General features: G+C 39.6%; 3 protein-coding genes across 10 annotated transcripts; 1 reads left to right on the top strand and 2 right to left on the bottom strand.

Annotated features, from left to right (window-relative positions):
• Positions 1-20,855: 20,855 nt before the first annotated feature.
• On the bottom strand, positions 20,856-53,283 carry TMEM67 (transmembrane protein 67). Of its 4 annotated transcripts, XM_030943466.1 has the most exons (28): positions 53,100-53,283; positions 51,087-51,175; positions 49,543-49,636; positions 48,011-48,110; positions 47,488-47,557; positions 47,307-47,381; positions 46,044-46,106; positions 43,612-43,766; positions 43,383-43,491; positions 41,783-41,869; positions 39,827-39,892; positions 36,807-36,963; positions 36,323-36,446; positions 35,379-35,484; positions 33,506-33,562; positions 33,312-33,410; positions 32,721-32,819; positions 32,306-32,392; positions 31,464-31,563; positions 31,223-31,362; positions 29,555-29,695; positions 29,002-29,082; positions 27,717-27,833; positions 26,409-26,525; positions 26,222-26,326; positions 25,765-25,867; positions 24,615-24,757; positions 20,858-24,157 (listed from the first exon to the last, which is right to left on the bottom strand). In XM_030943466.1, exons 1-28 carry the CDS (start codon positions 53,242-53,244, stop codon positions 24,077-24,079), a joined length of 2,910 nt encoding a protein of 969 aa, XP_030799326.1. In that variant the 5' UTR covers positions 53,245-53,283; the 3' UTR covers positions 20,858-24,076. The 4 variants fall into 4 exon arrangements, 3 of the variants coding, with proteins under 3 accessions (XP_030799327.1, XP_030799328.1, XP_030799326.1); XM_030943467.1 differs by lacking the exon at positions 26,409-26,525 and having other exon boundaries at positions 20,856-24,157; XR_004060521.1 differs by lacking the exon at positions 25,765-25,867 and having other exon boundaries at positions 20,857-24,157.
• A 1,650-nt stretch (positions 53,284-54,933) lies between these two features.
• RBM12B (RNA binding motif protein 12B) lies at positions 54,934-62,935 on the top strand. Of its 3 annotated transcripts, none has more exons than XM_030968158.1 (3): positions 54,934-55,009; positions 57,872-57,917; positions 58,597-62,935. In XM_030968158.1, exon 3 carries the CDS (start codon positions 58,625-58,627, stop codon positions 60,761-60,763), a length of 2,139 nt encoding a protein of 712 aa, XP_030824018.1. In that variant the 5' UTR covers positions 54,934-55,009; positions 57,872-57,917; positions 58,597-58,624; the 3' UTR covers positions 60,764-62,935. The 3 variants fall into 3 exon arrangements, with proteins under 3 accessions (XP_030824018.1, XP_030824036.1, XP_030824027.1); XM_030968167.1 differs by having other exon boundaries at positions 54,945-55,013; XM_030968176.1 differs by lacking the exon at positions 57,872-57,917 and having other exon boundaries at positions 54,936-55,009.
• Positions 62,936-65,106: 2,171 nt separating this feature from the next.
• Positions 65,107-85,631, bottom strand: FAM92A (family with sequence similarity 92 member A). Of its 3 annotated transcripts, XM_030968188.1 has the most exons (9): positions 85,516-85,631; positions 83,507-83,741; positions 80,991-81,059; positions 75,773-75,874; positions 73,846-73,851; positions 72,116-72,220; positions 71,484-71,597; positions 69,799-69,918; positions 65,107-65,929 (listed from the first exon to the last, which is right to left on the bottom strand). In XM_030968188.1, exons 1-9 carry the CDS (start codon positions 85,611-85,613, stop codon positions 65,819-65,821), a joined length of 960 nt encoding a protein of 319 aa, XP_030824048.1. In that variant the 5' UTR covers positions 85,614-85,631; the 3' UTR covers positions 65,107-65,818. The 3 variants fall into 3 exon arrangements, with proteins under 3 accessions (XP_030824048.1, XP_030824058.1, XP_030824066.1); XM_030968198.1 differs by lacking the exon at positions 73,846-73,851 and having other exon boundaries at positions 72,116-72,226; XM_030968206.1 differs by lacking the exon at positions 73,846-73,851.
• Between the last annotated feature and the right edge of the window lie 46,274 nt (positions 85,632-131,905).

The raw sequence follows: 131,905 nt of genomic DNA, 5'->3' as shown, positions 1-131,905 counted from the left end.
CATTAGACAAAATTTGAATTTTAAAATACCAATGAGAAAAGATTGTGGTCTTAGCAGCCACATAGAAATCCCATCAATTAGAGACAAAATGCTAAAATTTGGCTGACATTTTGCTCCTTGAGCTTATGTGAGTTTGCTGGTGTGCTGCCAGAAGTTGGATGTTGCAATTTAACTGGAGAGTTAGATTTTCCTTCTCTTCGTCTTGCTGCCACCAAGACCTTTTTGTGCAACTTTGAGCAACAGTCTGTTTTTGCTGAATCTAAAGAATAAAAATTATTCTAATGAATAAAAACATGTTGTTCCACATTTAACATTTTACACCAGAGAGTGATGGAAAAGGAATTACTTGTAACTACTTCAAGGTATGCAAAGTCTCCCTGTTTCCCTGGATGAAAGGATTATCAACAGAGTGTAACAAGAGACATCAGTTCTTGTCTTATGTGCTTGTTGCCAGCAGTGGCTAATTCTGCACTGCAGAACCAACAGGCAGCTATGCATTATCACTGCAGCTAAAGTGCTGCACTACTTACCCTAACACACATTTCCAGAGAAACCCATTTCCAGAAAAACTATTACAGATCATCAAAATCAATTTTCATTTGAAATCAAGTGTTTGCAATAACCTTCTAGTTTAAATAGGTTTTTGTGCCTGATGTGTAAATATTTTATTGATTCATTTTGATTGACTCATTTTTACTGAAAGCTAGTTCAGGAGCACACGATAATATTTCACCTGTTTTTATATCCCTTGACTCCTTAACATTCTTATGATATCCTTGCATACAATGTTACAGAAATGCCCTGTTGCTCCTGTGCTTGTTGAAAAGAGCAGTTGCTCATAAAACCTGTCTTAAAACTGAGTGCACGGATCAAACACTTCCACTTGGCAGGCTGCCATACCGACCTGGAGCAGGAAGAAAGGGCAGAAGAATCATAGAAGTTTTGAGAGCAGAAAAGAAAGCCTATCAATGGAGAAAATTATGGAGACAAAAAAGCCAGGTATGGAATAAACAGGAAGGATTGGACAGGACTAAACTGTTCTTTCCTTTCCTGAGAGCATTACAGAAGCAATGACAGCAATCTAAGGATGCTGTGCCACAGAGCAGTGATTTATTTTTTATTTTTAGTGGAAATCAGGAGCATTATGTGGCAAAAATAAACGTGTTAGTAGAGCTCAGAACAGAGGGAGTACCTGCAAACAGCAGTGGCCTGTGCTCTTCAGTCTGCTTCAAAGGGAGAGTTGCATTGCACATTCAAGTGTTCTGCTGCCCTCTCAGGGAGTGGTTGCTGTGGATGGTGCATCTGTCCTGCCCCAGCACAGCTGGGGTCCTGGGTACAGTGAACGTTTCTGAAGTTTTACAATGAGCCCTGAAAAAGGTGATTTTTAAAGAACGCTTAACAGTATCAGCTTTACAGTAAGCCAGCAGCACTGAGCCGCATGATTCACCTCTCCCCTGCCCTTCCTAAAGGCAGGTCCAATGGCAAATCACAGACAATTGCTTTCAGTGGGTGTTTTGCTTTCACTGTGGGATTCACAGATATGTTAATTTATTTTGTCTCCCCTGGAGGCCCTTTGTATCTTCACTCTTAATTCCTTTCTGAAATCAAGCAATGGGTCTGACTCATTCAGCAGTTCAGATCCAGCTTCCTAGACTCAGAGAGTAACTGAGGTCAGACAGGACCTGCTGAAAGCAGGGCCACCTTCAAAGCTAGGTTAGGTTGTTCAGGACTTGGTCAGTCCTGTTTGGGACATCTTTGAGGACTGAGCTTCTCCAGTCTGCCTGGGCCCCAGTTCCAGTACTTCATCACTTACATTTTCAAGATTTTTAACTTTTAGTTAATTAGAATCTTCCATGTTAAGCTTGTATCTGTTGCCTCTTGCCCCTCAGACTTCTTTGTACCATCCTATATGTTGATTTCCATCTCATTAGCAGAGAATTAAATGCATTTTTTTCATTTTGTATTAGTTATGCACTAGTTTGCACTCTTCACCTGGGCTGGTTTTTCAGAGTCTGGTGTCCAGTTTGGGGAGTACAGCATTCTGGCAGCTTGATGAAGTGAAGGAAATTCTGTAGAAAAATAATTTTTTTACCAGCTTCAAGAATGATACTTAGAACATTATCAGTGTCTGACTATGAGGAAGTAGTTTCAGGATATCAGGAAGTTGGTCCAGCAATTACTTTGCTGCTGAAGGGTCTGATCCGTTTTCCATCTGTAGTTCATAATGTGCATTTTTCATATTTCTTTGTTACAGTCATTTTCAAAAGTAACTACATTTGCAGTTATAACGGCTGCCATGCAAAAGATTCAATAGACTTCAGGGGAAATAGTGGAGATTAAAATTGGGAGGGGAATCTGCTTGCATTTTTCCATGCAGAGAATAGCTTACACTTTTCAACAGATAAAATATTGTTTCCCTAATGCTGCTGGAACAATAATATCCTGGCTTCATTTTATCAGATATAATGCCCTGAAATAAAAGACTGCTCAGATGCTGGTAATTGAATATAGTCATTTGTCTTTAGTTGAGGTCACTGGAGTCAAGAGATGGAAGCCAATGGTTGGTCTGTAGAAACAGCTGGCTTGAGTTGAGATCTTGCTATGCAAATGTAAAGACTGATAATTTCTCCAGCAATTAGGAAGAGCAACCAATGCCAACTACTAGAAGTACTGGTGTTATTGTCTTAGCATGAGGGGGTACTTTGAAGTGCAAAGTAATTATGGAAGATACAATTAGAAATTTCAATTTAGAATCAAGAGTAGTCTCTGAACCAATCTCTTAGGTGTCTTGGGGCCCAGGGTTAGATCAGGTCACATTTCCACTTGTAACAAGGAAGTTTAGAAAGAATACCAAAGTGACCTCCTTCTCATTCCTCTTTGTCTTTCTCAGTTTAGCCTTACCTAAATGCTGGGAAAATAAGACCTTGCATCCTTTGGGGTTTGTATTTGACAAAAAAAATAAGCATTTGGTTTTGGTTTTTTTTCTGTAGAAAAAAAGATGAGTTAGATTACTGGTTTCCTTAGTTGATAAATAGACTTATTATCTCAAGTGACCCCATCTCCAAAAATATTTACCATTTGCTTTATACTATATGTTTCATTTATATTTTTAACAACAAACCAAACATGTATTTGTTCTAACCTCTTCTCTTCCCTGACTAGATCCAGTATTCTGTTCTTCCAGGCAGGTGTCTCAAGCAGAAGGTTACAGAGTCTCATTTGCTGCCTCTGAGGCAAGGAGTGGTGGATTACTCTGTGAGTGACCAGTCTTCACTGCATGGTAAAGCATTGCCCTCACCTCAGCTGACCTGCAGCCAGACAGTAACAGGACTCCCTGGAAAAAGAAGCAGTGTGGAATGAGGGTGACAGTTATGCCAGCCTTTTATAGTTAAAAGCTTTAGCCATTAGGCTGTTACATGGTAAGATAGGAACAAGCAGAAGGAGCAACACTGTGTCTTAAAAGTGGATCTGGAGCTTTGTTTATGGTATTCAGGAACTGGAGGCAGCCAGCTCCCTCTGAGAGATCCCAGCAGAGCAAAGCTGTGGTCCTGTGCCAGGCTTTTAGTCAAAAGAGAAAGCCTGACAGTGATAATTTCCAGCAGGCCTGCTTTAGGGGTGCCTTTCTTCTCCTGGGTGACTTTTTATAAGGTCATTTAGACATCCCCATTCTAATTTTGCCCTGCATTGGCACTGGGGTGCTTTCCTTGAATCTGGATTCCAGCCCAGGGCTGGATTTGGCTTGCAAGTCTGAATAACCTGCATATTCAGTTGCACAGGTCAATGATGTCCCCGTGGCAGAGGCCAGGGAGGTGGTGCAAGATCACATGTTCCCCCACAGATGGGCTGTGCCTCTGAGGAACCTCCATGAAGATCTGGGAGCACTGGGAGGACATTCAGGAAGCACAAGATGACTGCCCCCCTGCTGCTTCTCAGGAGCTCAGGACCCATGTTTCCTGCAAACCTTTGGGGCTTACAAGTTAGCAGTGCAGGCACCTTATTCCTTCCCCATGATCATTTTACTCACTGTGTTTCAAATGCCCTGGAGCAAGTCCAGATTGCAAGCTAAGTGTTTTAGAGCAGTATTTTAAGAAGAAGGATTATTTTTTCTATTAGTGTTGACTTTAAACACTGGAGCAAAACACCAGCTACATCAGGCTGTTTCTTTGAAACTTCTTTGAACTTTGGATGCATCTCTGCAGCCTGCAGCCTTGTGTAACTGCAGAGGTTTGTTCAATTTGTCTGGATGTTATATAAGCTGTCTTTTATTTTCCTTTTGCTTGTGATCATGTTATGTAGGTTGCCTTCTTAAATTTCAGGAACCCTAAGGCAGCCTGAGTCATATGTATGAGGCTCTTTTTTGCACTGTTGTGTAAGGTAGTGAATTGCAAAGGTCATGGGAATGAGTTATTTAAAAACTGAAACATGCTGGGCTCTATCCAGCTCAGAATAGATGAGCTCAGAAAGGCATTTGCGTTTTAAATTACAGTTTGGGTTATCAAGGACTGATTCACTTAACTCACTATTTCAGTTTCCTTAGCAAACTGCTGTATCACACAATATTTTTGTTTCTTTTAAATATGTTGCTAATATAATCATGCATTCCCACGAGATAATGAATAAAATTTTTACTTTCAATACTAGAAAACAAATGCATTCACAAATATTGTCATTATAGGCACAATCTTCACACTCATCCATTTTTGGTGCTCACAGCAATTAATCTCCCTTACCATTTGATCCCAATGGAAGATTCATGTTCAAAGTGCACAGAGAGCTTTGATCTACCCAGTGAACAACTGGGTTGTGATGTGTCACTGAGCCCTTGTGTAAACTGGCTCAGTCATACTGATGCCATCAGGTTAAAGGTACAAGAACAGATAACCCTGGAGTCTCTAGGGCGGGTCCCTGTGTTTCTGTTCACTCTGTCTACTGTCTGGTTTAAACCATCCAACTGTACCCTCATTTATAGAAAGACCTTTCTTGCTTCCTATTTCATGTCCCCTCTGAGGCCCTCCAAGTCACCATCCATAAAAAAGTGTATCTAGCCATACTTTAACATGAAAGTGCTCTGAACTCTCCCAAAAGCACTCTTCAACTTGGATAATTTCACAGAGCAGTTCAGGGCACGACTCCACCAACTGCTCAGCACACAGAGCAGGGCAAGCAGCAGTCTCTGGCAGCAGGGAAGGACATTGCAGCGGGCCAGGGGAGCAAGAGGTAATACAAACCCACACCCTGGGAGTGATTTTTGTTCTCTCCATCAGCCTGTAGAGCTATCCCAGCATCATTTTGGCCATTTGCAAAATTCATATGTGCAATTGTAATTTACTTCCCTTTTCATGCACCAAAATGTAATCAACTTGTGATCACATCCACTCTTGTTGAAAATAGTAAGAAAAAGCTATGTGATGAGAAAAAAATACAATTAAATTGGTTTGGCATGAGGAAGCAGTTAAATGACTCTGATTACTGAAACCCAAGTCAGCACAACCCACCTCCCCAAATATTGCACCAATATCGCAAAATTAAGTAATAGCATGTCCCCATATAGGCTTGCAATGCAGTGTACTGGTAAATGATACAGACAGAAAGTGGTTAACCCAGAAATTGTGGAGTCATACATGTGCATGTAGGAGAGGGGAAAAAACCCCTATTTTTAAAAAAAGGCTAGAAATTCAAAGAGCACAGTTCAGGGACATGATACTTAAAGGAAGGAGAACACTGGGGCAGCTTCCTGGAAAGGGCTTGAATGTAAACACAGGTGAGCTCTTGCTATTTGCCTGCTTTTTGCTGTGTTCAGAAAACCAAGAACTTTTTAAATACAGGAATTGTACATGTGAGTCTATTGCATTATACCCACATCATGACTCAAGGTGATTGCTAGGAACAGCTAAAAGAAGAGCTGGAATAAGGGAGGACAGGGTCTATGAAGTGTCAGGGTTTAAAGATGTTAGCAAAAAAAAAAAATCCCAGTTATTTTCACATATTCAAGTAATTCTGGTTTGTATTTGCATATATCATTGGGCAAAATATATGAGTCACAGGGTGGGGTTTTTTTCTTGCATGTTAATAATGGACACCTTGCCCTGAGTCAAAAAGCAGTGCCTTAGGTTAATCAAGGAAACATTTCTTGAATCTGCCATCATGTGAAGACTGGAAACAAGCTCACTTTCCCCAGAAAAGAGCTATAAAACCAAGCAAGAGAAATTGCAAACAGAAAGTCTGTTCACTTCTCTAGCATTGCTGTAACCTCTTGGACTATCTTGGGTCGAGCAGCTGGAAGACAGCATGTTCTGTAGGCAGACAGCTCCTGGCAGGCAGTCAGTACAGCTGTGAACACCACACTCTGTGCCAAACATGAGCCTGTAATTTCTCTCCAATGGTCAGCTTTTTGAGGATAGCATTTAGTCATTTCCTGGGAAGACAAAGGGTGCCCATCAGAGCTAATGATACTTTACTTGCTCATGCATTGCTATGTAGGAGGTGGCTATAAAGCACGCTTGGAAAATGAGCACAACTGATTCAAAATTACAGCAACGGTGTTGATGCAGGAATTTGCTGCCAGGCAGTCCTCAGAATCCCTGCACCCTTTGTCAGACAAGGAGGCATTTTCTTCTGACTTACTTTTCTCAGCTGTCTGAATAGGAGAGCAAATGCGCCTCAGGAGAAATAAGAAGTGTGTTAGTTTTCATTAACTTTTAATTTGAAGTCTGCATAACTGAATTAAACCACTGTAGTAATCTGGAAAGGGTATCTGAAAGCCCTGTTGAATCTGAGATAATTCCTCCCTTCTCTCTGAAAAGTACATATTTAAAAGGTGCTTTGTTCAGAGGCACAGTATCCCTGCCAGTACTTGCAAAGAACTCAAACAGTGGGAGCAACTCTAGAAAGTCATTTCAGGCTGCTGCAGCATTCCCAGGGCTGTAGTAAAGGTCAGTGTGTGTGTGTGTCCTTCAGCCATGTGGAGTTTTGATTAGCAAATCTGCGTCGTTGACAACTCTGGAATGTTTCCAGACAGCCAAAATCAGGGCTCCTATGTGCACAAGAAGTGCACTCCCTGTGCCCAGCCTTGCGCTCAAAGCCGTGGGACTTGCTGCACAGTGTTTAGCCCGTAAGACATACTGCAGCCAGGCTCACAGCCAAACATTCCAATCATGTCACTAAAGAAAAGTTTAAAAATGTATTTTGCTGATAGGTCTTTCTTTAAAAAAAAAGTTTCAAAGAAAGCCTAAGGGGAAAGGGACTATAGCATAACTGAGTCTCTTCCCACACAATGCCATGGAAACATGGTTATTCCTTAAGTCCATCTTTACAGCACTCACAGTGCAGACCGTCATGTTTTCATGATTTCTCGCCTGCAGCAATTATAATTCTGCCAATGCCTTGCCACCTGTGCCTTTTGTTTTGTTACTATGTCCAAATCTGCTTGGTCTTGCTACCAAGGCCAAATCACCAGATGTAGTGTGATTTTGGGAAGCCAGATGTCCCTGACCCTGTTGGGATTCAGTGATGACTCCTGCCAGAAATGTGCCCATCCCTGTGAACTAGAAATGCCTTCTTTGTTGCATCCAAGCACCACTAACCAAACTTGTGTGGCCATGGATTAGCTTAAGTGTTTGTCAAACACATGTATGGTGCAGTTGCTCTACATGATGCACTGGTATAGTGAAACAAAATAAATACAGCATCCAGAGCATTCTCTGGCTTTTCTTGGACATCAATAAATAGCAAGCAAAGAATTGTTCACTGGCTGTCTCAAACCAAACGCCTCTATTAAGAAAGGTTTGCTTGAAAATTATTATTTTTCATCCTTTTGCTTTATCTTCTGTCAGTTACTTTCTGTACCAGAAGAATAGAGAAAAATCCTGTATGGAGCAGAGATGAACAACAGGTTTGTACCACATAGCAGGGAGCAGCTGGTGAGTGAAGCACTCCCTGACGGCCCAGAACATCAGGGGAACTGGATGTGGAGAGGAAATCTGCTATATTGATCCATTTCTTCTGTTTTGTTTTGTTTTCTGTTAATTCCACACTAGTCCTTTATTTGAGCTTACGTATGGGGAGCACTGGGAACTGTGACAATGCAGCAGGCGGAGGCTGCTGACGCCAGCAGAGGTGGGAGGGGGAAAACACACATATAAGTGAGAGAAGAATTTGGCCCAGTGTCCCCTTTTGACTTTATACAACCCAGGAAAAGTAAAATACCGTTGCTGACAGTACCAGCTTTTGACAGTAATTGCACTGTAACAGGATATTGTATTAGAATTTATGTTAGCACCTAATTTTGTTGGGGTGTTTTTTTGCCTGTCCTTTTGAAATGTATCTCCCTTAATGTTTGGCTACTCTGAAAAGCGTTGACTACTCTGTAGTCAACACGAACAGGCAATGAAGATGTAATGTCAAATGATTTCTTCAAATACAAATTTCTTATAAAGTTTTTTTTTCATAAAAGTTAATGTCTGAAATGTTTGTAAGCTGGTGAGGTAGTGATTTATTCAAGCTTGCTAAGTGCACTATTATTCTACAGTCTCAGTTAAATACTGTGAATGAAGATTGCCATAGTTACAGCTGAATTCAGAAACTGGCACTATTGTGTTGTAATTCTGGTTTCTTACCTTGCCTCTCTTGCTCTGGTACAGTGAGAGACACATCTCCATCTCTGTAATTAAATGTGCAATTCTGTGTGAAAGATCCTGCACATTCATTTAAAAATGCTTGAGAAAGTGTGAGATGAGGGACATTTTCCATTGTCTTGTTTTCCCCAAAACCAGTGAGCGACATGGTACTTCCTGCATGCCTTCTGTGCATATCTTCAGCCTAGTCCTTGAAATTCAGTTTGGCATTTTAATTCATTGCAAAAATATACACCACCAAGTAAACAGGTATGCTGACAGTTTCCTCTTATATAAGATATATTCCATGTAAAGAATGTTTTATGTTGGCATTTATTTTGACAAAAAACAGAGCTCCCAACATGACTGCAGCTGGCAGGTCTTAACACTGACTTCTGTGTGGTTTGGATAGGTCTCAGGAGGGTGGCTGGTAAGCAGGAATGGTCAATGATTTAATGTAATATCCTCTGAAAATCAAATGCCTTCTCCCCTAGCTGAGGAACCACAGGGTATGTCTTACTGTCAGAACAACTTGTCTCCATGAGCTGCTTTCCAACACATCACAAACGACACATGAATAATTGGCAATGATTCAGGCGTTTTGTCAGGCTTCTGAGTCATTCCAAAGCAGACTGGGAGCTGGGTCGTACCGCCCTGCAGGTGAGAACGCCAGAGTTGGCACATCTGGGTCTGCCCAGTGCCCACCGGAGAAAGCGACGCCTCCCCTGCTCAGGGGCCCGAGCGGGGCAGCGGCTCCGCGACACAGCAGCGACAATGCATCCTCACCGCGTCCCGCATTCCTCACCTGCAGCCCAGCCCCCTTCCTTGTGCCGGCTGTCATGCCTGACAATACAACTTCCAAAGCTGGAAATGGATGACTGTTGGTTTTTTGTTTGTTTTTCTTTTTCTTTCTTTCTTTCTTTCTTTCTTTCTTTCTTTTTTTTTTCCTGCGTTGTATGCTGCTGGTTCAGTGAATTGATTCTGCTCATAGAGGAGGCAGGGGGTGGCTGGGCTGGGGCAGGGGGAGCCATTGACCTGGGCAGAAGCAAAGGGGAGCAAGGAAAGCAGGTCTGCTTGTTCTCTTGGCTCTTTTCCATCATCCAGCTCTGCCTTTTATGCTTAAAGGTATGTGTTACCAAAGGATTTGTTAAAGAATCAGCATCTCCTCTTTAAAACAGTAGTGAGAATAAATATGCTTTATTCTCCTGACATGGCGGGTGGGAGGGAACACTCACAGCACAAGATGGGGTAGGGCCAACTTTTGTCCTGTGAATATTTTCCTGTAATTTTTTCCCAGACAGGATTATGCATGTATGTGCCTTACATCAGGGATCCCCTAGTCATTTGGGACAAACCATTATGAACTGACATGAACAGAGCTTGGTTTTGCATATTTGATTCAATACTGGTAGAACTTTAAGGAAAACCAGCATTCACCATGCTTTCCTATTGTAATTGAGCTCTCTGAAATTATATGCCCACCTCATCTGCATAGTGGACATAATGAAATATGCATTTCATACCCATAGTGAAATAAATCTTCAGTTTGCTTGCTACCTGTGATTGTGATGCCTTATGCTTGGCAGAGCATTGCTCCTGATGGATCACTGTGCAAGGATGCCTTACACTGGGGGCTGAGCTCCTTGGTGAGTCATTGCAGTAGAATGCACGGTGGAAAACGCTCCTTTCCCCAGGTACTCAGAGGTAAAATATTTCTGGATTCATGCCTGGTTTGTGCTAGGAATATTAAGGATAGTTTTGTTTTTCTGATAAAGTTCCATTAAGAGAGCAAGTGATCATTGCTCCAGTTAGCACTGAATTCTCTCAAACTGCAGCTGAGTTTTCCTTTCCAAAACAGTTATGTGGCTGTCTGAAACATGTCTTAAAACAGTATGGTTGGTTTCTGTGTTGAACACACAGGACTGCATTTACTCTTTCATCTTTGCTTTATCTTTAGTCCCCATTGGCAAACTGGCATTGAGCCCTCATCTGAAACATGGACCACAGCAAATCTATAATTTTTCAAGCTTTGATGCTGTAATTAGAAGATGAAAAATCATGTGGGTTTTTTTTTTAAGCTCTGTTAAAATTATCATAGTTCTTCAAAATTATGAGTAGAATTAAAGCTATGTTTTTAATCAAAATCAAAGCACTGGAAGGAGTGCCCACATTTTCCTGCGGTGGAAATCTGATGACGCCCAGAGTGAAGTAGTGCTGGAGATGGAGGTCAGTCAGTAAAGGCATGTTCTGTGCACAGGTGTCTGTGCAAGGTGTTGATCATCTCTCATGACAACTGGATGTGAGTGACTGAGTGCAGAACTTGCTCTGCCAGCAGCAAACACAGCAAAAGCAGACAACCAAAGAGAAAGTGGTGAATGACTGAGCAGTCTTTTGTCTCTGAGTTCAGTAAGTCTATGCCATCTGGATGGGGAAAGGACAGGCCAGTCCTCAAATCAAAGTGTTTGTCTTTCCATTTATTGAATCCTAATCTCTTCTTAACATTTTTTTTACATTTGTTCTGTTTCTAAGGGGGTGGCCACCTGGTTTCAGAGGGCAGCATTGTCATCTGAGCTGCCTGTGGTTCTGATGTTTTTTTGACCATAAAAAGCACCATGCTGGGCATGGTGAGGATTTCTGCTTGTTTGAGCTGAAGATGCAATACTACAACCTTGAGGCAGGTGCTTTTAATGCACAAGGTGATCTGGTAATCAAGTAATTGGAAGAAAAATAGGGTGATGCATGAGACCGTGATTTATTTGACATCAGAATATTTGACATCATTTCATAATCCCTGCTGTAGGCACAGAGCCTTGGTGGTGACAATGGGGAAACCTTTTCTCTCCCCATCATCTTTCCACATGTTCTCTTCTCTTGTTGTTCCCTGTGTCACTCGCTGCTTTTACTTCCCTCAAGCAAAAGAAACGGGATGTATTTAGTGCCTTTCCTCAAAACCTTGTGGAACTATGGGCCATCTTCTCTGCTCTCAGCTTGGGTCTGACACCCTTTGCAGCTGGTGCTTCTTTATGCCAACCAGGACCATGTGAGGCTGAACCAGAGCTCTGGAGGAATGTGTGGATATCTGATATGGCTGTTAATGAGGAGTTCAAGCTGGTCCTTATAACTAAGCAGAAGGTTAGGCACAGGTAATAACGCAGAAACAGCAATAGAAGCACTTCAGGTTGTGAGGGAGGTTATAAGTGTGTGCCTTGTGCCTTTGGGGTCTGGGAAGTGTGTCTGTCAGAGCTGGGCACCTGCATGTGTACAAAATGCCCTGAATGTCACCTTTAGCGTGAGCCCTGGCGACCAGTTTTTTCTGAGCCAAGGCCTGGAAAGGCACCCAAACAGCTCTGCATGGGTAAGACAGTGAGGGCTGTGGACTTGTCACCTTGCATGAACAGCCCTTGGACTGCACAGAGTAGCCTTTGCTCCTTCCAGCAGCATTAAATGACCCACCCAGTTGGACATTCTGTCTCACCCTGGTGGTGGAAGGAAACATTTATCCAGAAGAGACTATTGTAGCTGTGCAGTAGCAGTGCATCCCTTATTTGCCTTATCTCTGGAGCTCATACAGGCAATTTCACTCTGTCATACATAAAGGAAGCAACACCTGTTATTAAACACCTTGGAATTCATTGGCAAATAGCTGTTATAAACATCAAACACAGGAGAGGTAAGCTCTTGGATAAAACAACAAATTGTGTGCCCTCAATACCATGAAGGCAGCACTGAGGGAAATGTATTTTCCTATAAGAAATATTCAGGAAAACCTGCAGATACTGCAAGAAGTGAGAGGAAAGGATGGAGACTTAGAAAGCACAAGCATTCTCCCTTCTCAGGGGTGGGAGGACAGGTAGTGGGTCTGTTCCATACAGACAACAAAGGAGATGTTCAATTTCAAAATGAAGTTTTGATAGCATGAAACCTGAATGGACATCCTAGGGTTTTAATTGGTTTAGGGTTTGGTGTTCCTATAAACTTCCTTTAGTCCAGGAATTTCATTCTGTGTTATCCAAATCTTTGTCATTGTGTCCAGTCTCCTTGTTCCCTGGGCATTGGAACCTTTATGTCTTTGGTATGATAGGATGTTCTCCAGGATGCCAGGCTCTGTCCTGTTCTGTAGGAACCTATAAGACCTATTTGTGCTTTTAAGCTTTTCCAGTCTTCTCCTCCCTGGAAAATAAAAAGTCTGAAATATTAGCAGCCCTGTGAAGCTGTGGATGTGTGAGTTCTTGGCAACTGTGCGTTTTAAGAAATCAGAAAGGAATGAGGCAGGTCCTGAAAATAATGTTGGGGTTTTTTTTTTTTTGTTTTTTAGAAGTTCATTAGAAACTGCTCTGCTGGTTCAAAGCCTGCTAAATTTGATGAACTGGCATTTTCTGATAAAAACCTGTTGTTTTGACAAAAATTCCTGCCAGCTGTAGGACGTCCCTTATTGCCTGGTGGAGCAGCAGTGACCAGTGGGAGCCAGGCCAGCACACTCCGAGCCCTATGCAGGGAGCACAGCCCTGCTCGTTCTGTGCCTGGCCAGGTCCCCGAGCTGCCTTCCCACCAGGCCAGCAGCAGAGAGGAGCAGCCCTACAGGCAGCCAGGTCCCTCACAGCCCCTGCAGCTGGTGTCTGGAAGGGCCTGGCCCTCCCCTCCTTTCTCTGTTGATGCAATGGGGCTACCAGAGCTCTGTCTCTCCAGAGCAGTTTCTAATTTGTTTATTGATGTTGACAAAAGCCCATTTTTACTTCTGTCAGCAGAGGTGATGTGTCTGTAAATGAACAGGCTGCTCTGCCTCCCTCATTATCAGCAAAATTGCCAGCTAAGCACTAACTTCTGGACCCTCTGTGGCTGATACACGGAGCAGAGCAGCAAAACAAGTAGTCTATTTACATTTCTCTATGCTGGGGGTGAGAAAAAAAAGTGGTTTTAACCCCTGAATTGACTGAGCTCGTAACCAGGGAATGTACATGAATGCAGGTGGCCCATAGTTTCATGGAAATGTATTTCTGGTCATAACTGATCTTAAATAACTGGGGTTTTGGTAAGGTCTAGCTATTTTGCCTCAATTCATATTTCTGAATAAAAGTAATAAAATATAGATAGGGATGACAACAAGCTGATAACCCTGAAGTGATCTGCATGTTGTTCCATATAACAATATATATAACATATACATAAAAGAATGTTAACTCAGATTATTGTAGGGACAACATTACAAAATGACCATTAACTTGAGATTTTTACAAGGAGATTGCTTTAATTAAGACTCATATTTGTGCCTCTCCCTTACTGAGATCCTATTCCTATGATGTTTTGATACAATTTATACTTTTGTTGGGCACTTAAATGACTGGACTGGTTCAGAGGGGAGACTGTCACAAGCAGCAGTGGAAGGCTGTTCCTTTGGCTTTGGTCCCATGGCAGCCAGCAGAAAGAGAGTCTGACACACAGCCGATGGATGGGTGGTCAGAGGAGATTGTCACAGTTTTGTTCACTTTGAAGAAGCCTCAGCATTGAAACCCTGCTGGCAGCACTGGGATTGCTGTTGGAAAGGCAGTATTTAGTCTAGACCTTGTCCTTGTGCAAGAGCAGGCTGCACAGAGTGGGCTTGGGCCAGGGATATCCAAGTGCTTGGCAGATATTTGATGGCAAAGAGGTGATACAACATTTTGCAAAGTATTTGGGAGTATTCTGGAGTGTTTCAACCACCATTCTCTGTGGGCATCCCTAACTCTCTGCACTGCAGTTGCATCACATCAATTAAATTGCCACATCAAAACATTCAGCATTCAACCCAGGTATTTTTTGAAAACAACAGCTAATTTCATCAAAAGGCATTTCTCCTATGTTTCCAGATGTTTTTACCCTCTTTGGCTCAGTCATCTCTATCCCAGGAAACAAAATAATGTTCTGTATTGGTCCTGGATGGAGAATTTCCCTGGGCCAAGTGTAGTTCCTTTCTGTCCAAGAAAAAGCTTGGCTTTTTCTGGTCTGACTTCTGTCAGCAATTGAGTGTGACTGGACAGGATGGTGGCAGCAGAGCTGCCCGGGGGAGTGCCTGGCCCCGTGAAGAGACTGCAAGGCGGTGGCACTGCCCACTGTGCGACACGAGGGCAGGGAGACGCTTGGAGTGTTGCAGTGTGTTGGTAGGGTTTGGAATAGGCAGGTGCATAAGGTGAGGAAGTGTCCTTAGAGTGGATGAACAAGTGAACTTGTGAGCTTAGAAGGGGAGTTTGGGGCGACAGCCAAGCAACTCCCAGCACCATGCCCAGGAGCAGCGCGACAACTGCTCCTTGTCCCTCGGGCGTCGGGCCAGCTGCCCAGAGCCTCTGCGGCTCCTCGTTGTGCAGCTGCGAGGAGTTTCCTGCAGAGCAGGGCCGGGCTGGCAGCAGAGCCGCTGCTGCGCAATGCCTTTGATCCCAACGCGACGCTTCCCGGCCAAAAAGGCCCTTTCGGCGCAGGGCGGCGCGGGGCTGTGCGAGCGCTGCTGCGGCTGCGCTGGGAGCAGCAGCTGGAGAGGGGAAGGGATGCCAGAAAACGCCCTTCCTCCTTCAGCCGCCACGGCTTGCACAAGTGTGCCTTTTGTCCCACAGCTTTGCGCGCTCCCAAAGGTGCCCCTGCGTACATCATCCCTTTCAGCTCTCTCCGTGTTTTCGGAGCGCACCCCCTCACCCAGGAGCCAGCCCAACGCCAGCAGGGCTCCAGCACTGGCACAGCCTCCCAAAATCACTGCTGTGAAGCTGTATCTCATTTAAACCTGCGTGCTCAGGTATAGGCAAAAGGGGAATTACCAGCTACTTTAATCTGTGCTTTTCCAGAGCCCTCCTTTTTTTCCCTATGATGGGCCAGTGCAGCTTTCCAGTAGAATTAATGAGCACAGATGGCTGCCTGGGCAGTGCCAATTGCCAGAAACCCTTTTCTCTCCAGGTTGTGAAAGGAATTTAAACTTTTCCAACAGGTTACCATCAAGACAATATTCTTAAATCAACACTGCTCTGGGACTGAGCAAACAAGAAGGAGGTTTTTTGAAACATTTCTATTCCAGGTTTGACTTGAGTACAACCTTTCTGGGCATGTGTAAACCCAGAGGAAAATTGTGTTTAACAGTGTAGTTTGTTGGGAGCGTGAATACCTTCCCCTGCTCAGAAATTAACCCTAAAATAATTATTTTGGGAGCAACCTGTGCAAGAGCCTGTGCTATGACACAGCAAGGGGGATCAGGCCGCCAGTGGAGTTTCAGCATGTGCTTGGTGGGTTTCTTTGAGAAAAACATTTCCAGATAAAGCAAATGGGGCAGTTTCTCCCTTCCTTTAGCTAAATCACTCCTTGGCAACAAAGGAGACACAGACCTGCAGCATCCACAGATTTTGGACAGGGATATGACCTTTGGAGCATTTTATCATTGCTTACAGCCCTCCTTAAAGCAATGACTTGGGGCCAGGAACTCTTGGGCTAATGGTTACAAACACCTGGGGTCCAGGTACCTTTAACCTGCCAGCGTGGCCACCCTGCTGGGAACCATCAGGTTTGTTTGCAGAGGTGGTTTACAAGAAGAAAGTGCATTCTGGGGTTACCCAGACCCACTACAAGACATTGCTCTCTACTCCCCACCTTGCTGATGACTCCAATCCTCCCACAGAGTTTAATTTGGTGCATATAGCCTTCTGTACCATGGATCTCCTGTGCTTTTGTCATATGGAAAAGCTGGAAGATGGCAACTTCCTGGACTGTAGGCACTTTTCTCAAGAGATGCCTTTCTCATATATTTGCTGAGACAATGGGAATCTGGCAATTCTTAGCTAAGGAATACAAAACCATACAAGGAGGTGCCATCACTGGGTGATTGTCTCTGCTGCATTGGCTCAGGCCCCTCACTGCTGGGTGTGCGGGCTGCTGGCAGCCAGGGACGGGGCGGTACCATGTGTTCAGCATTCACCTTTACTGCACGCTCTCCTTGCAGCAAAGGGGCTGCAGAGGAGGAGCACACAAGAATAGGCTGCCCTGCTCCTGTTCAGTGCCAAAAAACACCTGAAAGAGCTCGTGATCCTGGGCTGGTGCTGCCCTTTGCTCTGGTGTCTTTGGGCAAAACTGAGCCTGCTGCCCCAGACATCTCTGCCCAGGCCTGGCTCCTCCACTTTTTCCTCCCCTCACCTGGTGCCACCAGCATCATCCTGGCCCTGCAGGACAGCAGACCCTGCCAGGGTTCCTTTCTCACCAACAGCCCTCTGAGCCACTTGCCAGCTAGATCCATTTCAGTGCCACTGCACAGATATTATCAGCTGAGGCTGGTTCCCAGCTGTGAGCTGGGTTCTAGAGGCGTTTATTTTCAAGCACAAGCATTGGCAGAGCTGGCTTGTGCTCCTTGCAGATGTCTATGATGTGGTCCTTGAGCCGAGACTGACAAGGGGTGTGAAGAGCAGCCAGGCTTTTACTCTCCTCATACACACAGGCAGAGAATGTGAAAACATTCACCTCCTCTAATTATACACTGTGGCTTCCAGTACAGCTTTTATAACTATGGATAGCATGGCAATCACTGGTGGGAGGTGAAACTTTTTGAATTCTCTTTTGCCCTTACCTATTGCATCTACTTCAAGCTCTCCCAGGTAAAGCAGGAGACAGAAGTCATTCCCCAGAGCAGATAAACTGCCTTCTGTTCTCCCATCTAGACACATTTAAATGTCTGCAACTTAATTGCATCATAAAGAATCCCAGCCCTTCCCTGGCAATGGTTGCTGAGAAGGCAGCGGTTCCCTTGATGTCAAGAGATGGGGAATAGGTGTGACTGTGCCAGAGGAGCTAAGAGCCCTGAGTGGCCACCAAGGGAGGTTCCATTACCTCATGGTCTCTTCTGGCTTCATGTCTGCTGAGCATGGGCAATGAATATTATTTCAAAGAAGTGCGTCATCAAAGCATTTCTCTGCATTTATTCAGGCATTCAGAAATAAACCATTGGAGAGCAATGCTAGCTCTAAACAGCTAAAGAGATTGAGGAAATTGTGGTTTGCTCACAGTGTTTGGAGTGAGGAAGCAAAACTTCCTCACTGAGAGCAGCCAACCTTTCCTTACAACCTGTAAAACAGGGGTGTCACAGCTGCACAGCTGCAGCTGCAAACCAGACAGCATCACTGTAGGATCCTGTTGACAGACCAGATGGTGCTGATCCACAGGCCTCAGACCCAGCACTTTCCCTCACCATGCTCACAAATCTCCAAGAGTCATCACAGCATCTGCAACCTTCAGAGGAATTCATTTGTGTTGCCTTCCAAAGGGCACAGTGCTGGGGTTTCTGCAGATGCAAAGACAGGATTTCACCTAAGAGAAATAATATGCAGTAAGATCAGTGTTAGCCACCAGTGAGCTGCAGCTGCCTGTGCAAGCCAGGCAGCAGGCTCTGCCTCCATCCATATGGAAAGGTGTACCTCCCTGTCCCTGTGGATTTAAGGTGATGTTGGGAGAACCCAGAGTCTCATCAAGTTCTGCACTGAGCTTTTGGGTGCCCCATGTCACGACACTCATACAGTGTACATACAGTTACATTGTAACTAAAAAAAGAAAATGTTGCAAATAGGAAATGCAGCCTTTTCCTTTCCTTTCCTGTCTCAAACTGTTGAAAAAACAGAAACTAGTTTCTGACTGTATGCTTTTAGGAGAAATGAACACCTGAGGGGTCCCTCTCCTGGTGTTATTGCTGCTCTGACCTTCCAGGATCGTGCAATAAATACCAAGCTTTCAGCACAGCTGTTATTAACACAAAGATTTCAGCTTAACTCCTGCAATCCCCTTGACAATGTTTCTGGGGCTTGGCTCTCTGCAGGCCCAGGTGAGCCTGAAAAGGAAGAGCCTGAAAAGGAGAAGGGCTGGTGCAGGTGGGGCAGCAGCCTGGGGATGTGCCCCAAAGTCAGTGCCCAGATCCATCCTCCAAGAGGCTGTGGAGGGGGGATGCTGCCCCAACAGCTCCATGGAGTATGTAGAGAATTCACGGGGAACTGTAGCACGTCAAAGTGCAAAATTTATTCATCCCGGGTTGGCTGCCAGTGGCAGGGCATGGATAGGAAGGGAAATCAGGCTCTGGGAGGTACTGAGCTCTTTGTTTGGGAGGTCACTTGGTGCAACTCTCCTTGTCCCAGAGATCAGGCAAAGCCAAAAGCAAACAACCCCATTCAGCATTTGCAGGAAGAACTAGAGACTTATTTCTTGTATGATTTAAAGGGGATTATTTTCCTGCAGCTGCAAACCAGGGTGAGATGATAATGGTGACCATGGGGTTACAGGTCATTTTATCCATTCCTGTTTCCTTCATACTGCATGAGCCTGCTACCCTGACACACAGACCTGTAAAATGAAAACTTGGTAATTCCATAATAAAAGGCACTTATGTAAAAAACCCAACCTCTGAAATAAACCATCTAGATCTGTTTCTTAATTGCTGCAGTTTTTCTAGGAATAACTGCTTTAGTGCTATGGCAAGTATATTTCCTTCTCTCTGCTCAGATTCAGCACCTAGTTTGATTCCATGAACACCACAGGTTGTGAGGAGATTGACAGGTGTGGCTCACCTTTCACAGATTAACAAAAGAACAATTCTGAACATTCAAAGGGAAATTCTCTGTGCCAGCTAATCCAGTGCTGCCTCCTGACCTCTGCAGAGCTATTCCACAGATGAGCTTTGAACATCAAATATTCCCTCATTACCCCAAGGGCTGCCTCACCTCTCCCAGCTCCAAGGCTTGGAGTTGCTCCTGCTGTGACTGAAGTCACAGGGGAAAACCAAAGGGGTGACAAGTCTTGAGTAGCATCAGTAGGTTGGTAAAGCAGCTGGAACAGAGAGGGATACAGCTGATCAGGCCTTTGGACCATCACAGCTCACTGAAGCTCTACCAAGGTAAAATGTAACTCAGCTTGCAGAGAGGCAAATGCATCTCTCATGGAGTTCCCTGGGGATTGTCCCACAAGCCCCAGGATCCCTGGCCCAGCCTGTGGATCCAGGTCCTCCCCATGGGCACTGGAGCCCATGCCTGCACAGTTGTGCCCATGGAGGCAGGCACAGCTTGGGCACCCTGCCTGCAGGACACTATCCACAGCCCCTCTCCCTTTGGCAGCCAGTGGTGGGCCAGCAAGGACGGTGACTTTCTCACAGGGGTCATCTGTCTGCTGTGTCCTGGTAAGAGCCTGGGAAGGAAAGTGGTGTTCTGGGATGGAGATGGTAAGTAGGCAATAGAAGAGGCAAAGCTGGAGTAAGCCAGTGCTCAAAGAGCAGGGATTTTTTGAGGCATCTTGGTTTCATTCCTTCTTTTAGACATACACAGAAGTTGGGACTTCATGCTTTTAAACGGACTTTTAAGGCTATGTTTGGATTTTCATTCTTCTCACCAAAGAACCTGTGCTGCAGCCCTGAGGCACACCTTGGCACACAGTGCTGCTCAGCTTGGCAGCATTCTCTGACTGGCGCCACATCTCTTATTTGCCCAGGGAAGTTGAGAAAGGCAGCATCTACCCCGGCAGAGCCTGGCTGCCAGACCTGCAGGAAGAGAGGGGCAGGATCTGTCTCCCAGTTGACAGTGATGAGGTGATGGAGGAGGTGTCAGGCACTGCCTGAAGACAGTGGCTTGGGGCACAGGAAAGTTGAGTGCTTTTAATTAGTGAAAAGGTACAGGAGAAATGGGTGTGATACTGGGTAGAGAAAAAAAGTTAGGGGAAAGTAGGTAGTGTTGAGGGAGAGCAGTTTTGAGAGGTTAGGTAGTTACCTCCTTCCACCATCTATTTACTTGTGATTTTCTTAGAAGTGTGTCACAATCTCACTGTCCCTTTCATCCACTGCTCAAACACTCCTGCTGAGCCTGAAAGCAAACCAACCTCCCTTGAGCTGGGCTTGGCTGGCATCACTGTGCTGCAGCAACTGATGGAAAGGTGGGAGCTGAGCCCCCTGCCAGCTCCACTTCTCACCTCTGGTAGGGTTTACCTCAGTCACACTCCCACCTCTGCCATTCAAATGAATGTTGTAATAAAATGGCAAGTCCTCACCAGTAAATGAAACCTGTAAATGTTAACATATTTTTGAAGTTACTCTACTTTGTCTGTACATACAGATTTTAATTATTGGTAGAAATAATTTGTTTGGTATCTAACTTGGCAAAAACCAACCATCTCATTCCATTAGTTTTGACTATCCAAAACCATACCCCTCCATTGTTGCATGGACTGCAAAACTCCTTTCTCACACTTGTTCTGACAGAGCTTCTCTGGACTGCAGAGCCAGCAGCAGCCTCTGGCCCTACTCTCACGTGCATGGAAGAAGAAACATTTTAAGTTTGGGTCAACTCAATTAACAAGTGGAAAAAACCCTGTCTCAAATCTTTGACACTTTTTATTGCTCAGAGAAACAGACAGGAGAGACTGAAATGCCATGTGGGCAAACAGAACATTTAGAAACCTGAAAGACACTCATCACATGAACAACACATTGTAGATGCATATTAATGTTAAAAAAATAAAACCCATTAAGCTGGAAGTACAACCACAAGGGATATTTCTTGAACAAATATCAAGCTTGATATTTCCTGAACAAATATCAAGGAATAGGGGAACAAAGCTCAGCCAACATGTTCCAAGTGTTCACTGGACAGCAAGAGTGAAGAAAATCTTCTTTGAATTCCTGGAGCTTTTGACTCCTGTAATTATTTCCTAAATCATGTAGAGTGCCTATGTTAGGAATATTAACATTTTAGACAAATGATCTGGAAAAATAAAACAGAGTAGTGTGTACACTGAGGAGAAAGAGAGGACCGAGTGACTGAACTGTTTTGACAGGATGTTTTCAGATTAATTTATCATTTATCTGTTAAGAAGAGCTGCTTTTAGCAGTAGTTCTTGCAAAATGCAAGGTCATTAAAGCTTTCATGTGCCCTACTGTGTAGCAGATAATTAAAGGCATATCTAAAGCAAACTCAAAGCAGGAGTTTTGTATGGAGAAGTGTACCTGGGTAGCACAAGCATTGAGAACAGGGTACAGTGAGAGCTCCCATGCTGAAATGTCTCCATTTCTGCAGGTACTGCTGGTACAACCACATCTTCATTCTGCTTTCAGACATTCTCTGATTCACCCAAGTCTAGTTAGTTTAGTTATTCTGGAGTTGGTCATAAATCTGACCACTCTGGAGAAGGTATGGTTGAGATGTGGCACTAGAAACACTTCATGATCATGAGCACATCACCAGAATTCAGAGAGAACAAGCCTGTGCCTGTGACCACTGACAGTGATGTGCAGTTCTATCCACAGTTCTAGTGGTCTAAAGACCAGTATTAGGGCACTGCACTGTGTAAGATCCATGTCTTAGTGCAATACAACAGCACCAGGGTCACCCTTGCTCATTAATGGACCACAGCAACTCCCTACACCCCTTTAGTCACAACTGTTGTAAAAATGGTCACATGACAAAGATTTTATTTCCTCTCATACACTGACTTTGCAGGGACTTGTAAGGACTTAAGTTTAGTTAAGCTATGCAAAGATATCCACTAAAGAAATACATGGACACTGGGTGAGGCTAACTTTGCCTTGTGGATGTCCTGCTGCAGACTCTTTGTCAGATGGCTCCTTAGCTTAATTTACACTTTTGGCTCTCAGTAGATCACTGACAAGAAACCTCACAACTAATGAGGTCATGCAGTCATGGTTCCCAGTGGAAATAAGATTTTTGACTGTTTAAACAGATCCAGAACCTAATGGACACTTTAGTTACTACATTCACTATAAATCCAACAACCTTAATTTTATTTATCCTGAACACTTCACTCCATTAGAAACCACCTTTTCTGAGGCACAGTGTACACCAAGAAACTAAGAATTGTGTCCATAAGCAGAGAGAAGCGAGGAAAGCATGAAATGGAAATGCCCATGCTAACCTGCACATTAATAAATGGATGTCCCACTGCAAATCAGCTTTTCAGTTATCTCTCTGGTCACAGCCTTACTGGCAGGCACGTTCTATCACTCACTACAACTGCATGGGACTAGCAAGTGCCACAGGCTTTGCAACACCAAAAGCAAATGCAGTGGAGCAATAGCAACTGTGAGATTTATGTCCATATTACTCTCAGTTTAGTATGATATGACATGGTACCAACATGAGAACATATTCCTCTTTATAAAACCAAAAACCATTTGAAATGTAATGTTGCTTCAAATCAGATAAGCATATCTGCACTGGAAATCTGCTAAGTTCAACTAGTCATGTCCTCAGTCTGTTTCAGAATAAACACGAGATGATGGTGACTGATATTTTTCTGGTATTTTTGCTCCTGTAAGTCTCTTGTTGAATCATCTAAAGACAAGTAATAGCTATAAACCCAGCAAACACTATTCATGTTTAACCATTTACTGAAAAAACACGAAGTATAAAAAGATAGGGAGACTTTTCAGTGACAAAAATGGGAGGTAGACACCTCTGTTTAAGGTGATTTGAAGGCCATTCACAATCTCCCTTGGCACTTGAGTAATTATTAATTACTAATTATTAATCTGTCTAAACTAAAAAAATATGATGACAGTAAATGATTATGTCTGTTATATACAGAGATAATAAAATCAGAAAATTAAGAGACCATGAGCACCTGTGAAAACAATTCTAAAAAGATTTTAAAAAATTGCTTCAATTTCACTTGTGTGGAAAAAGTGAACAGAATAATTACTGTTGTTTCTCTGAACATCTTGCATCACAAGACAGAAGATCAAGAACAAATCCCAAATGCTGATGACCATCTCCTCTGCTCTATCATAGCCTCTTTCTCTACATCACTGTAACACAACTGTACCTCAAATACATGTTTGGGATGTCATGTGTAGGCCACATCCAAGAAAAACAATGATAAACTCCAAGAGCGGAGACAGAATTATACAATACTGTATGACACAAGACAGGAACATTAAAATTTCAAGTGGGGGTCGCTGCAAATAAGTGATCTTTAAAAATTCCTCCTGAAATACTCACCTAATTCAGAAAAAATGCTGTGCTGTGTAAAAGTCGACATATATTTGCTAAACATTATACCTCAAAATAACTTCAAAAAAGGAACAAAGATTTAAGGTATTTTCAGAGAATTTCAGAGTTGGCAACCTCTTCTGTCAATCAGTTGCTCAAATTGTTGTCTCAGAGTCAGTGGTCCATATCTTATCAAAAGCCATACAATAATTTTAATATTATTCTAATAATAACAACAGTAAGTTTACTTCTGTCTTATCTGCATGAAACTTTCTTTTTAAAGGCCTATGGCTTAGTGTTCACAAATTAAAAAAAAACCCTTATAAATACAGAAAAATAAAGCTTAATAGCACACAATATAAAAAATGACAAGTTTCAAACCCATTACATTGTTATTGTTGAAAAGTGCACTACAATTAATCTGCAGGTCAGAGACGCTTTGATCATGTTCATATTTTCCATGATTAAATCCTTAACAGTTTGTCATCTTCTCAATTAAATGAGAAATCTTTGATCCACCAAGGTTTTGGATGCCAAATTCTTCTGCCCAAGTGTAGTACGAATAAACCGAAATATCTAAGAACATTTGGAAAGCATGTATTAATGAAGAAATACTTATACTAGTATGTTTCAGTATCTAACATAAGTAGTAAATTCAGATCATCTTTAAATCATAAATAATATGAATTAGGTGCTTAATTTCCTTTAGCATTTTTAAAACATTTCCTTTATTTACCTGTGTACCCTAAATTATGATAGAATTATGTGAGAATAATTTTAACAGATATTCCTGTTTTCTGTTAAAAATTATTTTTAACCTTTTCATTCAGGATCACCATGTGAACAAAACAAAATGAATTTCTCACAAGTCTATTTGACAAAAAAAATCCCAAAACTATTTCACAAGGTCTCAGTATAATCTTCTCTCACTGCACACTGCTAACTCACTGCATTTGTTATCTAGTTAACTATTTAAACTGCCATACTGACACCCATTTAAAAAACATTACTTTGTTCTTAAATTGAAATTTACCTCTTGTTGCAAATATGTTAGAATGGCTGCTAAAACAAAACTTTGGGAAGCTAAATCCACAACTGAGAAAAACAGGATATCAAAGATGAGCAGTGTTGTTTCGTTGCCGTAATAGAGAACGTCAGTGAAAGAGTGTCCTTCATCTAGGATAGAGAACATTAAAAAAAAAATTAGTATTTCTGTGAGTTGCAAATTTGTGGAGTTCATCAGTCTGTGTTAAGGAAGCTGATAAGAAAACAGAAGATCAGAGACAGAGCAATTTATGACATTCTATGGCAACACAGAGATAGTCCTGTCATTCTATTGAAAAATAATACAAACTTTCTCCTTATAAAATGGCATCATGCTGATGAACACAATAGATAAAACCCATGTGCCATACACAACTCTATTTACTCTTGAAATCTCAATCAGATTATTTTAAAAAGTTGTTTTAAATCAAGAAGCAGATGTAGCTTCCTTGTCATTGAAATTTTTAGTAGCTGTTACCTCTGGCCTCAACTCAACAAAATCATAAAAAACATATGCTAAATGCCTTATTTAGGAGGAGGTTCAGAGTTTTGCATTATTTTTGTTTAATGGTTCCGCAGAAAATGGGTCTTTTAAGGTGAAAGTACCTTTTGCACAGCCGAAGTACTCTAGACCATTTATCTACCTCTTTATTTTATCAAAAAGCAACATTTCTATAAGAGAAAAGACTATGTAAACAATTACAGGAAACATATTCTTTTCCCTTTCCCTGCTTTTTCAAAAAATGTCCAATACAAGTTTGATTGGAAACAGTGTATTTTCATTATAAATTGTGTATTTCAGTGCCATGAAATCCTGATTTATATCTAAACTTCTGGGAACCATAGCAGTCTAGATTATCAAATAATGTATTTCTATCAATGCTTATGATTATGAATTTCATAAACATGTGCATATCTGTCACTTTCAGCTGCCTTAAATAAAAAATATCACAGTCAAATGACAAATTATAAACAGGATTTCTATAACCTAAAGAACTTCTCTTAAATACCTCCCTCACAAGTATTTATTCAATGATCTATCCTGCTGTGAAGTCCGTTTTGGATTGGAAATCCTGGGAAAGAAATCTACATAGAAACCAGGATACTTAAAATAGTACAAATACCACACATCCTTTTACCATTATAAAAAATACTTTTCTCTATTGGTTCCATGAACTCCATGCCAAGAATTCGTTCAAGCAGCAACTTATCTTTGACGATATAATCCATTTCTTTATGAACCTGTAACAAAAACACTAGTTCTTGTTTTATGATTTCAAACCTGCTACAAAGTGAAGTACAGCTACTTAGATCTTTATGAATGAAACAAAACCCACTGGTCCATCCCAAGACAAAAATAAGTAGATAACAAAAAAGGATTTGTCATTTTTTAAGTGCAGTCTGCACTGCTGGACAGCACTCCAATTGTTTTGGTTTTTTTTTTTGAATGAAGCACTGTTCTGGATGCCATAAAATCTTTAGCAACAAATCTTAAAGCACATATGCTTAAAGAGGAATTACAGTTTTTTAGATTTACAATTTTTAGTCTGTACTTTAAGTATGTTTTCCTTAATACAGTAATGTCAATATACGTACGTGATCAATAAAAGAACTGAGAAATTTGTTCATGGCGTTGTAGGCCCTTGTGCTTTGTTCAAAAGTATTTGCAGATGAGTCCAAAAGCCTGGCAGGACCACGTTTCTGAAATACAACAAGACCAAGACTTTAACATAGAAATTTCATATTTTAAATAACATCTAAAGAATACCAATATCTCACTTACTCTTGTTAAGGTTTCATGAATCCAGTCATAGTTTAGTCGCATTTTTCTTGAAATGGAAATCTGAAATGTCTGGCCATCTGTGTTTGGTAACAAACCTCTCTGACTACACAGATTTTCCTATACAATTAAAGCAATTGTAAATTAACATTATTAATATCATTCATAGACCCAAAAATAGGCAAAAGCTTTTCATTTCCTCTCTTTCATGTATAGATAATAGTTAATATCTCTAAATATTTGAAATCAGTGCACTCTTGTTCTACTGCAGCAAGATTTCCTTAGGACATTAAATCCTGACCCCTGCTGTCACAAAGTCATATTTCTCTTTTCACCTGTGTTTGGTTCATTACCTTCTAATAATACATACTCTGATATTTATTCTGAAGACCTTTCTTTTAGGTCTATCATTTCTTCTATACTTGTCTCACTTTTTTTGTTTCTTTGTTTGGATTCCTGACTTTTTCCATGTCTTTTTCAGGTCACATTTAATAAATCTCAGAAATCACAAGAAAATAAAAAGTTCGACATCTCCATGGAGAAAACCCCATTTTTCCCCAAATCATATTAAAATAAGCAATTAGGAAAAAAATTGTAGGAACACCTAAAAACATTTTTAATAAGATTCCTCTGTATTTCAGTGTTTGAGATTTAATTTTCACATGCTTATGGTTTTTTTCTGTCCACTTAGCATTGAAATAGCAATATCCTTATTTAAGGTACTTTCATAGTTGTCCCTAAAGAGAAACAAGATGTCATGAAATTTAATGCAGTCTCTGATCTTGTACTAGACATTTTATATTTTCCTGATCTTGCAGCAAAGATATAACATATGACAAACTAGAAAAAATACTTGTGCAAATTAATTTCTATAAAGAATGGGTTGTATCACCATAGTAGAAGAGATGGAATAAAGGAATTGATTGGCAGATTACAAGTTTCTGTATTAGTGTTTCAGATCTGTCTCTTTACAAAAGCCTTTTGGTATGCATTTTTTTTAATGTGGCTGTGACCTTCTGAAAAGCTTAAATATTGAAAAGAAGGTTCTTAACTACGTGAAAAATACTTTTTAGAGAAACAGGAATGTTATATCCTTGAAATGTGAAGAAGTAACAAGATGAAATAGTGAAGAAGAAAAAAGATGAAGAGCTAGAAAGAACTACTGAGTCATATATTTACATACTAACAGCTGCTATCTTTAAGTAACATGGTTCAATGTAGTGCAAAATTGCAAATCCATAATGCAAAGGTGCGTGGTCTTTATATAAAATAAATAATTGAGCAGATATAAACTTGAATACTTTTACTTACTGCTTCTCTCTTCAGGTTCATATTCATTTCTTCCATATTGGTATCTGCATGTCCATGCACTGAGCGACCATGGATATAATGACCAAAGCAGTTGTGTGACAAGAGAAACACTGAAATCTAAGAGATGGGGGAAGAGAGGACACTTTTATCAACAATTATAACTTTATTTTTGATCTTCTGAATTCATAGTAAAGACCAGTCAAACCAGCCAGTCCTGCTACAAATAGAAAATACGCAGATACCGAAAAAAATACGGGAGGATAAATATTTAGCAACTCTTTTACTAATCAGTTTTATCTATATGTAACTAGAAACACATACCAGCTTCAAGTTTAGTTTATCAACAGCAGGGATCTGCTGCTGCTTAATTCCACTGAGCCAAGAAATTAAAGCTATTAGATTTTTTTTATTCAAAGGTTATTTCTGTGCTACATAATACATATGCATGATTCCAGCTGCACTCCTAAAAGACTGTATTTAACAGAACTTCATTCAGTATGATACAATGATTATATATCACATAAACTCCAAAATTAATTCTTTTCTACAGTCCAGCTACTACATAGGTGTTTCACAGAAGAGGAATAACCATGTCTGGAAAGATTGATAAAAGAGGTAAATCAGTATTTTTAAGAATTTCTGGACAAATGTGGTAATCCAATCAGTTCTGACTGCACTCTCTTTGGTTAAAAGGGAATTCCTGCAGTACAAAGATTCAAAACCCATATGTAATGAAGAGAAAGTTCAGATGTGAGTAAGAGAAAATGCATGCAAAAGGTGGTAACTGTTAAGAGGGACAAAATGAAGTTCAGCAGTTGAGGGACAAGCACAAGGCAGGAGAAGAAACTGGACATATATGTATTAACTGGACATATATGTATTAAAACCAAGACAACTTTCAAGTCAGAAGGACTAAAACACAAACCAGTATACAGAATGGCAGTAAATGGTTCCACACCTAATTTCTGTTAAAACTTGTTATTTTTAGGTTCTGTGTCAGCACATGTAACCAATTTAAGCTAAAAAAAAATGAAAAACAACCAAAAAACCTAAAAATAAGATGTTTAAAGGAACATATTGATACCTATGCTTCTGAAATTATTTTCCAATTAAAGTTTAACTGAAATCTTGTGGAGTTCATCAATAAAATGAGCTGAAGGAAATATCACCTTTGGCTGTTAGCTAGTAATCTAAATTAAATGAATAAATATAATTTAATATTGTTAACACTATCTTACACACTATTCTATTTAAAATGCCACAAATGAGACACAGAAATACTTACATTGCTCACGCAACACAAATCAACAAATTGGCTTATCTTATCTTCAACAAATCTTTCATAAATCATAGCAAAAAATATAATCTGAAATAAATCAACGAAATTTTCTTTCATTAGTTCATCAGATTTGATGTTATTAAGCAATTAATTTCAGTACTTAACGCCCACAAAAAACAGACTTCTGTAATGGCCACCATTGGACTGGACTTAATGAAAAGGGATTGACATACTACTTCCTTTAAGAAGTAAAGTTGTAGTAAGAACCTGCTTTTTATTTTGAACTTGTCAGATTCTTCAAACTTGTTTAAAATAAAACAAAATACGTGCATAAATTCACATCTTTGAGAGCATTAAAATTCTGATCCAAAGTTAGATGTCTCATATCTCAGAAGACTCATTTTAAGTCCCAAAGGTGTACTATGCTAAAACAACTAAACATATCAGTTAAGAACATACCCCATGCTATGATAAGCAGTTTGGACAGACTAGAGATTTATTCTAGCTTCCAAGAACCAGCCTGAAAATGATAATTCAGGATATCATGTGTTTCACATACTTGTAGGATGGCAATGGCTATCCAGAGTGCAGCAGACACACCAAATCTTAAAATGCGGCTCCAAGGAGCTACATAGCTCTCACTGCTTCTTGTGAGACTGGAAGAAGCATCCATTAAGGCCAGGTTTGAGAATCCCACCACCTGAAGAGATAAGAAGGTCAATATAACAACAGGTGAGAATGAGTAGTATTAATTAGGATCCTGCTGTTTACATCATAACAGGAAGTAAGAAAAAAATAATGAAAAATGGATCTGGGAATAGTAGCCTGCTCACTATGACAGAGCTCAATTTTGTGATCCAAAAGTCAATATTGGGTTCTACTGAAAAACTCCAAAAGATTCTACTGCTGTACTGCATAGGGACATAACTTCTACCAAATTTCAGCTCTTTGGTACTATATATTCCAGTGATAAAGCAAATTTTCATGTGCTTTTCAGCTCTTAAAGACTGATTTATTTTGCTTTTGTTGCATAGAAATATATCTTCCTCTACCATCTGTATGGTTGAATTTTTTAAACAAAAAAATCTAGAAAAAGGTCTAAAATAAAAAAGATGAGAGGAACTGCAACTATGTGTTGAAATACTTAAGGGGTGAAAAATTAGTGAAAATCTTTCATAACAGAAATTGCACCAAAATGTACTTGTGGTGGATTGACCATTTCCTCATGTCCTAGTGCTTGTCACTTGGGAGGAGAGACACACCCACCTCACTACACCTTCCTTTCAGATAGCTGCAGAGTGCAGTAAGAATAGGTGCTCTCTTTTCTCCCTCTCTTGTAACTGCACCTAAGTTGGTCCTGGCCTGTATTTACCAACAGCAAAAATGCTCACATAGTGAATGAAGAAAGTTTCAGGACTTTCATTATTTAATTTAAAGGAAAATTTTTAAAAGGACTATAAAATTGGATAAAAGTGTTAAAATATGTTTAAGAACCTCACAAAACCAGCTATATGCTACACACTTTAAGAATACTTCCCCAGATAGAAATAATTACTAAACTATAAAAGAAAAACCCAAACACTTTTTAAAAGTTAAAGCACAGTTTCTCATACATCCTGAAGCTGAAACTGGAGGCATACTGCCATTGGGAACAGAACTGGCACATTTTATTTCCTGCATAATAAAAGGCAGCTGAAGCAATTAGCAGGAAGGAAGTTCATTTCAGACAAATATGAAATCAGAAATAAAGCTGTAGACTGTGGCAGGAGGGTGCTAGTAGGCAAATAAAGAATCGAGTGTGTACACAGACTTATCAGTCTCTTAAGCCCTTTAAGGTAACTCATTACCTTAAAAAAATCCCCAAACATCACCTTAGAGATCTTTGTTAGATCTCTAAGGTAATTAAATGTTGGATTTTTTAAGTCTTCCTCAATTAAATATTGCAATAACCTATATATACATATAAATTTAAAAATTCATTAAAATAATTATTTTACTAAGTTACATGATTTCAGTTGAATTTAAAGGTGATTCACTATTACCATACCGAATGCAAGAAATAAACATCAGACCTTTATGTTACACTCTGGTTGTGAATTATAAATGATAGTAGTAGTAGTAGTAGTAGTAGTAGTAGTAATAATAATAATAATAATAATAATAATAATAATAATAATAATAATAATAATAATAATAATAATAATAATAATAGTAATAGTAATATTACCTCCAGAAAAAAAAGAACTGCAAGCACTTGAAAGAGAGGATTTATTTTCCTCACTGTCTGAATTTCATTCCACTCATTTGCTATAAAGTATGTCCTCCATATGCTCACAGGTGCAGCAGTACTTTTAGTAACACTTTCACCTAAAAAGAGTACATACAATAAAGCTCTAAAATTTAATATCTGAGAGTAATATCTGAATTTCACCAAAGCTGCTTATACAAACAAGCATAGATTGAATTACCTTCAACTGCTTTAAGAACTTTGCCCTTAGGTCTTTCCCAGTCAATAAAGAAAATATCAATAGCAAGCTGTGAAACCAGCAAGTGTAAAAATTGTAGAGCCTAAAAGAGAAAAAAGTAAGGACAGAAACAGCATATACACAAAGATGGAGGAATAGTTATTGCATGGATTATTCATTAAACATATCAAGCAATATCTTGATTGTACATGAGACTGCAGCTTTATTACCAACTTTTGATAATCTTTTGTTTGTTTAAAAGCTTGGAATATTGTTAAGTCCAAAATCATGGAGAAAATACAGCAAAGTAACAAATTACAAAAACCTGACTATTTCCCCATAACATACTAACCTGGACTACAAATTCCAATTCAGTATAATATCCACAACTGATACAATATTTGTATGTGCCATGAAGACAGAGCAGTGATCTTAGAATTCTACATATTTGAATGTAATTATTTGGATCTCTCTTCTTTCTAATCAGGAACTCACAGCACTTACATTCTGCTTGTTCTCTTGATTTGATGCTATTTTATTTGGAAGTACTTGTTCTCTTGATTTGATGCTATTTTATTTGGGTTTCTTTATACCTTTATCCTTGAAAGAACGATTTTTCAGTCTTTCTTTTGTGACCTTCTTGAGACATTTATTTTCCTATAAAGACTCCACAAAATAAATTTCTATGGAAAAATGACTTAATTCTCAGAAGAACATAATTATTAGGACGTAACATCCACACACTAATAACTGTACAAGATATTTAAAAACAAGCCTACTGAAAATAGGATACATACATAGAAGCATGCTGACATGTATTTTATGATGAGGAAAAAATTATTTACCTTTAAACTAAACGCACATGCTATGTATGTAACAAAATCTTCTTCTTGAGGTGGAAGAGGTAAAAGGACAGATACAAACTGCTGAGCCTATAATTGAAAAGGCACATTGAAACAGTGAACGTGCCATATGTGACAACATAATTAAAAATGTGAATAAACTTTTCCAGAAGAAGATCAATGAACGTGTAAAATATTTTAAATGACTATTAAGCAGACTGCAAGTACAACAAATCCTAAGAAAAAGAAACAGATGAACACAAAATTTAAGCACACAAACCAGAATGCTACATAGAACTTGCCTCAACAGTCTGACAAGAAAAGAAAAAAAAGAAGAAAAAAAGAAAATTAATGTCCATGTAAAAATATATTTAATATTACTAGGTCTTCAGACATCCAAAACTGGAAGAACACTTACTTTGAAGAATACAAGCCAATAAATTCCTGTGCCCACTGTGATGATAAAGAAAACGTTGGCGAGGTCTCCAGCATAGAAGAGTAAGAACTTGAAAACTGTCTGCAATTATAAAAACACACTGTAAACATCTGTAAAACTAATTAAGTAATGCATATGTTCATAATGCATTCATAGAAAATGCTAGGTAGCTCACACAGGAAACTCTAGTACTGAAAAGTAGCCCTGAACAAAAGTTTTCCACTGTGGTTATATATTTATGGTATTTTCACTAGCTGAAACTCCCACATGCTGGTTGTTGTTCAAGGAAGAATTAATCTGAAAACAAATTCTACTCAACTGATCAGAACAGCCCTGTAAATACCTTTATTTTTAGAGCAGCATTTCCTGAATGATAATATCAGAATCAAAAAGAACGCAAAACAATTACTTCCTCAAGTGAGCCTAACTCTGGGGCACAGTTCTGTGCAGCTAGGCTAGGAATTATTTCAGTTACCTTAAGAAAACAAATCATTATAATCACAGGGAATGACAGCTAAGGTGCCCTTAAATAGAGGAAGAGATGTCCCATTTCAGTTTGGCAGCTGTTCATACCTGCAAGTCAATTATAGAGCTTCCTGTCCGCCTCTTCCAGCCTGCAGTCTTGAGAAGAGACCATAACACTGCCAGTCCACCCAACACACCCAGTGCAATCTGAAAATAACAAAAAATGATTTGCAGATATTTTAAAAACACAAAATATAGAAGTAAATCATTATATCAATAAATTAAAGGGAATTACAACTTACATCAGTCTGAATCTGAGCCTCTCTCTGATTCATCTCATAGCTGACTGCGAAAGAAACCTGAATATTTAAATAAAAAAAGTAAATATACATAGAAATTCTGAAGTGCTACAACCATTACAAAGAGTGGTAGCTTTCAGTTTTAATTGGTGGGAATTCCCATCTAGGGCTACTATACAAGTACCATATAGATTTTTTTTTACTTCATATGACCTGGTGTGCTCTGTTGCCAGGCTCAGTACCAGCATGTACTGTGCAACTCTTACTGCAGATTTTACCCGCAGTAATGCTGGGGATAGGTGCTTGCCATCTGCAAGCTAACAGCTATACCTATTTGTAATTCTTTCAAATGTGCATGAAATTTTTGTCCTGAAAGGATACACTGAATGTTTGATACTTCTCCTTTTATCACTCATTAAAGGTAACCTTGATGTAATTAGACCAGCATGCAAAATCATGATAAGCTTGCACAGCTGAGATACTAGGGCTTTTTTCAGCTTGAATGAAATAAAAATTATCATACAGCATCAAAATTGTTCCCTCTAGCTTAAATTTAACCTAAGACCTCTTTTGACTTTGGTCTGAAAAATTTGTACATGGAAGAGAAAATGTTTGTCTTGGTTTTATAATATTCTGGCCTGAGTCTTTGTCACTGTACAGGTAAAATTAAGACAAGCATGATACTAAATAGTATTTCTAATTAAGTTTAGAAGAAGCATCACCCCTGCCCCCAAAACCAATCCCTCCTTCCCAACATCTTGTGCTCCCCAAACATTTGTTCCTGTCAGACCTCCTTCTATCACTGCACTTGGACTGAAGTTGAAATATCCTGAGTTACTACAAGCTCAGTGCTTACAGAAACTGGAAACAAAATTCAATGTATCTTTTTAGTTGCATAAAATTTGTTAAATCCAAAATTGGCAATACTCAAATATATCCCACAGATCTAGATGTAAGGATGAAATAATATGACAGAAAATTGAGGAACTGAAAACAATTGTTCCTACCATCGCTATTTGAATTAATTACATTCTAGATATAGTGCTGTCTCAGTGGTTAAATAAAGACATCACTCAGGCAGGAAAAAAAGGTCTTGATTTTTCTATCTTTCTAATTCTCTTGCTTTCATGCAACTAATATGGAACTGAAGGAATGCTTCTAGCACCACAAATTTCTTCTAACCAGATGTCTGTTCTTACTGGAAGTCTGAACAGTTGAAGGTTGACAAGCAAAAAATGCTAATATTAATTTTTTTTTGTTCTACCATCCTAAGATCAGTATTTTTACTTTTTAAAGCAGTGTGATCTAACATACCAGCAAGAGAGAAGAATGGGACATCTGTGCTGCTGCTGCCCATTAAGGCAACAAAAGGACAAGTAGGAAATGTCCCTTCTGCATCTGCTACAGCAGAATTTGGTGGTTTTCAGTACAGAAAGATGAAACACTAAAGGATGTTTTAAATATATTACCAATACTTTAAGTTAAACTACAGGTCATCTGAAATGTTTGTGTCATAACAACCTCCTCTAAATGCATTGTTCTAAATAAAAATACTAATTCCTTGCGTAACTTGCTTGCAGTGCTCCATAGAATCCTTCATCTGTTATTTTGTGTGTATAATTTTATTTGAACTGTAGCCTAATTTAGCATTATAAAACCAATTTCAAATTCCAAGTGTTTTAAGTTAAAAAAGACTGAAGATAAACAGAAAATAGGAAGAGATTTAACTGATTTGTTTCAAAAGGTTTTAGTAAAAACTTATAACTTCAAAACTGATCAGAACTAGAAACTGCTTATTAAATTTTTATAACCCGCTACCAAAAACTGGAACTCCAACAGAACTAAAAGTATGATGAAGGTGGCACAAAGATCTCACCATCACACTCTGGGTTTCAGGGTTTTGGATAAGCACATCTGTGTAAGCAACAGTAATTAGAGGAGGGTAGATGGTTCCTCTCTGTGTATGGGATACCAGACGAATACTGCAGAAATACAGAGCATGATTATTAATAAAAAAACAACTGGATGAGTGCTTGGGAAGCAATCATTGAAACTTGTAAGAAAAAACTAAATGAACAGAACAAACTGATCAATAAAATGTGAATTTCTAACTTAATAACATGGCACTTCCCATTTTAAATGTACAACTGGAGTGTACAAAGGCATGTACAGAAATATATAAAAGAAGTCATGCGAAAAATTGATTACTTGTAAGAAAATACCTGAATCAATCTTTACCTGTCTGCATCTTACAGGAGAACATCACATAAAGAAGGAGAAAAAAAGCTTTTTCCAAAATATATTCCAGCTGAGATGAGCAATCATTAATGACCCTAACAGGCAGTCTCACAATTTTAGTTAAATGACTACAAGTCTATTCTGGACTGTATAACAGAATAGGCAACAGGTTGTAAAAATACTGCAAAAAAGAATATGGAGTATGAAATAAGATCCTTGTATAGTCAGCAACATACACGTTGAAAAACAATTAACAGAGGAGTTTTTAGACTTTTCCAGACAAAACTTGCTTCTAAGAGGAGACTGAATACCTGCTAACTTCATTATGCAAACATGGTCTGATCCTTGTACCTGGAAGGGAATCATGGTGATTTTAACTCCCACAAGTCAAGGTTGTTTTCTTTCACTCATCAGAACTACGGAAATTCATTCCATTCCCAAATATGCAATTGAAAAAGTGGAACATATTACATATTAGACATATTAGAAAATACATAACAAAGCAACTTTAAGACAATAAAATGCAGACTGTGCAACATTGGCTTTATTTTCTATGTACTATATATTATATGAGCTAATCACCTTATTGTTATTTTGCTAGCAATCCGAATTACCCTTGGTGGTTTTCCCAAGTCATTCTCTTTTCCACTAAGTGCATCCACCAAAAAAAATCGACGAGTCAAAAGCCAGTTGTTCATATTACTGCCTAGAAAATATGACAGTTTCACACAAAAAGAATGAAATGCATGAGAAACAACACATATAATTGTATAACACACAGTAACTACTGAGGATTTAAAATTGTTTATTTTCAACTTACACAAATATATAATGAAATTAGATTATTTTATTTGTGCATATTACTGATTGGAATGGTGTATGCAACCAAAGCTTGCACTAAAACTATCAGAACTTGCCCACAAATACTACATTTTTAAAATGGAAACAAGTTATGGTGTGTTGTGTTATCTTTAAACACAACACAGTAACAATAGTTAACACATTATTTTTATTTGAAGTTTTGAGATTGTTTAAATTCAAAGAGATGTTACTGTCACCATCTTACCTTGGTTAACAAACTTTTCATTGTATTGAAGATTCAAATTTAAAACTGGCACAGCCCAAAGATGTTGCTGTCCGTTGCCACCATTATATTCAAGGAACAGGTCATAAAAGACTGGATTAGCAAAATCCAATAAAATCTTAGAAACTGAAATTTTGCACTACAAGAAAAAAAAGTAAAAATTAAAAGATCACTTTAACTATTTAGTTAGCTTGTCAATCTGTGGATTCCTTCTCTACTAAATCATCATGGAATCTGTCCCACTTCTTCACAAAAGAAAGAATCACAGAATCGTCAAGGTCCTGCGTGAGCCTCTATTTCTCCAGGCTAAACCCTCAGCTCCCTCAGCTGCTCCTCATAGGACTTGTGCTCCAGACCCTTCATCAGCTCTGTTGCCCCTCTCTCCATGCTCCAGCACCTCAATGTCCTTTTGAAGTGAGGGGCCCAAAATAGGACACAGCACTCAAGGTTCAGCCTCATCAGTGCCAAGCATAGAGGGCTATCAGCGCTCTAATCGTGCTGGCCCCACAATCCTGGTACAGGCCAGGATGCCACTGGTCTTCTTGGCCACCTGGGCTCATGTTTGACCAGCTGGCTGTTGACCAGCAATCCCAGGTCTTCTGCTGGACAGCTTTCTAATCACTCTTCCTCACGTCTGAGTGCTGCAGGAGGTGGTTGTGACCCAAGTGCAGGACCTGGCACTTGGCCTTGTTACCTCACACCATTGGCCTCAGCCCATTCACCCAGCCTGTCCAGATCCCTCTACAGAGCCTGCCTGCCCTCCAGCAGATCAACACTCCCACCCAATCTGGTGTCAGCTGCAAACCTGCTGAGGGGTGCTCTTGATCCCCTTGTTGAGATCATTGATAAAGATGTTAAACAGGACCAGCCCCAGTCCTGAGCCCTGGGGAACACCACCATTGACCAGCTGGATTTAATTCCATTTATCACTCTTTGGGCCAGACATCCAGCCACTTTTTCACCCTGTGAAGAGTGCACCTTTCCAAGCCCTGAGCAGAGTTTCCTGAGAATGCTGTGAGAAATGGTGTCAAATGCTTTACTGAAGTACTGATAGACAAGGTATTCCAGCTATCTGCAAGCAATTACCCAGTACTAATGATTTTATGCAAACTTCTTGGAAATTATTACAATTAACTACAATGACTAATGTGGAGAATGAAGCTCTTAAAATTTTTCAACAAATTTGGAAAAATATCCTAGCAAACCTCACAGACATAAAATTTGAAACAGTGTAAACATTAAAGTCAAGAAACATAAATGCTGAAGTCATGAAATCTGGTTCAGGGCCCACCAGTACAAGAGAGAAATGAGACTACTTGATACAGTCCAGCACAGGCCACTGTGGTGAGGGAGAGACTGAAACATCTCTGCCATGAAGAAGAGCTGAGACTCTTTTGCCTGGAGGTACAAGACAGAGCCAGGCTCTTCTCAGCAGTGCCCAGTGACAAGACCAGAGGCAATAGGCATAAACTGAAACAGGAGGCTCCCTCTGAGCATCAGAAGACAGGTTTTCACTGACACTGGCTGCTCAGAGAGGCTGTGGAGTCACTCCCTGGAGATAATACCATGTGGATATGGTCCTAGGCAACCTGCCCTACATGGCCCTGCCTGTCTTGTGGATAAGACAGCATCCTGAGGTCCCTGACTACCTCAATCACTCTGTGATTGAGGAACTGAATTGTGATTGTGTGAAGAAGTTAGATGTGAAAGTAGGTAACATTTTGCAAATGTGAACAACCATGCATTTTAAATACTCATATAATTTGTCAACCATGTTTTCTCCAAAGCCACATGGGAAAAAAAAAGCATATAATGGAACAAAAATTATATTAAAAAATACTCAGTAAGTTCCTGATGTATCTATTCAAACCCAACAATATTACTGTTATTAATACTTAACAACAGGTAATACAGAATCAATATCAAATACTCAAGATTTTAAAAAGAAAAAAAGCCCCATACTCAACTATCTCAATGATCCTAAATACAACATGCTTTCATTCTATCTGAAATACTGAAATATGGATTAAACAACATTAAACAATATGAAAGATATTGTTAAATATCTTGATAAATGAAAATATTTAACAAAGATTTGTAAATGTTATTTGGTAAACACTTTAAATTTCCCAGAGAAAGCTTCAACAGCTATTACTTTCTAAGACTTTCACACCACCTAAATAGCAGCCAGAGTTTTGAATTTTCACACTTCAACACATAATGTGGGGAATGGTTTTCAATGTTCAGTGAGTTAATAAACAATATTACTATATAGGTATGAGATGCTGTGCACATATATGGAGTTGTATAAAGATGTTTCTTTCTCCACTCCATTTACAAAGAGACTGCCACCTTCCCATCTAACATATTAAGTGACAAAAATTAATGATGCTTTCTCACTGGCAGAACCATTTCTGCAGCTGACATAATTTAGTGTTCTATTCCCTCTTCCTTTCCTGGTCTTTAGTAAAGTGTGAAAACCCCAACAGTGTTTTGTCATATTAAGACAGCTAAAGAATCTCTTTTCTCTGATGAGTTATCTGTTCAATTAAAATAGATTTTCAGTCTCTTCACAGAATTCACTAAAATCAAGGAATACCAGAAAGAGTAAATGGGAACAATATTCAGGCATGGCATGACTGGATTTGCCTTCTTTCCATATGAAAACTGGCCAAAGATGGTGGTAGGAAAATTAGGAGATATGATACAAAGCATATGGCTGTCACAATTCAGGTACTGTGTTCTTCCACTCCAAAGTCAGCAACCTCACAAATACAAATGCCAGTTTAATTTACTGTGATTATGCTATGTAGTAAACAAGTTTTGTGATGTAGTTAAATAATTTAAAAAACCCACACTAACTTAATTCAATTTACTAAGAAAGAACTCCATGTTGCAGCTTATGCCTAAACTCCAAAGGTTCTTCAATATGCACTGAGTAACTAATGACATATAAGGCAGCTTAATTCAAAATTGAAAATAGCATTTTATATCTTACTTACATTTTGTTGGTAAGTTGTTCCAAAAAAATAAGCTGCATCCAATTTAGTTTGGGTATCAGGACAAAGCTGAATAAAACATAGTTATAATTAGGTTAATTCAAAGGTATCATCTTCTCATGTGAAAAATATTTACAAGTACTTATGTATTAAGAGTTCTCACAAAAGATTTAAAAAAAAACTAATAAGAGAAGGATTTATTTTGGGGTAAACACAATTATTTATTTCACTAACACCAATGTGCTTAAAATGCTGGTTTAGCTTATTCATAATCATATAGTATCTTTCAGTTCCATCACTGAAATCTGTGGACAGCAGCATCCAAACTGTGGACTGAATGTTCTGTGCACTGTATTGCCTCAAGCTCAATCAGAGGCTTCTACTAAATTCAAGAATAAGAAAAGAAGTCCACATTCATACAGCCCTGTTTCTCTTAAGCTGGCATTCTCAAATGCCAGAGAATCAAAGTTGTAGCAAGTAACAGATTTTTTTTCTTTTTTTTAATACAACACATATTATCAGTAAAGAACAGCAGATTCAGGTGAATCCAGAAAAAAATGGTCCAAAGTCTAATGTGGAGGCCAGAGCCATTTTCCCAAAATGAGAATGAAGTCTAAATTTGCATAAAACACAATTCTATTAGTGTGAAACTGAAATTCTGGGAATTGCTACAATTATGTATTGAGACCACTTTAGCATTGTGCTGTCTTATCACCATGCACAATCTATAACATTGAAGGAGGCTTTGAATGGAAAAGCTATTCCTTTCCCATTGCCTCTTCACAGCTGTTAAAAGCTTTGCCCTAGAAAATAAATGTGCCCCAATAAACCTAAACTTATATGTCAGAATATATAATTTTCTATGCATAGTACCTGTCCTAGTAACCTGTTCTCTTAAACACTAGTTTTCCTTAAAACTGGAGACACAGACACAAGATGGTTCATCCTGAGGCAGTAACAAAGTAAATCCTGAATGTCAGCTGCTCTTCTACAGACACTGAAATGTTTGAAGTGATATGCTCCAACAGAAAAGGAACCAACAATTCCCAATTGTTCTTCCTAGTATTCCTATTGTTGTCTGTCTAGGGAAATAGTGAGAGTGCCTAGATTGCCACTGGACTGCTAAACAAATTCTATTCTGTAAGATGCTGCAGCTGCCCATTGTTCTCTCTGATAGACTAATTACTATTGCATTTTCTAATTGCTGCTTACTTGCATTTTTCACAGTCTAACTACACAGTGTGGTAGTGCTGAAGTAGAATGTCTGTGTCCCTGAAATCTGAGGGTGTAGTGGCCAAGGGCACTGCCAGCCAGTCCCCCCCTTTCTATGTAAAGTCTCCCACCACATATTTATAACTTTCTGTTATGAAAAAGGCACATGCTGGTCATAGTGTACATTTTATATTTAAAACAAAATGAAATAAACAAGCAACAAATCCCAAGATGATGCAAAGAAAATGGTGCAGATCAGCTTTCCTACCTCCCTTGACAGTGACATAACCACTGATTTGACTGTCACCCCCATGATGTGTGCAAATAGTTGACAGCATCTAATGGGGACATGCTCATAGCATCATCTGTAAACACATGTGGACATAGAGCTAAAGAATACACTTTTCTCAACAAGAAAAAGAGGTTTAATAAGAAACTACACATGAGCAACTATGCTGAATGGAAGACAGAGATAGCTGGTTCTAAATTATTAACACTATTTTTCAGAGCTTTCCAATGTGCCAAATTTATACTGTTCTAAAGGATGAAGGCAGTGTTGATGAATTTATACTTCTGATTTTGTAGAGATCGTTGTGAGCAAGAATAAAGAGCTATTTTCCCTAACCTAGTACTACAGTTATGAATTGTCATTGGTGTAATAACCAAACTCTTGGCTTTTGTCTTAATTTGGCTAAAGGCACTCAGAACATTGTGTTATCAAGAGAAGATAACTATAATCAAACATACCTGTAAGAGACCTCCTTCCAAACTTTGCCACTTAAGAAAGTTTCCTGCTGCATCAAATGAGGCTGCAATAAATTTCAGCTTTACATCCTGTTGATGAAAAAAGACAAGACCAATGAAATTGCCCTGAAGTGGACATTTTAGAGACTGCTGTCTAATTGTTTGATGTTTCCTAAAACTTTCAGCACAATCCTTAAATTTTTTTGCCCTTTTGATTTTGTTTTTTATTTTGGGTTTGGTATTTTACTTTTTTACAAAAACATACCATTCTTCTACCGCTTCACTGGTGACATGGAAAAAATTCCAAAGGAACTTCTACACATGTAGACATGCCCTAACCTAATCAGGAATCTATGCAGATTTCTAATGTATACAATGCTGGAATCTAGAGGGCTTCCAGGACCTTCAGTGTTAGGAGGAACAACAAGTATTTTAGTTATTAAAACAACTGCTACATTGCAACATTGTTTAATTTAAAACACCGCCTTGTAGAATATGGCTGATAAAGGCATAATAATTTTATTTTTGAGTCAATAAGAAAACTCTACATAAATTTGGCAGTACAACTGACAAACAGGTACTATTTTTGTGATTAGCTGAACTTGAATAACCTATTTCAGTTATTCTATTTTACAATTAATTTAGAAAAATAAATCACTTCACTGTTTGATTTACTATCTGATTTCTTCATAAAAATGTGCTAATTAACAAACTACTTAAGCAGTCCATCCCTCCCAGGGATGTATATCTGGCTTTGCTAACCTTATTTTCCTCACCTCTTTTTTTTCCCATAATTCACTGCAGTAAGAGGAAAAGGCTGGAGTAATACACTGAATCCATCTCTGATACAATCAGCTTGTAGGGATTTGTAACAGAAATATTACAAATAAATTGAGTAGGGGGAGAAATGTGTGTGTAAGCATCAGAAGGTGTTGAACACCACATAAAAGTGATGAAGAACACCGTTTTCAGCTACAGAGCTGATAAATGGGTTGTGATAAAACCTGGCACAGACAACTTGTCAGCAAAAGACCCAGCAGTTTGGCACACCAGGAGGGCGGCAGTAAAGATACAGTACATCATCTTGACCTCTCTTTTACACATGAGTTCACCATGAAATCTGACAAAAGGATGTACATATTTTAAAAAAAGTCAAAGATCAACTTTGCCTCAGATTTATGAAGATGGAAGTAAACAAGACTCTGAAGCAAAAGACAGTGTTAAAACAACTGTGAACTCCTAAAGTGTCTAAAAGGTTTGTCTAGTTACTAGTTTACCACTCCTAATCCAGATCCTTGGGGACACCAATGAACACTTAAAAGCTGGCATCCTTTGTTCCTTGTGCCCTGTCAGACCACACAGGCAAGCATGTCTTGGCCTTATGAGAATGTGGGTATGAGAGCGTAAGCAAAGGAAGAGACCAGACATTACTTTAGGTAAATATCACCTTCCTCTTCCAGGAGATCTCACACTGAGTTTTGTTACACTAACTGCCTAAAATTCACCTTTAGTAGAGTCACATCTATAATAAATCTAAACCTTTTATGTGATATATGTCCTCTTCCTAATGGATGCTTCCCTATGTCTACTACCCAACACCTACCTTATCTGTTCCCTTGAAAGTGAAGGTTGTAGGAAAATGATTTTTCTCAAGCACTTGGGATGCTAATCCTGGTTGGTCACCATAATACAGCCATGGAAGATTATGCCTCCTGAAAAAAATTACAATGCTTTCTCTAATGAAACATAATATTTTTCATCAAAGAACATTTAGAATAATAAACTCCATACAAAGCTATTAAAGACCAAAAGTTATGGAAAAGGCAACTTACCAGTAGGGTATTGAATGAATGACGCCTACTCTTGCTGTACTGACAAAAATATACTGAAACAAACCACAGGCATCAGTACTTGAAGAACTCAATGAGTTCATATTCATCACACACATATTTCCAAGAGCTTGGCATGCTGTTAGATTAGAGTACAACTGCAGTGGAGAAACAAGAATACAGGAAAAAAGTATTTAATTACTCCTTCTTTTGTGAGGCAGTCATAAAATTATAATGTTCTAGGAAGCCACTCCTAAACCTTTGTGTTCACTTGCAAGTAATTTTATTTTGTCAATATCTAGTATTTTCTTCCAGGTATTCAGGTACCATATTTTTACAGATCTGCAGATGGCAGCATGAAATCAATACTCTCACTTTTTCAGCTTATTTTAGTTGCATCCGCTAGATGGGAAAGAATGACAGAAATGTCCAAATCTGCACTTTGAAAACAAAGTAAGAATGAATATGTTTAATATCACTTAGACTGTATGGCAAAGATTACTCCTTCAAAGACCTCAGACTGACAACTATAGATGCATGTAGTATTTTCTCTTCAGTTTCATGTACCTTGCTCAGTTCTGGTAAACACACCAGTGCCAAGTGCTATGCAGAGGGGACACCTGGCATCTGTGTGCAGGGGTCATTGCACTGGTATTAACTTGCCACCTCCTTACCCCCATTTGTGTGGGTCAGACCAGCAGCTGCTCATCACATGCAGGCAGCACCTCTGAATGGCTGAGCAGGGTGAGGCAGAAAAACAGGATAAACTGATTCCAGTGATAAAGAATGGGATCAGCGGGAGAATTCATCTCAGAGCTGTGTGTATGAGATGGTGATAGGAGCAGCAAAGGTGATCTGGGAAAATTCTGAACCAAAGTCTGCTGAAATACTGACTGAGAGAACATCTGCCAGCCAGGGAACATGGTCTGGGAGTCTGAAACATCCTTGAGAAGTGCAGCTGGGTACCTGGACTTCAGAGACCTCCTGACATACTATCAATAACCACAAACCCAAGGAATTGTAACAGCAACCTATCATCTGGAAAGATGAAAAAGAGTCTAGACAAGGGTTAGGATTTAGAAGAGGGAAAACTTTCCAAAAGAGTAGGAATAAGCAACTGCTATTGATGGTTGTACAACAAAGAGTAGGAAAACAGTCTGGAAAACACAAAAACTAGCCTGAGATATAAAACGTTGTCATCTCTTGGCTGCTCCAGGTGGTGCTGCCCTACACCACCTTATGTGTCTCTGATATAAAAATTACTTTTTACCCAAAATGGAGAGTGAATCTGTCCCTGCCTCTCATCTCTCTCAATCTCTACACACAGAGGAGGTCTCCTACACAAACTTTTCTACGAGCTCTCCTAGGCAAGTTACCAGACTGTGGCTAGGGATGCCTGACTGCCTCTAGATTCTTCAATGTTGATCATCTTTGAAGTGAAACTTCATCTGTCATCAGTTTTGAGGCCCCACTCCTGGGAGTGGTTTCTTGAGTACTGTACTAGTACTATTTAGAATAATACACACACATATGAGTAATTCATCATAAGTGCCTTTGTTGCTTTCCTAGTGATCATTTTCTAGCAACTTGTAATATTGAAATGTATGCCTGCTGCTGCTATTGACTGCTGCCACCACTGGAGTACATATATACACCTGCTTTACTAATCATAAGTATACTCACTTTACCAGCAATAACTTGCTGTAATCTCTAATAGAAAAATGTAGGAAGCAAGACTCCATGTGCTCGTGTATTATGGAATCCTGCAAATCCATATTGTGATCTTTAGAGACTTCTTGACCAGGCAATCCTTTGGTTGTGACAGATAGGGAACAGAGACAGATAGCAGAACCTGAGAAGTTAAAATCTGATCTTCAGGAGAGCAATACAGAAGGAAAATGAGAATGTGTGATAACAGAGTTGGTGAAAGGCAGGCAGAGACACATGCCCTTCACAAGTGTCTGTAACTCTGTTGCCAAAGCCACTCTTTCACCCATGGTTACTGTCACCCAGAGCAACATAATGGTAAATAACACTTGCATACAGAAAGCAAAGCAAAGCTAAAAAGGGTGGTTCCATGGTTATGAACAACTGAAAATCAACTAAAAGGTAAAGAGCAGGTGCCAGATAATACTGGATACGCTCATTTATATCCAAACATATGGATAGTAGGTCACATACTACCGAATATTGAAGGATTTTTTCTTTAACACCATTCATCTTGTGAAAATTCCAACACTATAGACTTGCATTAACATTGACTAGCCCTCAATATTTCTAAGCATTCTGTATATATAGTTATTTCTTTTGTCTTTTCATCTCAAAATAAAATTCTTCAAAAATAAGCAAGGTAAGTTCCAAACATAAAAGTGACATGCTTTTATAGAGTACCATTCTGTATAAAAAAGCAAACTGCAAACATTATTGAAACTCACCCAACAGGCAAAGGCTGAGGACTGAAGGTTTTTCAGAAACCATGCTGATGCCAGTGTTACACCCTGTAAATAAGGAACTTTTTCACTGTCTTTGTTCACAACAACTCCTACATAATGTAACAGTCTGGAAAACTATGTCAGCTAAAAGATGCTACATATTTTTTTCTAAGACCATTCTGTCATTTGTAAATATCTCAGTCTAACAATATCAGTTCAAAACACAACCATAATGTGATAATTTCTTTCACTTCCCTAAATTAGACAAAGTACACAGGAAAAGAGCTGAACTATTTAAGCTTTGAATATGGATTCCGTGATGCAGAAATTTTCTTTACCACACAAGGGAAGTACTAACAGTTTCAAGGGTAAGATGTTGACTTGATGGAAAATCTAACTCAGGACCAAATTTGCCAAATTAATTAGTTCTTCCTTTTTATATTCTCTTTTTTATAACTACTCACATTTGAACTACACATAGCCTTCATGCATACTGTAAGCAACTGAAAAGACATATTTGCAATAAAATATTACTTAGAAGATGGCATTTTCAGGGAGCAAATGAATGTTTGATATCTGAAAAACTGAATACTGCTTTTCACTTTCTTTCAAGTGGTAGCTTTTAACATCAACTCATTTAGGAGCAAAACACATTTCTTAGCCACAAAGCATTTCCTGAATTCAGAACGACTTGGAAGATGGTCCTAATTTTGATCAGATTTCACATTTTATTAAAGTTCATTAACTAAAACAATGAAAACCCCTTCAATCTTGTCAATAGAACATATTTTTATTCATTAGCCAATTCAAGGAGTTCAGCAGTTTTGCAGACAATCTCAAACTTTATAGGCGCCCATTTTCTTCTATAAGATCAAGCACTAAACTCAAGCCTTGTATTTTTTTCAAATGTTTTACACAAATACATATTTTATACAGTAAAAAAGTCCAGAGGCACTCATGGACTCTTCAGCATCTTTTTGTGATACAAGAGTATGCTTTAAATGCACACAATTAATACAAAAGGTCACATGCTACCAGTTTTGATATTAATGTAAATTACTTCCCCTTTTCAGTCTCCAAAACAGCATGAATTTTTAAAAGATTACTCCATTATAACAATGTTTGCTTCGTGTCCACACCTGCACACTATCTTGATGCAAATGACTTTGCCACCACTGGGATCAGACAAAAAAATGGGAATTTGAAATATTTACTGAAAGTAAGTAATAAGAAAGCTTAAAAGTGTTTTAGAATAAATACACTTACTAGCTGTGCAAAACGAACAGCTGCAACTCCCTTTGGGGGTAAACCTTCATGAGGCAAGAAACACAATCCACCAGTCTGAAAGAAATATAAGAATAAAAAAATATTAATAAGCTATTGATACACTCGTCAAAATAACTTTTCTTTTTCTGAACTTCAATACAATAACCATTCTTCTACTTACTAGAATGTTTGGGCTGTTGCAGTCACAAGATTTGCTTACTTGAATGAATGTCTGTTCACATCTTACACACCTATGGATCACAAGCATGAAGAATGCACTTAAAATGTAATTAAGTATGATATTTAGTCCTCAGAGAAAGCTGATTACATAGCATGTCCAGGAACAGCATCAGCAACTTCACTAGTTTGAACTGAAACTCAAAAGTGTTTCCTGATTTGTTTCTACTATCACTGAAGTAGAAAATAAATCAAATAATAGTTTATCAGAATAAGAATTCTCTTCTGCTTCCAATCCAAAGCCTGCTTTTTGGTCACATTAAAACAAGACAAAAGAACCAAGCTGCTGGCCATATAAGGACTCCAGCGAGCACCAAACACAGTGGGTTTGATACAGAGTTGAGGATTTCCAATTCCCGGCCTTCAAAACTGTCATCCCAAAGAAACAGTCTATTCCTCAGGAATATTCCATTTAAACTAGCATGACATATTTAAATTTATCATCACAAAAGGCAAAGAGCACCCACCTGCTTCCTGATGCATCTGAGGCAGAGAAGGACTGCTCACTTCCATTACAATGTATGCACAATGCTTCATCAAACAAAACACCATCAACGCTTCTTTCCACTGAAAGCAGAAAACAAAAGTGAGTCTGATAAAACTGCCTGATGCAGTGTCACACAGTTCAAGATAAATGTGAAAAAATTCAGCATCTGTGCAGATCTAAAATAAATACAAAGTGTTTATTTTGAAAATATCAAGAGCACAACATGGAAATAACGTCCACTATAAATGCACATTCATGCACATCTGTGTGCACTGCTTATAGCTGTGCACATGCAGTTTAGTTTTAAATGAGAAATGCAACATTTCATGTCTAGTTTGGCTGTTCCTCTGTTATTTATTCTGAATAAGATTCAAACAAAAGTCTTGCTGCAAAGCAAAAATTCAAAACAACAAGTTTGCAAGTTACTGGGAAAAAATTACATTTAATCTGAAATTATTCATGGAAATGTCACAATTTCCAAGTTTCAAAATTGCATCTTCCAACTATATAATCTGACAAGTGATTTCAAATTTAATTATTAAAAAAAATGCAAAGAGAATAAAAAAAATACACTACTAATGTTCTTCCTGCATGTCAAATGACAGAATCAGCTTTGCTCTCAATATTTTACCATAAAGGCCTGGAATGTATTTTGTAACTCTCATAAAGTTTCAGGCAGAAGACTGGTATTCAGTGTTTTCCAGATTCCTAGGAAAATTTAAAATTATTGATCTTGAAAAAAGTGATTCTCCAATATACTCTGTCAGAAATATAACCAAAGTGGACATTTGTAATACTTATTCAGAGAATTACAGACATTCCACATCTTTGAAAAAAAGGAAAACTAGAGGTCCCATGAGCATTTATGTTTTTTATCACTGATGAAAACTGTACTTTGCTCTAATGTTTCTACCATGCAAAATAAGCAAAAATCCATTTAACACTAAATTTAACATTATTTTTCTGTCTACTGAAAATCATCTGCAACTACTAGAGAGCATCAAGTAAGAAGCACAGGTATAGGGAAGCACATCTCAGAAAGTCGCAGGTACAATTGTCTCAGGGAGGTATGAAATCCACTGACACTAATGCACAGCCATTTGCTTGATTTGCTCAGCCTGTTCTCTCCCACCTACTCATACAGGTATAATTCTTTTACTGCTCTTTATACTTCAAAACATTGTAATGTTTTTATAGTCTATACTGACATTGTTTTTATCCCAACTTTAACGACTCCATCCATTGCCAAAGAGCTTGAAGGAAGTGATACATCAGTATTCATTTATGGAATATTTGCATAACAGTTTTTATTGCAATGAGCAATGGTACAGATTTATCTGTTGTTTTTCATTACAAATAAGCAGGAAAATGTTTATGAGCAATGTTGAATTTTACATCAGATAAGAAAACACACATAAAATTTTCTTTCTTACTGAACAGAAGAGCATATCTTAGTAAACTCAAATATCTAAAACAAGTGCTATCATCTCATAGCTGGTATACATTTTTTACCTAGTATTTCATTATTGGGGCATTTACAGTTTCCTTTTGAAGTCAGGCCTCTGGGGCAAGTAATGCAATTCCATCCATCCTGAGTAACTCCACTCTAAAATAAAATATAAAACATTAGAATTTTCAAAAATACAGAGATCACCCAGTATCTGTGAAGAATGCCTTATCCAGCCTTTAGTTACTAGAAAATGTGTTCAGATAAAACATCAATAACATTCATGAAGCTTTTAAAGATAAAAAAAGGCTAAACAATCTGGCAAAAGTAATTTCTAGCAAACACACACAAAAAAGTTAAGCTCTTCCAAACCTGTTAGCTTACATCCTTCAGGGAAAATGAAAAATAGAATGTTTAAAAAGAGATACATTGAATAAACATAATAATGCATACATAGACATTTTGCATATAAATTGCATATTGCAATTGCATATAAATATATAGAAGTAATGGAAATTGAAGAGTTCTAAGTGAAGCAGCTTATGTAATTGTTTGGAATTTTGTACCTACCCAGACAGTTCACATCCACACTTATTTTATACTGCATTACAGTAAGTAACTGCATTACAGATAAAAACCACTGAGGAAAATGAAGACAACTCTCATCCTCAAGTGATGTTACTCCCTTCTCCACTATGGCCATTTTATCTTTGCAAAAGCCTTGGCAGCAGATCAAAGGCAAATGCCACCATTGCAGGAAAGAGGAAAAAACAGCAAAAGATCACAACACAAAAGGATACAAAGTCTTTGTCTAACACAGCAAGAAGACTGAAAGAAAAGGGAAATTACCTACATAGCCCATTAGCCACTGACCACCTAACTCAGGCAAGTAAGCTGCTCTCCTGAGAGTTCTTCTATAGCTATTGAAGAGAAAGAAGTATTCAGAAAGACTTCATCCTCAAAAGTTGATTTGATGGAAAAATACATTTCTTTGCTGACTATAGTGGGAAAAAATCTGGTTTAGCCTGGATCTGGTTTAGTCTCTGGTTTAGGATCAATGCTGAGATTATGACACAAAATTGTAACTTAATTTGTCAAGGAAGGTCAGAAGAACTGATCAAATTATAATTATAATTCAAGTAACACAGTAGGAGCAGCTCATTTTGAAGTAAGAAGATGAAATATTGTGGATTATGAAAACACAGCCTAAATATCACAATAATGGTATTTACATAAATAATCAGTTAAGATATCTATGAGCTGAAAAGCATCTTCAACATTGTTCAGAATTGTGCTCTCTGAACAAGCACAAAGCAGAGAAGGAAAGTAGTGGAAGGAGCTTAAACGCTTAAAAAATTCTCATTTTGTCTGTGGGGTCAAATTTGTAATGAAAAAGGCAAAATAATAGAAATAGACAACTCTAAATTGGAAAAAAATACTGCACATAAGCATGGTCTTAGAAATTCCCAATCAAAGACTATTATGCAAAAAATATTTTAAATTAATGAAAAATAACTTGTAGTCAGGATAAAATTTAAAATTAAAAAACCCATAGTGGTTATGATTATTATTCTATCATTATGGCAAACATGAAACATTCAATACTTACCATATTTTCTGGGCATTTTTCACAAGTAACAGAGAGCCCACCATTGCTAGAAACCATCCTGTATCCTGGCTCACATTCACAGGAACTACCTGAAGAAAACAAAACAAATGCACTTTTAATCTATATAGAACTGACTGGTTGTAACAGAATACTAAGAACAACTACTATTGTTCTCAAGAGATCAAGATAGATTATTAGACAGACACATAAAACACTTGAGTGAGATATGAATGACAATCATCTTGCTTTTTAAAAAATACCCATTTTTTTGAAAAATGCCCATTACAGTTTGCACACAGATCTTTTAGGAGAATGTTACAAGGCTGACTGATCACCAGGGTGGAACAGGGATACAGAGCTTGTATTTTGTGGTTTTTTTAGTTAAACCAAATGTTACCAGTTGATCTGTAAGAGATATAATCTCTCCATCTAGATCTTGCCACAGCCTTTCCTCTCTCCAACATCAGCATTATATGTTTTTATACAGGTTTTATTTTTTCAATTTGAAGTCAGTCCTAAAACCAAAATGTGTTCCTATGAAAAGGTTTTTCAAAATATAACTGTTGTATGAAAAGCTGTTTTAAACTCAAGGCTTTTAAAATTGTGCATGGGATCAAGGTTTATATTGAATAGTTTTTAGCAAGTGAACACAACATACTTAACATTTTGCAAGAAATTAAACACTATTTTCATGGCACAGTATAATGCCCACCTGCTAGTGCTAAACAACTATTTTTTTAGAAACTTTTCCTGTCTCGTGTAATGAATTTCTCTCTCTACTTTTAAACACATACCACAAACCAAAATTGATTATATGTACTAATAAACTGTTTTTATTACTTAAGCTTATTGAACTGTGCAGGAAAAAATGTCAAATTCTGTGGAAAGTTTTATAACTTTAAATTATATTCTAATGAGACCAGCTGTACAGAAATATTTGTCGAAATGATCAAACATTTCTACTTAATTCTAAAGAAGAAAAAGCCCAATTGATTAGATCAATGAAACATTTGAGATGTGACACAGTGACAATACCTAGATTTTTAGGCATGTCACCTGAAAGCAGAATCCAGGCTGATGAGCTAGCCAAGGAGTGTATGGGCAATCACAAGTGGAATTCAGCTAAGATGCAAACAGCACTGAGCAGCACCTATCTGCACTGCTCCAGTCAGATCTGCAAGAAAAAATAAACCCTTGACCTCCCCTTGGAATTCTCCTCTCCTTGAAGCCCTTTATTTAGAGGAAGATTCAGCCTAAAAAGGAGTTATGGATCTAGACACCCACATTACCAGGAGATCTGAAAACAAATAGTGTATTTTTATCCAGTAAGTGAGCTATGGGGTCAGTCTTTAGGACGCCGTGGTGGTGGTGGAGAAGGTGAGCAGCTTCCACGCAGCAGCTGTGAACAGCCCTCCACATCACTGCTTCCCACTGAAGTACCAGCCCTGGAGAGAGAGGTTCTTGGGTCTCAAATTTGTACACACACCAGGGAACTCCCACTCTTGTTGGATTGTGTATTTTATGAAAGATGGACGCTTTAATACCTCCTTACCCCCAAAGAAAGCAGCCAGCTATCTGTATTTTCCATTTAGTACTGTCAGGCTGTGCTGTATGTGCTCCAAGTGGCCGTGTGGGACTTGGACTACCATAGGCAAAGCCTGAGGATCTGACACCTGGTATCTCAGACATTCAAGTCTGACAAGGAGTTTCAAGTTACAGAAGTGATCGAGAACAAAAATTCAGGGTCCTGTAGATTTTTACAGATGAAAATGCAAATACAGCATAATACTTAAGGAAAAAAAAGATTATTAGAAAAAGATCTAAAGTCATTTCTCTGAGCTGTATCTCAAATACATCACAGCTGTGCTGGGGCCTCTCAGGTCTTTGTGGTATCCCGGCCCTTTCCCAGACCTGTTTCAGGCCGCCACAGCCGGAGCCCCCACCGCGCACCGCTCGCTGCTGGGGGCGGATTCAGCGCAGAGCCGCCCGAGCCCCGCCTCCCCCATCGCTCACCGCCGGCGCTCTGCCGCTGGTGGGCCCCGCAGGGCGCGCAGGCCAGGCGGGAGCTGTCGAAGTAGTGTTCGGCGCCGCAGTCGGCGGGACGCTGCAGCGGGACGGAGAAGCCGCGGGCGGGGGGCAGCGCCGCCGACACCGCCATGAGCAGCGCGGCGGCAGCGGCCCCGCGGCCCCGCGTCGCCATGGCCACCGCGTGCCCCGCCCGCGCCCGCCCATTGGCCAGAGCCGCGCGGTACGGCGACCGCCGGGGGCCCGCCGCCGCAACACGCGAAGCGTCGGCGGGGCGGGGCGGGGCGAGGCGAGGGAGGGTGCACTAGCCCGAGTTTGTGTGTTTGGTGTACTGGGAGTTTTGTTCGTCTTGTGCGAGACCGGGAGCGAGAAACGAGAGGACACCGAGGCCCGGTTTGCACTTGCCGGTACCTTGTCTATAGAACTGATGCACAGTGTATCATCCCAATGGAACACGTGTTTGTAATTTCTCCCCAGAGAGGGAAGGGGTAACAAGATGAAAACACAAAATGCCTAGAGCAATGGATGCTCAGCCAGTGTTACTCCCCTTTACCTTTTACACCTTTGTCACACTGTCGTTCATATTCCACAGAAGCACAGAATGAGTCCGGTTGGAAAGGACCACAGTGGGTCATCTGGTGCAACCTCCCTGCTCAAGCAGAGCCATCCCAGGGCACATGGCACAGGATTGTGACCAGAGAGCTCTTGAATATCTCCAGTGAGGGTGACTCCACAACCTGAGCAGCCTCTTCCAGTGCACCCGCACAGTAAAGTTCTTCATATTCAGATGGAACTTTCTGTGCCTGTTTCTGCCTGTTGCCTTTCGCCTCATTCCCTCAGATGTAAACTAAAATCCAGGACACTGTGTCTTGCAAAGTTTTGATATTTCTTATTGTCCCTCTCCTGTGTGCTAATTGCCTAACTATTATGATTTTCAACATTAGCATGCTTTATTTCTCACTGGATTTATTTTGTTGGCTCAACAACAGTCAAAAGGTTGAGTTTATGTTTTCAAGTCGTATTAGCTGTCTCCGGGCTCAGGTTCATGTAAATTTGACTGTGTAAAGATAGTGGTGTTCTTGATTTGTGGTAACCTCCACCTTGTACCCTGCACAGAATAAACAACATCTTTTTTCTAAACAAGACTCTATCTGTGTTGAGAGAGCTCCTAAAGTCAGCAACATTGCTAGGTGAATCTATCATAAATAGTACAGGGATTTTTTTTTCCTACGTAAAATGGAGCAGACAAATAATGGATATGCATAAAAAGACAGGGGAGGACGTAAAGTCAGGGAAGGCAGGTAGGATAAACATATCATAAATATACCTCGCTTGCACAACCAAGGGACTCTGCCTCTGCCCTTCCCTTTAGTGAATCTTGAACCTTTCCTCCTTCTCCTCCATTCGTGCATCCCTGCCCTCCCCTCCTCTCAGAGCCCAGGCCGGAGCCAGCCCCGAGCCGCGTTACAAACCGTGCCGAGCTGTCGGAGCCGCGGCCCTGAGCGGCGCCTCAGCTCGGCACGGGCCGGCACCGACGGGAACGAGCCTGAGCGCAGCGCACAGTGCGGCAGCGGCGCTCGGTCACCGTGTGACGGATGTCTACATACAGATCTGTCACGGTACAGGTCTGTCTCTACGCATATCTACAATCAAACCGATCTACTACTACACAGACACCTCAGAGCTACTGAGGCAGAGAGCGCATGCGCACTGCCTGCGGCGCGGCTCGCGTCCGCGCACTGCAGCGGAGGGGGCGGGGTCGCCCCGCCCGGAGTGTGCGCGCGCAGTCCGCGCTCGCGCAGCGCAGCTTCCCCTCAGCGTTGGGGGGGTCAGTGGAGGCGGCGCCATCTTGGCGGAGCCGTGCCGGGAGCTGCGGCGCTCGCTGAGCGGCGTGTCCGGTGGGTGCGTGGATGGATGGCGTGAGGGACAGAGCACGCCTCCCCTGGGTGCGGCGTGTGGCTGAGGGCGGCGCAAGTTTGCCGGTTCTCGGTTACCCGACCCTCGCGGAACCGCTGCGCGGCCGCTCCGTGTGCCCCGGCCCCATGTACCCCGGCCTTCTCGTGTCCCTGGGCTTCCCACCCCACTTCCCCGCTCCCGGTGCTTCCCTCAGCCCTGTCCCGGTGCCGGGAAGCAGACGGGCTTCTTCGTGGGGGCGCAGCAGCGGCGGCTCTGGCGGGCCGCAGCGCGTGTGGCGCGGGGCGCCCTCCCCTCGCCCCGTGCCCCCCGGCCCGGCCGCCCGGCCGCGGGTCTCTCCAGCAGCGCCGGGGCCGGCAGGCCGACTTGCTCGGAAGCGGTTCCCTGCTACATTCGATCGTGTAGCGGGGCCAGCTGCAGAGCTCACTCATGTTTTCCTTCAGCACTGTGCGAACTGCTATTCGCAGCAGCCTGCTTCCTCTATTGAGGCTTATTTTGAAGAACAGAATAAGAAACCTTCCCCTATTCCACTGGTTATTCTGTACTGGTCCAATTTCGTAGACGAGGTGTTTCTGTGGGTGTTCTTTCTAGCTTGCAGTCTGTGTATAATCTTTCAGTGTTATGATAAAAATCCTAGTCTAGTGCAGGCTTAGTTTCCTACTGCATTTACAAGTTGTGGATTATTTTAATGGCTTTAATGTTTGGAATTTCCTGAGACTGTGGAAGAATAGGTATTGTATTGTTTTCTAGCCAATTTTGCTCATATATAAAATTTCATAAAACTGTACACTTCTGTGCTTTTAAGCTGTGGCATGAAGTTGTTTCTTTATTCTCCAAATCCTTGCTTTCTGAAGTCCTTGTTCAGTTAATGAGTTGCTGTTACTTTTCATGGCAAGTCACCTCTTTTTGGTTATGCACTTTAAATTTGGATGGCTTGTCTGTGTTTTCTATCCGTGTGTGATGATTTACTATACAATCAGTAAGAGCTATTATTTGAACTTGCATTTGTTTGTGGACTTGTTAGAGATCCCATTATGATCTGGAACCACTGGTCTGGTTTTCACCACTGAAGGTTGTGTATTGTATCCCTGGTTCATCGTGGAGAACTTGCTGTTTATCACCGAAGAATTATGGAGGAGAGCTGTTGTGAATGATGTTTAAAAATTGGGATAAGAAAGCGGAATTGTGAATCCAGAAGTACTACAGATTAAATACATCATGAAGTAGCAGGGCAGCGGATTTGCTTTCTCAAGACATGAAGGTGCTGTATGAAAATTCTGCCCTTGAATTCTCCATGCTTTTTTGGCACTGTCATTGCATCTGTTGAGAAGACACGTTGTAAAGTGTTCTGGGTCTGGCTGGGATGGAGTTAACGTTCTTCACAGCAGCCCATACAGTTGTTTGGATTTGTGGCTAAAGGAATGTTGACAACACATCGGTGTTTTGGCTGTGGCTGAACAGTGCTTGCACAGTATCAAGGCTTTATATCGATGGTCCCTACTCTGTTCCTGCAGTGAGTGTGCTCAGAGTAGGTGAGAAGCTGGGAGGGAGCATGGCTGGGACAGCTGACCCAAACTCACCAAAGGGATATTCTGTGACATGTACGGAGGTAGAGGAAGGAGTATTTTAACGGTTTTGGTTTCTTTGGGAGGATTTTTTCTTGGCTCCCAAAGCAGCTGTTATTTGGAGGAAGGCTGGACATCAGTCAGCCTGTGGGATGTGGTGAGTGATTTCCTTTGTTTTGTGTTTTTCTTTCCACCAATGAAACTGTTTTATCTTGACCCACAAGTTTTCTCGACTTTGTTCTTTCCCATCCCACTGATGGGACGAGGAGTGAACAATCAGCTGTGTGGGTGCTTGGCTGCTGGCTGGGGTCGACTCACTACAAAAGCACAGAGAACAGATGGTCTTCAGTGAAGTCTGTAAATGGGCTGTTGTTGTGCTGACGGAGTACTGGTGCAGAAGTGACACGGAGTCTGTTAGTGAGAGAATTTGGGCTTTGCTCTTGTTTTGCTATGTTCAGGCGGAGTGGCAGTAATGGTTATTGGTAGGTAACTCGTCATCAGGATCTAGTGCTTTATAGAGCAAGGTTTGTAGAAGGAGTGTTTGCAAATGCTCGGAGCATTGGGCTGGTGTGTTTGTTTTAAAGGGATGCAGTCATTTGCTAGAGAGGCTTGTGTTTGTTCTGAAAATACTGTCCTATTTATTGTGTGATGTTAGAAAATGTTGCAAATCAGGATATGTTAAGTCAGTGTATTCAAGGTTTTCTTGTTCTTATGTTTGAAAGGCAGTAGAGTAAGGATTTAGGGAAAATACTGAAGTTGGCTTTGTAAATTCAGGTACTTTCTGAAGTTTCTCCTTGTTGGATATTTTTGCGCTTTCATTTGATGGGCTTCACTGTGTATGTTAAGTGCAGTGCTGGACTGGTGAGTAGCATACTCTTGTGAAGTTTGAATGCAGGTGGATTTCAGAAGAATGAACATGTCATGTAATCCTGAGATGGACCTAAGCACCTTTCAAGAACTCAGTTGAGAACTGTTCCCTCGATACACTGCCAGTCTGTTTCATTGCAACAGTTCAGTGTGGCACAATTGATGACCAAGTAATCTCATCGTATTTTCATCGTTTCCAGAAGTCAAATTATGAATTTCTTTTGCTTCTAAAATGGAAACAGAAAGATGTGGTGCATGGCATCTTGGAACATGGAAGGAGTTCTTCACATGGGTTCATAACATGCTTGGCTTTAGTATTAGCCACTGCTATGGATGGGCTGCAGCAGTGTAGCACAGTGTGTAAAGCAAAGTACAGGTATCAGCCATTAATTATGTTTCGTTTTCTTTCCACAGTTAAGTTGATTTTACAGAATTTATCAGGTCTCCAAAGCAGAAACAGGTAAGCTGTCAAAAGCTTAACACTTCTCACTGAGTATTGTGACAAGATCATACACAGCCTTTTTTCCTCACAGACTTGTGGCTGGCAACTAGGATATGCTTGTGGCCACTGCAGTTAATACTCTGACTACGCCAAAGAGACAACATTTTTGAATGCTGAGAAAACACACATTATTGAACAGAACTGATCACTGGGTAGAGCAACTTGTCAAAGCAGTAAAGTCATCACTGTTTGTGAGTTACTTCATTTTCCAGTGACATAGTTATTCTTTTTCCTTTCTCCTTTTATCAATTAGTGTCCTTTTCAAAAGTAAACTGGATTTTTTTGTTCCTTAGGAGTGGGCAGAGATCTCTGGCACATAGTAACTATGCCGTGAAAGACTTGAGGTGTTCTTTAGGTATTGTAGATGGTGAGGAGTGGCTTAGGTGGATTTTGTTGCCCTTAGGGTAGGGAATATTGATAGATTTGTGCACGAGTGCCGGTGGAGTAGCTAATTGTTCTGACTAATCAACATTCAGTGAATTGTTTTAATCTTGTTCCAGTGAACTTGTGGGTTTTTTCATACCTTCTCTCTCGATGAGACAAGGGCATTCATTAAAAAGGCTCTAGCTTAAGTGATAAGATACTGTAATAGCTGAGTACTAAAGACGTGCTATCATGTGTACCTTTTTGTCTGCAGGTGATTTTTGCTGTGGGTTGAGCTCAGCATGGCTGTAGTCATCCGTTTACAGGGGCTTCCTGTTGTTGCGGGTCCTCCAGATATTCGTCGTTTCTTCTTGGGATTGAATATTCCTGATGGAGGTGTGCATATTATTGGAGGAGAGATTGGGGAGGCTTTTATTATATTTGCCACAGATGAAGATGCACGGCGTGCCATGAGCTGTTCGGGAGGGTTTATCAAGGACTCGCGCATAGAGCTCTTTCTCAGCAGCAAGGCAGAGATGCAGAGTACCATAGAAATGAGCCGGAAACGATTTGACCGTGGGGGACGAGAAACTATGTCTGGCTCTAGAAGAACAGGTACTAACGGTTCTAGTGCATCAAGTATTGGAGATATACCACATTTAGTTACAGCTTCTCCAAAAGGAATAAGAAAACCTAGTTATGGGCCACCAAATCGCCTGGAGGCTGGTTTCCATACCAACGGCACAAGATATGGTGATATGGGTATACCTAAGTCAAACTATCAGTTAAGAAAGGATTGCCACCCATTTAACCCAGATGATCGTTACCTGTTTCTACGTGGTATACCTTACTCTGCAACAGAAATGGAAGTACGTGCTTTCCTTTCGGGGATTCGTGTGGATGGAGTGATTCTGATAAAGCACCGCAATGGTTTAAACAATGGTGATTGCTTGGTAAGATGTGCTACACCTGGTGATGCCTTAGAAGGACTTAAACGTCACAGACAGTACATGGGTCAGAGGTTTATAGAAATCAGTCCAACTACAGAGGAACGGTGGATGGAATGCGGTGGGCGGATAGACATGCCAGATGAAATGGATGACTTTTTGTGTGAAGACCATTCTCCAAGAAGTTCGGGCTACATGCATTCAAGGAAGCATTCTCGTTCAAGATCACCAAGGAGACAGAGAACACATTCTCGTTCATCTCCTAGCCAGGAATATTACATACACTTAAGAAATCTATCTTTTAATGTGGAAAAGAGAGATTTGAGAGATTTTTTTCCTGAACTGGATATACACAGCAAACAGATTAAGATTCTAACAGATAAGCATCAGAAAAGGACTAGAGATGCCTTTGTGGTGTTCAGGAGTGAGAGAGAATATCAGGCTGCTTTGGAATGTCATAGAAAGGTTCTTCTCAATCGTCCTGTGTACATTTTTCCAATTTCAAGAAAGTCAATGTTGAAAATAATTGACTCTTGTGAGAGGAAAAGATCACCGGACAGAGATCATCTTGGACAGGCCATATCAGAAAAAAGTTACCGGGAAGGTCATTCCAGCCCTAAGAATTGTGTTTATGTAAGGAATTTTCCGTTTGATGTGTCAAAAATTGAAGTGCAGAAGTTCTTTTCAAGATTTGATATTGATGAAGATGATATTTACTTGCTTTATGATGAAAAAGGAGTTGGACTGGGAGAAGCACTAGTGAAGTTTAAATCTGAAGAACAAGCTATGAAAGCAGAAAATTTAAACCGTCAAACATTTTTGGGAACAGAAGTGTTAATAAGACTTATATCTCAAGATCAGATGCAGAAGTTTGGTGTCGCTGCATCATTATCTGCACCAAATGAAATGCATGGTCATTCACATCTGTATGACAGAGGTGACCTCTCCCGTCCAGTTGGTTCACCATCTGGGCCACCACAAGGGCCACCCATGCATTCTTTTGGTCCTCCTGGGAACTTCAGGCATCATTCTGATTTTAGACATCCCCCTGAAGACTTCAGGCATCAGTCTGATTTTAGACATCCCCCTGAGGACTTCATGTGCCCTCCTAAGGATTTTAGGGGTCCACCACCCCTCATGGATTTTGGTGGCGACAGTGAACCTTTTGGCAGAATGGAGTTTGGGAATAATAAAATGGGAAATTTTCCTGAAGGAAGATTTATGCCAGATCCAAATTTCAGTGGTGGTTCTGAACGTGTTGTTCCTATTCTGTTGAAAAATTTACCTTTTAAAGCTACTCCTAATGAGATTCTGGATTTTTTCTATGGCTATAGAGTGATACCAGAGTCAGTTTCTGTGCAGTACAATGAACAAGGATTACCTTCTGGTGATGCCATTGTTGCTATGACAAACTATGAGGAAGCTATGGCTGCTATTAATGAACTGAATGATAGGCCCATTGGTCCACGGAAAGTTAAGTTGAGTTTGCTGTAAAGGAGGAAAAGATGCTCTAATAACACATTCTAGGTTTGACAGTATTGACAGTTATTTTAACTTTTAATTACTGGAAGATGCAAAACAGTTTCCATCAACGGTTGTAAATAATACCCAGTTCAGTTGTTTAGCTCTTGGTTGAAATACCTGTAGGACATTGAATGTCTTACATCAAGGTATAAAAGGATGGAGTTTTAATGATTTGGGTTTTTTTTCTTTAGATTAATTCCAGTCTTATGTCTTTGCATCAAATAAAAACGTAAGTGCTGGTTGACTGATCACACAAATGGTTCAAATAGAAGATCTTCAGTGCTACCTGCATTAGTAAAAGAAACTTCTTACTGAGGTTAGCTTAATAAAATTAATTTTTTTTTTTATTTTTGTGTAAACTTTTCAGGTTTTATTCGGTTTCATATGTTTGCAGGCATTCCTGTTTAAGAGCTTGCTGTTCTCATTAGCTGGCTTTGCAATTTTTTTAAAATAAAAAAGAAATTGCCATTTAAATGTGTGTCGTATATTTAAAACTTGTATAGTTAATGATCTCAGTTATTATGCTCAGCAGATCTGGGTCTTGGTGAGAATGGAGAATGATGCTGGCTGCTTCGTCTGGAAAGAGTGAACTGGTAGTTTGTCAACACAGCAAAGGATGGGTAGTTGAGAGAGCTTGCAGAGGCTGTATTTATCAGTTAGGCTTTTTTCTCACTCACTGTAGTACCCGAGGCAGAAAATGAGTGTTGGAATTAGATCAAGAATTCTGACTTCAGTGGTTTTATCTTCACATGCTGCGTAATATGAATACTAACTGGCTAATGATATCTGGATGCATTCCAGGTCAATCTGTGATTAGTTTTAACTAACATCTCTCACTGGCAACCAAGCTGACAAGCGTTATTATCTTACGTAATAAAATAAATGCTTATGTCAGCATTTAGAACGTGTTGTTTCCATTGGTTTGCTACCAGCATGTTTAAATTTTAGGAAGAAATAAAAGCTTGGGAAAGCTGTGTCTTCAAAATTAAGGCTTAGTAGGAAACTTAAGATTGCGTATGCAAGGACTTGACTTTCCTTGACATTACAACTGTGCAAGATAGTATCTTAAAGTAGTACTAAAGGATTAAGTCTGAGTCCCCTCAAATTGAGACAACAAAGTTGCAACTTGCTAGTGAAAACTTCTAACCTTTGCTTGTTCAATAACCAGAATTCCTAAATTCCTGAGGTAGGGAGGTCTCTATTCCAATTCACTCCTCAGAGCAAGTTTTGGCTCGTCTGGGCTACTCAAGGTCTTGTCTATTGCATCTTTAATAGCTTTAAGGACAGAGCTGTCCAGGCAGCCTTTCTAGTGAATGATCCCCCCTCACTGGTGGTCAAACTTTTATTACTTTGTGTGAAGTCATCCTTGTGATTGCAGAACTTCCATGCCAACTGTTTGGTACAAGAAAACAAAAAGAAGGAGATTTTTTGTTCTGTAATATTTAAAAGGTTAGTGTAGCTTTATTTCTTCTGCATATTATTTATTCTGTGTTTTAAGTACCAAGAAAAAAAAACTTTGAATGATAATGCAAGGTCTGTATATGTAGATTCCTCTGAGCAAAGAAGCATAATGGCTAAGTTTTCAACTTTGAACACATACTGATTTTTGCTTTCTGCTATGAATTAGCTTCAGAATCATACAGTTTTGAATCCTCCTCTGAACATAAAAGGAATTAAAACCCAACAATTTTGTGCTTTATTTAATAGCTACTTTAAAAGAGATCAAGGAGCCAGAAGATGTTTCAGGAAAAATAAAGACATGAGAATTCTCAAAATAAACTTCCCTGACCATCATGTTGAAAACTTCATTGTGACTATTTTTGTAAGCTAGCATCTTTACTACAAAGCTGTGTTGAAAATGTGAATACAACTAACTTCTCCAGTTAATCAGTTTTTGATGATTTGTTGATTTTAAAGTGCTTCTAGTTACTACACAATAGGAGGTTTCGAACTTGGAGGTTGGAAAGGTAAGAGAGTTTAGTAGGTTGCTTTGCCAGTAAAGTGTGAGATTATATTTAAAAAAAACCTGTCTGTTTTCAGAAAAGGTTAAGAGTAATTGCTGATAAGATAACATTAGTTTTTCAGATGGTAAACCTTCCCCCCCCCCCCAGTGAACATATAAAAAGTATCATAAAGCTTGTAATGGCAGAGGTCATTATTAAGGCATTACAAAATAGTCTTTGTTTGCCCTGGCTGATTTCTATTTCATTTAAAACCAGATTAAAGTTTATTACTACTTTAGTTTAATCTGAAATGTCTAATTGATAGATGAAAAAAAAATTCCTTTCTCACAGTCTGTGAAGAGCTGTGCTCGTAGTTCTCGGGTAGATGCTTTAGTAGGGGTAAGCATCAAGATTTAGGGCCAGGCATAGTGGCGTATCTAATCCCAGTTTGGGCCCTGGCTTTCGTAGAGTTCAATTAATTGTTTTTCTAAGATCTTCTTTGATCTATCACAAAGTACGTACAGATGCACCGAAGGAGAGGAAACTTGGGAAGGGATGCCAGTACATCAGCTAAATAACAAGGTTAGTAGGACAGCTGGTGCCTAGTTTATAGCTGTTGTTTAGTTGGTGTTTTGGGTATTTGTGTGTCCATCTGCCTCTGTTCCCCCTGCCTCTCCAGACTGGGCATTATATTCTGATTCTGCCTGAATAGTGGGTTCAGGTGCATGGTGTGATGACAGCATTTCCTGATAACAGGGTTCTGTGACATCACATGTTTAGTGGTTTGGAGGCACCGTATTTCCAGTACAAAGGACAAATCAGAGACTGCCTATAATTATATGGCTTGCAATCCTGTGCTTCCTTTTTAAGTACCATCGATACAGTAAGGAGTAATAAATGAAATGCTACATTTGGTGATGCTTATATAAAACATGGGAAGTTTCCTTACTTATGTCTTCTCTGAATTTGCTTTTGCTACCATTGTCCAAAAATTCTGATGTAAAAGAGAACAGTTGCTGTTGTCAAAAACTAGAAATAGTGATCACCTATGAAAGCAGCTTGAGGCATTTAGGGAAGGTCTAACAGGACAGTCTGATGAGCACCCTTAATCCCTAAGGAATGTGCCAGTGTGTTCAACAGAGAGGCAAAACAGTCTAGGCAAGGATGGATACAAGTCTGCATGATCTAGGACCAGTAATAAAAAATACAAATGAGTGAATGGAGCAACTGCAAGTCAGTCTTGCAGCATGCACTCGTACCATGAGAAAATTCTTTGCAGAAGGATCTTTACGTAGTATTTAATTCTTTACTAACATCCTAAATTGTTATTCTGGCTTCTACTTCTGGTGAAGTATTTTAGTCAGGGACTTTACATCTGTAGTTTTGAGGTCACAATTTCTGTGCAACATGCAAAGTTAAGACATCACGCACGCAAGACAAAGTTGCCCAACACTGTACTTTTCTGGAAGTTTTTCTGTGATTCCTGGAGTTGACTTTTTTGTGATGTAGGGAGAATGAATTTTATGCTTGTGGACTGCATAATCTTTTAGAGGGGAATTTATCTAAACAAAACTGCCTTTTTTTTCAGCATTGCTTTCTCAAGGAATAGTACACAAATACTTGCTATTTGTATCTATGTATATTATACGAAAACCTGAAATTGTTATGATCTGTTTTGGAGATGGACTACTTCATTGTGTATGAAATGGTAAAGCGGCGATCACCAGAATTCTGATGTGATACTAGTATTTATTGAAGGGTCTTAGTTGCTGAGATAGATTGGAATTAATTACATAGATACTTTAAAAAATTTTGCTCATTGGTATTTACTCCTTGCCAGCAGTAATTCAATGTCAATGGTATGTAATGCTGGTGTAAAATTATTTTTTGGGTTTAAAATAACCCTATATTGTGAACTTTTCATTTATTTTCATCTCATTAATTTTTGGCAAAACGTGTTTTTTCACATGTCAAAACAGGTATGCATTGCATATGCATCAGTGGACAAAAAGTCGCAATATTATAAATGCACTTCCTGTTTTTTTTCTGTAACTGAAAGGAAGATTTTGTTATAATTTAAAATTGTTTTCCCAGTCACAAGTTTAAATTCTTCTGCATTTGTTCTTTAGCAGATACTAAAGCTGGAGGTGAACAGTGTGGTAAACTTTCTGCCAGACAACCATGCACTGTTAAAAAATGAACACATGTAACCTCTATCCCCAAACAGGATACGAAATTACACTCAAAATGTGTAATTTCTTGTATGTTTGATGGAACCAATAACTGATTTGCATAGCTAAACACGTGAAATTCGAACTATGTATAGCATGTCAACTAATATAACAAACATCAACTACATAAAATATCCACTAGTTTTATCATGAAGGCACTTTTATTTAAAAGCAAAGCAGCATTGAACATAAGATACTGGGCCAGGTCCTTATTTGTGACTGTTCATTCTGTATGTGTAAAGGAATCAAAAGTCATCTGTACCTCATGAAAGCCTGAGAAAAATGAAAATAAGAAAAAAAGTACACCTCACCATGCCTTCTGCCATCCAGGGTGGATCGCAAAATGAAATCTTAACAGGTTGTTGCTGCAAACATTTTTGTAATTACCACAGTTACTTTAGGATGTATAAACCCAATTATAACAGTTACAGCTAGAGTACTTAAAAAATTCAAGAGGTGTATAGCTAGAGAGGTAATATATTGGCAAAGTAAGGACAAAACAATGTTCATAACTGCTTGAAAGCTTAGTGCAGTTTTTGGACACTTCATCATGTAAGTTTAAGCAAATGTGATTACATTTATAATATAACATCTATGCAGATATAATACAGGCATCTATTTAAATATTTCATTTTCTAGCTACTGAAATTGCCCACTTTCAGTGGATTTTTTTCCATTTTTTGAAACCGGTCATTTGTTGTCTGGCACTCTAAAATCAGCACTGATTCTTGCTCCTGCTGGAATTCTAAATATATAGCCCCAGTGAAATTTTAGATCCAACATACAAAAAAAAGCCTTTAGGTGAAGGGTTTTTTTCCCCCTTAATAAAAACCCCTCTTAGAACAGCTTTGTTATCTCACTTCCTTAGTAGCATCAAATTCATCCTCCTCATCATCCTCTTCATCATCTTCATCTTCCTCCTCGTCCTCTTCTTCATCTTTTCTTAGCATTCTGCGGGAAATCTGATAAAAACCCAACAAAAGGACATCAACTGTTTGTTTTCTGCAAACAAAAAATAATTTTCCATTGGCATTTTCAGCCTAAATGTTTGCATGGTTATCATTTCGGGGAGGGGATAAGTTGTTTATTTAATAACTGTTCATAACATGCACGCCAATGGAAAGATACATGACACAGAATAAAAATACTGTAATGGTTTTTAAAAGCTAAAAATATTCATGTAGTCCTTCAGAACTATTATAGGATAAGGAAAATGGTATTTTTTACCAATTTAATGCTAAAAATCAAATCAACAAGATGCAAATCAGTTTTTTCCTGGGTTGGCTGCTGAAGCAGCAGGGTGAAGAGGAGTATTAGGCCTTGAAGACATCAGACCTCGTCAGTTAAAAGCTCAAAAGGATGCTGCTCTAAGCTTTTTACCTTTTTTCCCAAGAATTAATTAGACAAACTTAAGAGTCTTGATTCATAGATGAACTTCTTTCCCTGCCCATCAGTGCTTGCTTTTAGAGTGACTCCTCCTTTTGGTTCATCAAACATTAAAAACAAGTGCCAGCTGCCACACTCATCTCATTTGACAGATTCTGCAGTCTGTACTTTTTTTTAATGAGGGCTCAGTCTAATTCCTATTGAAGACAGATTCTTCACAGACAATGCAAAATTTAAATTTAAAGAAGGATACATGTTTTTTTTTTCCTTTCCCCATAAGAAAGAGAGCATTGAAGACAGTTATCCAAGTAATCTGGAATGCTTTTGAAAATTCCAGGTTCAGTAATTCTCTAAGGGCATCTGAAGCTCTAATTTTGGTTATATTTTCTGTGTCTTCTCACATACAGTGATATAATAAAAACTTCTGCACTGAAGACAGAGCTTGCCTTTTCTTTTAAGCAGCCCCCTATTTTAAAGGTCCTTTAAACGCTCATTTTTAAATTGACTTCTGATGTATTGTAATTCATTCAGCCATGTATGTAATGTAAATTTTTTGTGTGTGCATAAAGCAAACTGTAGTCATTGAACTTCTGAAAGAAGAAAAATACTTAAGTCTTGTTCATGCTCACCAAGTATGTAATTTAGCTCAAAGCAAATAGTTGCTTACAAATTCCTGAGCATAGCAGAAAATGGAGTTAATCATTGGGTGAAGCTGGCTTAACCTGAGCTGAAATGTCTAAAGCAGCAGTCTCTCATTGAATGAAAGAAGAAAAAGACAATGCCAGTGATTTGTAATTGGAGTTTAAGGAACTCCAATTGCTTAATGCTGCAGGAATTGAGGAATGCTGCAGATTGAGCCTGTTAAGGTGAAATGAATTTCACTGGGACAGACTAATTTTCTAAGTTTTTTTCCTAATTCAGAGCATCTGAAATTCTTCAGCAGAACTTGCATCATATTTCTGAATAACAGCTCCCCCCTTTCCTGAAACAGGAACTGTTTTGGCTTTATGGCTTTTTTCTGCTCACTACTCAAATACCTCTGACCATGCAGCAATTAACTAAATAGTATATTAAATATTATCACTGGTGGTGCTAAGATGGCTATCCCTAAGAACCAAACTGTATCAGGGAAGGAAGGTGAGAAAAGAAATTATGCAGTTTAAATCCAAGTTATTGTGCCAAAGAACTAAAACATACCAGTATTGAAATTTAATTTTTCAGAACTTAATGCAAAAAAAGAATATGATAATTTTTTGACCATACATAATTTTATGTAAAAATTAATTTTATGAGTTGCATGCAGGTGATGACAGTCCTTGCTTAAGCAGTTCAGCTCCATCTTTCACTGCAGAAACATGGCAATTCTGTCCACATCTTAGTGCTGGAACATTTGGATGCAGACATTTTCAATAATGGTTAAAATTACACTTTGCTGTCCTACAGAGTGTCAGTACAAAAGTTTGTTATATTTAATGCATGTAGATAAAACTTGTGTAGTTAAATTTGATTTAAAATATCTGGAAAAGGTCCTTCTGTTTTGCTACAGTTCTAAAGTATAAGCTCTACCAACCTGAACTGGTAAACCAAAATTTTGAGGATGAATTGCCAAGTGAAGCATTGTAAAATGAAGGACATAGCTCTTTGTGAGAAAATGAGTCAAGCTCAAGGAGTACTTTAGATTTTTAACATACAGATAATACAGAAAGTTAGTCCACAGAGGCAGAAATAAATTCAAGGATGGTATGTGTTAAATCCTTTGAAAAGACCTGAATTGTGTTACTGGCACACTTTATTCCATCTGGTATGCAGTGACTTCCTACACTGTCCCCCACCTACAGGTTAGTGTTTGTATGTGTCTGTCCTCCCCTGCCCCACAGACTTGGGCCGTGTGACTCTCTGAACTGCTTCCCACATCATTTATACTGCTTTACACTGGAAATTGCAAAGTACTACATTACAGACAGTGCAGGATTACTGTGCAGCAGGAAACTAGATGTGTCAAAAATTTCAGAGTGAAAGATGCACAGAAAAGATAAAACAAGTCACCTGCAGGTTTTTCTGAATACGGCTTTTTTTTTTTCTCAAGATATGTTTGGTGTTCCAAAGATTAGCCCTTATGTAATTCAGCACCATGCTATTTACAGAATCAGAAAGGGCTGCCCTTTCTTCACTGCCTTATGGTGACTGCATTAGTTGGGTGTTCCACCCCTTTCTTCGGCCATATGATCCTCCTCTGCAGAGAGATCCACACTGCACAGCCAAGTAAGATGACCTTATTTTGAATTGCACTGCACTTTCCCTCTAGGTCTAGATGACCTCCTGTTGTTTTCAGGTAAGTTAAGAGGTTATAAGAACACTAACACCCAAAGTTATAATTAAGAGCAGTCTAGTAAATGAGAAAGGTTAACCTGCAAGTTAGAATGGAATTCCACTCCACCTCTGGGAGGAATCACAGTGTACACACACTCAGTTTTCTCGTTTTGTGTTTTTTCTCATATTTTCTGAAGTAGCTTGAATATGAAATTAAGTGATAGAGAGGACTGCAAGTTATTCAGTCAAGGTAGTACTTCATGCACTGAATCACTAGGTTGTATCTCTTCAGATGACAAAATTCATACTTTCAACAGAACAGCTCAACTGGAATAACTGATCCATTCTGTGTTGAGAGCAGAGAAGGGGTAAAGTGTGTACGAAGTCAAGAAAAATTTTCCTTACTACAATATCAATGCATGAGTCTATTCAAAGAAGAAAGGTAAGATACATGCATTTTAAATGTGGCTTTGTCTGTAACTGAAACACTGGTAAGAATCATTGCAGTTACAGAATTACAGTTGCAGTGAATTAAAAATAATTTAGCCATTTTGCAATGTCAGCAAGTTTACTGCTGTAAACAAGTGGCAAAGATATTTGCAAGGTAGCTGGTCCCTAAAAGAGTGGCACTGTCTTCAACTGTTTCAGTCATTTTTACCATCCTTTTCCTCACCTGCTGTGAATTTTCAGAGTATAAAAGGAGAGGACTGTAGGTCATGAGTTTGCTCTGCTGCTAGAAGGTATCACTAGTCTGAATTAGAATCTGGTAGAGAGGCCACACTAGAATCTGAATACTAAAAGTATGCAAATATTTAAAGAATGTCACTACTCTCTCAAATAATCTCCTAGATCTCTTCTCTGCAAGATGCCACAGTCAGTTGATGGAACACCAAGTATTGCTGGAAATGGCATTTGTCAAAATTAAGCAACACAGCTTTAAAAGCTGAGGGGTTTTCCCCTTCAATGATAAAGCTGCATTAACAAGAGTCTATTATGATATTTATGCCATTGAAAGTTTCTTTACATTTCTGATGGTCCTGAATTGAGTGAAGACAGTGGATCCATGTGCATTAGCTAAAAGATTATCTTAAGTAGATCTTTAATATACTGATTTAGTATGTAATTTTTTTCTTACCTGTGCTGTTCTCACTGAAGATTTTGAGGAGCCAGTTCTTTGCAAGGGGGACTTGGAATTTGCACGAACTATGTCTAAGCGAGACTGGTAGTCTGGTGGATAAAGTGAGCTCCGAAAAACCTGATCAAATGGAGAAAGCTGTCACTTAGGTGCTTGCAAGCCAAGAATTACCAAGACTGAAGTTTGCAGAAATGCAGCATTGGAGAATGAAACTTGATCTAGAGATGTGCATCGACTGTAGTTTGGACTGATCACTTGTCGCTGAAAAAATGTCCTTGCTTAACCTGAGACATATCAACGTACTTATGTGGTCAAGTAAACATTCTTCAGAGCTTTGGGGGCATTTACACAGGGAAAACTGCAATGGTTTCCCACCAACATATGTAGCTGAGTTTAAGGCTAAGCTAGAAGTGTGAACCCCAGCAACTCCTTCAGGCTCTCCATTTCTTGCAAAGATGAACTCAATCCCTTCACAAGCAAATCCCTACTGTCAGACACAACTGCATCAAAAATGTTATTGAATTGTACAGAAGATGTACAACTTAAGAAAAATTCGGGAAACCTCTTAGAATACAGAGGAGACCATGACATCTATTATATTTTCAAGTTATTTCAATAACCAATACAGCTATTTGTGCAAGACTTTAAGTCAAGAAGATGGTATATTATGATCAGTATTTTTATGAAAAGTAAATAATTGTCCAATTAACAGAAAATTTAAAATGAGATTAAAAATTTGGTTGTGAAAGACAAAGTACTAACTTTAAGGAGATTTTTGAATTGGTGTCATGTGACATTATAATTGTGAAACTAAAATAGTACAAAATTGCCATGACATAGTTTAAATGAAGTAAAATTACCAAGTAGTCTCAAATATGACTGTCACTGAAGACTCATGTTTTTTTAAGTCTTGTGCTAACTTGGTTCTGAGCTATGTCATAGACAGAATAAAATTATGACTGGTAGGATATACAAAAAAAGACTGAAAATGATCCAACTTTTTTGACAAACCAAACATACATACACAACACACACTTCCATGGTATTAAGTTTAAAGACCCAACATCTAGAAGAACTGCAAGAATGAATAAAGGACTGAAAAGCCTATCTTGGGAAAGAGAGACTATAATTCAGAAAGAAAGGAAGGGATGACTTGAAGCTGGTTACCGCCACAAGGCAAAAAACCCACTGTAGTAAGTAACAAATGTCTCTTAATTCTAGAACAGCCTAATAAAAATGATTAAAAGATGAAAACAAACAAACAAACAAAATTCAGGTTAGAGGGAGATCTTTAATATAGTAGTTAGTCTTTACATCATCTTATCACAGCAGTCTAAGATTTTTTTCTATGTGCATCTTTAGAGCAAGACTCACTGCAGAAGTGTTCTTTAAAAACTGTTTTATGTTTACCTGAGCTTGGAGTGGCAGGTAATTTTGTGAGTGTCTTTTCTGTGTTTTGTGGGAAAGATTAGATTGCCACTGCAGTTGCTCTCTGTGTTCTCTGAGATTACAAACCTGCATGCCCTTGCTGAAGAAATGCAAAAAAAATGAGCTTGGTATACATGAGTTTCTTCTGGGAACCTAAGTATTTGTTGCATTTTTCTGTGTGGGACATGTGTAGCCCAATTGTGAAAATTGTTTTTATATAGGAAGTAAACAGAAAAGCAAATCTCAATCACTCTTACCTCCAAATCTTCATTTTCATCAATATTTTGGATATTCTGATAGGCAGCAGTATATATCTCTAAAGCTTTCCCATGGAACAACATTTCAATAGTTATAAATTCAGAAAATATGTTCTGAAAGCAAATGAAAAGAAAGGTTTTCTTAATGCAGTATATTTGCCGTTCAAAAAATTACTGTATTCTGTGTTTGGTATTTATATGATATAAATAACTGCATGATACTTAGTACTTGTAAATAGTCACATTGAATGAATCTAAATGAACTTTAGACATTAAACATAAATTCTGGCTGGGCTATCACTTATGCAGTTATTATTTAATAAAAAATTCTGAATAAATACTTCAAAAGTAAAGAGGAAATGTATTAGGAATAACATGTCTTACTGAAAAGCCACTTGATAATCTCCAATATGTATTCCCAAGATATTGTCAGTCAGAAGTTTTGCTGTTTTGCTCTTTTATAGCCAGTTGAGGATAAGTTATCTGTAGATTCTATCTATAATTTACAAATCTGTGAAATATTCATGAATACCACAAGATTTGCATTTCAGTGAATACCAGAATGTTGCTAATCTTGCCCCCAACTAACTATAATGATTTTATTATGCAAGATGAAATGTGAGCACACATACTTTGATGTCCCTTATCTTCTGTTTCTCAAAATTATCAATGGTTTCCTCTAAGTGCCGAGTTGTTCGAGTAGCATCCATTGTTGCTCTCTGCAGTTCATTTTCAGCCTGGTAAAGTAACACAAAGGTGAAATTAGTCTTGCATTTGATACAAAGCTATTTGCTATAATTGCCATTACTTAAGTCTGAGTTTGCAAGACAATACATATCTGTGTTACAGTATTTAAATCTGCAGCGTGATGAATACAAAGATGCCTTCTACACTGTTGTGACTTTCATGTGAAACATGAAGAATGATCAGCTGCAGCCAGTCAGGAAAGTCCCTCTGCTTTGATTCATTATCTGTAATAATCATGGGATAGTTTTATTGAGCCAGTCCTGACATCCCACTGATAGCACAGTGAAAGGGGTTTAGGTACTTAACCCAGCGCAGGCCAGAGTGGTGGTAGAGGAGGAAAGATCACCCCTTGTTTTCTACTGCAGATCAACCTGGTGGGTCCAGAAAGATTCTTTTCCAGTATAGTGTGCTGAACCTCATCTTAGTATGTTTTTACAAATTATTTAAATAGACGATTATAGCAGCAGCTGGAACTAATGTACTTATCATGTAAATATCTCAATCTTGCAGGCTAGTTATTGTAATTTTTAGATTCAAATGCATTTCAGGTATTTTATGCTTTTAATATTTTTGTATTACTAAAATGTCTGATAAAAAACATCTTCAACGGGGCACTGGGAAGGGGACACGTCAACCATTTTTAACACATACATACACACACAGTTTTTCTTATTTTGTTACTACAAAAAACATTTTAAATAGCTATTTTAATTAGATATATTTATAAACTTTATAGAAAGTTCACTACCATTTAATGAAAGATGCTGAAACTATTCTGATTAAGTCAAGTCTGAGAACTGTGTAGTATTACAAATTAACAACGTAAGAGCTTGCACTTGCAATCTACAAGATTTGGCTCTAAACTTCAGTTATTTTCTACACATTATTTGTCAAACATCATACAGTAGTGATACTTACAGGCTCAGTCAGTAAGTATCATCACACATCTATTTTGTCATGAGATTTGAAAGTAGTATATGGATCAAGTACTGTATCCTGTGATCAAGTTGTAAGGTTCTTCCCTTTTCTACAAAACTGCAACTTGAGAGGATTTTTTTTTAATGGAAAAAGACACCAAAGGTCCAGTTCCTGTGATCTAGCTTTTAGTGTTACATATATGGAAACCTAAGGAATAAGGCATGCTCTATTCACTTCTTTGATTGTAATCTGCTAACCTTATTTTACAGTATTAGCAATTTGAAGCAATCTCCTTTCAAAAACAGCCTAAAACCATAGACACAATTCTGCCATTACAGGGCAAACAAAATTGATAATGATCTTTAGTAGTACATAAGGTCACATGTTCATCTCTCTTTCTTGATTTTGTCCAAACCACTGGAGGGAAGAAAAGACATTTTGTGTATTTTCAATTACTTCAATCAGGCAGTCTGTAAGCTGATGGCAGCTATTATGCATATGCAGCCCTTACACATACAAATACAGGATGTTATTACTATGGTAATCAAATACACCTCCTCAATAAATCTTGGTTTGGACATAATTTGTGCACGTATGCTTTGGCAGAGGAATTCTGGTTGTTTTAGAGTGAAGTGTCCCAAGTCGCAGAGCCTGCATAGTTTGGACAACAGCAGTTTGGTATTTTCTGAACACTCACCTGTGACTGGAAATATTAGTAAAGGAAAAATGGCAATGTAACAATCAACATTCATGGACATGTTCATTTTCACTTCTACTTTTAATATACTGTGAACTATTTATCTTAGTTATTTCAAAACATCTGTATATTTAGTACTATTATTATGTTGTCTGAAGCCTCTGGCTGTAAGATGTAAAATCTGTTAGAGCTTTGCTAGAATTCAAGTATCCAGGCCAAAACATTTCAGAACAGCTGTCTGTTTTGGACTGAGAGCTTGGTTATTTATTTTTAAAAGAATAAAATAAAAAGCAGGCAATCTATAGTTTAGCAGACTTCTTCAGGAAAAAAAAAATCTATTTTGATTTACGGAAGTGTATTTTTAAGAATCTGGTAATTATTTCCTTTCAAAGCTGTGCTAACACATAATTTGTAAGATGGAAGTACAGATTCTTTGCTATCTGTGGCCAAAGTTGTTCACTGCTGCAACATCACAGTTGCTCAAGAATAAGAGAACCTCTGCAGGAGCCCAGCTGCTCTGCTCTAATGTGGTAAAGCCTCTCTCAGACCTGAAAGCTGACCTGCACACATCCTCAAAAGGAAATGAACACATTCCTGCTCCTAATACCTTTTTATGTATTTTAAGTGTCAATCTGACCTTTTTAAGTGTCAATCACTTTAATATGCTAATAGGCAGCATTTGGTGCTTTTGCCATGTGCAGAATCAGACGGTACTGAGATTTTATAACTCTTCAGGCAAAGAAGAAAACAGGTGTTACAAGAAGCTAAGTCACAGAAGAGTATTTGGGAGAAGCTTAGAAAAGAAACAAGAAGAGATGAACTAGGTGCCAGTGAGATACCCATGAAATGAAAAGAAATGGGAATTAGCTTGAGAGAGAAAAATGGGACCAGTCTCCCTTTGGGAAAAAAACAGCTTATTGTTATAATTTACTCCCTTAATTCCAACAGAAGATAACTTTGCAACACAACTCAGTTCTAACCCTATGGCTGACAAATGTCTGTCTTTATTACATGAGGAATTCTAATTAGTCATGACTTGATTTAACTGATTTGATTAATATTAAATGAAAATTCTCTGGCAAAGACAAAAATAAAATGTAGTTCTCTTGTGTTCAGTTTGACCAACACAGTCATTTTCACTCTTTCTACAGTCTCATTCCCCAGTCACTACAAAGATCCTGAAGATTCTGAAATACAGTTGATAAAATCCAACAATGAATAGGACTCCTTAACTCCCAAGTCCAACACTAAAATGTAATAAAAAGTTCACAGCACATCATGAACCTAGATCCTGTATCATAATACGTAAGCATAAAGGGACTGAAGTAGGATTGCCTTGATCTCATTTATTTAGGCATTCCCTAGATTCTGATTGCTTCAAAATTTGAAACTTCAGTGAGATTTTAATGGAAATTCTAATTCAGTTTGATAGAGGCTTAATTTTTCTCATTGTGATACAGAATAGTATACTGGGGAGGGTGACTGGTCTTTGGAAAGGAAGAGTAGTCTAGGTGAGTATTCTACTAGCAGAATAACAACTTATCCTTTCATGCAGCTGGAGGAAACTCATATCCCATCTAGGTACTAGGAAGCACAATAACCAAAATGGCAGGGAGAAAAACAGTAAATCCACAGAAATACAAAATAAATTGTCTGATTACACTTTCAAAAGCTTCCAAATTCCTGGATGTAATCTATGCCTACCTCTCTTGCATAAACATATCAAATAATTCATAGTTTCTTTTCAATTCAAAAGTAACTACTGCTCTGTAGCGGCTGTAACTCTTCATTAAGTTCAAGAAAAGATTCAACATTGGGAACAGTTCCTCTAAGGAGCATTATTGTTATTACTACTTCCCAAACGTAACAGTTTAATTCCCAAGAAATTCTAAAAATATTTCTCAAAGTGACTAGAAAGGCAGGATACGATAACGTGTAGATCTGATGGATTCCGCTGACGTGTCTTTTCCAGTTGAGATAATTGCTTGGCTTCTCGGCTCTTTGCTGTTAAAGTTGCTCTAAGATCATCCTGGAAATGAAATGTTTTAGACATGTTTGAAATACATCTAGGATAATACAAAATATGCTCTCCTTCATACACGCATTGCCTAGAAAACATGGACAAAACTTCTGCTTCAAATAAAAACAGATTTTGGTGATATGTTAATTGATCCTATGAAAGAGAAGTCAGTGGGCACTGAGAGAGTTTAGCACCTTGTAAAAGTCCCTATAGCACTTGTGACGACTGAAAATGTGGGGAAGGAAAGAAAAAGATATTCACAGCTTTACATGAAAAGTACAGCAGATGGTCACAAGCTGAGATCCCCAAAGCATTAAGAAGGCAGACTCATTCCTGACTTAGCAATAGAACAAATGTGGTACTTAGAAATAAAAAGCAGCATCAAATAAAGTGGCATCATTAAAAAAAAAACAAAACAACAAAGCAGGCAGCAGTCAGTACCAAGGAGAAGTTATGAAGAAAATATAACTGCTGTCACTGCTGACAGTGGAGCGGCTGAAGGGGCTGGAGCAGAAGTCTGATGAGGAGTGGCTGAGGGAGCTGGGAGTGTTTAGCCTGGAGGAGGCTCAGGGGGAACCTGAGCTCTCTACAGCTCCCTGAAAGGAGGCTGTAGCCAGGTGCAGGTCAGTCTCTTCTCCCAGGCAACCAGTGACAGGATGAGGACATACAAGCTGCACCAGGGAGGTTTAAATGAAATATTAGGAAAATTTTTTCCATGTGAAGGGTGGTCAGGCATTGGAACAGGCTGCCGACAGAACTGACAGAATCGCCATTCTGAAGTGTTCAAAAAAGGAGTTCCTGGCACTCAGGGACAAAGCTTACTGGTGAACGTGGTGGTGCCAGGCTAATGGTTGGACTCAATGATTACAAAGATCTTTTTCAACCTAAACAATTCTGTGCTACAAGGTACCACAGGAATTCTAGGGCTGAAAGGGTTAAACTGCATATTTATATATGTGCTTTTCATAAAGTGTTTAAAACCATTTGAAACAAAATACATCCAAGTAATGGTGGAGCTGGAGAAGATAAAACTTAACCGATCTAGAAAAGGCAGAAACTGTTGACAACTGGTTTTGTTCCATTTCCAAATGAGAAGTAGTATGTCTTCTAGGAAGACCTGTGACAATTTAAGAATGTTCATCTACCAGTTTTCTCAAATTTTTGTTCATGCTATAAAACTGTTTTGCAAACTGTTTGACATTCATGGAATTATCAGTCAAGTATTTATCACTCCACTGACGCTGGTGTGGAAAAGGTCATTAATTTTGATGGTTCCAGTTTAAAGGAGCAGTAGTTTAGAGCAAGCAGAAATACAGTCTAAAGTCTAACAAAATCTGAGGGAGGACTGGGCATGCATTTCAAATGACCTTTTACTCTAAAACACCACTTCTACTTTTATTTACTACTCCAGAATGGAGTTAGAGCTATAAGAAACTATCATATTGGGAAGTTGTCTGTGCTCCTTCCTTGGATTTCACAATTTTAATGCTCGTATGTTGCCATGACAGAAGGATATGCAACTAAGAATATGACTTCCAGTAAGTTTGGTGATCCTGTGACCAGATCACTACTCAGTGACAAGCACAAGATTGCCAAGTTTCACAGTGCTGTGTGTTCCTTCAATAATGAGGCTGTACATGAGGACAGGGTCAAAACATGCAGTTTCTTCATTTTTCTATCCTTACTGTCTGTATGTCCTTGTATATAACTGTTATTTTGCTTCATCTTCAGGGACACAGAGCTGGCTTCTGATAATAAAAACTACTTCATCTTCAGCCCATTAATGCTGGTTTTACTGCTGTTCTTTCAGAAGGGAATTTATACAACCTCTAAGGTCAAAGACTACTGAAAAGGCCTTTTGCTTTTCTGAGAAGCATGTGGCTACAAGAAAAGCAATACTAGAAATTTTTAAATTGTTTCTTCCAGTTTTAAATTTTAAAGGTAGAGAAAGAGAAAAGAATGTATTTATTTTTGAAAAAACAAAGTTTTCCATCAAATGGCCACAGCTGCATGTTTAATGCTATTTAATGACTGAGCTCCATTAATAGCACTGACTTTCTAGGCCCATTTAAAACAGTCAATCAGATTTAACACTGTGGCTTGAAAGTGTGCTGACTTTTACATAAAGTGTACTTGAGGATGCGAAGTTCTAGAGTTACCATTATTACATTCAGTGTTTTCTTTCTGGCATGTAATGACTTTGGAAATACGTACAGAGACTGAACTGTTCCCTCCTCTACCTCTGCTTTCTGTAACAACAGCCACCATGAAACATACTTCTCTTCTAGCTGAAATGTGACAAAGAATTAGTACTACTATGGCCACAGTGGCGAAACTGTGTACAAGTTTTGGATGTCCAAAAGTAGGGCACAGTTACATACATATTTTGTCCAAGAAAAGAGTGCAGGAAAAAACCAATCAAAATATTAAAAAGCTGGGGAAAATGTAATTTATGGTGAAAGAATCAAGGTGCACATTACCTAACAGAAAAAAAAAGAAGAAAAATTTGTTTTACTAGTATCTAAATACCTTCATCCAGAAAAAAACCCAGAGCATTAGAGAGCTCTTTCATCTTAATGGAGCATGTAACAAGAACCAAAGATTACGTGAAGTCTTTCATTTAAAACAAAGCACCACAAGCATCAACTAACCAGTAACTACCACCAACAGTCCTACATTCACCTCCAGTGTCTTTAGACCAAGCTTTGACATGTTTTTGGAAAATATGTTTTAGTTACACTCAAGGAAAAGTGGAATGGAATAGGCAATGAGATAAAAGGTGCAAAGAATATAAAATTATTCATAGTCCCTCTAAGTTTTAACTATGAATTCAAGTCACACACAGGAACACTGGTCACCCATCTATTTTTAAATCATACAGAAGTACAGCTATAGTTCATCCACCAGACAATGAACTGGCAGAGCCTCAGCACTGTACTGTTACCTGCTTTAGTCACTGAAGTTATTAAAGCAAATCAATCCTTTCTTCTGCATGTGGATCACCTTGGTTTTATGATGTCCTGTTTTACAGGAAGAAAAGGAACCGGGAACAGAGTTGCCAAAAAGCAGAAAAGTGAAGATTGATAAATAGAACAATGAAACAGAAAGAAATCCTCATAGCCTACATTTAAGCTGTGTTACAGGACAAGGATATTGTTTTAGCTTCCACTGAAGCTATTCAGCATCATAAACCAGAACAAGTAAATGAAACAATTTTACTGCATTAGCAGATCAAGGACAACACTACTCTGATTGACCTGGGGCTCTTTAAAGCATTTAGTAGCACAGGACATTGATGTCTTACATCACAGGCAAAGCAATAGTTATTTTTAGATAAAGCACAGAAAAACTGCTGTGTACTTCCTGGAACAGATCCAGTAAGTAAGCAGCAGTGAGAACATCCTCTTTATAGAAAGTAGCTATAATGACATACTCTGCCTGGTTTTACTTAGCCAGCTAATGTAGTTACAGCTAAAGCAGTCCTAGAACTAGCAGCTTGTGCTAGATTTACATGAGTGGCAAAATTTCCTTTGTCACTAAATATGTCTCAGTGATTACAGATAATAACTGAAGACCAGGTAGTTGAAGTTTTAACCAAGGTTTATGGTCAACATGCAAAGGGAAAAAAATAACCATTTAATGGCCTATATCTTTAGTGAACTCTATCTTAGTTCAAAGGTAAACTGGTAAAATTAATGATCTCATCTACGGTTTAAAAATGCTCTTGTACTCCTCACTGTAGCTAAAATCAACATAATGCAACACTTTCTGACATTCTGAAAGGCAAAGACCACAGGAAATTCAATTCACTGTTGCAAGCAATTACTTGGTTCCAGTTGCCTCTGTCCTCAGCATTACTGGCTATCAGTGGCAGTGCACCTCAAGACAGTCTCTTCAATGCTTTGGCAGCCCCAGGCATTGCTGTAATGTTTTGTGTTTCCCCAGCAACCCTACTGCCACAAACACATGAAACTTGTCTTCCACCCCCATCACTTATACCCTACAAAGTACCCAGTTCTAGATCTCACAGACTGGTGACCATTAAGATACCGGTTTTAGGCACTACAGTCTACAGCTCTGCTAAGGACTACTGTGGGTAGTCCCACTCAAGTGTAGAATGCATTTCGTTGACAATTGTTTCTCTAACCACCACGTGAGGTAACTGTGCAGTAAGTCCCAAACACTACTTGGCTCTTCATCATATGGAAAAAAAAACCCACAAAAAAAACCCACAGGAAAACTGCTTGCTTGAGATGCAGTGGCCACCATCTACTCAAATTAATCATGATGAACACCCCGCATGATTTTTTAGTATTTTTGTAAAATAACATCAAATAATAATAATAATTTAAGTTTCTGATTTGTATAGATTATGGTACAGATATCTACATCAATTACAGATTTGGATTTGCGGGATTAAGGTATTCTCTGTATAAGATTCAAGTATTAAGAAGATCTACTTTTAGTATCTGCTTATTAAATTCCTTGCTCAAGCTTATCTTTCCTGGAGGAAAGAAACTTACAGGTATTTTAAGGGAATATTTCAAACTCCTATTAACATTGTTTCAAAAATATAGTGAAAGAAGAGACCTCATATTTTTGTGTATCTTCAGGTCATCGTAAGGATTTAATGGAGAGGGATTTAGGCACTACCTACTTATCAGGTTCAAATGGGTTTTCTAAGTTATGAACTTTAATGTAGAACATAATTCTGAATTAGAAAAGCTGTTAAAGGCAGCATATTGATGACTAAGAGCCAAAGCAGTAATAATAATAATAATAGTAATAATAATATCATCACCATCATCATCAAAATCACACAATAATAAATGACATTATTTATAAACAAAAAGTCCTGAATTTACACTATCCAGGGAATTTCATACTAATGCCTTTTCTGAGCATTTGTTTGTGCTTGAAGAGCCTGAATACCCTTGTCTTCACATCAAAGCTCTTTCCTCTAACATATATGCAGCTTCAGTTTAGATGTCTAATTATATAATTAAGTTAAACTGATTACTGAAATATGAAAAATCAGAACCATTTTCCCCATAAACAAAAAGTTTTCAACTGAGTAGCCAGGACACTGAAATGTACCTTGTGAGAAAACATATGTTTAACCTACCCTTTTAAGTTTCACTATGGTCCCATAACATTTCAGAGGTTCAACAACCTTGGCTTCCAGCCTGTCAACCTACAAAAAGAAATCACAAGTCACTAAAATCATCCATATCCATGGTGTGCAGAAATGGGAAACAATTACTTCAATAGTGACTCATCTTATTATGAATTAAATCCATATATGCTGAAAAAGTATTAAGATGAGGGTTTTAAAAAATTTCGTAAAAACTACAGTCAAGTACATTAACCAAAAAGGATTTTATTTTCTGAAGAGCTCAAGCTGATTTCTTGTGGAATTATTTTTTTCTTAATTAGATCAGGATAAATGAAACATGGAAAATTATGAATACATCAAACTGAGTACTAAATACATCCAGCATTGCATCTTGGAGTTCTGTAGCTTTCTATCTAAAGATTAGTGTATTTGCTCTCCACTTACTGATAAGGTTACAGACTAAGCAATCTTTGCTATCAAATACACTGTGCAAAATGGAACGCTTCGTAAAAATAATGGAAACAGCATCACTGGTACTGAGTGCACTATAAAAATACCAATAACAGGGTATGTAAAATGCATAAATGCTCTCACAGATGAGTGGTTCTGAATTTTTGTTTCAGAAAAACAGCTACATATGGTCAGACAGGCAATAGGATAAGACCTGCTTGTCAAATCTGACAAAACTGAGTGGCCCCAGCGTAATCTGCCAATGAGTTATGGACCATGAGTGAGTCCTGTGGCCCATTGCTGCTACAATCCAGATTAGGACAAGGTGCATACCTCTACTGGGAAGTAGGGGGACAGTTCCCCCTATACTGGTAGTCACCAGACCAGTCAGCCAAAACCTAGGCCAGCTGAGCAAACATTTCTCCTTGATACCATCTACCACTGCACTGTCAAACAATTTCACTTGAATTGCCAACAGAATAGAAAGGAATAGGCCAGTAAGGCTCTAAACAACACGCATTACTGATGAACCAAATAACCTGCCTACCTTACTTACTTACCCTACCATGTGCTGTGGTACCTCACACCTCAGTATTTATATATCTAGCACTGCACCTAAAGACCAGAAATTGTTAATAACCCTTGCAAGCTAATTTTCTCTTGCCCACTTTGCCAGCATACAGGAAAACTGTTAAGTGACTTGATGCCCAGAAGAAATAAAGAAATATTTTGTTTTCAGGAGCAAAGGAGAACTTGATTTAAAGACTAAAAGCTTCTCTTTTCCTTTGCTGCTTCTGCCTTTTTTCTTTCACAAGGCAATGCTGGTTTACAGACAGGCATGGCAGGAGGATGACACCAAATGTCAGTTTTTAAAAACACATTTAAAATCAACAAAAGCAAAAGTCAAGTTGTTACATATGTACCTCAAAATTACAGGTTCGCAGTTTAATGATGAAAACAGAGATCATGCAGTCTGAGTTTACATTCACCTTTGGCCACAATATAAATATAATAGCAGAGGATAATTTGCTATTACATCAATTGAAGCATAAAGACCTACATGTGGCTCAGCTGGAGCCAGATGTATAAGAGCTTATGGAAAAATAAAAAGTGCACACATCCCAAGGTTTCTTAATGCTTCTTAATCCATCCCTTAATGGACTGTTAAAGATACACAATATTCCTTGTATTTCAAACTCTCTGCTTCTCTTATTAACTACTTTTCAAAGGTTTTCTTTTTTCACTTTGTTATTATGAAGAGGTGACTTGCAGTGCTCTACAAAATAAAAAAAGTCCTATCTGAAGACATAAAGAATGTCAACTACTTCAGTCTCTTTTTTGAATTATAGTGGATCTTAGCTGTTCAAAACTATAAATGGGAATTTTCTATGTTCTACTTAAAGAATAGATACATACTCCAAAAACTAGTTTGAGTACATGTGAATGAATTTTTTAAAATCTCAGTATTTGGAATTCTGCATCGTAAGTTACAGTTTGACTGGCACCACACATAAATGTGTAAGTGGCATAAACACCTTTCTTTGCACTCTCACTCATCTAGCAGAAATGTGACTATACAGTCACATATGGTCCAAATTAAGTTTGTACTTTTAATGTTAACTACAAACTTATGAAATCTACAGTGTCCCTGACAGTACCTCTTCAATACTATTTCTGATAATGCTCAACTAAAGGAAAATGACTGATTTTGCCTTGGCTGTTGCTAGACAATTCAAGTCACACAACTAAAAAAGAACACTTTATTAACCATAAATCATTATCTAAAGTCTAACACCAATAAAAAAAAACTTGCTCTTTCCCAAATACATCAAGTGTTCATATGGATAATTTTCCTGACTTCAACAGTACTAATTTTAGGCAGTTTTCCCTGAAGTGATTAGGAGTGTAAATGATGAATGCTTTGGCAGCCTACCCTGCTCAGACATTAATATATTTAGACGTGTTTTCTCCTGTTTCTCTTCTGATTGCAGAGTATATGATTTCCCTTTTAATCACAGATAAGTAACTGAAAAGTTCAGATGGCAAACACAACATGTACAGCTTTAATTTTGTACCTCTGCCTGGCGATAATCTTGAAGTCTGGAGAATTCATCTGCAAAGTTTTTCAGTCCAACTTTTAAGTTTGGTGTCTCTGTAGCTGCATATGCATATATTTCATTTACTAGAAGATCTGCTTTGTCTCGTAGTCTGGCAGTTTTACGTACATATCCAGCAAATATTTGGCACAATTCACCAAAATGTTTTTCCACATTTGAAACAGCATCTTGCATTTGTCTAGTCTGATTGTCCCTGGATACCAAAGAAAAATAAGAAAGGCAGAAATGTTTACAGCACATACAGAAGAAAAACTATATAATAATACTTCTAATAATTTGGATATCTCATTTCAGTGCAGAAATTTATTCTGAAAAAGAGAATGTTGTAACTGATGTGAGGAATGAATAACAACTGATGATGAACAAATAACAAACAAACAAAAAAGCAGATTTACACTTAAAAAACCAACAGATTAAAATCCAAATCACAAAAATCTGCTTGGAAGTTTTCCTCCTGAATTTAAGCAAAAGCTCACTATTACTAATGTTATTAGTTCCTAACACAGTGGTAACACTTGCTGTCTCAAGACTTCTGCAAGACCACCCCCCTTCCTGCTATGGCCTGCAATCTAAACAGGTGAGGCAATGGCTGGAGAAATTAGGCAGTAGAGGACGAACTGTTGAAGGTATTTAATGTTCTTTAAATTGGAAACAATTACCAAACTGCACTACAGAGGATAAATACCACTGAGAATTAAAGAAGAAAGGTGAATCAACACAAGAGGTGAAAACTGTACTACCACTGAAAGGACATTCATCTCACTAATAAATTATCTTAAACGACCTAAATCTAATTAATTTATTTGATCCAATGCCTGTATGTTTCATTATTAAGGATTTAGATAAGTCATTCCAGTAACTCACAGATTTCACTTCGTATTTTGCTTTCATATTCCTATATTATTTGATGGTCATGTGAACTCACGCCCATTGTTGATCTGAGTGAATCAGCTGTAAGACAATTCAGCTAACAGCACCTGCCAGAAGTCCTAAAAAGTCTCTATGGTCCAACACAAGGTTATTGATGTGAAGTGATAGAATTCTCTAAAGAGAATTCACTCCTATCACTGTCATGGCAAGAAACAAAAACTTCCTTCATATCTGTAAGGTATCCCAATACTGCTGACCAATATTTAAACACTGACTTTGTATCAGGATATATGATAATCAGAAAAATTTGAAGAAATGTGGTACTTTGAGACTAAACAACAACACAATTCAAACCAGGAACACCTTTACTCCAGGAAATGTATTTCATGCCAAAGTTCTGCCAAAACCCAGTTGGGGTTGCTTCATGGCAAGCTGTCTGGCAGACTGTTCAAAAGAGATTCTGTTGAGGTTAAAAAAAACCCCAAGGAAGTTATTCAGTCCTCCAGAACACGCTGGAGCACAGAACCGCCTGAATAGGGACAGTTTCACCTGGTGAGTAGGCAAGTAAATATTTCATTACGTACTAATAAAGCCGTTTTTCAAAATTGTATTCCCTGACAAGATCTTCAGTAGAAGGTATATATTTCCTATTTTCTTGAAAGATCTTCATGTCAGAAAGTTTCCCTCCAGGAGGAAGATGTAATCACCCACTTTACAATTCAGATCTTACAGTACACCCATGCAACTAGTATTTAATTTTGGGATGCGAAACACTACGGTTTCTTATGTGGGGGGTGTAAAAGTTTTTATTCCCCCCTCATTATCACGACCGCTTAGAACTGTCCACAGAATTATTCGCGAGAGGTCCAAACAAATATCGGCAGCACATATTTATTCCATCTCTGCACAGCACGCTAGGCCTGGAAAAGTTTTGCGGCCTTTACCGGAGGAAGGCAGCGGCGGCCCCATCTCCCAAGGAGGCAGATGCGCAAAGAAGGACCGGAACCGCATCGCTCCCCGACCCCGGGCACGCTGCTGGAAGCGGGGCCTCTCCCCGGCAGCAGCCCGGGGCTCCCCGGCCCCCCGCGCCCCCGTACCTGGCGTCCAGCCCGCGGCCCAGCAGCATCATGGTGGCGAGCGCGGCCGGCGGGAAGCAGGGAAGGGGGGCGGTGCTCCGCGTGCGCTCCGTTTCCATGGACACCCGGCCCGGCTCCGCCCCTCGGCCTGCGGGACGGGCCGCGGCCGGGAGGCGCCGCGGGGGAGCGCAATCCCCGAAAAGCAGAATCGGTGCGGTTGGAAAGGAGCGCGGGGATCGTCGAGTTCAACCTCTGACCGAACGCTACCGTGTCAGCCGGAACATGGCACTGAGTGCCGCGTCCGGTCTTTGCTTAAACACCTCCAGGGACGGTAACCCCACCGCCTCCCTGGGCAGCCCGTTCCAGGGTCTAATCACCCTTTATGTGAAGAAATTCCTCCTTATGTCCAACATAAACCTCCTCTGGCGCAGCTTTAGGCTATGTCTTGTCCTCTCGCTTGGTACGCGGTAGAAGAGGCCGAGCCTTGCCGGGATACAGCCTCCTGTCAGGGAGCTGTCCAGAGCCATAAGGTCCTCGTAAGCTCCGGTTCTCCAGGCTAAACACCCCCAGCTCCCTCAGCCGCCCTCACAGGACTTGTGCTCCAGCCCCTCCACCAGCTCTGCTGCCCTTCTCTGGACACACTCCAGCCCCTCAATGTCCTTCTTGTGCTATGGGGCCCAGAACTGGACACAGCTCTCGAGGTGTGGCCTCACCATTGCCGAGTACAGAGGGACAATCCCTGCTCTGGTTCTGCTGCCGCACCATTGCTGACACAGGCCAGGATGCCATTGGCCTTCTTGGCCACCTGGGCACATGGTGGTTCAGCCACTGGCAAGCAGCCCCCAGGTCCATTGCCACAGCACAGCTTTTCAGCCCCTCTTCCCCCAGCCTGTAGCACTGCAGGGTGTTGTTGTGACCCAATGCAAGACCTGGCATTTTGCTTTGTTGAACCTGACACAGTCAGTCTTGCCCCATTGATCCAGCCTGTCCAGGTCCCTCTGCAGATCCTTTCAACACTCCTGCCCAACTTGCTGTCACCAACAAATTTATTATTTATTCCGCATTGGATTCACCCATCAATAATCAATATGGATTCTGACTAGGACCAGGATCAATACTGATCCCTGGGGGACACAAGCAGCGACTGGTGCTCCCCACACATGAGCCCACCCAAAGGCAGGGGCAGGGTCTGTTCAAAGACAAGTGCAGTGTCAAGGCCTGTAGAAAGCCAGAAAGCTCAAGCCTCTCCCATTACCAAAAAAAACCAAAAAAAACCACAACTTGTCTTCACCTAAGGGAGAGTTGTTGAGGTTGGGCAGCCATGGGAAAAATCCCATGGAGCACCAGAAAAGATCTTAAAAAAAAAGAAGAACAAAACAAAACCAAATGAAACTGAAAACATAAAAAAAACCCCTAACACCCTCTCTGTAGTGGTAATGTACTGGGAATGTGGCTTCAGGATTGTGTGGCCATAATCCTGTCAGAGTCCCTGCACATGCTATATGAGACTAATGCAGAAAAGACTCTTAAAGGAGGAGAGTGGGAATTGTGCTGTGTCCAACACAAACCCGTCTGATATTACAGTGGTCTATGAGAGCTAAGGATTCGGACAACTGGCAGCATGCTGGCACAGAGGTACATGGCAACAACTTCATGCAGATAACAAACTTTACTTTCCAACTAAAACCAATGGCCAAAAGTAATGAACAAGGTGGGTAACGGTGATGCTCCCATGGCATTTAGCAGGTTACAGGTTTGGTGTACCTCTTGGGATTATGTTACTACACAAAACTGTACATGTGCACTCACACACACACACACACACGCACACACACAAAGAGGCCTCTTGCTCAAGGGTACCCAGAAGATCTAAGGGTCAAAGGATCATTCAGGGATATCCAGTCCAAAAATAGTCACTGCTGTGGGAGAGAGTGGTGAGGGGCACTCAGACCAGGGAAGTCTCCTTGGATGGAGTCATGGTGCAGAAATGTCTCTGCCCTGTTGGCTGGGCACCCTGTCTGTGGACCAAGGGGTTCTGCCTCTTCCTATTCCCACCGTGGGTCGTGAAAGGTTGGTTGTCCCCATGTGTCAGCCAGGGGGAAGGTGAATGCTACTACCACACATATATGAAAAGAATTTTGTAGGCTTACATGAGCATGTGAATATAAATTGATTTACTTAAAACTTGGTTTTTTACTTTTCATCTTGGTTTTTCTCTTGAAAGTAGATCATTCAGATCACTTCAATGAAAACTTCAATTCCATACAGCAAAATATTCTTCAAATAATGAGGCACTAATTAGTGGTTTGGACCAACTTAAGCTAAAACAAAATGTTGCAATTTTTATTAAGGCAAGTTTGCGAAACCAGTGGTGAAACTCACTCCAAAGGTTTGCAGCCTTTAAGGACTTGGTAGGCTGTTATGTCTAAATGGAAGATGTCTTTCAGAGGATGCAAGGGTGAGAGGGCAGCTGTTACCTGGAAGTCTTAATTTCTCAACTGCAGGCCTGAGAGGAGAGGCTTCAATGCTTATTGTTGAATTTACCCCTTATTAATAATCTAATAAATCAGCTAAATGACCTAGCAAATAATGATGTCACTATTACTACTGTGCAATCCTGTAGTTCCCCACCCTGTAGCAAGATCCAAGTTTATCACTCTTGGATCTTATTCATTACACACAACTACCACTGAATTACATCTCTATCACCCCTCTCTTGACTGCACCACACTGCTTGTTATCAAGGTGCGGTACGGTTCATCTCTGGATGGATTCCCAAATTCTCCTTGAGTTATGTAGTTTTTAGTGTCTGTGTGCTGTTTATATGGCACACTTTCTGAGACACACCATTGCATTTTATTCCTTCCTTCGCCTAACTCCATTTACATCTAAGCACTTTATCCTACATGCAGTCAATTGACATACCAGAGCAAGGCTTATCCTCTTAATGTATTTTTTTCCTCAGAAAGCATCCTGGTCTCAAGTGCCTAATTACAAGTCATTGCCCTTGTCTTTGGACAATCTCCTGGTCTCCTGAGGTAGTCTTGTCTCTTCACAAGGACCTGTACTCCAGCAGAACCTTCCACTCACAAATTTGAAGAGCTCTGAAATTTGAAAACATCTATTCTACTACTGAGGGCATGTTTGGACTTCATCACTCAGGAGTGGTCAAGCAAAGCAAGTTCCAGAATACCCAGAAATTTTTAACAAACAGCAGAATGGTGCTATATGAGGTACTGTACAAATGGTAAAAAGAAGTACAAGTCTATTTGTTTCGAATTATGCGTCAATAAGAAACAGAAAACTGCCACTTAATGAGAGGCTAAAAGATTGAAAATAAGGAAAAGTTACTTGTGATTTAAGTTCAAGAAGTACTTGTCATTGGAGAAAGACATGAAAGAGGAATCACAGCTCATCTTCAGTTATAGCAAACAAATTCTGCTTCAGTCCTGAAGTATGGTGCTTGGCATAGACATTAAAAAACTTTATTTATATATGCTGATTTCACACATGGTTTGACTTAATAGTTCTTAATATGATGCTGTAGATAGTCCTGGAATATATGGCCCACCAGCTCCAGCTGCACATAGAAAGTTGAAAATAATGTCATGAGGGCCTGTTGAAATTTTGAGTCATCAGAGTGTACAAGAGCACAAGCTGCATAAATCGTGGAGTGGAAAAATATTTTTGTACGATGATTTAGAAATAATTACAGAGAATTATGTTGAAAGTAATGCCAAATTTCCTGCTCATTACCTCTAAGTAAGTTTCCAGAATAACATACTAAAGATGATGACATCTTATAAATGACAAATTCTGCAGATAAGAAAGCTCTGAAATATCCAGTTGACAGTGTTTTCCAATATTCCTCCAGAGGATAAGCAACAGACTCCTCCTGACTTAAATCAGTTTGAGTAAATTCTCTGTACTGGTTTATTGAACAGCAGTATGTAACTCCAGCAGTGTTCAGCAGCAGTGAAGAATTGCCTGTCATTACTGCGTAGAAAAAACAGGATATGCATAAGTCTGTGGAAACTTCAGAAACATTAATTGGGATAGAATTTCTTCCATCATATTTAGGGAATGCCTTAACCATTAGTAAGGTAAAGCCATATTTCTGGTTTGGAATTTAATCAATGAATGTGTACTAGGTATATGTAATATACCAACAGAATGTTCAGTCAGCTTTTGTTTTTGCTAACTGATGTTAATTTATATGGTGTAGTAGTTACAGAGGGATCCATACAGGTCCGGAGGTTCATCTGCACACTGTGGTTGATTAAGTCTGTATGTATGGATGAGCTGCCTGTATACTCATGTTACTATTTCTTACAATGTGTTCATAACTTTAGAATTATTTTTTTTTGCAATCTTTACACTCTTTATATAACGTTCCATTTTCCTGTTCACATATGCTATCAATTCACATTATATGTATGGAAAGGCAATCACTGTAGACCTTGAATGTCAAACAACATTATTTTAGCAGAGAAGTTGAGCCCCTGGTGGATTTGGCATTATATAGATTTAATAATTTCAAGTGTTTTCTCCTTCTGTAATCGTTTTCCTCTTCATGCTATTTCACTTCTTTGGGCCTGCAGCTCCCCTACTTGACACAGGAACTAGAGCACCTCTTATTCCTAGCTCTGTGTTTTCTCAGGAACAAGAGGCAGCTTCTGCGAAGCATCCTTCTCTGATGCACAAGCTTCCAATACCAAGTTTCAGATATCTTAATTAAAAATCAGTTAGTTTGTTAGAGAAAAAGTTGTCAACATAATTAGAAAAGCAGTAAAACATTGTTTCCTCAGGCTAATACCCGCAGGCCAGTGTTACCTTCTGTCATCCATTTTGTCAGTGTTGGTGAAAGCATAGCAACCTCTTGTTGATTTATGCATTTGCCTGTTGTTTTCTTACTTCTGCAATAGAGCTTTAGCTGCTGTCAGAGGCAGGATGCTGGGCTAGCAGGGTCTTTGTTCAGCACAGGCATTCATGTTTTGAAGGTGTTATTTTTTTATAAACAAAGAGGAGTCCTTTTGTTTGGTTGGTTCCTTGTGTACTTCTGTGTAAGTATTTCTGCTCCTGTGCTTCTCTTTATGCAAACTAAGTTCAAAGGTGAAATGCAAAATATGTCTGGAACATGCTGCTGTACAAGTTTTTGTTTGTGTCTCCCTTTCAGTGATTTGTCAGGCAGTAAGGTTTTGTTCAGTGTTACTACCACTTTTTTCTACCATGTAAACTTTCAGACTTGCTTCTCCCAAACTCTTATTCATGTAGTAGGATCCTGAGTCCGTGGCTTGCTTCCCCAGCCTGACTAATCCACGTTGTTTCTGGTTTATCATTACGACCTACTGCTCAAATATGGACAGATGAAGATGTTCTTTGTTGACATGGGTTTATGATGTTTGATACTCTATTTCAGCTAATTATATTTGTTGTGATGCAGACCATGATCTCAGTAATGTTTGGTGAGTGCTGATTCATATTCCGGGGAAGAAATTGGAAAACATCTGTTTCTTGGATTCAGTGTCTCCGTGATTCTGAGTGTTCTAATTCATTTGTATCAGTAAATGGTGCTCTGATTTTTGTTACTTGCACTGTAGAAATCCAAGATTAGGCTGTCAGATACTTCACCTGAAGCCTGCTCATGGTTCCTGAGCTGTGTGGGCACATTGTGAACATTGCTGAGGACAAAGGGCCTGTGCCAATCTACTTCTATTCTTGGAAAGACAGGGCAGAGGGGACTTTTGGAAAGAAACTATTACTACACATCTTCATGGAAATCTTTAGTAAAAAGCAAAGTGTTTATTTGAACTTAGTGTATAGAGGGTGAGGAAAAGCAGTTTTGGATAGCAGGTCTGTTACTCTTTCTACAGTAGTGTCTCTCCTTTCTTCAGTGGCAGGAGCACTTTCACAGCCTGCTCAGCTTTCCAGGGCTCTGATTGATGAAGGTGGGCAGTGAAGCCAGGCTGCTTTGCCATTCCCCTCAGGCTAGTGCCAGAAGCAATCTAATGCACTTTTTGTTTTCAGATAACTGTGTTAATAAACACATTAATTAAATAGACAGTGTTATTATTAACATAGTACATAATTTTAATTAGTAAATAGTTTTTTTTCAAGACATACTTTATTATTGAAATGAGTATGAGTCAACAAGAACAAGCAAGTCAGAGTTATTCACTTTCAATTTGGTATTTATTAAACTGGTGGCGAGTCACTTGGCTGCCTGAAAAGTAAAGCAAAAAGTACAGAGTTCTTAGATTGCCCCATTCAGCAGGCAGGTAATTTCTCCTAGGTACTTCACAAGTGAAGTGAGTGAGATTGGAAGAGTGATGAAATGGATGGAGCTCATGTATTTGAACCAGGAATCTCCAGCACGTACCAGGTGCAATGCCTTTGATGGAAGGTTCTTCATGTCTTCTATGCAGACTTAGGCTGGTACTTGTGGCAGAATTCCTGAAGGATATCTATAATGCTCTTCAAGAATGAGATCATAGAGCACGTTTCTAAATTGCTTCTCACATAAGAAACTTCTTCCCAGAAATCCCAACAAGTGGCAGGGGTTGTCTTACACCTTTGCTGTAATTCCTGGCTCAGTAGGGGTAGAGGCTGCCCACCCCTGTGCTGTGTGCCTGGACGGATCCTGTGGGCCTCTTGCTGAGCCACTGTGGCTGAAATAATGCAAAGCCATGAAATGGCCCTCATGAGTGCTCTTATGGCATGGAACTGAGGCTATATATGTCCTGAGATGTGGTTTATGAGATATTTGCAAATCTTGCTGCAATAGTGTTGAAGGATGGTAGAGAACATGGGGGGTTAATTGCGGAGAAAATGGGCATGGCAAACCCAGAGCAGTTTCAGCCAGCTGGCTTTTGTGATCATTCCCCAGAGGAAATTATTCCCAGCACTATGCTTATACTTTGTCTGAGAGAGAACAATTTGCAACTGACAAAAATAGAGTAGTGATAAGACAATTAAGCGATACTAGGATTTGGCTCATGGTGCTATGACATTTAACAGTACCAAAGAACCATACACCCGAAGAATCAGTTGCACACAGGGTCTCTTCCAGGTACACATGGGATGCCTCTGCAGGTCTGAACTGCAGATCTGGTCTTTTGATCAACCTTGAATTTGCTGTCAGAAGATTATAAGTATTTTATAAGATTTAAAAAGGAAGTTGGTATTGGTTTCATTTCAGTCTTTGACAGTTCTGTCATTAGAAGTCAGAATAAATTTTTTTCTTAGAGAATTCTTTTCCTCTTTTTGCAGTAGCAATATTCCATTCCTGGCAAATGCCTGTACCAGGAATATTTTCTGCAACAGAAGCGTTAGCCTAGAGTGAGGCCATGCTGAAGGCACTGGTATGTGATAACAGCTACCGCTTGGGGGCATCCACACCATACTTTATTTAGGTGAAAACTCCACAGCCAGCAATCTGAGAAAACTTTGGGAGTACCTGGCTTGACATTCACTCCTTACGGGTGTTTAAAATACTTAACCTTACACTGGTCTGGGTTGGTCAGGGCCTGGCATGCATGACCCAGTTTCTGTTTTTATTTTAGTGTGGGAGTATATACATTTATTAACTTTGCAGTTGACTCAAATAATGGAAGTGATTAAACTCTATCTTGCTGCCCTTCTTTGGAAGACTGTTCAACTATTTTTTATTCACAGGAAACATGCTTAAGCTCTTGGATCCTTGGTCTTGACCTTGCTGCTTACCTTACCTGAGTTTAAAATAATGTTTGATTTTAGACAAGTCATTTAGAAGGAAAAATAGCATAGATCTGGTTAAGGGGCGAGTGTGCTTAGAAAGACTTCTTGAATCTTTGATTTACACTTCAAAGGAAAAATATTCAGACTCATTCTGGAAAGTGTGAAATATTGGCATTACTCAAGAATGTTTATTAGAAGATATAAGCAACTACAGATTCACTTTGCCTAAATTTTGACATTTAAATGAGACATCGGAAATGTATTTCACCTGCCAAAATCTTAAATTGAAGCTCTTTGTCTGTTTCTGAAAGGCCATATAGCACAACAGTCACATTCAGTTTGAATCTTACGAGTAACTAACTTCATATTTCAAGTTGCAAGCCTGTCCTGCTTGTATTTGTTATCTGAGAAGAGAAGCAAACACAGGGTAAATGGTTGGACTTGACATGTTGGAAAAGTCTTTTCCAATCTAAACAGTTTGGTGATTCTAAGACAATTTTTTTTTTAATGGCTGCTAATTATAAATTGATTCTTGGTTGGTTAGTGCATATATCCTTAAGTGGGCAATTTTTCTGATAGTCAGGTGTAAGGAGAATCAAGAAGTTTTCAGCTATTCAAGACTTGGTCTGCAAGTCCTTTGTCACTTCAGGGAATACAGCATAGCAATGAGCAAGGTGTGAGATAGAACTTAATGGCATTTGCCTGTTTGTGAGCTGGTACTAGAACAATATTTCTACTGTTACAGTTTTCACACATAAAATCCACTTGTGATGGAAATGAAGTAATAAATAAATGAATAAATAAAAATCTAAGAGAACTGTATATTTGTAACTTGTAATCTAATTGCATTACACAATTATAATTGAATGGTATCTTGACGTTTGAATGCTATTCATTAATTGCTTTCATGCTTAGGTTCTTTAACCTCTTGGAGCTGAAGTTAGAAGGTTTGGGGGTTATCTCTCTTTTTTTTTTAAATTTAAAATTAATTTCATTCCTAACTGTCATTCATTGGGGAATATGTGGAAATCAGGCACTTCCCAGTGTTTTTTAGCCTTTTTTCCCCCACTAATAAAACCAAAATAAAATTGAAAAAATTTCTAAACACTTGATAAATAATCATTATTAATAGATGAGAGTGCTACTACTTTTGGAGGCAATAAAAGATTTAGCTATCAATTGAAACTCACTGAATTATTTTGTAGTTCTTCCATCCTAACCTGATGAAGCTCCCATTTCTCCCAGTGTCCTGTGTTAGTGTGGTGAAGGTTGGGCTTTAAATAAAGCACTAATGATTCAATTCTGTTAATTTTCAGTTTTATTAAGCAGAATAAAGCAATAATCTGAATTAATTTCTTCTTGAAAGTTTGATAATCCCAGGAGGAATACATGACACTGTTCCATTTTTCAAACAGAATAACCGGTGATGTTATCAAATGACTGAATTTAGAGAACACTTCAAAATATCAGTACCTTCTAGTTCCTCGCAGTCCTCTGGTCCTTTGCTCTTCATTGTTGCTAGGTGCATTTTTAAAATTACAGCAAGAAGGCCTGTGGAAGTAAACTAAAGTGCATGTGTCAGTCTGCTTCTAGAGGGCAGCAAATGACTGTGTTTTAGCCACAAGAGAAACAAAAAAGTCACATACAGTTCTGCCAGCAAAATCAAAGGCACAATCCAGCATCTTGTAGTCAATAGGAAAACTTCCCACTGTCTTTGATGGGAGTAGGGTCAGGCCCCTGGTGCTTTCCTTGCTTTCCTGTCCTTTCCTGTCCCACCCCCCCTTTTTCAGTGGATAAATAGTGTGCTTAAAATACATAGGAACCCTGTTATCAATTGTAAGTTGTTTAAACTAAGAAAGATGGATGCAAACATTATGGTTTTTATTAACATTCTGAGGCTACAGATCATCGGGTATAAGAAGTACATGACACAAATGTAATAGTATTTATATAAATACGAGCTCATTGGGATTTTTTATCTGTTTTGTTTTGTGGTATTTAAAGGAATGTGGATGAATTCTTTGCTCTATCCACACATGGTAGAGAACAGTGGGGGAGTGCCCCTTCTTTTGGAAAAAACTCACCACTGGTAAATTCACAAGTGTTGCTTAATACAATCAAAAGAAAGAAAGAAATATTGTAAGTAGAAGATTTATTTTAAATGCATTTCACTTTTATTTACATAGGTCTACATAGTACAGGTTTTTCTATAGCCCTCCTTATCACTGCCCTGGTATGTTCACAAAAGCTTATGCCAGTGTAATGTAATCTAAATGGTGATGAATTGACTAAACATATCATAACTACTATATTTTTCTCAGTTGGTGATCTATCTCCACAGAAGCTGTTCTAACTTTGTAGCCCCAGGATCTCTTCCTCTTCCTATTTTTTTTCCCCAGAAAAAATGCACAATTCCTTTTCAAAGTTTCATTAGTTGAATTTGTGCAGAGCTAGAAGAATGGGAACAGGTCAGATAGCAACTTCTTTAGAGAGTCTGTTTTGACTCTTTATCTCTTTGGCCCTTTGCTTAGAATGAGCTGAAGTTTTGTGCTTCCCATACCTAGGGGACAATCTGGCTCCAGATATAAGCTGATGAAATTGTTGAGCTTCTCCAAGGTGTGATTTATTCCTCCTGACTACCTATGATTGTAGAAGACGGAAGGCAGCCACAGTTCAGTACATTCTGCTAATGCAAACTCTATGTTGTTGGCTGGGAACATGAGTTGTATATCCTCTAGCTTAGAGGGCATTTTTACCAAGTATCAGATATCAGAAATAGCAGTGTAACAGAATCAGGCTCTGGCTGTCATCATTTCAGTGCTATGCAGGTCAAGAAAGGGGATTGTTCCAGTAGAGATGGAGAAACGCTCTTTCAGCTGTGGAACATCCCAGAGCATTAGATCGGATGACTCTGGTTGAGGGAGAGCCACTGTGGATTGTGTTTGTTCCACTCCTGCCACTGGTGACCTTTCTGGGGAGAGTTGGTTCCCTTGAGGGTGCTCAGAGTCCAGAGCTGTGGCAGGAGGATGTGTGTGGTAAAACACTTCTTTTCTGGAGTCCAGTGAAGCCTGCAGCTATTATTTTTTGTCTCAGAGATAGCCCTTACTTCTTTCACTAGTGAATGATTCTGGTGGCAATCCTGGCGCAAATCAGGTCTCTTTTCAGTTGCATTTTAAAACATTGCACTGGAACTGCCTTTTCCAGGTCTGCATTAGTTTTTGCTCTGTTTCTGTGCTGGTCCTGGGTATCTGTGTCTGAAACCATTTACAGTTCTGATTCAATTTTCTATTAGAAAAATCTAAAGAGTGACTCACACCAGAGTTTCGATTTTTCTTTTCAATGGTTATGAATAAAACATAGCATAAAGGAAAAAAAAAGCTTTTGTTGTCTACTTCTGAGGGTACAAAGGAAGCATAGAATATTCTGTGTGACTTAGTGCCTGAAAAAAATCACAGCAAGGCTTCTAGAAGAGTCAAGAGGTGAAATACTTTAGCTAGATACGATATCTTTGAGATGCCTCAAACAGGGCACTGTAGAATTTTGCACCCATAAAAAGAGGGTTTTTTTCTCCAAAGTTTGAGTTTAGTTTTTGGGACTTTGCATATCTAGAAATTGTGATGTTAGCAGTCACATACTTGTTTCTCAGAATAGAATAGTTATTCATTACTCATTTCTGAAATATTTGCACAGATACTGGCCCACAGCATACTGTAGTCAAGGCCACTAAGTGTATTACTTCTTGCCTGCTGGCTTCTCCAGCATATGGTGCTTTATTTTGCTGGCCACAGAAATGCTCTATAGCCTTGCAGTAGCTTTGAGTGTGGTTCATGGCTTTCAACTTTAATTATGCTTAATAACATAATACATATACAGCAAATAACATTTCCCATATTTAAAGTGTGGTTTTACTCTGAAATGTGATGATTTAAAGATAATTCAACAAATAAGTTCCTTGTTGTTGAAGATTGCATGTAAGATGTTTTCCATTACCATCTGTATGGCTGATTACCTTGTCAAGTGAGCAGTTTGCCTTATCTCTCTCTTTGAATGACCACATTCACACCTCCCTCGGGAGGGGACCTCTGCTGATAACAGACTATTGAATATCAGTGCATGACTGATAAGAACTATAACATCCCATCGTGAGATGCTCCGCCCAGAGGGAGGAGCCAAGCACTGCTACCCCATATAGTCTGAGATTCTGCCACCACACGTTTTCTCCTCTAGTTTCCCCAGAGGAACAGCAGCTGCCTTTTCCTCCTGGATCTTCAGAGGAAGACTACATCCTTCTCTACAGATCCTCCTTGCTCCAACAGAACCACCCCTGACTCTTCAGAGGACTGCAGCCACATTTTCAATCAGACTACCACCAACATCCTGGCCGACAGGGTGTCAGGTTGGGTTCTGACTCTTGTCAGTGTTGTTCCAGTGGACTGCATTGTTTATTTTATTCTTTTTATTTCTTCCCTATTAAAGAACTGTTATTTCCTGCTCCCATATCTTTGCCTGAGAGCCCCTTAATTTAAAATTATAGCATTTCGGAGGGGTGGGGAGGGTTTACATTCTCAGTTTTAGGGGAGGCTCCTGCCTTCCTTAGCAGACTCCTGTCTTTCCAAACCAAGACACTTGTGCTAGTCAAATCATAACTTACTACTAAACCAAATAAATTTCCATATCTACCTTTCCCTTATGTAGTGGATTGATGCTGGCCAGACTCCAGGCACCCACCAAAGCCTCTGTCCCTCTCCTCCACAGCTGGACAGGGGAGAGAAAATATTATGAAGGATTCATGAGCTGAGATAAGGACTGGAAGAGATCACTCGCCAAATAACAACATAAGCAAAACAGGCTTGAATTAGAGATATTAATTAAATTTATTACTAAAAAAATCAGAGAAGCATAATGGGAAGTAAAATAAGGCCTTAAAAACACCTTGCCCTCTTCTCCTCCCTCTTTACCAGCTCTGTCTCCTCCCCACAGCAGTGCATGGAGGCAGGGAATGAGGCTTATGGTCAGTTCATCGTGATTTTTCCTGCTGCTCAGGTAAAGGAGCAGCATCCCTGCTCATGGGGTCCCTCCCATGGGAGACAGTTCCCATGAACTTCTCTGATGTGGCTCCATCTCAGGAACAACAGGTCTCTGCAAGCTGCTGCAAAGTGAGTCCATCCCATGGGGAACAGTCCCCCTCAAACTGCTGCAGTGTGGTTTCCTCTCCCATGGGGTGCAGTCCTTCAAGGACAGGCTGCTCCAGTGTAGGCTTCTCTCTCCACACACCCACAGGGTCACAGCCTCCTCCCAGCATCCACCCTCTCTGGCATGGGTCTTCTCCATGGATTGCAGGGGATGTCTGCACCCCCATGGACCTCCATGGGCTGCAGGGGCACAGCTTCACCATGGTCTTCCCCATGGTCTGCAGGGGAATCCCAGCTCCAGTGCCTGGAGCACTTACTCCCCCTCCTTCTTCACTGACCTTGGTGTCTGCAGAGTTGTTCCTGTCGTGTTCTCACTCCACTCTTTGGCCTCAATTACAACTGTGCAATAAGTTTGGGGTGTTTTTTCTTCTTAAACATGTTATTGCAGAGGTGTTACCCCCATTTCTAATTGGCCCAGCCTTGGCCAGGGGCATGTGCACCTTTGGAGCTACCAGGGATTGGCTCTGATGGACAAAGAGCTTCTATGAGAAGCTTTTAGCAGCTTCTCATAGAAGCTGCCCCTGTAGGTCCCTGGCTACCAAAGCTTGGCCATACAAACCAAATACACCATAGCAGGGCAGAACCAGCAGAGTCGATGCCCATGCTGGTACTCCACCCTTCAACCTCCATGCAGAAATGTATCTGGTGCATTCAAGGGTGAGTTTACTGCCCTGTGGCAACTCTGTGAACTCTTCCCTTATTATAAAGATACCCTTTAGGATCTCTGCCTCCACCCAGCTGAGTTTTTTATACAGTTATTATTGGTTAAGCTATCAGAAAAGTCTTGAATAGACCTCAGTAAATGGCTCAATCTTTTGTTCACATTTCAGCGAGGACATCAATGAGAATCAATAAAAATAATTTGAAAATCTGCGGATTGCTGTCATTTTGTTCTTTCTCATGCTGTAGAGAGATGATTATGCTGAGGTAGGGTTTTTGTTTTGTTTTGCTTTCTTTCATTTAGACAAGAGGATTTTATTGTCAGCCCTTTTAAACTAGCCATGCCTTCATTTTGATACAGAAGAAGACAAGTAAGCCAGCTTGACTGGCACAAGCTCAAACACAAAGCGATCAGGAAGTTAAGGACAGAGATAATAAAAGAAAAATTGAGACTTAGCTTAGAGCTGTCAACACCTTCTTAGTATATATCTTACCTTATATCAGGGCATAAATATGCTGTGGGCACAAGAGACAGCAGGGCTGTGTGCTGCCCTTGTTGCTGGAGGTGCAGCAAGAATTGGGGAGGTTGGTGCTGACTCTGAGAGCCATGCAGGCGCAGTGTGTGCTGGCTGTGGGCTGATGGATGTGAGCTGCTGTCTCTGCACAGCAGTGAGCTGTGCACAGGGCAGCTCACCTGGAGCTCCAGCAGCAGGCTCCCTTCTTTGCACATGAGATGGCTTAATTTTCCTACAGAGAAATGCTTATGAACAGTTCCCAGTTTTTTGCACAAAACTGACAAAAAGCAGGAATTCGGTCCTTTTACTTTACTAAGCATGACCACCTTTACAAGCCAATAAAAAACTCCAAACCACCTCAGACTGACAGCAGTGAAATAAACAAAATAAGCCTTTGTTGCTGCTTTGAATTTCCTAAAAAGTCCATCCAATATCTCACTGTGGAGGCAGTCTGTACAGTACGTGAACTGCAATAAACTCATCCCAGTACATGCTGGAGTTTCACACACACACACACACACACACACATACACACACACACACACACACACAAGTAAACCCTTTAACTTAATCAGAAAGTAATTGAAAATGGAGATTTTTTTCTTAATTACATTAAAAATAACTTTATTTTAAATGGTCTATCCGTTTTCATTTCAAATTCTCCTAGAGATGGTGATATTGGATGAAGTATTCATGCTATGCTTTTTTCTAAATCTTCCTCAGTATAACAGTCTCTGGTTTGTTATATGAGTAAGGGAAAAGTTGATTTGAAAAGTAGCACTAAGCAGGGCAACTGTTGCTTTGACTTTGTTTCATAGATCAAGGCAGCCCAAGAAAACAAAATCTTTTGGCAAAATCTAAATGCAAAGCTTAGAAGAAAATGCCATACCCTAAAATAATTTCATAAAAGATTTTCCTTGTGTCTTTAGCCAAGGTTGCGCTAAAGTTCACACAGAAAAAAGATAAATCATTGATCATTTTTGCAATGATCATTGCATTAACCCTGGCCTCTCTGAAGTTTTAAACTTAGTTCAGGCACTGGCACTCAAGAATAGCCCTGGAAAACTGTGCTAATGGCTTTGTGAATAGGGATGTTCTCTGCAGAGGTTCAGCTAGTGCTTGCCACACAGCCTGGAAATGTAGTGCCAAGGGCTGTTTTGACTGGGCCTGGCCACCCCGAGGTTATGTTCTTCCTGTGGAGTTTGTCATCCTGGCTGCACAGCTGCCAGCTAGGGAGCACTTTGGCAAGTCACCTTCTTGCTGTGACACCGAATGTGCTACCCTTAACACGTTCCAGGTGGAGAGGAGAAATGGGATGCTTGGTTCAGTGAAGACAATAATGGAACGTGCCTCTTCAGACTTGCTATAGCTTATGCAGAAATTTTGCAGTTAATCATAATGGATTGCCAGATACAAGGCAAAAGCAGGTCTGAAAAGTTTCAGCATGGCTTCAAATAAAACACACATAAATTTTTTCTAACATCTGTAAAAATAAAATTCCTTTAGAGTGAACAAAAAATGCACAATAGAATTTATGCTCACCTCCAAAGCTTGAGTGACAAATTACAATGACAAATTAGTGTTGTTTTCTAAGGTTCTCTTTGATAAAATGACAGAAGATATTGCATCTGTTAACAATAAATTATATTCTTTTTTCATTTGAGAAAATGAAGACTTTTGAAATGGGCATTGTTTATTTTGCACCCAAATAATGGAAATATTAAGATGTTTCCCATAATTGTTTTTAGCTACACAGTTTAAAGCAGAATCATCCACCATATGCATGATTATTTTCAAGACATTAATACCCCATTACAAGTGTCTCCAGCTCTGAGACTCCAGCTTTGAACTTTGATAATGCATCATCATGATATTGTATCATTTGTAACAGATAATGCTGAAGGAGAGTGTGTACAGCTTAATGAAAAATGGAAAAGTTATTTGTTTTCAACTAATTGTATAGTTCCTCTACTACATAATACATGAATAAGTGTAATAGCTACGTTATTATTTCTTCTTGAGGTTGTGTGTAGACACTGCATCCTGTCTGTCAAAGAGTTTAAAAATTACAAGGGAGATTTAATGTTGTCAGCCTTGAAGATGAGAAAATAATGAAGCATGTCCCCACAAGGTGGTTAATTCTATTTTGTTCATTTGAAAGAACCTTAAAATGTTCTTTATCTCATATAAATTACTGTTTGGTATGAACTGCACAACTGCAATTTTATATTCTACCAGGAAAATGAAAATATAGAAAACACAGAAATATTTCCAGTGACAGTTTACAATGTGCTAGAAGATTTCTATGGATACACTTTAAAAATGAAAACAGTTTGGGTTTGTGTGTACTGAAGCTTAAAACATAATTTGTTAATTGAATGGTGAATTACCACAAAAAGCTTGTGACAAATTTTGGCCATAGGCATTTGTACATAAAGCATGCTTCATGGAAAAAGAGGAGAAAAATGGAAAGTGATGGTGAAAAAAATGCTGGTAATTTAGAAAATTAGAAGCATGGTTGGACAACTAGCATGTCTGAGGGATTCAGTTGAGTGTTTGGTCTTGTTTTGGAAGTTAGAAAGTCCCTTGTTATCTCTAGTATGGCAGCAGGAGGATACATTCCTGGTGCAAACATACTTGAGAGAGTTTGCAGAAATTTGCTGAAGACTGATTCTGCTAAAGGTGAACTTCAATTAAATTTATTTTGGTTTTTATGCAAAGAGGGCTAAGAAATGATTACAAAATCAAAACAGAGTGAACGGTATTACAAATGTTAAATATAATTTAAATAATGACATTTTATCATTAATTGTTAATTTAACCCTTTATTTCATAGTAATAGGAATGCATACTTAACAGGAAAGTGAATGATATGCTAAAAATAACTGTATTTTTATAATATTTTCTTTAAAGTGAAGTATTATTCCTTATATTTTAAAAGAGCTAATACTGGTTTAATCAGTTGGGTGGGTTTTTTTTTAAGCATCTCTGTTCACAAGTTCTTGTTTTTCCTTCTAAAAATTCAATATCTTATTTCAGAGTAACAGCAAATAAAAGCAGAGAGGACATTTACCCGAATAATTAAATTATAGTAAATTACACTTGTTGCACCTGTTCTACACTTCTGCTAGAGAAAATGCAAACAGAACTAAACAGGATTTTCCCTTCTGTCAACCTTGTGCTCTCTGAGTAGGAGCTTGATATTTTTACTTAGGTTTTGAATTAAGCTGCCTGTTTCATCACCTCACTTGGTTTGTTGGGAGAACATTTTTAATTTTTTTTTTAATTGCAGCTATATGACCACTTACAGATATCTGTCTTTGTGGATGGAAAGCAACTTCAATGAGAAGGTTCAGTGAAGTGCTTGTGAGTTGGGCTGTAATGGAACAAGGGGCTTGGATAGGAAAGAGAGGTTAAAGTCTTAGCTGGATGTAGAGGTCTAGAGGCATTGGAGAGTTCCAGTAAGCAGCTTGGTCCTTGGTGAGCCATGTACTGTGCAAGGCTGGGAAACTTCCACCAGTTCCTTTCAGTCAAGGAGTCACCTGAAACTCCTTTTTGTCTTCTGCTCCGTACACAATCAGTCACCACCTTCCTGAGAAGGTTCATTAAGCTCTTAGGCTGCAGCCCCAGCTGGCCAGGGATGCAGCAGGAGAGCTGTGTCCAGCTGTGTCCAGCTGTGTCCAGCAGCTTGTGGGGGTCCTCTTGGTTCCTTCAAGTTCCCTGGCTCGGCCTCAGAGTGTTGCACCTCCTGAGCATTGGCTTTGTACACGGATGACCTTCCAGAGGAGAGGCACAGCTCTGAGTGTCGTTCTCACTGGTTACAAGCTGCCTCTGCTGGCACAAATTGAAGTCAAGACCTCATGGGCAGCTGCTGGCTTTGCATCACCTGAGTGATGTACAGGGCAGAAGTAGCTTTTGCTACTTCTTTTGGGTAGCAAAAGAAGGCTGATGGTTGAAATTGCAGTGGAAAGCATGCAGGGAAATACATCCAGCTCCTGGGAACTCTTTTGAAGGGAACAGGGTGAAGGATAATTTCAAAATTGAAAGTTGACATTTTGCTTTTCATTGTGTTTCTGGTGTATCACTGGTGTCGGTCACAGTTTTGCAGCAGTGAGAAGGTGTGACCAGAGACCCCACACCTGAGCTTGTCTCCCTGGAGACTGGGGATCCTACTGAGGTACACAGGTCCTCTGAGATACGGTGTCTGAAGCAGGTTTTTAAGTTTGCAGGAAACCCCCACAGCTTTTATGAGATGCAGGTAGAGCAGCGAGCCTGGTTGCTACTAGTGACAGAATCAGGCCTTTATGTGGTTAATAATATGCTCTGTGCAGCTTTAGTAATCAGTTGAGAGAAATTTTGGCTTCTTTTGAAAAATCAAAGTGATCATTAACTTACACTGAGCTGACACCAGAAATGAGTCAGAAAGGATCTTGATCTGAAGGCTTCCCTGTAGGGCACATACATGCATCCTCAAGCTTTTCTCTTCTTTCCCTGGGAGGGCTTGCCCTCATCCAGTTCATAACTCTTTGACTTTCTGGCTGATATTGGTAACTTCTGAAAAAGTTGCCAAGGGGCAGAATTATCTGATTCACAGGAACATTTGCATGTTCTCCAAAAACCCATTTTATTTCTCAATAAGAGAGATTTTTGTGAAATCTCATGGGAGAGTGATCATCATTTCCTGCTCAGACCATGGGGAAAGAGGCAATTGAAGCACTTAGCCTGTCTATAATCATGATTTGTCATATCGCCTGGAATCTTTTGTTGAAGTGGATGAATGGAGTAATACTGAATAAACAAAAATTTCAGGATAGGGCTATCGAATCTGGATTGATCTATTTATGTTCACACTTCACAGACTTTAACTGGTATGCTAGGCTAATACTTGCTTCCCCACATTTCTGTAGGATTGCTGTATGTAGTAATAACCCAGGCTGAGTGCCGAAAAAATTATGAGGCCATTTTTGCAGTGGAAAATATTTTGCTGCAATGATTGTTAACAAGAAGGAGAGCAAAATGGATCAAATCAATTGCTGGTTTCTCCCATAAATGCCAGAGTGTTACTTCTTCTAACATCATCAGGAGCTGTGAGGAACAAAAGTTACATTTGAAGACCCTCCTTTGTTTCCAGAAAAAGCTCTGGGGCACGAGGGTAGGGATAGTTCGTGCTTCGTGCTCCTCTTCATATTTGACCTGTGAAATATTTGAGTGGAAAATGAACTTTGCAGGCAATATGAAAATAAATCACAGGAAGGCAGGACTTCACCTTTTATTTTGGTTTGTGAGCTGCCAGAACCAGATCTTCAATTCTTCCTGTGTAAATGGACCCTCAGCTTCCTGAGAAGGGAGAGTCTACAGTTCACTGTCTCATTTCCTTGGAAGGAAGAGCCTGAGTTGTATCACCCCATGAGAGCTTCTCTCTTCATGGCCTCCTGGCTGTCAGCATCTGTGAGCAGATGTCAGAGGCTCTCCCCAGGGTGGGCAGGCTTAGTGCCCCTGTCCTTTCACAAGAGGATACTTCCTGACACTGTGTTTCTGCGTGTGTGTGCACATGCCTTCTCTCTAAACCCTCTCAAGAGCTATTAAAAAGCAGTTAAACAAAGTTCTCCAGCTGAGACCAAATGGATCTGTTGCTGAATAGAATTCCATAGCATTGCTTTCACAGACAGAAAGAGAGGAACAAGTTCAGGGCAGATACAGACAACAGCAACTTTGCAGATTGAATAGCTCTATAGCCTTAAAGCTAAAATTATCCATCTTGTTTTGAATCTTTTGTATCTTTGTGTAATCTTTTATGGGAGTGATTTTCTTCTCACTATCTAGTTTCTGGGATTTTAGAGGTTTATTATTTGCTGAGACCTCTTTTTGAGACCAGTTCCTCCAGCAGAAACCTGTTTGGCTGCTAAAGAGTGTAAAGTTTTGGTTATGATAAAGGGACAAAGTGCTATGTTGTCCCCAGCTGGAAAAGGTGGATGCTCTTGGGAACCATTCAAGTAAGTCTGCATGATCTAGGAGAGACTGAGCAGTTTTTAATAACTGACTGAACATTAAATCCTCCTGTAGCAACCCACTGCCCTCATTCTTCTGGTTCTGGTCTCCAATTTCTGATGTAAATTTATTCATGGCCATTTGCGTTGGTGTTTTGCTTTGATTTATACAGCTCTTTCCAGCACTGATGTTGCTGCTTTTATATTCCTAGAGAGAAATTGTGTCTCATCTTAGACTTTCTTTTACTGGGTTAATAACCTGAGATCTTTGACTCTTCCTCCTACCCCCACCCCCACCACCCCCTGCAACAGTTCTTTTAGATCATTCCAGCATTCCCCCCCCTCCCCTGTTTGTTTCTTTTGGTGGAAATTGGTCACCAGGCCGATGAACAGCATTCCAAATTAGAATTTACTGTTGACAGTACTGCCAATGGCAGTAATGACAATCCTCTTTTTGCACTACCCAGTTAATCCTAAATTGCATGATTTGTCATGCCAAAATCACCTCCAGTGTTGATACCTTTGCTTGGGATCAACCATATAATCAGTTAAAAAACCTATTTTTTTTTAATCTCTGAGTATTAGTAAACCAACTGGTAACAAAATTTGTTGATCTTAGCCCCAAAGTGCAGTAATTCAGATTTAATACTATACCTGCTATTCTTATTCCTGCCTATCAGGCCTGCAGGATGCTCAAGAGTATTATGGGCACATCATAATAAAATAGAAGACTCATTGTCATGGGAAACCTGTAAACTTATTCAAAACGTGACACTATGTAATGGTATCCAAATTGAAAGAGAGTAGTCTTATATTAGATATTAGGAACAAATTCTTTACTGTGAGGCTGGCCAGGCACTGGAACAGGTTGCCCAGAAAAGTTGTGAATGCCCCATCCCTGGAGGTGTCCAAAGCCAGGCTGGATGGGGCTCTGAGTAACCTGGTCTAGTGGAAGGTGTCCCTGCCTGTGGCAGAAGGGTTGGAACTAGGAGATCTTTAAGGTCCTCTCCAATCCAAACCATCCTATGAATTTATGACTCTGGCTGAGGTAAGTAAATGAGCTCGCAGTGTAGCTCAGGAAGACTAATGCATGGCATGATGGGATTAATAATTTTTAATTTCATCATTAAACCAAATAGAATTTTTTATTGATGTGAAGCAGCAAACATAGCTGACAGAATGTTGGAAATCATCAGAAGGGGTATCCAGAATAAGGCAGGGGATTCTGAATGCCGTTTTGATCTCTGCATATCAAGGACAGTGTGGAGGAGGTACAAAGACAGATAAGATGGTTAAGAGAATGGAGCAGTTTCCTTATGAGGCGAAACAATAGAGGCTGATACACTTCAAACAGGAAGACAAGAAGGTTGGGGTTGCAGTTGATTAAACTTTTGGAAATTGTGGAGATATTGGATAGGCTGAACACAGAATGGCTTTTTAACAAATTTCTTTATATTAGTTATAGAGGGAGCTTGGTGAAGCCAGTAGAGACAATGAGTAAAACATGAGACGATACTCTTTTTACTTCAAACACAGGGAATTTCTGGATTTAGCTGCTACCGAAGTCTGTACACAGTGTACACAGCGTCAGCAGGCTCAAAATAGATTAGTTTGTGGACATCAGGTCCAATTAGATCAAATTACTTAGAGCCATATATACTCAAATTGTGAACAGCTCCAAATACAGAGGATCCGTAACTTCTCAGGGCTCCCTGGTCCACTGCTTGACCACCCTTGCAGTGAAAGAGATTTTTCTAATCTGTAATGGAAATTTTGCACATTTCAGCCTGTGTCTGTTGCCTCTGCTTGCATCACTGTGCACCTCTGAGAAGAGAGTGACTCCATCTTCTCAGTACTCTTCCATGAGGTAGCTGAAGACAGCAGTATGATTCTCCACTGAGCCTTCTTCCTGCAGGTAGAACAAATTCAGATTTCTCATCCTGTCTTTGTACCAGCTCCCAGCCATACTGGTGGCTCTTCACTGGTCTTGCTGCAGCATGCCCATGCTTTTCCTTGGTTTATTTCAAGGAAATGTGTTAATTTGAAGCAATAGCATTTTGATGGCCTCCTTTTAAAAACTTTTATAAAACTCATCTCAAGGAGTTTTTAAATCTGGAGAGACACTAATATCATATTCATCTCCAGCACTGAAGTATATGACATCTGGTCACTGATATTGCTGATCCTACAATTTGGGTTTTCAACTTGAGAGTGCTATAAACCTCCAAATATTCAAAGTGACATTTACAAAAATATTCTTCTTCCACCTTCTAGAAATAATATCATAAACATTGTCAAAATTCATTAAGTTTAAAGGGCAGGAAGGTCTAATCTCTGCATAAGGAACAGGATGAAAGCCACATACTCCAGAATTTTGATGAGATTTCCTCAGTTGACTTAAGCTGGCTGTTCCAGTAATGGTAAAGTTCCAGGTGTTATCTGCATCTCCTGTAGAGACTTTTCTCCTTTTACTTCTGAGGTAGAAATCCATTTTGTAGCTTGAACAATGAAGTGAGCAATACCTCCGGCATTAAGGCTGCAATAATGATCATGCAGTCATTCTACTGAAGAAAAAAACATTTAATTGTCCTATGAAATCTAAAAGCCAAACGTAGTTCCTAAGGTGCATATCTGTATTGTACATCCCTAAAAGAATGTAGCAACTTACAGGTCTCCCTCCCTGCAAATCAGCCATAGAAGTCAGATATCTGCTATGTATTGATTCACTCCACTGCTCCTAGACTGAATTGGGTAATAGCTTGCCATTAGCTTGCAGTTCATCATCTTGTGGCATCTAATCAATAGATCATGTGGTAGCTGCAGTTAATCTTATTTCTACATATCAATGTACAGATCAGCACAGACTTTTGTTTGTTTCTCTTCATCCTCTTCAAGACTGATCCAGGAATTCCCATTCTTGATGGTAGGATGGATCAAAAAGCCTACTGCATTCCCTCCTTCCCCTTCTGTAATTTCCCCATACCCAGACTTGAGCAATTCACATCACTACCTAAACTCAAAGTTAATCTTAACCTAAGATCTCAATCTTCTCTTCCTTCCATCCTTTACATCTTTACACATTTCAGGTGTATCATCAGCTTTTTCTGTACGCGACTGGCACTTGGTTTCCTCTGCCCAGCTCTTTCCTGGAGCCCCCTTTCCAGTCCTCTCTCTTATAGTTTCCCACAAATGTTTACTTGGGCAGTTTGTTTGTCCTTTCTTTCATGAAAACAGCAGGCTTTCTCTTATAATAATTTTTGTTCTGTACTGCTTTTTGGTGTTCTTGACTTTCTGGTTGAGATACTTGTACAAGACTTAATCCACAGAATCACAGAATCCTAGAATGGTTTGGGTTAGAAGGGACCTTAAAGATCATTTAGTTGCAACCCCCCTGACATGGGCAGGGACACCTTCCTCTAGACCAGGTTGCTCAAAGCTCCCAAACCCGGCCTTCAAGACTTTCAGGGATAGCACATCCACAGCTTCTCTGGTCAGCCTCACCACACTCACAGTAATGAATTTCCACGGAACAGGTCCTCCTAGAAGCTGTGCTGAGGCACACAGAGAACAGGGAGGTGACTTGAGACACTCAGCATGGCTGCACCAAGGGCAAGTCCTGCCTGAGCAAACTACTGATCTTGTATGATGGGATGGCTACATCAGTGCACAAGGGGAGGGTTACAGATGCCATTTATCTGGACTTCTGTAAAACCATTGACACAGTCCCCCACAACATCCTTCTCTCTAAATTGCAGAGGGAAGGCTTAGGTTGGTGGACTGTTTGGTGAATGAGGAAGTGGTCAAAGAGTTGCATACAAAGGGTAGTGATCAACAGCTCAAATTCCAGTGGATATCAGTGACAAGTGGTGACCCTCAGGAGACTATATTAGGAAAAGTGTTATTTAATATCATTATTAATGGCATAGACATAGAAGGGATTGAGTGTAGCCTCAGCAAATTTGCAGATGACACCAAGTTGAGTGGTGCAGTTGACACACCTGAAGGAGGGGATCCCATCCAGAGGGACTTGGACTAGTCTAGAAGCTCTAGAAGTGGGCCTATGGGAATCTCATGAAAGTTTAACAAGACTAGAAGCAAGGTTCTGAGGAAGAACAGATGGAGAGCAGCCCTGCTGAGAAGGATTTGGGGTTGCTGGTGGGTGAGAGGCAGGATGAACCTGGCAATGTGCTCTTGCAGCCTAGAAAGGCAAACGTGTCCTGGGCTGCAGCAGAAGAGGTGGGTGCGTGAGGCCACAGAGGGAGGGGATGCTGCCCCTCTTCCCTCTGCTGTGAGACCTCACCTGGAGTGCTGCATCCACCTCTGGCTCCCAGCACAGGAAAGACATTGATCTGTTGGAGCAAGTCCAGAGGAAGCCACCAAGATGATTGGAGGGATGGAACACCTCTCCTATGAGGAAAGGTTGAGAGAATTTGGTTATTTCAGCCTGGATAAGTGACAGCTTCAAGTTGACCTAATCCCAGCCTTCTAGTACATGAAGGAAGGCTACAAGAAAGACAGGGAAGGGCTTTTAACAAGAGCATATAGTGTAGGACAAGGGGGAATATCTCATATAGTCCAATAATTTTGTTTATTTCTCTAATGTTGTGTGTAAATGAATTGGTGCGTGTGGTACAGAAGCATCCCTGCAGTCACAGTCCCCTGAAGGTTCAGGTCATGGGTAGCACTGACTCATGTGTTCTGGCTTTCACTCCAGGGAAAACAGGCTCCTTCAGGGTGAAGGAGCTGATGTTTGTGCCTGCCTTTTGCCCAAGTCCAAATTTCTGGAGTGCATATTACAGCTCAATAAGATTGGAAGTGCTCCAAGGTGCCTCAGCTTGGGCACAGGCTAAAAGACAAGAACACTCAGAGATTTTGTTATTTTATTTCCATTACTTATCTAAATTTGGACCCTCTTCATACAAAAATAGAATGAAAACACAAGCCTCCATTCATGTTACCTGCTTTACAAGTCATTGCTTTTAGTAAAAATACATTCAGATATATTGCACAAAGCAAAGAAATAATGTTCCTAGAAATAACTGTAAGGCCTTTTTTTGAGGATATCAATAAAAATAGAAACAAATCAAAATTAAAACAAAGACATATCTGATCTAAATTTGACATTTCTGAGCCATTGGCTTCAGATTCACATTTGACAGGTCTGCATGTATCCATCAGAAAAAAAAGTTCCTTCTCTCTAGATGAATAGAGATGAAAAAGTATTATAAGAGAACAGGTGAGTCACATGAAATGGCACTTCAACCCACAAATGAGTAGTGTGGGCAAATTAACTGAGGACGCATAGCACAAGTTATGACAGCAACAAAAAAAGGATGAGATGAGAGGGATGCAGTGGAAAGAAGGAACTGAACAGCAATGGTTGTGCTTGCTTTGGATGGGCTGCTAGCTGGTGGGAAAAATAATGGATACAGCTGGATAAATTATTGAGTTTTGGATGAATTTTGCAGCTGAGATGGTGACATAAACTACTTGTCCTCACAGCTATTTTCCTTCATTTATAACCTGGTCACCCATCCATCTCCAAACATCACTCCCTTTATAATGTACACTTCTGAAATTGTGCCCCTCAAAACTGGGGAAGTCATTGGAACAATAAAGAAAAATATAGAGTTCTTTCAAGAACTACTTGTTTTGTTATCATGTGTGACTCAGCCTGTGTGGGAGTTGAAGAGCTTTGTAGCACATTTGTTAACTCTGTGCAGCTAGTGAAGTTTAGTGTTTAAGTGAATGCCTGTGAAAGTTGTCTCATCCAACTAAATCAATTTATTTTAAGTCTTTGCAACAAATCTGTTTGTACAATCTCTTTGGTATTGGGTTAAATTCCTCAGTGTAAAATGAATTGCATATCAGATTTTGCATATTCTGAAAGCTGTACCCGCAGTGTTTCCAGGCTTGAGAATATTAATTGGTGGAATTTAAAGATGAATACAGATGGCAAGCCTATTAATAAATGATGGGTAGGGAAGTACACACCAATTCTTAGAAAAATATTGTATGTGGAGTGTATGGTGTAGTTTAAGATAAGCACGATTTTCATCCCTAAAGAATTTTTATATATATTTGCAAATTAGATCTAATATATGTATGTAATAGAAAAGGATAACTCTGCAGCAGGTTGAAATTGCTCACTTTTAGTGAAAAATAGAAATATTCTCATTAAGACAGAATATTTAACAGCTGGCAGAGTGAACATCTCTTGGCTGAGTATAAGGAAAAAAAATAAACATACAGCATCTCTCTGTGCAGTGTAACACTGTGGAGAGGCAGTCCTGTGACATCCAAGCGTGTACTCTCAGAGCTCAGTGCAGATGTGCACGGGCTTTGCAAGGATTTATGGGCTGTGGCAGAGACTGCAACATTTTATGAGAATATCATGAGTGCCAGGACCACTGACCATCCAAATGCTGCTGCTGCTGCAGTCCTGCCTGGTGGTAACCTTGGTCGTGGTTGAGGTGCATGGGGATGAGCAGCTGATGGCAAAATTGCACTCAGTGAAGTCTACTTTGGAGTACAATATGAATGTGTAGTCCAGGGAAAGTAAAAAGCTGCTGTGTCACTGAGGTGATGCAAGTATGTGCAGAGCCTCCTGGCACAGCCTCGAGAGAAGAGCACCCTTGGTGTTGACCTGCATTGCTCTGCTGGCACTACTGGGAACTCTTGAGAGTCATGCAATGACTTTTGCTTCTGTGACAGGGACAGCAGTAAGGACTTGAGTTTAGCTGCTTAAAAAGAAGCCTTTCCTTACCGAAATGTCCTGCAGAAGTTAATCTGGGAAATGAAATTGATAAATTCAAACTAGTCAAATAGTTTTATAAAAGTAGTTCTTAACTTTTCATCAATAACTTGGATTGAGGGGCAGAGGCCTCCTCAGCAAGTTCACTGACAACACAAAGCTGGGAGGACTGACCAATACCCCAGAGGGCTGTGCAGCCCTTCAGAAGGACCTCAAAAGGCTGCAGAGATGGGCAGAGAAAACCATCTGAAATTCAACAAAGATGAATGCAGGGTCCTGCACCTGGGGAGGAACAACCCCAGGCACCAGTACAGGATGGGAACAAACCTGCTGGAAGCAGCTCTGCAGAGAAGGACCTGGAGGACAACAAGCCATCCATAAACCAGCAGTGCCCTTGTGGCCAATACGGCCAAAGGTATCCTGGGGTGCACTAGGAAGAGCATTGCCAGCAGGTCCAGGGAGCTGATCCTGCCCCTCTGCTCAGCCCAAGTGAGGCACCTGAGAGGGGACCTCATCAATGTCTATCAGTCTCTGAAGGGATGGTGTCAAGAGGATGGAGCCAGGCTCTTCATGGTGATGCTGAGCGCTAGGACAAGAGGCAGGGGGATGAAAATGATGTACAGGAAATTCCACCAGGATATGAGGAAGAACTTTACTTTAGACCAAGTACTGGAACAGATTGCCCAGAGAAGTGGTGGAGTCTCCCTCACTGGAAATATTCAAGAACAGTCTGGATACAATCCTGTGCCATGTGCTCTGGGATGGCCCTGCTTGAGCAGGGAGTTGGAGCAGATGACCCACTGTGCTCCCTTCCCATCTGACCATTCTGTGATTTTGTGAAATTTTGGTATTGATCAAAATACTAAAATACTTGAGGGGAAAGGAGCTGATGGATAGAATAAGAATAGAAGGAAGGTTGGAGAGAAAATAACCCTTCATGCTATGAAATTACTGAAAAACAGATAAATATAAGTTAAATTTTATATATACTTCTTTTATCCTGAATGTCAGTGTGAAAATTTCCCTTTATATTATAAATGTAGAACATTTCTTACAACACTTAAGTTACCAAGCTCCCATTGGCATAACTTCAGCCTAAATTTTACTCATTTTCTTCACGGGTTTAAAATCTCTTGATCAAATCCAAATCACCTTTATAAGACTCTGGGATAATCCTTCAGGAATACTTTCAGTAGTTCAGGGCTTTAGTTTGTGCTGCTTTATGATCAGTCTTTTGTATTTCCTGTACCTAATTATGCATTTTAATGAAGCTTGCCTCTATAACTTTCATCTCCCATAGAGATGATAATTTTCACTTAGAATAATTTTAGAATTCTTTCAGATGATTAGTACTCTTTAGAATATATATTTTTTTTACTCTGGCAGTTGGAAAGATCATACGAGTAATTTATGCCTGTTCTAGGCTCAAAACCTACCTGAGTTTAACCAAGCTAGTTTTAAGTCACACTTGGAAATCTACCTGCAAATATCCTTTCACATTGACTGAATCTTGGGTTGGATTGATAGATATCAGCACAAACAAAGAGATCCAGCCTCAGTTTAAGTGGATCTGACAGCATCCACAGTACATATTTGCAGTGATTCCCCTGTATTGGTTTGTACATCAGTTTAAGTTTTACTACTGGAATTGGCTTCAGGACCTTCAGCTTTTTCCATTTTACATGGAGAAGAAGCTGACCTTCCAGCAGCAGTAAGCCTGGTTCATGTGGGATGTCACTCCCCACAGTCCCCAGTGACGAAGGTGGACGGTCCCATGGCACGAGCGGCAAAAGTTCGGGGCAGCAAGCAGGGGTGGGGAAGTTGTGGGGGTGACTGGGTGGAATGGGCTGCTTGTTTGCACAGGCACAGAGAAGACTGGAAATTACTGAGTGAAAACACAGCCAGCTTAAGAAAGCTCCCATGAATTTTTGACTTTGAGCTGTCAGTGTTTCTAGCTATTTTTAATACTTGCCTTGCGGGCAGAGATAGAAGTATGAGTTTGATAGCACACACAGGTGGTGCCATGGCCTTTCCTTTATTGTCCTTGGTCATGCAGGTAGAGGAGGATATTACTACCTGAAGTCCTCTTCAGCTAGGGGGGGAGCTGCAAGTGGGGGTGATTGTAAGGAACATTCCTTAATTGAGACTCTATAGGTGTGTTGGGGAGGGCTGGAACAGCTGGAAGTGTTGACACAGACCCTTTGTAATCCTGCTGGGATCATCATCCCTGAAATGGATTTTCATAATTGGAAGAGTATGAATAACATAAATAAAAGGTGGTTGTTTGCCTTGTTTTTCTTCCTTTTTTTTTTTTTCCTGGAGTTTTATTCTATAGTTGTGAGCTATCTCTGTTAGTAGTTGGTTGGTAGACTGCTCTAATGAATTATTAATTATTGCTCTTTAATTATTTCTTGAAAAAAAAACTTTTATAATAAAAGTACTGAGGATGAGTGTTATTCTTCGGGCTTTTTTTTTGCATTTTTCTGTGAAGATATCTTTAGTTTGCTTGCTTAAGGATATAAGACCTAATGTGGTAATGGGAATATACATGTATGTGAATTATGTTTGGGAAGGTGTATGAATACAGCTACCTTAGTGCCTTAATGTTTGTTTGACCAATTTCTACAAAATTTAATGAAGGGATAGAAATCTTACAGTCACTGTGTTCTTAAACATTCTGTGAAAAAATAGAAATTCTTGTAGAGGAAAGAAGCCCTTTTAAGGACTTTGCCAAAGGGAAGACTGCTGTCTTTAAAAGACATCAAAGAATCCCAGTGGATGGCTTCCCCCTTGAGATGTAAACCAGCAGGGTGTTTTTGGCTCCACTGCAGAGAAAGCTACTTGTTTACTCTATTTGGGTTACTCCTGTCCCTTCTTCAAATCAGGAGACAATTTTTTAGTTAATTGTATTGTTACCTTAAGAGAGACTTGAGGATTTTTTTTGTTTTGTTTTGGACAATGCAGAAGTCTAAGTATAAATGGCAAATCTACTTCTTCTCCATCAAAAGTGTATCTGAATTAACAGGTGTTGTGTTAATATAATTTATTCTGGAGAAAAAAACCCAGCCTAACTTCTGTGAATAATTGGGGCTATGTAGTGTTGCTGTCTCCTCTCATAAAAGCAGAGGGAGAATGGATGGGACACAACAGTCAATGTTCTCAGTTACCAAAGTGGAAATCCAGTCACTCAGCAGTCATGCTGGGCTGCCTGAGAGAAAAATTTCAAATGTCAAGAGGAGATCTGAATGTGATCTGATTTGTGGGAAGGAGACCCCCTAAAACTGTGTCACTATCTCACTACCTTGAGAGTGAATTATCTCTACTAATCCTTCTACTGATTACTAATAAGGGGAGAGAATGGAGGTTAAGCTCAAATATCAGCTATGAAATGTGATTGTTTTAGAGAAGACATACCTGAACCATCTTTACCTTAGGTACTATATATGTAGGTGCTATATATACCAGCCAGCTGCTGAGAAGTGCCCAGCTTCTGACTCGGAGAAATCATCTGATTCACAGAACCTATTGATTCCTGTTAATGGGGTGCACCCTCTCAGCCCTTTCAGTTTGTTTCAAGGAGAGCTGTCAATGCAAAAAAAAATCATGATGCAGGAATAGGAGTCATTTGGAAGCTTTTTGATTGCAAAGAAAATTCTCAGAGAAAGTGGAAGCAACCTGGGACTTACCAAGGTGGATGTATGATATTTACAGAAGAAGGTTGGAATGAAGTCTTGAAGGAGGCCCAAATAGATCAACTTATTTAGCAATGTCTCATTAAGTTCTGAACATCTCCAAAGATGGGGGATCCACAAACCCTTAGGGTCCAGTGTTTCACAGCCCTTGTAGCAGAAGAGGTTATTCCTAATATTTAATGGGAATTTTGTATGTTCCAACTTGTGTCTTCTGCCTTTGGTCACCTCTCTGTTCACCTCTGGGAAGAGAGTTTCTGCATCTCCTTTGTACTCTCCCATCAGGCAGCTGAAGACAGCAGCAAAATGCTCCAGTGTGCCTTTGTCCAGGCAGATTGAAGTCAGGTTTCTCATCCTGTTCTCACGTCTCTTGTGCTCCAGCCCTGACCATATTGACTGCCCTTTACTGGCCTTGCTCACTATGTCTGTGTTTTTCTTGGACTGGCAACATCTTCTGGACATAGTCCTCCAGATTTATTAGTGCCAGAGGAAGAGCCATTTGATTCAACCTGCTGGCTACACTCCTGTTAGAACAGACTGAGGTGTTGATGGTGTTCATTGTACTGCTTATCAAAACACCAAAGTCCTTTTTGGCAAAACTTCAGTTTTTTTACCACTTTATTTGCCCAGATTGTACTATTGCTTAGTATTGAAGGATTTGGCATTTGGCTTCTATGCACTTCGTAAGATTCCTGCCAGCCCTTTTCTCAAAGCTGCTGAAGTCTCTGCATAGCAGCTCTGCCTGCAGCGTATTAACTGCTCCACTCAGTTTGATCATCTCTGTGTTTACTGAGAATCTTCTGGGTCTGTCATGAGCAGTATTGGTCCCGGTATCAATCTCTAAGGGCTGACAGTGGTAATGAGCTGCTGGCTGGGCTTTGTACCACCAATCACAACCCTTTTAGCCTGGTGACCCAGGCTATTTTCTCTTCATGATCTGCTTTTCCAGTCGATATCTCGCCAGCTTGGCCACAGATGACCATAGAGGAAGATTTTGGTCAAGTCTTGTGTAAATTTTCCTACTGCTTTCTTCTTGCCCACTGTGCCAATCATTTCACCATACAAAGCTATCAAGTTAGGCAGAATTTGCCTTTGGTAAATCCATACCAACTGTTTCTAATCATGTTCCTTTTTTCCATGTTTTTTAACATGTGTTTACATATTTGAATTGTTTCCTTGTGTTGTCTGGAGTACATACTAATTAAAGTTTCTTTTTTTCTCCTAATTAAATGGGATATAGTGAATCACTCTATGGAGACATTAGCACAAACAACAAGAAACTTTTAAGTATATCAAGAACAGCAAATCCATAAAGGAAGTGATGGTTTTTGCAAGCTTTTGAAGAATAACAAATGGTTATGACAGATGCACAGTCTGCCAAAAACCTGAATAATTTCTTTGTATAGGTCCCCTCTTCAGAAGGTGTCAGGGGGTTCACCATGTTGATCTTACTTGTGTCAGGTAAAGATGGAATGATGAGAAGGAACAATTTTTTAAAGGCAACGGCAAAATGCCTCCAGGACTCTGGGGGAGGACCCAGGAAATGCCATGACACCCAGTAATGAGGATATGGTTAAAACTTCCTGCAATAACACATGACCTGGATTGGAACTGCAAGTGATTAAAACCACCACACTCTGGAAGAGAATAGTAGCAAATCTGGGGATGATCCTAGAAAAGTCAATAAAACTTACAGTAGTTAAACTGGATGAAATAGCTAGAAATAGTTATAAAGCATCCAGATGACATGATATGGCACAGCATGAATGACAGTTATATAAAGGAAAATCCTGCATCAGTAAGATGAGGGCAAGAATATTTTAAACACTTCAACAGAAAAACAGATAAGCAGAATTCATTTGCTTGGATTTTAAAAGGAATTGATATCTGTTGAAATACTGAAGAAGTAAAGAATTACTAGTGATGAGTTAGTGTGACTAGATTTAAACAATTAAAATCTAAATTTAAATTAATCCATAATTTATTTTAAGTCAGTAGACTGCAGGCCAAGTAGCCAGCACAAGTAACAGCTGACATAATCGTTTTATGGTTGAACCCTCCCTCTTCCCTCCCTCTCTCCTCAGGAACAAGAGTAGCTGTTGCCTTTGTGCTATCTAGGACTCCATAAGAAAAACAGGAGATAAGGAAAGCAAAAAAAAAAAAAGCCTCTTTGCAAAGATAAAGAAAGGAATGCAACAGCTCAGGGAGGAAAAGTGACTGCTGAGGTAAGATGAGGAATTACCAGCTTTAAAGAAAGAATGGAAAAAAATTGTTAAAGGTGAACAGAACAGAGGAGTTGTGGATGCTTTGAACTTGTGAATGCTTTGAACTTTAAGGAGTTGAATCTGCATGATCTCTGCTGTAGAGCATCTCCAGTCTCATGACTCACAGGACATCTGGCCAACAGACTGGTGAGAGTTTCTTAACAGAGGCTACATGTCAGTGCTTAGCTCAGCATAGTTGTGTATGTTCCAGTAAAGCTTGTTTGTTGGAGGATGGACTTTTTTTCTCAGCTCTTGATTACCCACTACCCACATTTATCACTCTGGCATCAGATTTGGCTTTTCTGGGTGGGCTTGTAAGTTAAGTGAAGTGAGAAAGATAGGCTCCCAGGCAGGACTAGGGGTTTGAAGGATCACAGTTTCCTTTCTGAATGCAAGGAAGGTGGAAGTGCCAAGATAACTTTGTTTTGAAACAGGAGCAGTTATCTCCTCATTACTACAAAATAGATTAGAAAAAACTGGAAGTTAGCAATTCACACTTCAATGTATGTGCCTCCCACTCAGTCAGCTATGGCATGCAAAGAGGCACCTGTGACACACCTGGTGATGCATCTGCTGTCAGGAAAGGCCTGTAAGAGTCTCATCAGACCCTGGGGTTACCAAGTGGCCACTGCCTCAGATAAACAAAGTGGAGGAGGTCAGGATCTGTCTCCATCCCTGTCTCTGTCTTTGATCTGTTAATAGATGAAGAAAAAGCAATGTAAGGCTATGAGGGCTTCCTGCCCAAACCAAAACCACAGAAACCAGTCTTTTTGGATGATACTGTGAAACTGACAAAGCCAAGAAATTGAGTATTTTGGTTAGTTTGTAGGTGGCCCAAATTACGATGGAGGGGAAACACCTCATGTGGGGTGTGTGATGGGGACTGTAAATATTAGCAAAAGGATCCAGGAAAAGTTGCTGTTACTTTGTGTTCAGGTTGACAGATGGCATCATTAAAAGACACCTTGGTGGCACTGCTGGGATCCTGTTTCAGATTGTGCATGAGGCACCAGCTCTTGCTCTGCAGGAAAGGGGCATGCAGTAGCAAACAGCACCCCTCCTACAGCTTCAGCATTCAAGGCTGTAAGCCTTCAAGAGATGGCCTGCTCTATCATCTCAAGGAAGGACAGAGAGTTTTGGCAAGATAGTATTGCAAACACCAGACCTAACCCTCTCCAATTTGGTGGGATAGTTTGGGATGGAAAGTGGTATGGTGTCACAAGCGTATCGACTTAGATAAAAACTTGACAGTGCCTAAACACACAAATCAGGTTGTTAACATGTGCTAACCCTCAGGGAAATTCAGGAATGAATAAAACCTTGAGGAGATTATGAAGTGGAGCCTGATGGTCTAAGATAAGTGAAGATGTAGTGATGTGTATTAGGATTATAACATTTATGACCACCAGTTACATGCAAAACAATAAACTCACAAGAGGGTGTCTAGACTATAGAGCAGGTTGTGAAATGGACCCTTCTTATCCCAAACTTATAATATTTTCACCAATTGACTGAAGTATTTCCAGCTTACAGGAAGAGAGCCAGCACAGCTGCTCAGACAACGAAAGGACAGATGTTTCTCTGACAGAAGCTGGCTATGACTTGGGCCTGTATGTCACAGGAAAAATTATAAATGATTGTGTCTGGCATTAGGGTTTGCACAAAGGCTTTGCATTGCTGGACATCCCCAGGGAGAACTGCTGAACGCTGAGGATGGCTCTGAAAGAGGTTGTAAAGCAGCAAGGGAAGGTCTGAGAAATGAATCTCCCAATAATCCTAGTGTTGGAATGAGGAACTACTGCATCTCCTGGAATAGAAGAGACTTGAGGATGCTCCATTTGTGATTAGGAGCGTGGCTGCCAAATAAATGACAACCATATGGTCCAACAGACAGATGGATTCAAGGCATGTTAAAGACAGTGTCAGCTACACACTACCAGGTAGCCCAGCACACATTGGAAGCAAATGTTCAAAAGATGGATAAAGTAGCATGCTTGTTGCACCTGGCAGAATGAAATATTGGAGACTGAGTAACAGAGAGTCAAAGGAAAGAAACACACACTGATACTTCAGGGGATGAGACTTAGAAGCGTCAAGTTGGGCCAGCCTCACCAGCTAAATGTGAAAAGGGAAAGAAAGGCCAGAAAAACATGTTCTATTTTTCAAATTCAAATGCATGGAAAAGATCATGAAGCTGAAGATTTGACTTTCATTTTGCAGAAAAATCAAAATGTACCCTGACTGGGACAGAAAAATGATAAATATCACAGCAACTCTGGCCTTGTTTGAGTGCAAGTACTTTCAAATTTGTGATTTCAGGATTTCCCCTGGTTGCTGGTACATATATACCTGACAAAACTAACACATCTATGAGAAGTTTGGCAGGAAAGGTAATCATTCCCAGATGAAAAGACACTCTAACAAAGGAGGTGGAATCCAGAACATATTTAAATAAAAGACATATTGGTCAAGGTATAAAGGCTACATGAAAAGATACAAGAAATATGAAAATTTTAAAAAGTGTGCTTAAACTTGTCCAGTATTTAACACAGGCTACATGACACATCTTTTTTGTCTACCCTGAGCACAGCTGCTTCATTTATGGAGTCTGGCTGATCCTCCTTGTTGGCCATGCCTCTGAGAGGGAACTCAGGCAGATCAGTAACATGAATGCTGGGGCCCCTACAGTGTTGTACAAGATCTCTAAGTCTTCCTAACTGAACAGAAGCCAAGCCACAGTACTGCAAGAGCAATTCATAGGAGATTTGTTGTCTGTCTGGAAAAAAAAATCAATCCAAAAATGAAAAGATCTAATGTTATTGAAAGTACTGAAAGGATGGAAAGTAAAAACAAAAACACAAACCAAAGTCTCTTGTTCTTGGTTGCAAACAGCACTTGCAGCAGATGCACTGAGATGGAGACTGTCCTTCCTACTGAGATCAGAAGGATTGTGTTGGATTCAGCTATGGATAAAGAGTGGCAAACACAGACTCGATGGAAATGTTTCACTTTTATCCAGGATCAAGTTCTCAGTTTAATGATTGCCTGGTGTGTCAGTTTAAGATCACTCTGCAGAAGTATAAGAAAACAGCATTAGCTTATGTATGAAAAGGATGTGTGTGAAAAGGATGTGTGTGCTTCAGAACAACGTGTGAATCTGATTTAATTAATGACATCTCTAATCAAACTGTGTTTACTGACTCAAATGTAGCAGTTATTGGATGCTTTTTTTGTATAAACCACCTGTGTTTTCTGGTGGATTAGTCATTAAATACTGTACCCAGCATCAAAATATAACCCCAAAGGCAACTAATAAGAATTTGTCTGATGTAAAAGAAGTATTTAAACACACAGATTTTCAATAACTATCAGAAACGCTATGGAAGCAGACAGAATGGTCTTGATAGTTTTGTACCACAGTGGTAGATACTGGAATGAATTGGAAGAAGGAAGAATATAATTGGTATGGTTTTCTTTGGCTGATGTGCCACCCACAGTTGCTGGAGTCTTGAATGCCTCTGTCTTGGCCACCAAGAAGTATTGACTGCATTACTGGGCACCTCCCAGTGAGCCTGAAATGCCACAGACACCTGCCATGCCAGGCCTTGGTGCTGATAATAGCCTCATTTATTAAAGGAGGGCTTTCAAGGAGGGTGGGACAAACAGATGGTAGCTGCCATGGGTTGTAGTAACTGTAGTAACGTTTTTCTTAAGAATTTTTCTCTTGCAATGTCAAGTGTAGGTGCTGCCATGTGCTGCATATGTGACACAAGGAACAAAACAGGAAATTTGGGGAAAATGTCCCTAGAAAGACAGAGAAAGTAGTGTAACAGCCGAGAGAGGAAAAGCAACACTAAAGTGAGCCTCAAAAACAAACATGGGAACAAAGTCAAAAGATCGAGAAGAAAGAAGCAGTGAACACTTTGAACTCAAAGGAGCTGAATCCACTTAGATCCCTGCAGGTCACCACGGCCAGGCCCCCAGTCCTCCCAGGATGTTTGAGTAAGAGATTGGTGAGATCTGCTACAAAACAGTGCTTGGGTTATTACAGTTGTGGAGGTGTTTTGTAAAATTAATCTGTCTCTGTCTCAGGTGTGTAGTGCCTGCTATGCATATTTACCATTTTAGAAACAAAAGCTGATTCTGTTTTCAAAGCCACTTGAGTCTGGAATAATACAAAGACAAAGGAGAGTAATTAATATCAGAACCTGTGCTGCACCAGTTCTTCTAACTTTTGTGAAATAAGGAGGATATTGAAAGTGTCATGAGTTTTCAGCACAGAATATGTTCATTTAAACTGGTGTACTGTGTTTATAACAATGAACTACTTATTAATTATTGGATGCAAAAATTACCTATTGTGTTGTATTTACTTCTGTCTGCTGTTAGTTTCAAAGTCTCTGAATAACTCTTGGGGTTATGCCTCTTCTCAAATACCTTTGATATTATATCCATGACTATGTATTTTCCTCTTTGTTTACCTCATTAACTCTCTGTTTTGCCTTTTAGATAAATTTTTTTTCCCTGAGATTTTTCCAGTGTGGCTTTTCTGCAGGTTTTGTCTTTGGAAGATAATTTAGGGTTTTCAGAGTGAAAATTCAGTTTCATTGCTTAAAGAAGTCTTGTTATATAAGGAAAAAGAAAGACTGATATACTAACCCTATTTTCATCCTCTTTGGTTATTAAACAAGTCTTCTGGGGATTATAAAAATTCAGAGATTCTTGAACTTCTGCCAGAACCATGGTACACTTCCAGTGGGTATATATAACTCTTTAATGCCTAGAATGCAGTTGGATGTGTTGGGTTTACAGATACCCAGAGTCTAATGCACATTGTCTGCTCCAACACCGATTTGTTCTTTTGCCATAACTCTTACTAGACTGTTATACAATAAAGAGCCAGGTGCCAACAATCTTAGCAATGACGCCCCAGCTAAATCTGCTTTAGATGAAAGTGCACCTGCTAGAAGTATTTCCCAGGACATGCAATCATTTAGCCTATAAATTCAAATAATGCTTATTCTCTTGGTTAAATTACACCTAGCAGTTTAGTCAGATACATAAAGAAAAGTTGGTACGTATGCCAAAAATTAATAAATTTGAGTCTCTGATCACTGATACAGATTTTACAGCCCTGGAACTTCACAAATTCCAGTGGAGTGACTTCAGATTTATACCATTTAAGCATGAAAAGGTTTGGAATCACTTGTAAGGATTTTCTATTATTATTTGGAAAAATATTTACAAAGATGTGTTCTCCTTCTGTTTTATTGAGTTGTATGCAGTAGTAATGGGTACATGGCTTCTGTCTCAAGCCCTAGTTTTCACATTTTAGGTCTGGATAATTTTCTAACCATGAACTGTTTCAGAGCCAACCAAGTGAAAGGCTCTTGATGCTGTAGGGAAATTTTATTGCCTTTAATGGATGCAGAATTTCCACACTGACTTCACTGAGCAACAACACAGGGTACAAACCACCAAAGGTAGTCTACCTTTTGTAAGAGCTTTTGTTGAATAGTTACAATTTAGGTCCGGAGTACAGCATTTAAAGTCTAAATACTTCTTGTGGCCTGGTATAACTTATATGTTGTTCTTTAGAAATCACCCCCTTGTGAAGAGCTTGTTTCTTCCCACTGCATATAGAGTACTAAATTAAATTTATGTGGTGAAAGTACACACTTGTGTTAAAAGTGGCTGGGGGTATAGGTGCCCTAGAGTATTTAAGAATTTCAAAGGACTTTGTTTGCAGATCTGTTCAAATCCATATTCTGGATGACTGAAACTTATTATTGTCACATACCCATGAACATTATATCATCTTATGTCATTGCCTGCAAAGTCTTATGCTAACCAGGGTTGCCTAACTAGTACTCCTGCTGGGAGGTCCAGGAGAAAAGAGGAGCTGGATGGCTGGCAGACTGGTTTATTTTCTCAAGTCTTATTGCCATCATAATGTCTGTGATTAAAAGTAGTCCCACTCTCACAGGCAGACTTTTTCTATCTGAATTTGATAGTTTTGTTTTTAAGCTGAAATCCAGTTTTATGCTGTGTGCACAGTAGGTAATAATAGGTCTTCTGGAATGATCTTAAGTTATCTAATGGCATAATTAGAATTTTAAATACAAAGGTTCCTTTTTCAAACCATTACAGAGTCTTCAAAAATCTCTCCTTGCTTTATTACATTATGAATAAAACTTCTGTGTAAGGATGAAATAACAGCACATTTTCAGAAGCTGTGAACAGAGCTTCTGAATAAAAGAGAATATAATAGTATTTTTTGATGATACAGAACTAATTAAAAAATTAATAAATGGTTTTATTCACATAATTTTAAGTAAGTTTAGCATGCCTTGCTCTGTTAGTCAGCAGAGACTGTGCTCTAGAGACATCTTCATTTGCTGTGGAGTTGGACCAGTCTGGCTTCTAATTAGTTTTACCATGCTCTTTGTTTCCAATGTCTACAGGATTATGGGGGTCTGCTATGCCTAAAGAGGCTTTTCTGTGCAGGGGTTGTCCTCTTAGAGCAGATGTTCCTTTAGATTTTAGGCCAGCAAATATAAAATCTGAGTGGCCCAAAGTGTCTTTTTAACGGTACTGAAACTAGAACTGGAGAAGAAGTAGATCCAGAGTCAGGGAGTCAAACATGATTCTGTGCAGCAGCTTTTCCTTAGCTACATCCAGCAGATCCTGGGAGAGTTCAGAATAAAATAAAAAAAAAAAGCTATAAACATGTTAATACTGGTATTACTGCCTGTTCTTTTGGCACTTAGCTTCCCTCTTGGAGAAAAGCCAGCTCATCTTCTGGTTTTTTCAGTGTTATTGATTCTCTTGAGATGCTACATACTCAGGTCAGGCTTTGTGATTTGTGTTAAAGTGGTGGAGCTGAGAGTAAATCTATTAATTTATTTCAGTGTAGGAAGTAAGAATCTAAACACTTACTGCTGTTGCTGAATCAGTAAACAGAGGTTAATAAATGGTGCCACTCTGCAGATCTCTTTTGCAGACATCCCCTGGAATAACCTTACAGTATTTGTAGGACATTAGGCATGAGTGAATTCAATGTAATTTTAAGCTTGCAGACTTTCAGGTAACAGTGTGGAAGAAAACATATATTACAGGGGTTTTTATTGTAGTTCTGAAGCTGGAGACTTGAAACCATTTTGGAGTGACTAAGTTTTTGCTGTGAAAATAAACATGTTTCAATTGCAGATCAGGGAGATTTTGAGAAACAAGTTTAGCTGCTGCACAAAGGTTATATCTGCAAAAGTTATAAAAAATACATCATATACAGGAGACCAGAAGTGAAGTGTTACAAAGGCGAGAAATGAAATGAGCAAACCGGGAATGAAAAAGGTTGTAGTCTGGCTGGAAGGTAAGTGTTGAGTGGTCTAGGCATCTGCACAGTGCAGGTGGGACTGATGTATTGTAAGCTTTTGTACATATCCAGAACTACTTAAGATCACAACGTTTATTGCTATATAATTTTTTTTTCAGTGAGTACTGTTAGCAAAATTCACAGATGGATTCAAGAGAGAAGTGGATTTGTTCAGAGAGATAGATGTGATGGTGATGGGCTGAAAATTGTCAGTAAGGGAAAAACTGGGAGGAGGGACAACTTACTGAGTGGCATTGTGCTGCAGGAGAGACAGGTAATTGGAAGGCTGTCAGTGACTGAGGGTTAGAAGAATGAAGCTAAGCACACTATGACTCTTTGGGAAAACCAGTAGTGACACTGTTCCAGATTTAAACCTGGGAGACTTCAACACTGTCCATCAGAACAACTGCTAATTAACAGATCCCACCTTGCTCTAACTGGAGCAATGTAGAATTCACCCATTTCTTGTCTCCTGAGCCTGAGCCCCACACAGGTGACTGTGACTGCTGTGATATTTGTTATTAGCTGGTACAGCTGGTACAGCCTTTAGACAGTAGCTCTGGTGCATGTGATGAGTCCTGATAAGGTCATGCTTAAAAGAGGGGATGAAGGAAAGAACCTGGGTACTATTATCTGTTTTCTCTAATAAAATAAAGCTGATATAAGTGCAATCTATCTTGACTACTCACAGAATCTGAATCTTGTATGATTTGATTTTGAAAGCAGAAAAGGATGCAGAAAGGAAAGAGGAACAGGGAAAATTAAAGGGGAAAAAGCATGAACAATTCAAAATGTGGCTCTAGCATTTTTACTGCAATATGAAGCAAATGAAGTCTCAGTCTAGAAAGGATTCAGAGACCTCACAAAGTTGCAGAAAGGAAGGGTTCTTATGAAGGTAATGGGAATCATTATAGTGTGATTTTGGGAAGCATTGCTGAGCTTGCTCAAGTGCAAACTAGGTAAGAGGGGATGTATATAAGAGCTTAAAAAGATCAAGCAACGATATAGGTGGGTGATTTGGCTATCAAAATTATTTAGGATTGTCCAGCTTTTCGAAATACTCCTTGTGACTAAAAGCAAAATGAGGAGGAGCAATACAGCCACTTAGTATGGTCTTATTAGTCAAATCACTTAAACTAGAAACATCTGTTTGGAATGGGAAATACACTTGGAATGACAGAGTTATATTTTAATAATATGTCAGCTGGAAGGTGGAGTTATCATGGCTGAGGGTTAGCAGGTGGAAGGACAAAACTAGGGGGGAAAAAGGTGGCTATTCTACACCAATAGGTCTGGATGAGATTCTATTAGGGTGTTATTTAACTAAAATAAAAAAACTACCTATAGGTTGCTTTGTAGTTTTGGCCTATTTCAGGATTGAAGTTAATCTCTTTGAGCTACTGTTTTTCACCCCAGTTCATAGAAAAGCAAACAAAAAATGTTGTGTTAGTGGCTCCCTTGTCCAAAAGCGAACAAAACTGCAACAACTAACTTAAATACAGACAAAACAGGAACTTTGTTGTGCAGGAACATTATTTATATTTAATTCTTTGTTAAAAATACCTTAAATGTATGACAAATTGTCAATTTCAAAAACCATTAAGGAGTTAGCAGGTTATCTATCTGTTCTGTACACAAATCTGTCTCTTTAGTTGTCATCATGCTTCAGGATTGTTTAGACACCAGAGAAATCTTGTACCTCTCAAACATTATCTGTCCCAGTAGGAAACATGGAGAGAGAAAATTCTCACTGTTTGGATAGTGTTTGCTGCTTGAACTTCCATCTCTGTCTTGTCTAGGAAAGATACAGTACGTTGGATGGAAAACACCTGTGGACAGGACCTGAGCCACAGGCAGCTAATTGGACCTTGGGGACTGGATTATTGAGAATTGCAACTGATGTGAAGTGAAGAATGTGGATAATTTCACTAGAGTGCTTGGTGGGACAGAGGAAAGTTAAATTTCATGGTGAAGGTGTAATGATGTGTGAGGTTGTGTAAAGATACCTGGTGTTCTTGTCCTCAAAAAGGCAACATTTCCTGAAGCATTCTCACTTAGATAAGCTGTTTATTGAACGTGGTGGATGCAGCTTGGGAAATACACTGTAAGAAATACTTCTGTACTTCATGAGACCATTCCCTTATTGTTCCCTAATCTGTTGTCATCACTACAAGCTCTGACCTGGAACTCTCATTAATCATAGCTGAAGAGTTTTGTAGTTCTCACACCAGGGAAGGAAGTCAGGGTTTTAGTTCCCAGCAATCTTCTCTTGTTCATAAATATTTTAGTTACTTTCGTGGGGAAAAAGAAAATTAACTTTCTGCTCCTTGACTAAACTTGTTCCTTTGGCTGGAATGCAGATATCAGCAATAGTAATGGGAAAAGAAAGTTCAACAGTTGTGTTACTCAAATTTCTTTCAACAACTGTGTTACTGAAAGAAAAAATTAAAAACCAAATGTTTGCAAAACAGAACAGTATAAAAATGCTAAAAAATCATCAATCATGAGACAAGGTAACATGCAGAGATAGGTACATTCTGCTTTGGATTGCACTGAATGTTCTGGATGATAAAACTAATTTCAGGTTACTCCAGATTTTTCTTTTTACAAGAAAGAATAAACTCTAGCCCATTTATTAAATCAGTTGCCTTCCTTATGATATCAAAATTCAAAGACTAAAATGGTCTGGTTTTAGGTCTTATAAATTCCTGATTGTACAGAATTCAACACACTGAGCTAGAACTTAGAGTATGACAGGTGCAGATTTATGAATCTGATAGTATTGTGATCTTAGATTTAGTTTTTGCTGTTGATTGAACTAAATACTTTTAAAATATTATATTGTTATGTATATAAAAATGCTTCTTTAAACTATTTTGCATTGCTGAGCTGACAGGTACTTAGCATATCAAATCAGCAGTATGGTTGTAATCCTCTGTTTCAATTAAACTGGGACATAAACAGAAAATAAAATAAACAATGTATTTTTCTTAAACGGTCTGCATTTTTTAAATCTCAAATCTAAAAAGTATTTCCAAAGCCAATGGTAAATTGAGGATATTCTATGCTATAGGAGGTATTTTTTTTGGTCGCATGACTCTTGGTCCAAAAACTTTTTGAAGTTTCACAATAAACTCCATCAAGAGGCTTTTCTATTGAAATCTAATGCATTCTGTCACATCTTTTGCCTAAAGAATGAGAACTTGGCTAAGCATAGCCAGGGGCAGAGCAGCAGAAGACGTGTACAGTGACTGTAAGTGGAAGTGAATGACTACTGACTGCCCAGGCATGGGATGGGAAGGAGAGCTCAGCTCAGGCTGAGGCACGCTAGCAGGGCTGTCTCGTTCCCTGCAGATGTCCTTTGTGACCCTTCTCCTTTCCTCTCCCTTTTCCCGGGGCAAGAAGCCCCAGCAGGCAGGAGCAAGAACAGGGGAAGATGGCAGATCTGGAGGCAAGGGCCTAAAGAGGGCTGTCCGTGCTACCCCAGCAGCCATGGGGGACAGACCAAAAGCCTCGGCTTGCATCTGCTCCTGAAGGGGGGCTGCTGTTGGGCACACCCCTGTGCATGCTGAGCAGAGAAATGCCCTCATGTGCAGATGAAGATGGCAGAGAGCACTTCTGCTGTGGTCCCTGGATCCTCTGCCAGTCCACACAAGCAACACAATTTGTCTCTTCTCCAGACATTTATTTTTTGAGCTGAGAGGAGAGCTGAGCACTCATAGGACAGCAAAGCAGAGAAATTAACAGGATGCTTAGAGAATTAATAATGTCACGTGGAACTACTCCTGACTTAGTTACCAGATAAAAAGTGGCTGAATCAATCAAACAGCCATCAAACCATCCAGTGCCTGGCTGGCCACAGTGACTATAGTTTGCATGAAATCCAGTTTTGAATGCACAGACAAATGAGCTCTTGTCAAGCTCATTTACCCAGTTAGGGCCAACTGGAACTCATGTTGTCCCTCTTAAGAATTGGACTAACAATAGCACCAAAGACTTTTCTACCCAGGCATCATCCCATTAGTTCAGTTTTTGGATTTGAGTCCTTTCTAAAAGTTCTGGAAGATGCCTACATTTTAATGCTTTACATTTCCTGCTGAAAGAAGAGATGGGGATTTGCAGGTGCACATTGTGTGTACATGTCAGCGAGAGAGGCGGCTGGTTCATCGCACAGGTGTCTGTCAATGCAGCAAACTTCTCAAGTTGGTGGAATTGAATTATATTCAGCATTGTGCAGTGCAAATGAGCTTTCTTTTCTGGGCAAATGAGAGGTTTTTTAGTACATAGATATTTAAGTGGGATTTTTTTAGAAGTCAAACCAGCAGGCTGTGTGAGGACAGGCTGAAAAAGGGATGTGAGGTGCAGGCGGCAGCTGCATCTGTACTGTTGTCATTGCTCAGCCTTTCACCTTGCATGTGCTTACTATATTGTAAAAATAATTGTAAAATAGTAACAATTTCTTCCATCTCTCTTGCCCTGTAAGTTGCTGAGTGACAAAGTAGTGTCTGGAGAGCAGTCATTTTTGTGGTTGAGGAGAAGAAAAGAAGATAAGACCCGGGAAAACACTGATAAGGGGTATTATTCTTTTTTCACCTTGGTGTTAACAAAAGCCTTAACAAGCCTGGAGTCTGAGTGCAGAAAATGTGCTGGTAAGTGTGTGACCAGCCCATGCACACCTGCTGCTGCAGCTGGGTGGGAGAGTAGGAGCTGCTGAAGGTTCCAGTGTTTCCCCTGTGATGGCTCACGTTGCTGAGGCTGTTGCACTCAGCAGCAGCAGAGCACGGCTGGAGAGAAAGCAAGGCACCAGCAAGGGTCAAAGCCCTGGGGTGGTTCTGTGGCTTAACCTCAGTAGACAGCAAAACAACACACAGCTGCTTGCTCACTCCCCCACCCCGTGGGATGTAGGGGAGAATTGGAAAGGTAAAGTGAGAAAACCTGTGGATTGAGACAGTTAAGGCAGTTAAATAATATTCAAATATTCAACACCACCCCACCCTCATCATCCCCACAATAAAACAAAAGAAGTAAAAAACAACAAAGAGGAATGGACCCTCCCTCTCTCTCTCCCCCCACGATCAAGAAACACAAATCATGCAAAAGCAAACAATTTCTCACCACAAACAGGTTGGTGCCCAGAGCAACATCAGTCTCCACCAACCTCCACCTCTGCCCAGTTTTATTGCAGAATATGATTCTCTATGGTCTGAAATTTTTCTCTGGTCAGCTGGGGAAAGCTGTCCCAGCTGCATCCCCTCCCAGCCCCTTGGGCATCCCCATGCTCCTCACTGGTGGGGTGGGGTGAGGAGCAGAAAAGGCCCTGCCTCTGTGTTAGCCCCACTCTGCCGCAGCTAAAACATCCCTGTGTTGTCAATGCTTTTCATCACCTATCCAAAACACTGCCCCACACCATTCACTGTTAAGAAAATTAACTCTACCCCAGCCAAAACCAGTGCAAATTGTTTGGGACATGGAACCATTGCACTGGGCCCAATCAGCGTTCCTGTGTTCAAGGGACAGGTTTCAATCTCTGGTGCTTTGTTGTGTTGGACAAAGAATGAATCAGTGCTTGCTTCTACACTGGTCCTGATCCTTCAGCCAAAGCTCACACAAATCTCTCCCCTGCAGGTGGTGACGTTTCTTGATGTATATAGGCATGGGGAGGGGAGCCAGTGTAATTAAAAGGGAAAAAAAAGGTGAAGGAGAACTAATTAATGCAGTAATTTTTTTTTCTGGCTTTGTTAATGAGGAAATGGAATTGGGAAACAGAGATACTGTATATGAAACACTTTGACAGTTTAAAAACTGTTAGCCATGTCTAGTGAGACTGCTTAATTTTTAGTACTAACAGCAAAGCAATTCCCAGAACAACAGTTCTCCGAGCTGCAGTGGTACTCTGGGGATGCTGCTGCTGTATGTAATAATATTACTCCTCTTTTTTTTATTATTTAAAATTTTTTTTTATTTTTATTTTTAAATTGCATCACTCCCCATTTATTATGATACTTGCTGTGTGTGATGAGAACAAGGGAGGTTCTCATTTGGAGTGGCTCCTGAGTGTCTGGCCACATCTCAGCCAGCTCTCCCAAGGAACAGCTGCCTCCTCCATCCCCTCTTGTGCTGATAATTCAGCAGTCACCAACTTTCACCCAGCATCAAAGGCAGGTGAGAGATCAGATCACTGATGACTTTTTATGCAATGAAAAACACCTAAGAAAGAAATGTGTGTAAATGACTATCCTTTCCCAGGATTTTACACAAA

This window comes from Camarhynchus parvulus, chromosome 2 (assembly GCF_901933205.1).
Source record: "Camarhynchus parvulus chromosome 2, STF_HiC, whole genome shotgun sequence".
Taxonomy (NCBI): domain Eukaryota; kingdom Metazoa; phylum Chordata; class Aves; order Passeriformes; family Thraupidae; genus Camarhynchus; species Camarhynchus parvulus.
Note: the sequence above shows the minus strand (reverse complement) of the source record. Positions and strands in the feature narration are given on the sequence as shown.

Bases quoted from the DNA above. Each gene is read 5' to 3' on its own strand.
- FAM92A (XM_030968188.1), bottom strand. From the start codon at position 85,613: ATGGAAACGGAGCGCACGCGGAGCACCGCCCCCCTTCCCTGCTTCCCG. The intron at 81,060-83,506 runs GTACAAAATTAA...TTCTTTTTGTAG, and splicing joins AAGATTATCGCCAGGCAGAG to GTTGACAGGCTGGAAGCCAA. The intron at 71,598-72,115 runs GTATGTGTGCTC...ATTTGCTTTCAG, and splicing joins AGAAGATAAGGGACATCAAA to AACATATTTTCTGAATTTAT.
- RBM12B (XM_030968158.1), top strand. From the start codon at position 58,625: ATGGCTGTAGTCATCCGTTTACAGGGGCTTCCTGTTGTTGCGGGTCCT.
- TMEM67 (XM_030943466.1), bottom strand. From the start codon at position 53,244: ATGGCGGTGTCGGCGGCGCTGCCCCCCGCCCGCGGCTTCTCCGTCCCG. The intron at 46,107-47,306 runs GTAAGTGTATTT...CCTTATTTACAG, and splicing joins CTGTTCGTTTTGCACAGCTA to GGTGTAACACTGGCATCAGC. The intron at 41,870-43,382 runs GTAGGTGTTGGG...TTTCATCAACAG, and splicing joins CTTTCAAGGGAACAGATAAG to GATGTAAAGCTGAAATTTAT.